This window comes from Triturus cristatus, chromosome 10, assembly GCF_964204655.1.
Source record: "Triturus cristatus chromosome 10, aTriCri1.1, whole genome shotgun sequence".
NCBI lineage: Eukaryota > Metazoa > Chordata > Amphibia > Caudata > Salamandridae > Triturus > Triturus cristatus.
Genome location: NC_140593.1, coordinates 58,692,725 through 58,836,903, shown reverse-complemented (window position 1 = coordinate 58,836,903; position 144,179 = coordinate 58,692,725). Strand labels below are relative to the sequence as shown.

The window sequence follows — 144,179 nt, the reverse complement described above, 5'->3', positions numbered from 1 at the left end:
GATTCCTGCGTAGAGTGCGTTGCCGTAGTCCAGCCTGCTGCTGACGAGGGCCTGTGTAACAGTTCTCCTTGTTTCGGACGGGATCCACTTGTAGATCCTGCGGAGCATGCGGAGGGTGTTGTAGCAGGTGGAGGAGATGGCATTGATCTGCTTCGACATGGAGAGGGAGGAGTCGAGGATGAATCCGAGGTTGCGTGCGTGGTCGGTAGGTGTGGGTGCCGTTCCCAGCATTGTAGGCCACCAAGAGTCGTCCCAGGCCGAGGGGGTGGATCCGAGGATGAGGACCTCCGTCTTGTCCGAGTTCAGTTTCAGACGGCTGCTCTGCATCCATTCGGCGACGGCCTTCATTCCCTCGTGGAGGTTCGTTTTGGTGGTGTGCGGGTCCTTGGTGAGGGAGAGGATGAGCTGGGTGTCGTCGGCGTAGGAGATGATGTTGAAGTTGTGCTGACGGGTTACTTGTGTGAGGGGGGCCATGTAGATGTTGAACAGCGTCGGGCTGAGTGATGATCCCTGGGGTACGCCGCAGATGATGTTGGTGGCTTCGGATAGGAAGGGTGGGAGTCGGACTCTCTGGGTTCTGCCGGAGAGGAAGGATGTGGTCCAGCTGAGGGCTTTCTCATCGATCCCAGCGTCTTGAAGGCGTGTTTTTAGGGTGCAATGGCAGACCGTGTCGAAGGCAGCCGAAAGATCCAGGAGGATGAGGGCTGAAGTTTCGCCATTGTCGAGTTGTCGCCTGATGTAATCTGTGGCGGCGATGAGGGCTGTTTCAGTGCTGTGGTTTCGTCTGAACCCGGACTGGGACGGGTCCAGGATGTTGTTGTCTTCGAGGTGGCGGGTTAGTTGCGCGTTGACGATTTTCTCGATGACCTTCATCGGGAACGGGAGGAGGGAGATGGGTTGGAAGTTCTTGAGGTCCTTGGGGTTCGCCTTGGGCTTCTTGAGGAGGGCGTTGATTTCGGCGTGCTTCCAGTTGTCCGGGAATGTGGCTGTCTCGAAGGAGGCGTTGATGACCTTCCATAGTTGGGGTGCGATGGTTGGATCGGCTTTGTTGAACACGGTTGGAGGGCAAGGGTCTGACGGTGATCCAGAGTGGATGGAGTTCATGACCTTGCGTGTTTCTTCGTCGTTGATGTTGGTCCAGGAGGTCAGGTGTTGGTCCAGGTGGTGTTCGCGGGCGAGGAGTCTGGCGCGGTCGGGTTGATCGGATGTTGAAGTTGTTGTGGATGTCTGCTATCTTCTGGTGGAAGAAGGTTGCCAGAGCGTTGCACAGTTCTTGTGAAGGCGGGACGTCGTTGGCATTGGGGTTGGAGAGTTCCTTCACGATGCTGAAGAGCTCTTTGCTGTCGTGTGCGTTGTTGTCCAGTCTGTTTTTGAAGGAGGATCGTTTGGCCATTCTGATGAGGTGGTGGTGTCTACGAGTGGCATCCTTGTGGGCTGCGTGGCTGTCAGGTGTGCGATCGTGGAGCCATTTCTTCTCCAGTTTCCGGCAGGCGCGTTTGGAAGTCTGTAGCTCGTCTGTGAACCAGGTGGCTTTCTTGCTGGCGTAGTTGATGGGGGGTTTCCTGAGTGGTGCGAGGGTGTTGGCGCAGTCTTCAATCCATTGTCTGAGGTTGCGGGCTGCTGTGTCTGGGTTGGTGGAGGTCGCAGGTGGGTTCTGAGCGAGGGTGGAGGTCAGTTGGTCTTTGACGTGGGAGTTGTTGGGTGCTGTGGTGCGTGGTTGGCTTCTTGAAGGTGAAGTGGATGCAGCGGTGATTGTTCCAGTGGAGTTCGGTGGTGTGGTCTGCAAAGACTTCAGCCACATCCTTGCCCATTGCCACTGCCTTGGGTGTCGCCTGCATGCCTACAATATGTGTACGTACGGCCGGGGGTAAAAGGTAGAAGGAAATTAGCAATCTATTTTCACTTCTGAAAGTTTGGGAAGCTTTATTCTTTCTATACCGACCAAACTTACAATACACAAACATTACAAAACCTTACATTATAGTTATACCTTAAATTTATCATTTGCACACCACCTTTAAATTAATATCATTGTATTTATTCTTTAGCTACAAACGTAAGTTAAAGTACAGAAAATTGTAATTTCTACACCTATGCTTAAACCAGTTATGACATCGCAAATCATTTTTTTTCTGAGAACACAGTGCACGGTAGAGTTTGGTTAAGTTCGTATAAAAAGAATAAATAAAGTTTCCTACCTATAACAACGGTTAGAACGTAGAGTGGAATAGCGTAAAAGTGGAGTGCAGAAGCATGCAGAGGCGTAGTGTGGAGTGGCATACAATAGAATAGCATACAGTGGAATGGCGAAGAGTGGAGAGGCGTAGAGTGTAGTGTGGTAGCATGTAATAGCATACAGTGGAATGGCGAAGAGTGGAGAGGTGTAGAGTGTAGTGTGGTAGCATGTAATAGCGTACAGTGGAATGGCGAAGAGTGGAGAGGTGTAGAGTGTAGTGTGGTAGCATGTAATAGCGTACAGTGGAATGGCGAAGAGTGGAGAGGCGTAGAGTGTAGTGTGGTAGCATATAATAGCGTACAGTGGAATGGCGAAGAGTGGAGAGGTGTAGAGTGTAGTGTGGTAGCATGTAATAGCGTTCAGTGGAATGGCGAAGAGCAGAGAGGCGTAGAGTGTAGTGTGGTAGCATGTAATAGCGTACAGTGGAATGGCGAAGAGTGGAGAGGCGTAGAGTGTAGTGTGGTAGCATGTAATAGCGTACAGTGGAATGGCGAAGAGAGGAGAGGCGTAGAGTTTAGTGTGTTAGCATGTAATAGAGTACAGTGGAATGGCGAAGAGTGGAGAGGTGTAGAGTGTAGTGTGGTAGCATGTAATAGCGTACAGTGGCATGGCGAAGAGTGTAGAGGTGTAGAGTGTAGTGTGGTAGCATATAATAGCGTACAGTGGAATGGCGAAGAGTGGAGAGGTGTAGAGTGTAGTGTGGTAGCATGTAATAGCGTACAGTGGAATGGCGAAGAGCAGAGAGGCATAGAGTGTAGTGTGGTAGCATGTAATAGCGTACAGTGGGATGGCGAAGAACAGAGAGGCGTAGAGTGTAGTGTGGTAGCATGTAATAGCGTGCAGTGGAATGGCAAAGAGTGGAGAGGCGTAGAGTGTAGTGTGGTAGCATGTAATAGCGTACAGTGGAATGGTGAAGAGTGGAGAAGCATAGAGTGTAGTGTGGTAGCATGTAATAGCGTACAGTGGAATGGCGAAGAGTGGAGAGGTGTAGAGTGTAGTGTGGTAGCATGTAATAGCGTACAGTGGAATGGCGAAGAGTGGAGAGGTGTAGAGTGTAGTGTGGTAGCATGTAATAGCGTACAGTGGCATGGCGAAGAGTGGAGAGGTGTAGAGTGTAGTGTGGTAGCATGTAATAGCGTACAGTGGAATGGCGAAGAGCAGAGAGGCATAGAGTGTAGTGTGGTAGCATGTAATAGCGTACAGTGGGATGGCGAAGAACAGAGAGGCGTAGAGTGTAGTGTGGTAGCATATAATAGCGTACAGTGGAATGGCGAAGAGTGGAGAGGCGTAGAGTGTAGTGTGGTAGCATGTAATAGCGTACAGTGGAATGGCGAAGAGAGGAGAGGCGTAGAGTTTAGTGTGTTAGCATGTAATAGCGTACAGTGGAGCAGTGTAGAGTGCAGTGGCATAGAGTGGAGTGGCGTACAGTGGAGGGAGGTACAGTGTAATGGCATACAGTATAGTAGCATAGAGTGGAGTGGCGGAGCATGAAATAGCATATAGTAGAGGGAACAACCTATCATGATAGTGCTGGTGCAACATGTCCACCAGCGCTATATGCTGGAGCGGCTCCTCCGCTATGGCGAAGGAGCGTCGCCCCACTACTTTCTTGCAGTGCAAGAAGCAGAAAAATAAAATGGTAATAACTTTTAGTTATTACCATTTTATGTTTGTGTTGCGGGCGGGCGGGCGGGCGGGCCTGCTCTGCTCTGAGAGCAGGGCAGGGGAGGAGTGGTGTGCCCCCTCCTGAGTGCACAAAGACTGTTTGGTCTGCCATCTCGGGCTGCCTAAACCAGTCATGCGCACTCTGCCCTTTGCCATGCAGGCTGCAATGTAGCCTGCATGGAGAACATACCCAGTCCACAAGCCCCAGGCTGGGCACCGTCCCAACCAATCACAACGCTTCTTGCAGTGTTGTGATTGGCTTAGGGGAGGGAGCCTGGCTGCCCGCTTCGTATTCCTGTCGGAGGCAGGAGAGCAGGAGCCGAGAAGACGCAAGACCCGGGCTCAAGGTAAATTTAAATTATTATTATTTTTTTTTTTTATTAAACTTCCCCCTGTGCAACCGCCCACGTGACCCTCCCTCCCTGAGCGACCCCCCGCGCCTGCCTCCACCGGCGAGGCATGCCGGTGGCGAATGGCTATATATATTATGGAATGGGCACTCAAGCACTGTATTACTTTGGTATTATTATTGTGCCCCAGGGGTACTCAAAGCGGGTGTACATGCTTTCTGCACCCCCAGGGCACAATGTATAATACAGACCTATGTGCTATTTTGCATGACTTTTTTAGTGCAAACATGCGTCTTCGCATCCAAAATGGCTCAAGGATGCATTTTGTGCTAAAAATACTGCAACATGCCTGAACGGAATTTCACATAGTGCTTTGAGCATTTTGTGGGATTTCCGCAAAGTAAATAACATGAATTTCGCGCAGGCCTCCAGAATAGAGTTTTTAGACAGCTGCAGCTACAATTGCTGTGCAGCCTTTATATTACACATACTATATATTCTGTTTGGCTTGGCCTGTCTGCCTGCACTAGGACTGCAGGAATACAATACTTCAACATCAGTTTTAGTTCCTAAGGCACTGCTTCCACTGATAAGGTGCCCTTTCCTCAGTACATACGCCTCCTTGGGCTGCTTTGTATCACTTTGCACCAGGGGTGGGTTACTGGGCTGAGTGAGGGCAAACAGCCACAGGTGTTGACTGAAGCCCAATGTACCAAGATAGCCAGATGGGGTTTTTCATCAAAAACTGCAGCCTACTTGCACCAGGCACAAGCAAGGAGAACAGTCCCGTGGCTTGTGTACTGAAGGGCGCAGCACATCCAATGCATGGGATACTTCTAACCCTGGGCATAGTTTGCGAAGTAGCGCTACGTGTAGCTACGCAAAGTGCACTTCGCACTACGCTAGCTACGCGTAGCTTCGCAAACTGCGTAGTGCACTGTGCAAGATGCTGTTCGCACTGATTGCACAGTGCCGGATGCTTGTCCGCACTGTGCAATCAGTGCAAACTGCATCTTGCACAGTGCAAGCGGTCGTTTTCTGCCGCTCGAGTAGATTTCTACTCGAGCGGCAGCTTTCTCAACGCGGACTGGCAGTTTCTCATCGCGAGTGGTCGCGAGCATACGCGACCACTCGCAATGAGAAACCTGACCTCCCCGCGTTGAGAAGCTCGCCGGGAGGTTTATTTTCCATGCTCGCGATCGGCAACTTGAAGTTGCTGATTGTGAACGAGGAAAAAGTCTCGCCGGGATGTCATTTTGCTTGCTCGCGGTCGCCAACTTGACGTTGAGGACCGCGAGCAAGCAAAAAATGATCGCTGCACTACGCTATGCTTGTTTGCACTGTGCTACGTGCAATTCACATAGTGCGAAGTAGCGCAAACTTCGCAAACTACGCGAGCGTAGCGTAGTGCTTTGCCCAGGCTTACTTCTGAGTTTGACTACGCGCAGGAATTTGCACCGGAAGAGTTTGTTTCCATGCCAGACACAGCGCCTTCACCTCTGCCTCAAGGTACAAGGCTGTGCATTGCACAAGTCAGCCTTTTTGAGTACCAGTGCATGGGAGGACAGCAGCAGCAGGCCAGTATTGCTGTGCAAGGCGCTACGCTGTGCTTTCTCTCTTGCGTAACACAGTGCAACAAAGTTTGATGCTGTGCTATGTTGTGTGAAAAATGAGTGAATCTGGGCCCTTGTCTCCTGGAGCCTCACAACATGGTGGGTAAGAAGGTTAAAGTCTAGGATCCCATTGGGTGTACGGTGGACCTGTACACAAGTTTAAAATATTACCAAGCCAGGTAGCGCTTGAACCCGTGTCTTTAGCAGACAGATGTTGGTGATCACAAACACACTCCCCTTCACTGCTGGTGTTCTCGCTGCTAAGCTTGTGTCTTCATCATTTCAGCAGGCGAAATCTGATCATTTTTTACTTATTTCCCGTATTTTGTCTTTTGCCCCTTACCTCTTGTCCTCTTTCTTTGTTTACCCCTCTCTGGCTAGGCAGTGACCTGTGGAGTACAGTGGCGGCCGCCACAAACAAAGAGTGGTGAGGCAGGGGGAGGGAACGCGGGAGGGGGGTGTGGAGGGGCGCAGGAGGGGTGTTAGTAATAATATATATATTTTTAAAAGAACTTATCTGCAGCGGCTGACTGCCTCCAGCATCCCGTTGTGCCTCCTGTCCTCTTCCTGGTCCCAGCAGCCCCTGGGACAGACTCTCAACCATTGGTCTGAGCGGGCTGGAAAGACGCTCCGCTCAGACTAGGGAGTCTGTGGGGTTTCTCCAGCCCGCTGCTCAATGCAGCTGGGCTGGAGAAACCTAAGTGCGCATGTGTGTTTGGCCGGACAGAGACGGCCGACCAAACACACATGCGCACTTAGAGAGTGCACATAACACTCCTCCTCCCCCCTCCCATGCCTCAGCCCTGCCCCTCCCTACAGTGCAGGCTCAACTTTTCATATGCTGGCTCTAAACCAGCCAGTGGGGGGACGCTCCTCCACAAATGCGGAGAAGCCACCGCTGGTGGAGTAAGCGAAATAGGAGGAGGTGATACAGAGAAGAAGGACAGAGAGCTAAAGAGAACAGTATAGCCAGAGAGGTGATGTAGAGGGTAAGGAAGGTAAAGGTAGGAATGAGGAAGAGAGAGAAAGAGAGAGAGGGAGAGAGAGAGAGAGAGAGAGAGGGGTTATTTTTGGAAAGGCCATAAGATAGAGAAAGGTGAGGTTTTCAGACGGGAAGATATAGTGAGGCAGTTAGAGGACTGGATATAGATAAACAGAGTAAGAGAGGTAAGTAAACCTTTAGAAACAGGTAGAGAGCCAGAGATAGGAAGTAGGGCATAAAGAGAGGGAGAGAAGTGGGGAATACTGAGCTGCGAGGTAGAGAAAAGTAAGGGAAAAAGAAAAGTGAGGTAAAGAAAGGCAAATGCCGAGAGGGAGCAAAGTGGACAGATAGTGAGACATGAGCTAGTAAGAGAAAGAGACAGACATAAAGAGGAGATATAGCGGTGAGGTGGACAGAAGGGCACAAAGAGATGAGGTACAAAAAGACGTGGTAGGTAAAGAGAGCAGTGAGGTAGAGAGAAACATAGAGGGAGATGTGACGAGAGATGCACAGAAAATGGTGAACAAGAGACAGGTGGAGCATAGAAAGAGAGGGGCAGGTGATATAGCGCAGAATAAGACAGAGCTGTGCTGTTGAGTGTAAATGAAGTTTGATCTATCTCCTGAACATTAGCAAGACTCTTCTTGGACTGGGGTTGGTCCATTTAATGGGGCTCTTCTGCCACAGAAGAAGAAGGATTCTTAGACTGGACTTTGCTGATGTCATGTATGACAGTCTGGTACTGGCTCTGCAAGAGTTAAGTGGACAGTATAACTAATCTTCCACAGACAGTGCACAGTGATGAAACGTCAGTCCAATATCAAAGTACAGAGAACTGATTACAACATAGATAATGCTGAGATACCTGGGTGCCAGCAGCCTTCAGAACAATGTTGAAACACTCTTTGGACCCAGGTTAGAGGAACACGTCTGCAGACCCTCACGGTACCCCTCCGGAGGCTGGAGCCCGGGCATAGGCTCAGCTCGCACATGCCAAAGGCTAGGCTGCTGGCATATGTCCCTTCCCTATTACAGCTAAGCATAGAACCTTCTACGGCAAGTTACTTCAGATGTCTCGGTTCCTTGTATTTATCCTGCAGACCTCCTTGACCAACAGAAGGGACAAGTCAGAGTGGGGGAGTCCGCTGTCTCTAATTTTCCCTCTTCCACTGGTGTTCACACTCTTGTAAATATTGCTGCTGGTGAACGCAGTGAGTGACGGAGGAGGGCACTGCTCCAGTTGGAGCAGGGTCAAGACTGAGGTGGCATGGTTTGCAGAATAACAATGGATTGGGATGCGGCCCTGAGTGATTACCAGTGGCTGAGATGAATTCAAGCATTCCATCCATCACGGTGTTGTAGACCAGTTGGATTCTGAGCACAGGGTTGGTGCTTCCTGTCACCTGCTTCTGGTTGGATGTGGAAATGCTCTAGATATGTTCTTAACAATAACCCCCAGCCCTGTGTGTGCCCTGAGATCAAGGGGTCCATGATTATTGCATGGTGAGATGGTCTCGCGATCATTCGCAGATCACCATACGTTTGCACCTTGCAGGGTGACCCTTCGCGACTGACATCCACTGAGGAGCTATCTGACCATGATGAAGGCTCCAAAGAAGACTATGCAGGCGACATGAACCCTTCCCGCGAGGCAGACGTTGACTCCTGGAATCAAAGGCTGCACTGTGTGCCTTCACCTCCTCCTGTCCTTCCTGAGCCTCAGTCTCTTTGTCTCTCTGTTCCCTCAGCTGCTTCTCTCTCTGCCACTGGCTCCTCTTTCTCTGCTGTCCCTCTTTTATCATCAACCCTGTTTAAAGGGCCCTCTACTCACCCTAGGACCATCAGGCCTCCTGAGCCCCTATCACCTCTATGGACTGAGGGAGTCTGTATGTAGGATGCAGGAGGCTGTGATGTCGTGGTTTGGGCCTCGCCATTGCATCACTCCCTATACGCGTTAATGTATGTCCTCTGCGTATTAGAGGCTGTGAGCGGGCGAGTCGAACTGTAACTCTTCGATCTTTTTTAACTTTTTTATCTTTTAACTTTACCATTCCAAAGTGGCAGAGGCCATACATGTACAAGAGCATTAAGGCAAAAAAGGCACCACAATACACATTAGAACTGCTGCCCCACCCAAAAAAAGAAAAAACATATCATTTTTAACAATGAAGGGTTGGGGAGCAACAGTGGAGTGGGAATTAGTGGGTTAGGAGTAGGGGGTGGAGCTAGCAAAGTACAAGAACGACAACCAGTAGTAAGCAATGACCTAACACCCACTGTTAGCATTGGTATTGTCCACAACAGATCTTCAAAGCCAGCTAAAAGACCTAAAAACTGTCATTAGTCCATTGTAAACATTTGTTACCAGTGAGGTAGTAACGCTGACAAGAATCCAACTTCACCTTCTGCCTCCTGCCACAAGCTGCTGAGAACGTCAACATTGTTATGGAATCAGGTTTCCAAAGAAAAGCATAATTGGCAAAGCCTATAGGTGTTGCATATGAAAGAGCTATTGGTTTTGTCAATGTGTTTTAGCCATGTTGTACATCAATGTGGCAGCTCAAGGAGAGCTGATTGGAGTAGAGTGACATAGAGTGGAGTGATGTGGAGTGGAGTGGTGAAGAGTGGAGTAGAGTGGCGCAGAGTTGAGTATTGTGTCATAGAGTGGAGTGTCGTTGAGTGAAGTGTGGTGGTGTAGAATGCTGTGGAGTAGAGTGGAGGGATGTAGAATGAAATATAGTATCATACAGTAGAGTGTCATAGAGTGGAACGGCACAGAGTGGTGTAGAGTACAGTGTTGTATAGCGGCATAGAGTGGAGTAGAGTCATAGAGTGCAGTGGTATAGAGTGGAGTAAAGTCATAGAGTATAGTGGAGAGGCGTAGAGTGGAGTGGCGTGACCTAAAGTGATGTGGAGTGGAGTGGAGTGTCGTAGAGTGGAGTAGAGTGTCAGAGTGGATTGGCATAGAGTGTCATAAAGTATGGTGCCATAGAGTGGAGTTGCAGAGGGTGGAGTACAGTGGAGGAAAGTAGTGTCATAGAGTAAAGGGGGAAAAGAGTGGAGGGGCATAGATTTGAGGAGCGTCGAGTGAAGTGTTGTAGACTGGAGCAGAGTGGAGAGGCATAGAGTGGAGTGGAGTGGAGAGGCATGGAGTGTCGTAGAGTGGTGTGTTGTGGAGTGAAGTAGAGTAGCCTAGTGTGAAGTGGCATAGTGGCGTAGAGTGGAATTGAGTGGAGTGTGGTGGGGTATTTGGACAAAATATTGAGTTATAAATAATAAATAACAGGAGACAGAAATATCGGGAAAAAAATATTGTGATACAAAAATATTATGATGCAGAAATATGACTGTCAAAAATATTTTTTTAGGAAAGTAATGTTGTTGTTATGACTATTGTTGTTAATATAATTTTCAACAAAATAGTTGTAAGCAATATCGTTTTTTAAAGTTATTTTAATGTATTTTAGTACATATATTCATTTTATGTATTACCATTGTTTGTATAAGTTAATTAAAAATTTTGAATTTAATTGCAAATAGTAATTTACAGAATTGTAACAGGTTGTTGGGTTTGTAGGGGGATAGGGTGGGAAGTCAATTAAGATATAATAAATTAGTAATAAATGAATCATTTTCGGTAGGTATGTGTTTGATATTAATTGTGTGTTTGATATTAATTATGTATATTATAAAATGCTGATTTATTTTACTTATATTTTAGGTGCGATTTACTATGTTTGTAGGGGTATAGGGTGGGAAGTCAATTTTGTAATAATTAATTAACATGTAATTATTATATTGTTATGAATTATTTATTTGATTTTCAATTATGTAACTTGTGTAATACTCATATATTTATTTATATTTCAGAAGTGGGCTACTGGGTTTGTAGAGGTGTAGGGCAAGAAGTTAATTAAGAGATAATTAATTAACTATTAATTTATTATGAGTTATTGAACTGATTAATAATTATGTACCTTATGTAATACTGATTCATTTTAGCTATACTTTAGTTGCAGGTTGTTCGGTTTGTTGGGGTATAGGGTGGAAACTTAATTAAGTTATATTTAAAAGATAATACATTTTAAAGTATAATTAAATATTTAATTGATTAATAATTATGTATATTGTGTAACAATTACATATTTTAGTTACATTTTAGATTTGAGCTGCAAGGTTTGTAGGGTGTGGGAAGTAAGCAGTAATTAATTAACAATTAATTATTCATTGTTAAATAGGTAGTTGATTCTCATTTCTGTAAATTGTGCTACACTTATTCATTTTAGTTATATTTTTAGGTGTGGGTGCTAGGGTTGTAGGGGTTTAGGGTGGAAAGTTCATTAAGTAATCATTATATTTTAATTGAAAATTAATTATTACACTATTTATGAAATATGTACATTGGTGAATTGTTATATATATATATATATATATATATATATATCTATATATAACAATTATAAGGGCATACATCGGGAAACCTATATACGGAATCTAAATCTGCACACAACAGATTTAGGTCCAAGCTTGTGATTTATTACACACACGTAATGCGTTTCAACAGCCAAAGCTGTCTTGTTATATATATATAATTTGTGGATTGTTTTATATATATATTATATATATGCAATTGGTAAATTGTTATATATATATATATATATATATATATGTGTGTGTAATAAATCACAAGCTTGGACCTAAATCTGTTGTGTGCAGATTTAGATTCCGTATATAGGTTTCCTGATTTATGCCCATATATAGGTACAATTCACATTGCCCTTATTTGGACATAGAAATTTGGCCCTTATTTAGACATTTTCCGTACAAACCAAATACAGGCATGGCCACCTACATCCGTCCATCCACGTCACAACTAATTCTTGGAAAACCAGACCCATAAGGCCATGCGAATTTCCCTCAGCTTGAATATTGATTTCTCCAAGAACTCATTAAGTATGCATGAACATCTATTCCTTAGGGGTTCATTCCCGACGTTCCTCTGCCTGACCTTTACGTCAATACTGGCATCCCTAGACACCTTCAAGGTATAAATATACCGGCATTTGCCCTGGCAAATTGTGGTTCCCGGAGGATTCGATCCAACCCAGATTACGCGGTTCGCCACGGCAAGTTCGGAAGGAGATCGAGTTCCAGCCTGATGCACTGACCAGACGCTGCCATCCTCCTCGCAGAGAATCCAGCTCCAGTGCTCTCTGACTTCCCTTGCGGGGGGTTAGACTATCGAGTCCAGAAAAGAGATTCCAACCTCTCTCATTCTAAGGTATGGAGCTGACTAGAACTTAGAGAAACTTTTGGCCACTCTTGGCTAAACTAAAATATAGCTAGCTATACTTTAGAAATGGCACCTACTTCAAACCTCGTACTGCACTTAGGTTAGGTACAGTGGGGTAGAACAATTTAGAAGCATCAGATGAGAATCACATTTTAGCTTATGTTATTTATGCATGTATTTTGATTAATATATGTCATGGCTACAACCCATGCTATTGCAGTATTATTTTTTCTTACTGCTAACCTCGTACATATTGTACTTTGCAGTCTGTCTTACGATTGTAGCAATTCATATCTCTTGCATGAGAAATAAGACTGTCAATAAACCCTTTTATTGAAACGCCCGTCTCTCTATTTCTGTGCAACTCTGTAGAAACGAAGCATGCACGATTGACTGAGTGAAACTGTTATCTATTGTTTCCACGATTCTGAGACTGTTCGGATTCTAAAAGGAAACAAAATTGTCATGTTTATGTGGTTATCAGAGACTAATCCCTTCTTGTATATTCGAGAAGTTTCTAGTGACCTCTAAGTTAGCTGGCACACACAAGTAATTAAGTTTAATATACTCCATAGAGACATACTGACCGTAATCCTATGTCAAATCTATAGTGTATGTTATTCCAATGCGCAGAGCCTATCATGGATATAGGAACTACACTACACTGAGTGGACGGACAATTTTTCCTTTTTGTGCGCATCTGAACTCGTCGGCTTGCTCCACCGACATACCATGCCAACTGCCTCGGGCCATGCATGGAGCGTCTTCGTGTGGATATATATATATATATATATATATATATATATATATATATATATATATATATGGATATATTTATTTATTTATCTAATATAATATATAATATCTAATTGTGGATTCCTCACTGCCCTCCCTCCTCCCGTTCTGGACCGTGGACTCCTGAACATCACAACAAGGTTCCAATTTACGTTTTGGCACACTGTTGCCTGAAATTTGTTTGTAGTGGTCTGTGAATAAGGGTGTTGTGGGCCAAAGAAAGACTGACGTCTCTGTGCAGGGGTGGAGCTTGTATGTAGCTCCACTTGGTCATTTCCAGCGCAGTAGGGAGTCATTGAGGTGACACCTATCAGTGAGTAGGAGCATTGCTAAGAAAATGCTTAGGATCCAGTCAGGCTATTGTGATATTTTTAGGTCTCGCTTAGGCAGTGCTTTCACTTTGAGACATGCTGTATTCAGAGTATGGGCTTAGAGCTCTGCCCACTTTCTGCACCATCTTTTTTTAATTGGCCCCTGTCCCTGTCATTTGTAAATGGTGTTTTTTTATTGGTCAATAGGCTTAGTAGTACCTCCTCAGTACCGCCTTTTCTCTTCTTGTATTCTCCCATGAGGACACCCCCTATTACATGTGTCACTCCCTAGGTTTTAATTATAACCTCAGAGCACTAGTTTCTTAAAGGGCTTCAGGAAGCTCGCACATTTGGTCCTAAGCAAGGCTGGCAGTGGTTAATTTACTCACTAGCACATCTCACATTTTTTTCTCTCTAACATGCAATTTTACTTCTAAAACTATATAGCGTATAAACAATCTGTGGAAATTGGTTTTCAGCAAACATATTCATCATTTGCTCATCACCAAGTAAAGTGTTCTGGTTTGTTTTCATCCTATTAGAATATTTTTTTTTATCTCACAGAATCACAAAACCTGGGCTTTCATAACTACTGAAATTTATTTTGGAATGTTTGCTAATGTTTCCCTCATTTGGGATTTCCACACAAAGTCCAAGCTACCATCTCCCTTGTTCTGTCCAAACTCGATTACGCCTATAGCCTCTACCATGGATCACCTTTAAAAAACATGAAAAGACTACAATGGATTCAGAACTCGGCTGCCAGACTACTCTGCATATCAAACCGCGAGACCACATCTCACCTGCCTTGAAAGCCCTGTATTGCTTACCGGTTGCCAGAAGATCCACGTTCAAGCTGCTTTGTATCACCCACAAAGCAATACATGGAATGGGACCGCTCTTCAACAGGAATAAAATCACCAAACACATTCAACAAGGGAACCTCCGCTCTAAAGGGGCATCTCTCCTCAAAATCTCAAGTTACAAGAAAAAAACCATGGGTGGCACATCCTTCTCTGTTCAAGCAGCCGAACTAAGGAACTCTACCCCCAAACATAAGATCCACAGACAACCACCCTATCTTCAGAAATCTACTCAAGAATTGGCTCTTCCCCACATAAGCACCATATGCAAACAGAAATTTACAGCATATCCCTCTGTATATAAGCATTTTTTTCAGTATAGATATGTACCTAGGGTTACAAGCACTATATAAATGCAAACCTTTTTCTCTTTTCTACCCCTCCCCAACCCTTTTCTAGCCAAATAACTGACTAACAAATCCACCACTCAAATTAATTTCATGTTTCACCATACTAATTCAACACTAATCCTTATGGATTCCAGAAAAGCGTGCTACTCGCCAAAAAAGCGCTTCAAAACCCCATCAGGGGTAGCAAGCGCTATATAAATACAAACCTCTTTCCCGCTTCGATCCCGCCACCTACCCTTTTCTATCCAAATAAGTGAATGACATATCCACCACTCAAATTACTTCATATTTCACTATACTAATTTTCAACACTAATTCTTTATGGGTTCCGGAGTAGTGTGCACTTCAACACCTATCAGGGGTAACAAGCGCTATATAAATACAAAAAAAATTTCCACTTCTATCCTACTGCTATCCTTCCGAATCCAAATAACTGACTAACCTATCCACCACTTAAAATGTATTTGCGTGTTTCACAATACTAATTCAACACAAATCCTCTATGGGTCCCGGAGTAACATGCTACTCGCCGAAAAAACGGTTTGATGCCTCGTCAAGGGTAGTAAGCGCAATACAAATGCAATTACAATACAATACAATAACAATTCACCAATGAAATTTCCACCCTAAGTGTAGCACAATTTACATAACTGATAATCAATTACTGCTTACTTCCCACACCCTCCAAACGTTGCAGCCCAGATCTAAAATATAACTAAAATATGTAATTATTACACAATATACATAATTATTAATCAATTATCCCCCACAACTTAATGGGGAGCGGGCTGGGACCATGCGGGCATTGAGTCTCCCCCTATGTGCACCCAGGAGACATGGCTGGGCACCAGAGATGGGTCCCTAGGGCCGAACTCTGCTCGAGGAGAGTGGCCGCACATCCCCTCCCATTAAGTTGTGGGGGATTTGGTCCCACGGCCATTCTGGCCATGTTGCTCATTTCACAGAAATTAATCCTCAACATGAAGCACTCACATATATATACATCGCAGGTGCCCCCATTGAAGCTCCACATCTGTAAAGGACAAATGATCCTAACTCCTTGGCTTGCTGAAGGCAAAGCAAGTGTGTTTTCTCGGCAATTCCATATTGTAAAACAATCTGAAATCCTTTGTGGAGATGAGCGCATCATTAATCTATTGGAGCGCAGTCTTTATGTGACTGTGACTAGTAGGTTGTTTGTTGCCCTGTCCTGTTGAGAGCAGAGTCCATGGTTCTCCCAGTAAATTGCTAGGAGGATACAAATATAGAAATCACTTGGATGGGTCTCTGTTTGGCTCCGCCCACCTAAGTGGTATCCAAAGGTCTACCTGCCTTTTGCCAGGATGATGGTGATCTTCACAAGCGACCTCCCCATCACGTTACCCGCCTTTGGGAAGAGTTCTTGATGCCGAGGACTATGAGGACATCTCCACCAAACAAAGAAGCACTTCATAAAGTGAAGAGGAAGGGTCCTTGTTTGGTGGAGATCTGTGTCTTTCTAGTCTTGTTGTCTTCTCTATAGGAGGATTCATATTATCACATATTTATGGATAAAGACCCACCAGGAACAATCATATTGCCAAAACACACACAAGGTCACTGGTGACATTTCCTTGTGCTGCATTACGAGGCTGTAGTGCAGAATACGTACTGGACATCTACCCAAGGAGGCAGCAAGAACTCAACTAGGTTAGATATTTTGTGCAAAATTATGTTCTGCTGTTAGATAAAAGGGCAGGTGCAGTTCCTTTGTGGCCAACTCACTCACACAGCTACTGACACACCCACACAGCTACTGACACACCCACACAAATACTCACACACCTACCCACAGAGGCACTCAGACACTCACTCAGACACTCATGCACCCACTCATTGACCCACTCAGAGACTCATGTACTCACTGATGGACCCCCTCAGACACTCACGCACCCACTCACAGACCTACTTAGACAATCATGCACCCACTTACTGACCCACTCAGATATTCATGCATCCACTCACAGACCCACTCGGTGATTCAGACACCCACTCACAGACTCACTCAGGCTCACACACCCATTCACAGACCCATTCAGACACTCACACATCCACTCACAGAGCCACTCAGAGGTTCACGCACCCACTCACAAACCTACTGAGACAATCGCAGACCCACTGACAGACCCACTCAGATACTCACACACCCACTCACAGACCTACTGACACACTCATGCACTCACTCACACACTCACGGTCAAAGATTAGTGGTTACAGTTAGGAAATAAAAAAAGAAAAACTTAGACATCCACTTAAAAAAACAAAGGTTACAGGGACATTGTAGTTAGGAAATATAATAAAACAAGCATTGGCATAGCCAATAGGTCTCGCTTTTGAGACCTTATAAGTATTTAGCTATGCAGCACAATATCCTTGGTGCTACAACATCAACTGTTGCATGGCTAAACACTTAAGGTCCCAAAGCGAGACCTATTGGCTATGCCAAAACTTGTTACCCTAGGGGTGGGGGGGAAGAAACTTAACTCGTCAATATAGCACCCAGCACTGTTTTGATGCAAATTTGCAGTGACTCGTTTGTCAGTTTTTTATATGGCAGACATGAGCACCAGTAACATTACACAAGGACGTGGTCATGTGTTGAAGGTCTCACTTTTGGGACCTTATAAGTGTTTAGCCATGCAACACTTGATGTTGTTTAATCAAGGAGAATGTGCTGGATAACTAAACACTTATAATGACCTAAAGGCGAGACCTATCGGCTATGCATTGGTGGGGCCCAAAGTAAATGCTAGGTGCTCAAGGAGCAGTGATAAGAGTCTCAGGAGATGGTATGTAGGGGAAAAGAAATCTTGGTTTTTAGGGACTAATGCTCCCAACCACCCAGGGGTGGTATGCTTCATCATGGGCCCTTACCCACATTGGTAGAAATGCTCTGTTAATGTGGGCTATAACCCGGAGAGACAGGCGGGCTTCTGATGTGGAAATATCAGCCACCATGTAACTGTGAGGCCTGAATCTTCTGGTGTGGGAATAAATCTAATGTGAGATGCAGAGGGGAAAACTGTTAAAACTACCTACTGGTAGACTAACATTTTATTGGGATCTTCAGTAGGTAGAGTTAAAACAAATGGGAATTATTCTACCCTCATGGTGAGATTATCATATTTCTGCTCATTCGAATGCTCTAAATAGGTGCCCGCGGTTCCTTCAAGATCAATCATCTCTGAATACACTACTCAATTTAGAGGAATAAATAGTTAATTAAAAAAGGCGCCGAAACAAAGTGTAAATATCCATCAGTGGAACATTGTTTTCCATCTTGCATGGACCTTTTGAAGACAATGCACATAGGGTTTAGAGACAGTAGACAGCTTCAAATAAATGCCACTGCAAAAGATAGCCCACTGAAAAACAGAAATACTAAGAGTGCCTAGATGGTAATAACTCTGAAACATAAGTTATAGCACTGCCTCCACTCGCATTAGAGGAGAGGGGACCAATGCTGAAAATATATTTAACTGTACACATCAGTGTTCATGTGTTGAAACATAACCCAAAAGGACCCAGAAGGCTTAGTAGTAACTATAAGGCAATGGTATTGCCCTAATAAAATAAATGTGGATATCATGGGCGGTCTTGTTGAGTGTTTTAACAAACATCCAACCGCCTAGGCCATTGCAACAGAATTACAAACTTATGGCAAGACGATAATAGTTGTAATGTCAGGGTGAAATATGGCAGGTGTAGTCATTTGCGTGTAATTCATCCATGCTGGAATGCACAAAGGGAGGAAGAGTCAACCAGAATATGACAGACACGGAGCAGTGAGGCACCTAAAGCAATACAATTTGGTTCTGGCTGGCGGCGCCTCGGCCATAAATGAAAGATAAAGGGAGAGACTGCGGCATGGAGCGTGAGGCAGAGGCGGGCTTGTAGAGGGGAGAGAGCGCGCGAGGGGGGAGGCAGACAGACAAAGAGAGAGAGAGAGAGAGAGACCGGCAGCAGACTCAGAGGAGAGAGAGCGCACAGGAGGGGTAGAGGAGTGAGAGAGAGACAGTCAAAGAGAGAGAGAAGCTGAGACAGGCAGTCAAAGAGAGGGAGAGAGGCAGTCACAGAGAGGCAAGCCAGGCAGTGGTTAGTGAGAGAGGCAGAGACAGGCAGTGGAGTGAGATAGAAGCATAAAGAGAGAGAGAGAGAGAGGAGCGAGGCCAAGTAGAAAAGACAGGCAGACAGAAAGTCAGCAGAAGAGAAAGAGAGACAGGCAGTCAAAGAAAGAAAGCGAGAGACATTCAGCAGAAGAAACAAGCATTAACAAGCATCGGCCGTAAAATCGAAAGTCAACGCGATCACTCTGAAAGCGAAAGTGATCGCGATGAAACGCTAAAGCACGCTAGGGATGCGCGCGCAGCAGCGGGGGGAGGAGCGGAGATGGTGCTGAAGGCTGGCGCAGGAAAGGAAGATGGCTGGGCGAGAAGGGAGGGGGGAATGCGGGGAGCAGCTGTGCGCGTGCACGCCATTGTGCACTCAAGCTTGTAGCCAGCACAAAAATGTGGGTAGCACTTTCAAAACCCACCTACTAAATGTCTCGCCAGACCAGCGCATGCACTGGGTCAGGCGAGACCTAAACAGCCATGTGCAACTGTTGTGCTCAGTGTAAATAATGTTTCCCTCGGTAGCCTACAGGGTCTGAGTAGGTTGCTTTCCTCCACAGAGGGCACTTGCAGCTACGCTATCTCCAGGGAGCAGGTAAAGTCCAAATTGTCTTCTAGTGTTATTGTCCTAACCCTTTGACTACTCGAGCATGGCTCCTGGGAGACTACCTCTCAGAGGCTGCATGTAGCTACTGCAGCTCTGGGGAGAGAGCGTGCTGCTGGCCGGAGGCGCAACTCGATGACTGCCAGGCTGCCCCGGGCCCACGAAGGGGGCCCTCCTAAGAGGGTGGCCATCCTTAGTGCCACAGGATGGCACATTCGCCAGTAGTGCAGTGTTGAGGGGACCCGGGTGGGTCCCCCTGAGCGGCGTCACTTCCGGAAGGAGGGGAGGGGGGCGGGGGGAAAGGTACTTATACCTTTCCCGCCCTCAGCGCAACCTCTTTTCCTGCTGCCCAGACGACGGTGCCCCTCCTGCCTGACTGCCCTGACGCTGTTTTTTGGAGGTGAGTGCTTTCCCCGCCCCGGGCTCTCCTCCGGGGGCCGGGTGGTTCCTTTCCCTGCATTCTCCCTCCCTTTCCCTGTGGGAGTTTATCCTAGCAGGGGTGTGGGCAGCTAGGGGAGGGTGGTGGGGCTACCATTCTCCCTGCTGGCCCGGGCCATCGGCCGAGCCCTTAGGAGGGGGTGCAGGAGGGGTCCTCGCAGCACGCGATGCCTACCTGGGGGGTATTTTCCAGCGGGCACGGGGCGCCTGGGCTCTTACGTGCGAGGCATGGCGCCTTATCTACCGCAGCCAGTCTACTTCCTTCTCCCTGTCCCGGGGGAGGGCGGGCGGCATCTCTCGGTGGGGCCCAGCCCACCGTGGCCGGGCCCTGCGGAGGGGGGCGTAGTAGGGGTTCTTGTTTCCTGCTGGTGCCCCGGCCGGTGGTGGGGCTCTGGTCCGGACTGGGGCCGCTGGCCCTGGGGGGGGGCAGGGGCCTCGCGTGCCGTGCGGGGGTGGGGGTATCCGTTGCGTTAGGCGACCGCGCTCTCCTTCTTTCCTGCGGCCGGCGGCTGGCTCTTGGGTTCGGCCCGGCCTGGCCGGGGCCTGCAGAGAGGGCGGTGGGAGGGGGTTTCCTGTTCCCGGCTGCGCCGGTCTCGGCGTGCGGGCACCCGCGAGTGGGGTGGGGGTGTTCTCCCTCCCCTGCTCCCACCCGCTCTTCCAGCACGGCGGCTCTTGGGTTTTCCCCACCCGGTCGGAGGCCCAGGCTGCCCCGAGAGGGCGCCTGCACTCTGCATGCATTCTGCGCCAGTTAGTTCCTCACCGTCTGCCAGTGCGCTTGTTAGCATCCCTACAAGCAGCAGTCAAGCCGTGCTAGGTACGCCATCTCATCTGGCCATCACCCCGCCGATTGGGGTTCCCTCTGCCCAGCAGATAGCGCCCCCACGCCTTTTCAGCCAGTTGCAGCAGCACCTTTGCTGTCAGGTCACTGCTCCTTGGCCTGGCAAGTCCCCTTAGCGGCCAAGGAGGTTATCTGGAGGCGTGGGCTGATAGATGTCTTCTCTCTGCTCTTGTTCGGTCAGGATGGGATAGATGCCAGAAAAGCGGGGGTGAAGGAGGATGACAAGAAGGTTAAGTACCAGCCGTGGCCAGAGAAGGCCATAGAGAACTGGCTAGATGCGTTCGCCATTCTGTCCGCAGTCATCCTGGAAAAACATCCTGAGCAGGGTCAGGGGCTCTTGCAATACAGCGCGTTAATTTGCAATGAGGCGATGAAGTGGCGGGGACAGGGCTGGGTGAACTAGGAAAAGGATGTCCATGTGTCCTGACATGCGTTGGGACCAGAAGGAAGTACAGCTATGGCTAGATCACATGGGATCACGCACGCTGCCAGGCGCAGGGGCACAGCCAAAAGTCAGGGGAACAAGGAAGCAAGCAGTAGTACTTCTCACACAGAGACACGGGGTGACAAGCAGTCCTTTCGGGGAGGGAGTAGGGGGAGAGGGAGCAATAGAGGGGGCTTCAGAAGGTCGCCCCCAGGGACCTGCCGTTTATTCAACGTGGGGTCTTGCTCTTGGGGTAAAACATGTAAATTTTTGCACTCATGCAACAAATGTGGGGGCCCCCACCCAGCGGTTTCTTGCCACTCTCAGCAAGGGGGCACCACCTAATGTAAGCAGGACACTGGAAGTTAGAGGGGGCATTCTGGGTCCTTCCACCACCCCCTCCCCCCCTGAGCTAGCAAGTTCTTGGTCCCCACAGATTATTCTACCCAAACCCCTCTCACTTCCCTCCGGAGGCCAGCCCCGGGTAGATGGGGGCACTATTAAGGGTCCTTCGCCAGTCAGTTTGCCAAACCTTTTGCCCCTCCTCAGACAGTACCCGCTCACACAGGACAGTCAGATGCTACTTACAAGATTTTGCGAATGTTTCAAAATTCCTTTTGTGGGACCCGAAGGGGCCAGGGAGGCCAATAACCTCAGGTCAGCCAAAGAACAGCCAGAGGTTGTTAGGGCCAAAGTAGAGAAAGAAAGGGCACTTGGGAGAGTGGCGGGCCCTTTCCTGCGACCATCCCCTAGATCATTTTGTGGTTTCCCCTCTGGGGGTGGTGCCCAAGAAGGAGCCTGGGGCTTTCTGCTTAATACACCACCTCTCTTACCCAGAAGGGGGCTCGGTCAACCATGGGCTGGAGGAAGGCGCTTGTTCTGTCACGTATTGTACACTGGACGTGGCTTTGGACCTAGTCAGGAGGGCAGGCAAGGGTGCCTGGTTAGGCAAAGCGGACATCGAATCTGCGTTTCGCTTATTACCAGTGCATCCAAGCAGCCAACACCCGCTAGGCTTCAAGCTAGAAGGCAGGTACTTTTACGACTGGTGCATGCCCATGGGTTGTGCAGTGTCCTGTGCTTACTTCGAGGCATTCAGTAGCTCCCGTCAGTGGGCTCTTCAGACAGGCTATGGGGTCGTAGGGGTGACACACTACCTGGACGATTTCCTATTCATTGGGAGAGATGGTTCTCAGGACTGCAGCAATGCCCTTAGGGATTTCGAGCGGCTGGCCAGTCATCTGGGGGTCCCTCTTGCGCCAGGGAAGACGGAAGGTCCGGCGCAAGTGTTAACTTTTTTAGGGATCGAACTTGACACCTTAGCAGGGGAATCCAGGCTCCCAGCAGACAAGGTCCAGGACCTGGCACGGCATATCCAGGTAGCCATAGGTCACTCTGGGCTTCTTGCAGAGCCTTCTGGGGAAGCTCAACTTCGCCGCCAGGATAATACCAGCGGGGAGGATCTTTGCTCGTAGGATCGTAAGAGCAACGGCGAAGGTCAAGAAGAAGCACCACCTAGTCAGGCTAAGCAAGGGGATGAAGGAAGACCTGAGCATGTGGGCGAGCTTCTTGGAAAGTTTTAATGGCTCAGTCTTATGGAGGGCGCCTTGGGCGGAGACTCCAGAACTCACCTTGTTCACAGCTGCGTCTGGCAGAGAGGGCTTTGGGGTCATCCTGGACACAGAGTGGTGCGCGCAAAGATGGCCCAATGTGTGGCACAGGAAGAAGATCACGGCCAACATTAAGGTCCTGGGACTGTTCCCAATAGTGGTGGCTTTCCACCTATGGCCCACTGTTCTGGCGGCACGAAGGGTCCTTTTCTGGTCCAACAACCTGGCGGTGGTGCAGGCCATCAATTCTCAGTCTGCGTCCTGCCCACTTGTCTTGTGTCTACTGAGGGAGCTGGTGAGGGTGTGCCTAGTTAACAACATTGAATGTAGGGCGCGACATATCCAAGGGGTGCAGAACACAGCGGCTGATGCTCTCTCTCGTTTTCAGTGGCACAGGTTCCAGGAGACGTGGCCGAGAAAGAGGGAGGAGATGACCCCTTTTCTAGCACACCTATGGTTCCTACTGAATCTGTAAGGCGCTTGAGGAGACTGGGCGAGCTGTCCTTAGCCCCTAGGACCGTCAAGCGGTACAGGGCGTGTGTGCATAAATTCTGTACTGTAACTGGCGCATGGGAAGAAGGGAGGTTATCCCTGGAGAGCAAGACTCAGTACTTCATTTTGTGGGCCAAGTACCAGGGAAAGAGCCAACTGTAGATTGGGGGACACTTGTCGGCAATCAGTCACCATGCTAGATTAAGGGGGCAGAAAGATCCCACTAAGTTTTTCTTGATCCGGGCGGTGCTCAAAGGCTGGGCCAGGAGTGAGCCAGGAGCACCTGACAACAGGTCAGCCATAGATTTCGAAATGCTACAAGGGATGCTGGATTGGGTGGGCAGGGCGACCCACTCTGCTTTTGAGGCGGCCCTCTTCTAGGCAACCTTTAGCCTGGCCTTCTTAGGGGCATTTAGAATGGGCGAACTGGTAGCTAGTTCAAAGCAGGACACGCCTGGGGTGGCGTTGAACAAGCAGGATGCTGTGTTGGCAGGCGGTGCCCTCACCGTACGGCTACGTACATCTAAAACGGACCAGGCGGGGTAAGGGAGGGTGATCATGCTGAACAAACTAGAGATCGCCAAGTATTGTCTAGTGCGCCTAGTCTCGTCTTACCTGGCGCTGCGCCCCGCGACAGAAGGCTACCTGCTATTGCACGCTGACAGTACACCCTTGACCAAATATCAGGTACAGCGTATAATGGATGTATGTTTAGAGCTGTCAGGCAACAATATCCAGGGCAAACGGTTCTGCAGCCACTCTTTCCGAATAGGGGCAGTGACCACGGCTTTCCGGGTAGGCTTGCCGGAGGAACGCATCAAACAGGTGGGGCGTTGGGAGTCCAACTGTTATAAAAAACACATACGATCATAAGGGACCCCAAGCAAGCACGGATCAAGGAAGAGAGGTAGTTGCGTAAAATAGGGTTGCGACATAGATGTCGGTGTATTACTTTTGGTGTAATTGTGTGCAAGTGTAAATTGTGGTTGCTGTGTTATGTTTTAATAAATCGATTTTCAAACCTCCACATCTCTATTTGCCAGGAAAGACGGTCTGGGTGATGGGCCATTCTGGAGTCCAGAGGGTATCTCAGTGGGCGGATAGCAGAAAATGGAGGCACGGGTTTACAGCCACGAGGATAATGTGGCTTGGGGCACCAGACATGCGATGGAATAGCCTGATGAAGAGAGTCCTACAGAGACTGGGGGGGGGTGACTCTCCGCCCGATGTATTAGTAATACACCTAGGAGGGAATGACCTGGTTCCCCTGGGGAGAAGGGACCTGCTTCACGAGATGAGGGCCACCATGGGCGAGTTGAGCAACAAGCTGGGGACCTGTGAAATATGGTAGTCAGAAATTACACCTAGGCAGGTATGGCAGGGTGCGCGTTCCGGGGAAGCCATGGAGACCTCGCGCAGAATGGTGAACAGCGCAATGCGGAAGTTCACGGAGCAAAGGGGTTTTGGGTTTATCTGGCATGGGTTGCTACACGCTAAGTGCACAGGGTGCTTCGAGGCTGATGGGATTCACCTGTCCAAAGTGGGTATGGACTTATTCTTGCTGGATCTGGGGTAAGCCTTGGAAACAGCAGGGTGTAATTGATTAGGGCTATATGGTGGGGGGCCTGGGGTAGCGGGGGCCACACCAAGGCTGTGGCGGAGTTACAGGGCGATCCAAAGGCTGTAAGGTACAGAAGTGTACCCTCTACAGGAGCACAGTAAGGGTGCTAAAGCCAATTATCCCCAGGGAGGTAATCGCGTGGGATCCTGGAGGAGCGACGGCACCCCGTTAGTCCTACGGGCGGTTGTGGACCTGAGCAACCGGGGGTTGCCTGCAACACTCCGCCCCCCTTAGCTGGGAGGGGTGTAAGGGGTGGACTGGTGGTCCGCCGGAGGGAGGGGCTATCCCCTCCCCCAACAGGACAAACACCGGTTGGTTACGGCCACTGGGTTTTATGGCTCATCAGGTGGGCAGGCGGCGAGGGGCCGCCTGCCCTGGGATCGCCCATAAGTTAACCCACCATGTTGACATATTGTTATGTTAATAAACCTGCAGCAATTTTCTCCACCTAAAATGTGTAGTGTCTAATTTATTACAATTATTGCTGCGGGGGGGCTGGGGAGTGTGCCGATATTGGCACTAAGCCTGGGCATGCCTCGGCGCGTCGGAAAGAGCAGTTCTCTTGAGCCAAGCCCACACGCCTCAGGCCTAGTCCTTTCTTTTGACATTTTCTTGGGACTGAATACTATTTCTGTAGATCATTAACTCCTACATTTGTTTTCTTCTCTTACCGTTTTTGTCTTTTTCTTTCATTTTATCTGTTCCTCTCTGTACATGTCCGTCTTTTCTGTCAGTCAGTCGTGTGTTATTTATTATTTATTAACAGTTTCATGTATTGTGTACAGGGCACAACATCTCTTTACAGACAGCATTGAAAGAGTGAGCAATAAGAAACAATCATTGGCAAAGTCAATAGGCTTTGCCTATGCAAAATCTATTGGTTTTGCCATTTTTGTGTTTAAGTAAAAAATGTGTAAAAAGTCCATGCTGCTGTGCAATATGTGTAAAACTGTGCAGGGGCTAGAGGCAAGAAATACGAGGGAGGAGGGTGGGAAAACAAACAAGGGGCTGCAGGAAGATGGCGGGTGGGGAGGAACAAACACGGTACAGCAGGAAGAGGTCTGGTGGGGAGGAACAAGCAAGGGACAGTGGTGGAATGCAGGGGGTGGGGGAATGGACAAGGGGAGGCATAGAGGGATAACAGAGACTGGGAGGAGCACAGGGTGTGGGAGAGACAGAAAGTGGTGGGAGGGCGGTGTGGTGGGGGAATAATGGCACTGTATAGCACAATCATGTCTTTCTTTACACATACACGTGAGGTTTGATACTTTTATTTTCCCATCTTAAAATGCAGCAAAAAAAGGGCCTGCATGTACTTTGATGTGAAAAATGGGAGTAGCTTCTATTGGTGCAGCAGGTGCAGTGATACCAGGCTGGGCCCATTCTGAGCACACGCAATGCCTTCTTCTACATTCAAGGGAGGTGTGCCGTGCCTAGTGAGAAGCGTCTGTACAAAGTGTGCAAATTACCACCAGTGACCTGGAAAATTACTCAAGCGGGGTCTTCAACAGCTTCTGTGGCAGTCCTTTTTTAATTCCTCATCCCAAACACACATGGTAGACTCCTTCATCACTGTGCAGTGCGTGTGCCACGCCAAGTGAGAATCACGTGTGCGGGGAGTGCACGTGAACAGCCTTGGCGACAGCCTCCTCCTATTCCTCATGCTCCATTCCAGACCCACACTATTCCCAGCTCTTGATCACTGCATTCCCAGACCTGTCAACCACAACAAAACTCTCAAGTGTGAGCAGAGGGCGGGGCTTGGAGGGGGAGGGGCCTCTTGCAGAGAAGTAGGTTTGAGGCACTTTTGCTCCACCTGCCCACAAAGCACCTCCTAAAAAAACCAAAAGAAGCTTCCTGAGGCTGGTGCCAATGTCCGGGGGTGTTTTCACTCCCCTTAATGGATGTCGACAGTTCAAAGCCTCCGAAAGCGAGCTGGAAATCCATGGTTTACCGTGGTTGTCAGCGTGTTTTGCCTGCTGTCATGTGATATCAGCTCCTCACTGTGTGACAGTGCGAAGAGATGCTGATATTGTGTGTCCCACGGTCAGGGCCGGACTGGGAACCACAACCGGCCCTGGCAAAGTGCTTGGCCGGCCCCCACCCCCCAGCGGGGGTGCCGCCGAGCTCTTTTCCAGGGCCGGTTTTCGGCCGATTTTGTTACAGGGCCGATTTTACAGCTAAGCTGCAAAAACGGCCCTGTAACAAAACCGGCCCCCACCCATGCGGCGCACCGGGGGATTGCCCGGTGCCCGCTATGTCCAGTCCGGCCCTGCCCACGGTGGGGCTGTTGGATTTGACAGGTCTGACTCACCTTGCATGTGCCTCTTCTAGTGTGGGACATGTACAGAGGGCAAGTGACCACCAACCTGCTGACAAGTCACTCGAGAGGTGTCTTCAGCAGCCTCAGTGACAGCTCCCTTCAATCCCTCGTGCTCCACTCTGGACCCCGAGGGGTATATTTACGAGCCCCTTGCACTGCCGGGGGCACACACCACCAAATCGTATTTATGAAGCCACACAGAGCCACTTTGCGTGGCTTTGAATGGCCTCATAGATATGGGGTAAGGCATGGCAGCACAAATCACTGCGTTGTCTCGCTCTGCACTAGTGAAGCGCTCCAAGGGCGTTGCGGGGGTGTTTCCATAGATTTTGACGCATCCCCAGATTTACAAGACCATATAACCATGGGGATGTGTCAAAATCTTGCACCTCCCCAGGGGCGGTGCAACGAGGAGAAATACGTTTTTTTCTCCTCTTTTTTCCTCTTTCTACGTGTGCCACATTCTGCAGCACAAAGGAAAGAGAAAAAAGCCTCCCAGGATTGCTTTCGTGCAGGAATGTGTCCGGCGCAGGGGGAAATAACAGGACTGCGCCTTATCCCACAGATAAGGTGCATTCCTTCCCTTTCACTGTGACGCAGGGCAACACAGCAAGGTGACTTGCTGTGCTGCCCTGCGCCAAATCCCCATGAATATGCCCCACACCATTTCCTGATCATTCGTCACCTCACAGCGGGTGTGGAACGCTTAGAGTGAGAGACAGAGACAAACGAGCACCGTGAGCGCATTGTGACCACCAACGAGTAGACAAGTCACTCAAGCGCTGCCTTCACCTGCCTGGGCGACAGCCCCTTCTAACAATCCTTTCTGGACACTCACTGTTCCATGGTTCTCCATCACGCACTCACTGCGCGTGTGCCTCTCCTAACGTGGGACGTGTACAGAGAATTTAAGTGACCACTAAGGAGCTGACACAGGCACATGCTTCCCACCACGCTCTTACACATGTCTTGGGTGGTCTCGCCTGGGTATTTTAAGTTTAACCCGCTGTTTCTTTAGCAGCCCCACACACTGAGAACACATTCCCCAATGAAAGAACTGTGGAAGAATATACACAAGCATTATTTTTGAAAACCCATATATGCATTGTGAATATGGCAGAACTAACAATAAAATGTTGTTCTTGGTAAGCCTCAGCTCACTGAGCAATCCTTGGGTGAGGAAAGTGGACATTATAAAGAGAGACCTAACGTCTAAGCTGCAGGGGTCGGGCCCTAGAGCCTTCAGTGTGCCTGGCTAGTGACTGGGGTGACATCTGGCCCCTAGCAGCTCTCTCTACAGAGGATACACATAGCTGCACTGGCTGAGGTGATAACCTGCAGGCAGAGTCCCAACACCTCTGGAGACACCCCCTGGGTCCGCATCTCAAAGGAAGGTCGGTGAACACTCTTACAGCGCATAGACTCACCCTCCTTTAATTAATAAGTGACGTGAAAAAGGGCACTGCTGAAATAATAGTTTTTTTCATAAGAGACTTGGGGCCAGCTGGACAAAGCATTTTTTCATCCGCAAACAGTCAAATTCAGAGAATATGTCTGTTTCAAACACACAAAGGCATTTATTCATGGACAAAGGCCCAATAGGGAATTTGTTAACCTGTTACCGAATCTCAATTTGGGTTTGTGATTCGGTATTAGAAAGGGGCGTGTTTAGGGCATCTCTTCCTAATCCCGCATTGCAGTGGTATGTGTGAATGTTTTGTGACCAAAATGCAGTCGCAAAGCATTTGCATTTTACAGCCTAGTTCAAGTAGGTGGTAACACATTTGCAAATGAGACAGGGTCTCAAGCGGACCCCTTCCCCATTGTGCATGCACACACAAATGTTTTTAAGAGTATGGAGTGGTCCCACTGACAACTGCCTACTCTTAAAAAAATTTAGGAAATCTTTTCCTTATTCTTTTCAAAACGCATCCTGTTTTCTGTTAAGGAAAACGGGTTTCAATTAAAAAAGAAAAGCCCTGCTTCATTTAAAAGCAATCACAGACATGGTGGTCTTCTGACCCCAGTGGGCCACCATCCCTGTGATGGCTGAGATTCCCAATGGGATGCAAACCGAGACTTACATCGTTTATATCCAATGAGGTCGGACTCTTTGCAAACACACCGAGAATCACAAAATGTGTTAAACACACATTTGTACTTTGCTATTTGCAACTACCAAATAGCGAATCGCAAAAATGAGCAGTTTGGTCATCGCAAACATTTACCTTCGTACATCTGGCACTAAATGTGCTGAGAATCGCGTTTGACGTCATACTCCAGGTCGCCTGGTGCACCTAGTTAGAAATGAACAGGCCAGCACAAGCTGGAGGGTGCAGTTTAGCAAGGTAGAGTGAGGGAGGCCCCGCGTGCAGCAAGCAGAGGACAAGGGGAGGGGCAGCGCGACTGGGACCAGGCCACAGTGATGTTGGTCTGCCAGAAGTGGGCGCTGTTCCACACCAGCACCATATAAACAAGCACATGGCAAAGGATTTTAAACTGGCTAACTTAGCTCCCTGCCTCCATCCAAACACATGTACACTATTCACTGAAGTGGTAGCATTCTTACAGGGCTGCTATTAATAAATATAAAACAACCTTTGTTATACCATACCTGCAATGCTACAATAACATACATTGTTTTTTTACGTTTGTTACATTTTTAATGGTGTGTTAGCATGATGCAAGGTAATGATACTTAGTTTCAATCAGAAATTCATTTCTTAGCCTTTTTCCATACACAGTAACATACATACAAACCATATAAAGCATGTTGTGTTATAATATTTCCAAAGTTATGGCGAGTAATTAGGACGAAAATAATGATATAACTATGGACATGGGGCGGGGCTAGGGGGGACAGACAGCAGGAAGAGAGCAGGAGTGGGGACACCTTACAGTGCCATGAACTCTTCCTGAGTGCATGGGCAAAAGTTTTTTTTAAAGTCCCGGGAACAGCAAGAGGTCAGTAGAAGGATACTGTCGGCAAAAAAGAATCTATATTAGATCCATGTTCCACGGAAGTGACAGACGCCCTGGAGGAATGAAGGAGGAGGTGAGCAGCCAACAGGAAGCAGCACATGTAACCAATAAGAAGCAAAGAAACAAGAGTGACGTGAAAGCAGCCAATGGCAAGTATTGGTACGTAGTGGGCGGGCTCTTAGCCCGTTTTTAAGCTTTCCAAAACAATAGCTTTCCCTGACAGTGCATGCGCACTGCAGTCTAAACCTGAAAACAATGATTACTAGAATATAAGTATAATTAACCCTGAATTAATATACACCGAGAGTCAAATCGCAATATAGAAACAGTCTTATATAGAGCAGAGTATGTTCAATGTTCCGGGACACCATGCAGCTGCTTATGCGATGGAGTTGAACCATGCTGGTGCAGTTACTCTCTAAGGATATGCATGCAAAGACCAGTCCACCTGTAAAAAGCACAAAGACGTGGGTATGTACATGGTATGCCCATTGTGAGAACCTAGTCAAATGGCAGTGGAGTGCTGCCCAACATCAAAGACAAGTAGTAGGGGAGAGGAGTTGGCCTAACGGCTAGGGCAGCCGACCTCGAGTCTGGGGAACAGGGTTCGAGTCTCTGCAATGACTCTGAACATCCTGTGATCCTGGGCAAATCACTTATATCTCCCCATGCCTAACAAAAAATGAATGTGTTTCCTCATGTAACATAACTGGTGCTATGTAAAGCGCTCCGATACCCGATTCTGGTCAAGTTTGCGCTATATAAAACTCTGCAAAGAAAGAAAAGTCAATGAGTGATAGAAGAGGAAGCTGACTTGTGGGTGGTTACTGCATTGTGATGTAGTGTCCTTTAATGAGGTGCGTCATCAACTCTTCCCTAAATTGGAGCAGGTTGGGGCGGTCCTGATGGATACAGGGCTATTGTTAAAGATCTTGGGTTAATAGATGTGTAAGGCCTGCTAGCTTGTCTTTTCCTTTTTTTACACTTCTTAGTCTGCAATCTGATGGTGTCCTGGCTGCGGATGTGCCGAGGACCCCCAGAGATAGTGAGCTTGTCTGCAAAAAAAGCAGGTTCTGATCGTGATGGCTCTTTAAATGATGCAGTTGCTTTTAGCGATGTTACAAACCAGCAAGGGGAGCCAATGCAGTTTGAGTAGGATGGGGGCGATGTGTTCATATTTCTTCAGGCCTTGGATCAAAGCTGCTGTGATGTGTAGGATACCCATAGGGGTGCCAGTGTGGAGTTTTGTCCTTGGTTGGCTTGTGTGCCAAACTCCTGTTCATCAGTGGTGGGCACTTCATCTCACTCTCTGTTCCTTTCTGAGAATATGTTATTGTGCACATACTTATTTTTTTATATTTTTTTTTACATTTGTGCTCCAAGATGTGTTTTCACTATCTTCGATCAGAAAATTTAAAAACAGCCAGCTGCAGTGTGAATTATGTGCACACATTCTTGGTGATGTCTGCACATGTATATATCATCACAGTGGGGCCAATGACCGTCATGACGCAAATGTGTGTTGTGTGATGATGAACAGGTTTACATCATATCACTTTTTTGTGTCAGTGCTGTTCAGCCTCAGCAATAGCAGTTTGATTATTTTTGCCTCTTGCTGCACAGAATCAGCTGGAAGCATTGGCGCAGCCAATGCGTCTGCATTTGCAAACCCAAAAGACCAGAACTATGTAAGCTGACAAGCCAATAAAACATATTAAATAAAAAGAAAAAATATATACAAACTGTAATCACCTTAAAAACAAGTGTATGATAAAGTGCAACAGGGGTGAGCAATCAATTGCAAGTACAATCAGTCATGTATAATTGGTTTTGCAGTTCAAGGAAAAATACATAGGCAACCAAGTTAATTTGATAAAGTGCAGAAACAAATGGTCTCAAATTACAATGATTAATGGAAATGTCTACCACATGCGAACCATTCTGAATACATAGATATATCCAAAGAGAAGAGACCACTGCGTGTGAATGCATTCTGCCTGTTGCTTAGCATTGTCTTTGTGGATTATTATTAGGCCTGGGCAAAAATTTCGTTCCGTTCGCGGAAATTGCGATCATTTGACATTTTCACATTCCGCGGAGTGCGCGAAAATGTCAAAATTTCCGCATTCCGTAGCTTGGCGATAATTTGTTTCTTGCTCGCGCTGTAAAATAATACATTCTCGCGCGCGCGATCGCCTTAACTGAATCCCTGCGTTCGCCGACAAGTTTTCTTGATCCGGTCGCGTTCTCCATGAGATGTTGTATTGTTTTTAGCCATTTGCGCTGTCTCGCGACAGTTCGCGCCCGCAGTGACGTCATGCGTCGCGCGATCACATCTTTCTTCTCGCGATCATGCACCGCGAGACAACTGAAAACAAGATGGCCGCGCCCGCGAGCAACCACATGGGTAAGTTGGCGAGCCGCAACCATGCAGAAAATCTCGCGAACATGCGGGAAAAAAACTTCCGCATCTTCACGATATTTCCGCCTGTTTGCGATAATTTTTAACATTTTCGCGATAATTTCCGAAAGTGGATTTCGCAAATTCCGCCCACCCCTAATTATTATAACTCACATTTGCTTGCTTTCTATTTGTTGGCTTCATTTGTTTTAGACTGTCCAGCATGTCTTTGTCCCTCCCATAGAGCACAACCTGTTTACCATCTCCCTGACTCAATCCCTGTATTCTTCCACAAGCACTCTCTCTCTGTAAACAGGCCTTTAAAATGTGTTCTTATCTTGTCACGTTTACTGTGCATTCAAAGACAGAGGTCAAATGTCAGACTTTCTCTTCTGAGGGAGCTTGGTGTTTACTTTTCTTTCTCTGACTTCAAAGTTAGAGGACTTATGTGACAATCTTGCTGGGCACTGGGAATGTGTTGGATGAAAGGCTGTAATATGTTATTTCTTACCAACACAAAACAACATTTAAATGTCTGTAAATGAGCTGTGCAAATATTTCAAAATATATCAGAATTAGGAAAGCATAAATAAAGCACGTTTCTTTGTAATTCTGAAATGTGCTGGAAATAAATATTTGATTACAATCAAAACAAATCAGTGCACTAGGTGATGTCGTTTCCACAGATTATCGTTTGTGTGCTGTATAGTTTTATCAGTAAGACTGTATGTTTGTGCAAATGCAATGGTTATTTGAATTGAAAATGTGTTGTCTGTAATGGCAGTGTGCTACCACACCATGCATACTCCACTCTACACCACTCCATTCTATAGCACTCTACTCCACATCACTCTATGACACTTTATTCCTCTGTATGCTACTCCACTCCACTCTATGCCACTTCACTTTAACCCACTGTACTCCACTCTACGCCACTTCACTCTACACCACTCCACTCTGCTCTATTCCACTCCGCTCTACTGTTCTCCACTCCACTCTACTGTACTCCACTCCACAATTCTCCACTGTATGACAGTCTTCTCCATTCAACTCTGCGCTGCTCTATGCCACCCCACTCTACGACACTGCACTCCATTCCACTCTATTCTACTACTCTCCATGCTACTCCACAACACTCCATTGCACTCTGTGACACTCCACTCTATGACACTCTATGTCCCTCTATGACATTCCACGACACTCTACTCCACTTTACACCACTCCACTCTATTCCACTTCACACCAGTCCATGCCACTCTACTCCACTCCACCGCACTCTATGCCACTCCACTCCACTCTACTCCACTCTATGTCACTTTACTCCATTCTATGCCACTCCATTCCACGACATTCTACAAGCCTCTGCTCTATGACAATCTACTCTATGACCCTCCACCACACTGTACAACACTTCACTACACTCTACCTTATGACACTCCACTCTATGCCACGCCACTATTGGCCACTCTACTCCATGACACTCTATAAACCTCTTCTCCACTCTATGCCACTTCACTCTATGCCATTCTACTCCACTCTACAAGCCTCCACTCTATGACACTCTACTCCACACTATGCCATAACACTCTGACACTCTACTCCACTCTATGTCCCTCCAATTTACGCTACTTTAGATCAATCCACACCACTCCACTCTACACCACTCCACTCCTCTCCATGACACTCTACAACACTTCACTCTACTCCATGACACTCCATTCTACTCTACGACGCTCCACTGTATGACACTCCACTCTAGGCCTCTCAACAATATTCCACTCCACTTTACGCCACTCTTCTCCATCCTACGCCGCTCCACTCTACTCTCCTATATGCTACTAACTTTTAGCCATGCTGAGCAGCAGCCACACTGGTGTACAACATGACTAAAACACATTGGCAAAACCAATTACACTTGCATAGGCGAGACATCTTGGCTTTGCCAATGCTTGTTATTATCTTTTGTGGTACGTGGCTTTTCATGGCCTTGTACATATGGCTCTCTTTCCCACATTATTCTGCGTGAATGGGGCATTCCATGGGTGTTCCCATTCAACACCCATGGAACCAGACACATTTCCAGATTTATAAGGTTTCGTAAAACTGGGAATGCATTTTATTCCTGTGCCTCCCCATGGGAGGCTTTAAAGTGGCGCAACAAGTAGAAATACCTTAATTTCTCATTGTTTTTTGCTATTTCTATGTGTGCTGCATTGTGCAGCACACATAGGAGGAAAATGCAATAAATTATTTTTTGTACAGAAGGTGCCCCTTACTGCACAAAAACCATCATCCCTGCAACGCAGCGCCCTTGTACCATGGTGCAAAGGTGCCTGCGTTAGCGCTAGGCAGCCCATTGGGCACCAGTTCAGAGGAAAGCACAGGGATGTGTCATATTGCTGTAAATACAACGCATCCCTGCACTTTCCTAATGGTGCGGCTCGGTGTAGCAAGATGGCTTGCAGCCCTGCGCTGCGTAATATTCTAGTAAATATGCCCTATTGTTTCTTGCTACTTGTACACACCCTTCTGCTGCTTGTGCAATGTAAGTATACAGCACAGCCATTTCACCATAACGGTTTATGAATGTTTCAAAATGGGTCCTAAACGGCCGCGTCAGCGGGGACATCAACCAAGGCTCTATGCTTCATTCAACAAATGGAAACTCACTAATAGATTATACATTGGTATCCCTCCCCCTGCTATACTCAGTCCTCTCCTTTAAAATGGGACCACGATCTGGAAGAGGTCACCTTCCCCAGGAACTGGAGCTCTCCTTCAACCCGACCGAGAACAAATGCACAGCAGAACCAGCGGGTCCATTCACTCGACTGATCTAAAAAGAGTCAAATGGACCTCCAAAGCAATAGAGACTTCGTCCCGAGAAGCTGAACATCACCTGCTAAGAACCCAGCGGCGTAAATGCTCAGTTAGTGAACAATGGGAGGTATTCAATGAGCCCTTAACCCCTTCCATGCTGCGCAAATTCCGCCGCTGTGCTGACGGTTTCTTGCGCGGGCGTGGTCATGACGGAACGGTTCCGTCATGAGCACAGCTCAACCGTGGCTCATGACGGAACCGTTCCGTCATGAGCACCGAAGGGGTTAACGAAGCAGTTTGTTACAAAAGTTATCCCAGCTAGGGTCCAATACCAACCCATTCCATTGAACAGCCTGAAACTCCACAAGGCAGGAGTCAACAAGGCCCTTCGAACAGTCCACCGGTCCCCACTCAATGAAACACACACTGCTGATCTGAGGGCCACCAAACAGGAATATAAACAAGCAATTTGGGCCATAGCAAGGCAAAACACAGAGAACTTCTGGGCCATACTTATCTAGGACCTTAAGCACCACAACTCTAATATGTTTTGGAAAATGGTTAATGCCCCAAAAACCCCTCCCACTGCAGGTTGGAATCTAGCATCTGAGGAGTAGCCTGGGCAGTCTACCTACATGCCCAGTTTAACTTCCAAACCTTGCAAAACCCAGAGGTTTTCCATTTGGAGGGATCTGATCCGACAGAGGAGCCTATGTCGGGTACAGACCGCATGTCCATCACCACCGCCAGTGAGGTACTCCAGCAGATAGCCAAGGGGCGCATCAGGGAAGCACTGGGCCCAAATGGTATCCCCCAGGCCGTCTACAAGACAGACCTGACCAAATGGGCTGAGGTAATCACATTCCAACAGGAGCAACAATCCCAGCCTCATGGAGATGCTCCATAATCTCCCCTATTTTCAAAGGAGGCAACAAATTGGAGCCAGGGAGCTGTAGGTTAATAGCCCTTATTGATAATGAGGCCAAATACTTTGCCGGGATCTTAGCTGAACATCTCTGCGACTAGGCCAGGTTGAACTCCATGTGCCCTCCCATTCAAGCAGGCTTCACAAGGAAAACTGGAACCACGACAAACATGATGGCTCTGTCGCTCATCCTCAACTCTTCCAAAGCTACAAAACTTCCTCTCTACCTTTGCTATATCGACTACAAAGCCGCTTTTGATTGTGTTAATCACATAAGGCTCCGGGAAAAACTAAAGAGCTGGCGTATCCCCCCGCTTCTTCTGAAAGCAATAGAAAACCTATCTTCCAACACCTGGATCAGAATTATGTTGGGGAGCACAGCCAATCTATCGGGGGCCACTCCAACAGCAAGCGGTCTCAGACAGAGGTGTGTCTTGGCACTGACTTTATTCAGTCTATTTCTGTCTGGCCTCCCCCCAGCCGTGTCGGATAGAACCTCACATGCTCCAAAACTAAGGTCAAGACAATTGTCAAACCTTCTCTAAGTCGATGACCTGGTGCTACTTAACCGAACCAGGGTTGGCTCGCAGCGCCTCGTGGGAGCGACCCAGGCACAGTCCTTTTTGAATGAGCTGAAAATAAACAGCAGAAAAACCAAAATCATGACCCCTGCCAGGAGCAGCCTAAAGCCAGCTGGAACCTCAAAGGGAAGAAGATGGAGAAACAAAAGACTACAAATACCTTGGCCTTTTATTCGATAACAAAAGCTCATTCAAAACGCAGAAGGAGGACATCACAAGGAAAGGGATTGCCTTGGCGGCAGGGCTTTCGGTCATGGGCGCCCATTCAGCCCCACATTGGACATTGCCAGGGCAAAAGTGGTCCCAACCCTCGCCTATGCCTTCGAGGCTCTTCAGGAAAGAAACAAAACAACTCTGGAGACCACGATCATACGTATACACAGACAAATCTTCCAGCTTCCCTGTCACTCATCTCCAGCCCAGATTAGCTTGGAGTTTGGGCTAAAAAAACATTCCTACACCAGACGTGCAGCATTTGCTGTCTTCTGCCGCAAGCTTGGAACCGCAGAGGAAAGCACAATCAACCATCACATGTGAGAGGAAACCTCTAAAGCATCATCCTCACCAGCAGAAGACTACCTGGACAATTGCTCGGTTTGTTTTTTGGAGTTTTATGGAGCGCAAACTAGACCTGAGACATCGGGTACCAGAGCGGTTTACATTAGCACCAGTCTCGTTACAGAAGGACACATTCATTTTTGGTAGGCACGGAGAGATTAAGCGAATTGCCCAGAATCACAGAATGTTGAGCGTCGTTGCCGAGACTGGAACCCGGTTCCCCAGCTTCGAGGTCGACCGCCCTAGCTGTTTGGCTACATCCTCTCCCCATCCTCTCTGGCGGAACTGTGGTTGGCAGGAGCAAGCCACGATATCTTCAAAAATAAGTGTTAATAAAACCATCAAAATAACTTCCTCACTAGATGACAGGGCAACTCTAGGAAAGCGCTCCCACGCCTGGTCAGTATTAAACAGCTGCAGGGTCCTGAGACCACAGCAATATCTGGGTGAAGTTTTAAATTGAAGAACAAAGAGTAAAGACTTGAACTCCCTGGGGGTCTTGCCAACTTATGTGCAGACCAGGCCTTGGCTGGGGAAGAAAGGGAAATCAATGTGGGCTCGCGACTGAAGCCCCGGTGCCCACCATCTGCCTCTGCAACTCCACCTTGGGCATTCGGCGACAAAGGCGAGGCGTGTGTTCCTGCAGACAAGTCATTTCGGCCTGCCTCCTCTCAGCAGACCAGAGAATAATCTTGCAGACTCTAAAATACATTGAAGGAGTAGAAAGGGCTCTCAAGAAGGCAAAAGCCAGCTAATCGCCCCTTGGACTTAATCAAATCACTTCTCCTGCAATACAATTCTGCAGACAATGAACATTGTAGCTGTAGCCCGTTGTTTTTAAAAAAAATTGTATCCTACTTATAGCAATCTGCCTCTAACTCATGTAAAACATATTTCTAATTGTCCCTTACTGCATTTGCACCTTGTCTACTCTCTTAATTTCTTTTAAATAATAGCTATTTTGCACTAGGACCTTTGCACATTGTAACTGTAGCTTGGATTCTGCCGTTTACATCCAGGGTATTTCTGTATATTACATTGGTGAACGTTGTGCCTCATCTTTTGGAGAAGAAGAACCCCTGGCAAGAGATGCAGATGAGCGTCTATGCATGCACCATGATGGACTGGCAAAAGATGCAGGTGAGCGTCTATGCATGCACCATGATGGACTGGCAAGAGATGCAGGTGAGCGTCTATACATTCACCATGATGGACTGGCAAAAGATGCAGGTGAGCGTCTATGCATGCACCATGATGGACTGGCAAGAGATGCAGGTGAGCGTCTATGCAATCACCATGAAGGACTGGCAAGAGATGCAGGTGAGCGTCTATGCAATCACCAGGAAGGACTGGCAAGAGATGCAGTTGAGCTACTATACATGCACCATGAAGGACTGGCAAGAGATGCAGGTGAGCGTCTATGCAATCACCAGGAAGGACTGGCAAGAGATGCAGGTGAGCGTCTATGCAATCACCATGATGGACTGGCAAGAGATGCAGGTGAGCGTCTATGCAATCACCATGATGGACTGGCAAGAGATGCAGGTGAGCGTCTATGCATGCACCATGAAGGACTGGCAAAAGATGCAGGTGAGCGTCTATGCATGCACCATGATGGACTGGCAAGAGATGCAGGTGAGCGTCTATGCAATCACCATGAAGGACTGGCAAGAGATGCAGGTGAGCGTCTATGCAATCACCAGGAAGGACTGGCAAGAGATGCAGTTGAGCTACTATGCATGCACCATGAAGGACTGGCAAGAGATGCAGGTGAGCGTCTATGCAATCACCAGGAAGGACTGGCAAGAGATGCAGTTGAGCTACTATGCATGCACCATGATGGACTGGCAAGAGATGCAGGTGAGCGTCTATGCATGCACCATTAAGAAATGGCAAGAGATGCATGTGAGCATCTATGCATGCACCAGGGAGGACTGGCAAGAGATGCAGGTGAGCGTCTATGCATGCACCATGAAGGAATGGCAAGAGATGCATGTGAGAGTCTATGCATGCACCAGGGAAGACTGGCAAAAGATGCAGGTGAGCGTCTATTCATGCACCATGAAGGAGTGGCAAGAGATGCAGGGGAGCTTCTATGCATGCACCATGAAGGACTGGCAAGAGATGCAGGTGAGCTTCTATGCATGCACCATGAAGGAATGGCAAGAGATGCATGTGAGCGTCTATGCATGCACCATGAAGAAATGGCAAGAGATGCATGTGAGTGTCTATGCATGTACCATGAAGGACTGGCAAGAGATGCAGGTGAGCTTCTATGCATGCACCATGAAGTACTGGCTAGAGATGCAGGTGAGCTTCTATGCATGTACCATGAAGACTTGGCAAGAGATGCATGTGAGCGTCTATGCATGTACCATGAAGGACTGGCAAGAGATGCAGGTGAGCTTCTATGCATGTACCATGAAGGACTGGCAAGAGATGCATGTGAGCGTCTATGCATGTACCATGAAGGACTGGCAAGAGATGCAGTTGAGCTTCTATGCATGTACCATGAAGGACTGGCAAGAGATGCAGGTGAGCTTCTATGCATGTACCTTGAAGGACTGGCAAGAGATGCAGGTGAGCGTCTATGCATGTACCATGAAGGACTGGCAAGAGATGCATGTGAGCTTCTATGCACGCACCAGGAAGGACTGGCAAGAGATGCAGTTGAGCTTCTATGCATGTACCATGAAGGACTGGCAAGAGATGCAGGTGAGTGTCTATGCAATCACCATGAAGGACTGGCAAGAGATGCAGGGGAGCTTCTATGCATGCACCATAAAGGACTGGCAAGAGATGCAGGTGAGCTTCTATGCATGCACCATAAAGGACTGACAAGTGATGCATGTGAGCTTCTATGCATGCACCAGGAAGGCCTGGCAAGAGATGCAGTTGAGCTTCTATGCATGTACCATGAAGGACTGGCAAGAGATGCAGGCGAGTGTCTATGCGTGCACTTTGAAGGACTGGCAAGAGATGCAGGGGAGCTTCTATGCATGCACCATAAAGGACTGGCAAGAGATGCAGGTGAGCTTCTATGCATGCACCAGGAAGGACTGGCAAGAGATGCAGGTGAGCTACTATGCATGCACCATAAAGGACTGGCAAGAGGTGCAGGTGAGCTTCTATGCATGCACCATAAATGACTGGCAAGAGATGCAGGTGAGCTTCTATGCATGTACCATGAAGGATGGGAAGGAGCCCACAATGTGCAAGATGGTGTGATAGGAGTTTCTCTGGCTGTATCCACTTCATCATTTTTACTGGTCCCTGTATCTGTCCAAATGCGTTTCTAAAATCTAAGTGTCCCCTTAATGAGAGATGTCAAGAAGGGCTTCCCAAATAGCTGGGGGTTGGGATTAATGTGTATAGGATGGCCAAGCAACAAAACCATTCATTTGTTTGATTTGAGTTGTAGAATGCGTGCAAATACCTAAGGGTGGCCTGGCTGTAGAGATGGAAAAAGGGGAGAACTGGACACTTACCACTGGAATAAGTGAGTTTTTAAAGACTTATCAAAGTGCATAAGGTTGGATTCTGCGCAGATAGTTAGAGGAGGGCTGTTCCAAACCTGTGCCATAATAACAGAGAAAGCTCACCCATCAGTGCGCGTTCTTTGAAATGTAAGTATGGTAATGAGAAAAGCAGAGCTAGAAAGCAACAGTCTGGTGGGATAGTAACGGATAACCAGGGAAGCCATGATGTTGGTAGGCCTCGTGCCATGAGCCGCTTAATGGTGAATGCACAAAGCTTTAAAAACACAGCCTTTATGGAGCAGAAGCCAGGAAGAAATACAGCAATATTTAGGAAGGCCTATAACCAATATGGCTGCCACGTTCTGAATAAGTTCCAGTCTGTGCATAAGATGTGATAAGAGACCGACAAGCAGCGAGTTACAGTAGTCGAGTCTGCTAGAAATGAGCACTTGAACCGGAGTTTTCTTTGAGGACCTAGTCACAAAGAGTCCAATTATCCAGCTGAAATGGGGCCATTATTTGTTGATATTAGTCTCAAATGAAAGTTTGGTATTTAAATTACCCCCAAATTTTGAGCGCTCGAGCTCCTCAATGGACATGTGGCAAGACATTGAGGCCACCAATTAGAAGACCAGATGGAAGGATTAGCGAAAATTGGGACTAGGGGGGGGGGCGGAATTTGCGAAATCCACTTTCGCAAATTATCGCGAAAATGTTAAAAATTATCGCAAACACGCGGAAATATCGCGAAGATGCGGAAGTTTTTTTCCCGCATGCTCGCGAGATTTTCTGCATGGTTGCAGCTCGCCAACTTACCCATGTGGTTGCATGATCGCGAGAAGAAAGACGTGATCGCGTGACGCATGACGTCACTGCGGGCGCGAACTGTCGCGAGACAGCGCAAATAGCTAAAAACAATACAACATCTCATGGAGAATGCAACCGGATGAAGAAAACTTGTCGGCGAACGCAGGGATTCAGGAAAGGCGATCGCGCGCGCGAGAATGTATTATTTTACAATGCGAGCAAGAAACAAATTATCGCCAAGCTGCGGAATGCGGAAATTTTGACATTTTCGCGCGGAACGCGAAAATGTCAAATTATCACAATTTCCGCGAACGGAACGAAATTTTCGCCCAGGCCTAATTGGGACCTCAGTCTTGTCTAGATTCAGTCTCAAAGGACTGGCATCCTTCCAACAAGGTACAGATTTCAGACACTGTGCAAAGAGACTTTGGATGGTAGTTTGTCCTATTTCCAAGCACAGAATAATCTGAGTGTTGTCAGTGTAGGAGTAAAATTGAAACCCAAAAGACGCAGTAAGATTAGCCAAAGATGGTACATACAGATTAAAGAGAGTGGGGCTCAGGGAAGAGCCCTGTGAACCCCATAGCTGAGCTGTTGATAGGAGGACAGGTATGGAAGCAGATGGACAGCCTGTAACAAACTCAAAAAAGGTTTGAACCAACCAAGAACATTGTCTTACAATCCAACAGCCCTCGGCCTGTCTAAGAGGGTCTTATGCAGGACTGTGCCAGAGGCTGCTGATAGATCGAGTAGAATGAGGCCCGTCGAGCCCCCAGAATCCAAAATCACGCAAAAGCCATTACTGGTGTCTGTTAACAAGGTCCCGATGCTGAGGGTGGGACGGGAACCAGATTGGTAGATATTAAGATGAGCACTCTTTTCAGTATAATATGTGAGCTGGATGTTAACATAGCTCTCCGTGATTTTGGCCATCACCAGCAGAATGGACATCGGATGATAATTGTCCAGAATCACAGGGTTTGAGGAGGTTTCTTATGAATTTAAATAACCAAAGCTGTTTTGCAGAAGGTGGGAACCTGGCCAGTTGATAATGAGATGGACAGGTTGAAGTAAGGACCAGTGCCAATGCAGGGCCATGGTTTCCCACAGAGCTGGGATGCTGAAGAGAGCCTGAGCAACTAGAATTAAACCCAGTTACTGCAGATAAAGAGAGTGATCTGGCTTTAAGGTGCAAGGAAGATTCTAATGTGTCAAGAATAAATAGAGCATCAGGAACGGAGGAAAAGGAGGACAAAGACAAAAGATGCGCAATCTTCTCTCGGAAGAAGTTAGTTAGGTCAGAACAAATGGTTTGAGAAGAGACAATCAGGTAAGTCATCACTTAAGAGTGGGCCAAAGAAGTGTTGCCTGCAGGGATATTGTGAGTGGGATTTTGTAACTCTTAAATTCTTGCTTATAGATGTATTTATCTGTAAGTGAGCTGCCAGGAGCGCTCCAGTCTTTTTACATTTCCTCGTGGCCAGACTCAGGTCTTCTGTATAACAAGGGGCAGATTGAGTAAAACTCTGGGAAACAAATGACTTCTTAGGAAGGGTAATAAAGGACGGGGTATAAGGTTAGCATATAGCGCATTGGTGATCCATTTATTAAACTAATCTACATAGTTGTTGATTCTACCAGGAGGCTCTCAGAAGGGGATCAATTTAAGAGGGTCCAATATAGACCATGAGTGATCAGAAATGTTGGACGACTCATTGGTTTTCGTTTTGGCCTCTCTCCTTGACAGGTAAAACAATCCCTTTGTGGTCCATCTATGTCAATTCTAAAGTAGAACGAGCATTGACTAAAGCTTGGAAGGACTACATACGGGCAAGAATATGGCCGCCGAGTGAGTTGGTCCTTGTACAAGCTACAGCAACTCGAAGGTTGCATAAATAGCAACTCTGTGGCTTCCTTGTCAGATCCCTGTCCACATGGAGATTAAAATCCTAAAGCAAGATAAAATTGTTATTTCTAGACAGAGCGATAGACTCTAGTATTAAAATAATAACATTCTACCCAGAACCAGAGAGTCTGTAAACTAATTTTTTTTTATTGGAATCATTTTTATTAATTGAAATTTTGAATAAGAAATATTCTGTAAAGGAAAGTGACTTGATAGTCCATGAGGAGATTAGAAATGTATTTTTGTAAATAATCTCATGGGTTAATTGGCTGATTCGAAAAAATAACAAGGGGGGGAAGTAAGATCAGGAGCCGACTTGGCTTTACGCAGGTTTCTGATATAAATGCAGAATCAAAATGAGACTCTTCCGACTCCTCCCTCAGTCACAGGTTTAACCATCAAACAGACATCGATTAGAATGTATGTTATATTGGGATTCCCACAAGTATGATATACAGCTTGATTAGAAATTCTAGAAGATAAGGAGGTAAGGGGTAAAGATGAAATGTGTGCGCTGCGCTTTAGATTTTCGGTTTTACTGGTGAAGAACTTGTAACTAACAGGTTCAATGCTATACAGATGGAAATCATTTAACAGTAGTATTGAGTCATTCCTTACCGGCTGCGGAAAAAAGACCTGGCCCTGGACACAGTCTGGACATAAAGAGACGCAGACAGACATGCTTTCAGCACGGTAGCGGCGCTTCTCTCTGCTGTCAATCTAAAATAGGGCGTGGCTGAATGACATATCCCACTGGCAAACACTAGAGAGCGCACTTCCAATACGGCTAAAATGGCCCAATTGAGAGTGAAGTAAAACATTTCTGATGCCATTGCCATAATAGAACCAACTAACAGCAGAAGGTTTTGGCCCTTAATCAGTAAGGCTGAGCCCGATACTCATAAACACCACCAGAAAATCAATACTGATATCTCTCTTATCCATTATTTATGGAGGTGACACATGGAACTACTCAATGTGACACAAAGATTCATTTAATTTTCTCATTTCTTTTTTCTTTTTAGGCAATTGTTTTTTCAATTTGATATTTTAAAAGAAGATTTCAACAATTTACAAATGGCCCCTGGGTATGTTCGAGCATAGAATTTTTTGAGAATTTAGGAAAGCACATTGTTATGCTTGGAGCACAGTGGGTTCATTAAGAATAGTGCACTGTTTGTTTTGCATGTAAGGCTTAGAAAGCCACTTTTCTAAAAGTGCTAAAGTTTTTGTGTCTTATTGTCCCATCTAAATGGGTTTATGTTTTTTATTTCCGTCTAAAAAGTGGGTCATTGATTGTTTTACGTTATATGTTGTGTTTAGGTCATGTATATTTTGATGCTTTGAAATTGAATTTTGTGTTTGTAATGTGAAAAATGGTGGGTGTGGATTGTAAATAGTTTGTCATTTGTAAATTGTTGAAACCTTCTTTTAAAATATCAAATTGAAAAAACAAATGCCTAAAAAGAAAAAATAAAGGAGAAAATTAAATGAATCTTTGTGTCACATTAAGTTGTTCCATGTGTCACCTCCATAAATAACGGATTAGAGAGATATCAGTATTGGCTTGCCATAATAGAAGCAGACCATAAAGTTAAATTAAAACAAGCATTGGCAAAGCTGATAGGTCTCGCCTATGCAAGAGATATTGTCTTTGCAAATGTGTTTTAGCCATGTTGTTTTTAATGCACTACCCTATATTTCACCATCTGACTCTCAATATATACCCTCTACCTCCACTCTCTGATTCATCTCAAACCTCATTCTACTACTATGATCTCCAAAATGAATAACCCTTTCTAGATTCTTCCCTCCTCTATCCCGTCTTGGATCACCCCAAACCTCATTTTAATACTATGATCTCCGGAAAAACCCTTTTAAATCCTTCCATCACCTGTCCCTCCTGTGACTCATCCCAATACTCATTTTACTACTATGATCTCCCTAATCCATTTAGAGAGATTCTTCCCTCCTCCACCTCTCCTTATACTCATCCCAAACCTCATCTTGCTACTAAAGAGGGAGAGGAGTTTAAAGGTCACAGTTGCAGTTAAGCAGCTCTGGAGAAACTACATTGATACTGAATTAAGTTGTGATGGGGAGGGATATTTAGGGGTGGGGTAGCTTAGCATAGGTGATCAACATTGTATAGTGAGGTTATAGTTTTGTAAGACAAAGGCTCAGGTTGTTTGTAATATGCACCTGTTTCAATAAAGTGGCCTTTTTCACACAAACCTGGTGTCAGTGGTCTGTGCTGCTCTCCCTCTTCCCCAACACTCGGTGGTTCAGTCAGCCACCACTGGTGTCAGATTCATTGGTGTCGATGGATTATAATTCTTTGCAGCCATGGCGAATTGCGCTAGCCTACGTGATTGCTACTAGCTGAGCAGCCAAACTTTCTGACACAACTGCTGCCCGCTCACGCCGCGAGCGTCTGTGACAGGACCTGCCTGCCTATTACTGTGAGTCTCACAAACTCACGCCTGACCTCATTGGCTGACTGTACAGTATATGTCTATCCGTAGTAGCCATTGGGCACTCCTTGGCTCCTCCTGATGTCAGTGAAACATATCAGTAATGCCACAGCCACGCGGTGAATTCAATCCTAATCATTTCTGTTACAGTGTAGCAGCTGAGCTAGGGCTCAGGCAGCCCTCAAGCCTGCCAGGTGCAGCGCACTGAGCGTTCTGCCACTCTGAGCTTTCAGGCAAAAATGATGTGTTAGCAGCCAGCACTCCGGGCCGCTTAAAGGCTGAGGAGGCGCTAAATATGTGTGACTTTGTATTTCAGTGCTCTGATGCGGACCACAACTCTGAAATGCATTAGTCCAAAGCCTGATGCGTGGTACTTGGCAATGCTGAGACTCACATGTCAACCGCTCAAATTAACTCAAATTTGACTATACTAATCTGCTACTTGCCAAAAAAGAGCTTTGACGCCTCGTCAGGGGTAGTAAGCACTATATAAATGCAATTACAATCCAATTACAATAAAGGTTGGCTTGACTAGAAAGATGTGGTGCAAATGTGTGCCTCTAAGCAATCTGTCTCAAACAATGTTTATTAAAATGATCGATAAATGACAATCTTAGGCTGGAAACACAGCCAGCCTTTAGTTTTCAGTACTTACATGAGCTGGATACAGACATTTCTAAAATATAGCTTCTTTCTCAGATATCATTTGAGTGAACCAGTGTTTTGGGTACATTAATGTTTAAGTAAGTCCATATTGCACAAAGCCTGTTTTGTTTGCAACATTGGACCATTAGACACACACGATACCCCTCTCAGAGTGGGCTGGACCCAAGTTGTGGAGTGACATGTAAACGTACTTGAACCACGCCCCTCATAGTCATATTCAAAGTCATAGAGTTTTATTGAGCGCACATATCAGCAGGAGGGTCTCAAAGCGCTGCAGCGAATGCTGGTGAAGGCGAAGATAGAACAGCTGAAAATGGGGAAAGGGTGGGACGTCAGAACAGCCAAGTTTTAAACATTATTCAGAACTGTTTATGATCCAAAATAGTGCGAAGCTGCAATGGGAGTTCGTTCCACAGACGGGGGGCTAGAAGGAAAATGTTCGGCCACCGTGCCTAGCAGTTCGCACCCTGAGTGGAGTGAGAAGATGTTTAGTTCCAGACCTAAGGTTTTTGTGAGGGAGATACCAGTTTAGTTTTTTGGCCAGGTAGCTTGGCCCATTTTCAAACCAGGTCTTGTGTACCAGACAGCTGATCTTAAAACTGATCCGTTTTCTAATTGGGAGCCCATGAAGAGTTTTCAGACTGAGCGCTGACGGGGACCGGGGGTGGAAGGTTTAGTATAAGCCTAGCAGCTGTGTTCTGTAAGACTTGGAGCCTGGTAACAAGCTCTTTGTTAATTGAGGCCATCAAAGCATTTCCATAGCCAAGACAACTGATAATTAAGCCTTGGACACGCGGTTTTCTTGACTCTAATGGGATCCAGTGGAAGATCTTACGTAGGCCCCTCATTAGGCCATAACAGGTGCTCACTATTTGGTTTACCTAGTCTTTCATGGATAGTTTTTCATCGAGTTTAACTCCAAGGTTGCGTACCATGGGTTTAGGGGAAGGACAGGGGCCAAGACTATGGGGCCACCAGTCGTTGCACCAGTGTTCATGAGCCTTGCCAAATAAAATAATCTCGGTCTAACTGGCATTGAGCTGCAGATAGTTAGCTTGCATCCAGAGGTTAATATGAGTCAAACAGTTTTTAAATCTAATTCTGATATCTGTTGGGTTGGAAACAAGGGTGATTAGTAGCTGGGTGTCACAGCCACTACTCTGCACATCTCACCCAAGAGGTTGTAATGCTTTGGTCGATCACCCTTAGAGTTTCATGATTGTAAACTCACATTTAGAGGAGGAACATTTGGGAATGTAAGCTGTACGTATGCATTTAAATGTATTCACACAATGTATATGTATATAAAATGGTGAAATTTGAATGGATATTTTTTTTAACATCAAGTCTGTTGATTTTGTAATATTTTCCCACAGATTTTGAAAAAAATTCCCACTCACCTGACTCATATTAGCCTTAGCGTAAGAGACCCAATAAATAGGGTTGCCAAGCTGTTTATCTCTCCTTGCTCAAGGCAGCATGTTTTAGTCGCAAATATGTTGTGTTGCGAACTTTGGACTGAAATAATTTACAGTGTGTTGTGTAATCTGGGGCACGTTTATGGGCGACCTGCTTTCTGAACTCTACATTTAGTATAAAGACATTACAGTACAGTGTAAAAGGCGTTGTGTAACTTGCTTATTGTTAGTGGTACAGAGTAAGCATTCCAGAGTCACAACAGGAGTATTAGTTCATTGGTACATAGTAGACTAGCATGGAGTCAGGCACAACAGGAGTATTAGTGCATTGGCACATATTAAACTGCCATGGGGTCGGACTCAGAGAGAGTATTAGTGCATTGGTACATAGTAAAGTGCCATGGGACCAGACGCAGAGTATTAGTGCATTTCTACATAGGAGACCACCATGGGGTCAGACACAGGGGAGTATTTGTGCATTAGTGCATAGCAGACTACCGTGAGGGCTGACACAATGGGAGTATTAATGCATTGGTACGTAGTAGACTGCCATGGTGTCAGACAAAGGGAAGAATTTGTGCACTGGTACATAGTATCCTGCCATGCTGTCAGACACAGAGAGTGTATTAATGCATTAGTACATAGCAGTCTGCCATGGGTTCAGTCACAGAGAGTATTTGTTCATTGGTACACAGTAGACTGCCATGGGGTCAGACACAGAGAGTATTCATGCATTGGTACACAGTAGACTGCCATGGGGTCAAACACAGAGAGTATTCGTGCATTGGTACACAGTAGACTGCCATGGAGTCAGACATGAAAGGCCTAATTCACAAAGGGCCTCTGCACTTGAGGCTGAGGCCCTGCAGTGGTATGGGAGCCTAAGCACTCGGGTGGAATGTCCGGAATGAGAATCCTCATTGCGGAGATTCTGCCCCGAGTGCTTACACTCCCACACGACTGCGAGACCTCCGCCAGGAGCGTGAGGTCCCTTTTTTAATCAAGTCCAGGGAGAGTGCTAGTACATTGGTACATAGTAGACGTAGACTGCAATGGAATTAAACACAGTGTATTAGAGCATTAGTAGATTACCATGGAGGCAGACACAATGGGGTATTAGTGAATTGGTACATAGTAGACTCAATCAATCAATCAATCAATTAGGGGTTTATAAAGCGTGACTTCTCACCTGTGAGGGTCTCAGGGCATTGGGTGGGGGGGCTGCTGGTCATTCTGGGTGTGGAGGATCATTCGAAGATCCAGGTCGTGAGGTCCCTCTTGAATTGGGTCAGTGACTCGGATTGCCTGGGGTGGAGGAGCGGGTGATCCATGTCTTGGCGAATAGGTAATAGAAGGAACTACCTCCGGTTCTGGTCTTGTGGATCCTGGGGACAGAGGCTAGGGCCCAATGGGCAGAACAGAGTTGTCTGGCGGGTACATGGAATGTGAGGCGGTGGTTCAGGTATGCTGGTCCTATGTTGTGGAGAGCTTTGTAGCCATGTGTGAGGAGCTTGAAGGTGATTCCCCTGTTGATCAGGAGCCATTGGAGTTGTCCGAGATGTTGCGTGATGTGGCTGTGGCGGGGATGTCGAGGAGCAGTCTATCAGTGGTGTTTTGAACGTTCTGTAATTTTTTTTGCTGTTTCTGGGTGACACCAGAGTAGAGTGCATTGCCGTAGTTGAGTCCGCTGGTGATGAGTATGTGGGTGACAGTCTTTCTGGATTCTGTAGGGATCCATCTGAATGCCTTTCGAAGCAGGTGGAGTGTGTAGAAGCAGGCTGAGGAAACTGAGTTGATTTTGAGGTTCATTGAGAGCGATGAGTCCAGTATGATGCCAAGGTTGCATGTGCGGTCTATAGGGGTGGTAGGGGGTTCCAGAGTGGCTGGCCACCCGAAGTCGTCCCAGGCTGAAGGGGTGGGACCCAGGATGAGTTCTTCAGTCTTGTCTGAGTTGAGCTTGAGGCAGCTGTCTTTCATCCAGGTGGCGGTGGCCTTCATTCTGCAGTGGAAGTTGGTTCTGGCGGTTGTGGGTTCGTTGGTGAGGGAGAGGATCAGCTGAGTGTTGTTGGCGTAGGAGGCGATGTTAAGTCCATGGCTTCTGACGATGTCTGTGAGGGGAGCCATGTAGACATTGAAGAGGGTGGGGCTCAGACAGGAACACTGGGGCACTTCGCCGCTTATTTCTGTAGATTCTGAGTGGAACATGGGTAGTCTAATTTGCTGTGTCCAACCAGTGAGGAAGGAGTGGATGCAGTCCAGTGCCTTGTCATGGATGCCGGTGTCGTGGAGTCTCATGATTAGAGTGCAGTGGGACAATATAGCAAAAAACAGAAAACCTCTCCTTAACATATAATTCTAGAACGGGTGCTACCTCAAACTTCAACAATATATTGTTCCACAAGACATTAATTCATATTAAATTTTTATTTATCAAAAATATATTTTTGTATGTTCATTTGTTTAAGTGAATAACATCAACATAAATTCATATATGAGCCCAAAACCTGGGTTCTCAATGGAACTCAAACCATGCACTCAGTCAACATCAGACATACCACTACATTCATACCACACACTATCATACTGTCAAACATAACTAAACAGAGTAGGGCCTATCAAAAAAACATTACATCAATGCATAGGTAAAAACATAAAGAGGAAGAGCGCTGACGCGCGTTTCGGAGAGGGGTCCACAAACCCCAATATCTTATGTCAGGGCGCGGCTGATCAATTAAGCATTGGAAGATTGGTAGTAATTCAAGAATCTTCAATAGGTTTCTTACCAAAATCAATATATATGAGAGGGAGGCAACTATGATAAAGGACTGGTCCTTACATATGAGAAGGGGGCAACCATGACAAAGGGCTGGTCTTGACATATGAGAAGGGCAACCATGACAAAGGGCTGGTCCTGGCATATGAGAAGGGCAACCATGACAAAGGACTGGTTTGGACATATGAGAGGGGGGCAACCATGACAAAGGGCTGGTCTTGACATATGAGAAGGGCAACCATGACAAAGGGCTGGTCCTGGCATATGAGAAGGGCAACCATGACAAAGGACTGGTTCGGACATATGAGAGGGGGGCAACCATCACAAAGTGCTGGTCCTTACATATGAGAGGGGGCAACTATGACAAAGGGCTGGTCCACTCCTGACATATGAGAGGGGCAACCATGACAATGGGCTGGTTCTGACATATGAGAGGGAGGCAATCATGGCAAGGGGCTGGTTGTTACATATGAGAGGGGGCATTCATGACAAAGGGGTGGACCTGGCATATGAGAGGGGGGGCAACCATGACAACGGGCTGGTTCTGACATATGAGAGGGGGGGCAACCATGACAGAGGACTGGTCCTGACATATGAAAGGGGGGGCGACCATCACAAAGGGCTGGTCCTGAGATATGAGAGGGGGGCAACCATGATAAAGGGCTGGTCCTTACATATGAGGGGGCAACCATCACAAAGGGCTGGTCCTTACATATGAGAGGGGGGCAACCATCACAAAGGGATGGTCTTTACATATGAGAGGGGGCAAACATGATAAAGGGCTGGTCCTGGAATTATGAGGGGGGTGCAACAATGACAAAGGGCTGCTCCTGACATATGAGAGGGGGGCAACCATGGCAAAGGGCTGGTCATTACATATGAGTGGGGGCATTCATGACAAAGGGCTGGTCCTGGCATATGAGAGGGGGGGTAACCATGACAAAGGGCTGCTCCTGACATATGAGAGGGGGCAACCATGACAAAGGGATGGTCCTGACATATGAGAGAGGGGCATCTATGGCAAAGGGCTGGTCCTGACATATGAGGGGGCAACCATGGCAAAGGGCTGGTCCTGGCATATGAGAGGGGGGGCAACCAGGATAAAGGGCTGGTCCTGACATATGAGAGGGGGGGCAACCATGACAAAGGGCTGGTCTTGACATATGAGGGGGGCAACCATGGCACTCGGATGGCCCTCACATAGGAGAGGGGGGAAACCATGACAAAAGGCTGGACCTGGCATAGGAGAGGGGGAAACCATGGCAAAGGGCTGGACCTGGCATAGGAGAGGGGGAAACCATGGCAAAGGGCTGGTCCTTACAGATGAGAGGAGCAACCATGACAAAGGGCTAGTTATGACATATGAGGGGGAGCAACCATGACAAATGGCTGGTCATGACATTTGAGGGGGGCAACCATGACAAAGGGCTGGTCCTGACATACTGGGGAAATGTTTGACCTAAGGGTCACTTGTGGTATATCAGCTGCATCGATAGTAAAAGTCTGGCACTGGCATATTGTGAGGGCACCCATAGCATATGAGGCACCAGTGACAATACGCTAGCCCTGGCAGAATGGAGCTAATGTTTGAAATATGGTGGCATCCATAGCACATTTTGAAATTTATGGTCAGCTGCTGGGGAGCCTTAGGTTTCATTGGCCTGTCACACCATGAAAGGATTAAAAAAATGTAATGAGTGTGCGTTCAGAGCCTTTGACTTTTTAGAAAATGTATGTGAAAATTGTGCTTTAAAATGCACTATTCCAGCACATTCTTTTAAACATTTTCTCGACAAGAGAAACGCTCTTGTAGAGCCTGCTTTTTTGCTTTCGCTCACACACTATAAATGAGAGCAAGTATTACGTTCTGGAACTTTCAAACAGCAAGTCAACACCATAATATAGGGGGCATCCAAAGTAAACACTTGTCTGTGTTGTGTTATATTAATCATGCAGTTATAATGGAACTTCATCAATGTCAATTATTGTGATGTCATCATGATTAAGGACATATCACAGGACTTCCTGGAAAAATCAGGATCAAGGATCACATCCTGTGACATCATTAAGGTCAAAGGATATGTTATGTCTCTTTCACTAGCCTGGCACTTTGGTGAATCGATACCCATGGGTGGGCACAAGACCACTTACACAGCATTGATTTAACAATCCACCAGTGTCCTCGGATTCCTCACATGGAATTGAGTAACTAAACTTAGGGAGGAACACTAGTTTTACAAGGATCACACTATCTGCAGAGGGCTGAGGTGGGACTCTGGTGCTGTGGGACCTACACGGAGATAGGAACGTTTCTGAACAGGTAGGTGTCTCTAACTGCAATGGCGTGGCTTCGCCAATGCACTAGTCTGCCAGGCAATAGGCATCCCTAGCAGAACTTAAAGTCAGATGGACTATTGTGTACTCTAACCATTAAACCACCCCTCAACTCAAACTCCAAGTTTAAGCGAGTGAATTCTTACCATCAGAGCCATTTTAGCATCCTCCCACATCAGCACGATGCCAACATCCGCTTATAGGGGCAGTGTGTTGCCCATCACCCAAACTCTGGGCTGCCCTATAATTGACCCTTGGCAGTGACGGCAGGACAGCAAATGGTATTTACTCTGTACAAACACCACACTGTCATCTCAGGTTCCCAAGGCAGGTGCAAACAGACAACATAAATGCTTTGAAAAAGGCAAAGCAAACACTGCGCTTCCAAATTTAGGCAAACAATGGGCTGAATGAAGACGGGAGACAAAGGGCTGCCGCACCCAGGATGCTGCCACTCCCACTGGAGCCATCAATACAGGATGGAGATCTATATTGATACGCACAGTGTTGTTGTCAATGATGTAAATTCAGATGTTGCTTTGATGTTATCATTGGTGTCAAAGAACATCATGAGCGATGTAATATGTGAGATCGTAAGCAGTGCCTGCGGATGGTGTGAGTTAAATTTATTTTAGAACACGAGTTATAGTTATTTGAGATAACTATACCTTGTGAATTTCAGTGGTTTTGTTTTAACTGACATTTTCACCTAACTATAACATCCTTTTAGCCATTGCTTTTTCAGTGAATATCTAAGGTTGTTTTTTTAATGTAAAGTAAAATATACTTACAATTCCTAACTACAAAGTCAATTTACCCTTCATTCTTTTAATTGAATTTCTAGATTTTTTTAAAACACAAAGTAATATTTTATTACCATATGTAAAGCCAACGCTTAGCTAAGCACGGCCTCTGGCAGTCAAATTCTGCATCCAAACCCCCTACGGGCAGTCAACCACCCGCTGCACATGATCTTTCGCCGTGCGCGGGATCGGATTCGCCTACGGGCCTGCCTGCAGCAAAGAACTTTGTCCAACACCTGCGGTCAGCCAACACCCCAACCCTGCCAGGCATGATCTTTGGCAGGGGAGTAGGGCTAGTTGCAGGAAGCTACCGCAGACATTCAGGCCCAGCGCTCTTTACTTTTTTTGAAAAAAGTGTGTAATCCTGCAAGTGTCCCATGGGAGCCAGCGAGGACACCGGTGTGCCTCTGGGACACCTATGGGGTGTCAAGGGGGCCTCGCTGGCCCCTGCAAGACACCCACAGGATAGCAGACACCCCCCAAATGTTTTCATCTTACATTTAGGCTTGGGGTGCCCCTTTGGGACCCCCCATATGGTCCAGGGGGTCAGAGTACCCCATACCTGCCCCCTTATACTTCCTTTTTTTCATTCTCAGGACATGAGCCCCCATGTCCTAAAATGGCAGCTGGAACATTTCTCTTTATGCTGAAGCCAGCCAATCACAGCATGAGCTCCTGCAGGCCTCACCCTCCTGCCGGAGCGAGGTGGCTGATGGGCAAAAGAAAGCCCCCTTGGTCAATCAGATCACTCTATTTTTTTGATTTCACGTGACTGTGGGAATCTCGCCAGCCTCTTGCAGACCCAACCATGCAGATATACCAAGTTTGTAAACCTTATTTTCTCAAAAACTACTGCACAGATTTACACCAAGTCACAAAAGTATGCTTTCTGGACCAAGATCGAGCTTGCTGCAAAATTTGGTGTCATTCAGTTCAGCCGTTTTGGCTGTAGCACTTTTCAAAAATCCCTCTGGAAATTGTGTTTTGGGATCCCCCTTTTTGTGTTACCCCACTTGAGGGATGGCCCTGAAACTTTCCAGGAAGGAGTTGAGGTGAATAGAGCACTTTCTTGGAAAGGTTTTTGTGAATATTCATCAAACGGCACCAAAGTTATATATATATATATATATTCCTTCTTCCCACATTGCCCTTGCATTAAGAGGCGCACTCCTCCAGCTGGTAGGTCACGAACCTTTATTCTTAACAGGACAGCATTACAAATCCAGCCATTTCTGTCCTTGCTCTTTCATCAGAGGCAGTTTCAAAGCACATCCTGTCTCGGGTTTCTTCACAGAGTTCCTTTGCATTGCGACATTATATAAGCTTCAGGTGTGCCTTTTCCGGTTAGTCCGGTCAATACATTAAAGTGCATGCTGGGACTCATAGTTTGATACCCTACTAATTACCTTCGGTGGCTGCGTGCTAAATGAAACAATTTCATGGACCAATTCTTGCCCTCCAGTGGGCCCCAGGTTTGTAATGCTGTCCTGTTAAGAATAAAGGTTCGTGACCTACCAGCTGGAGGAGTGCGCCTCTTAATGCAAGGGCAATGTGGGAAGATGTAATGGCGGCGCGCCCAAGCCGCAAGAGATCGCACCGCCCCGTGAAAACTGGAAGGGGGCTCGGTTCCCTGAATCATTTGGAGAATAAACGGCGCAGCTGGTTTTTTTATTGCAAGGACAAAATTCCAAACCTGCAAAGAATCACTGAGAGGCTCGCATCCATAAGTAATTATGCTCAAAGATGAAGAAAGTTGGGCACCTCGCTTGTTTTGAGTAGTGGGTTTTGTTTTTGGCCCGAGAAGTATGCAAGACGCATGGTTGGTCCTGCCGTGAGCAACGTGACCCAACATGAGCCTCCTCAACTATTGCTGGCGCTGCCTCTGCTAACCTCACGCTGCTGCCTACCTTGACCCTTGCACAACAACAGACAGGTCCAGAGCAGGCTCTCCTCTGCACATGTCCTCCACGTTGACCAGTGTGCCCCACCAGATGAATGCAGGCGTGGCATTTATCATCAAAGGACTCCAAGACCAGAAGAGGGACTGTATACCCAGCAGTGCTTAGTGCTTAATTTGAGCTGGTGGTTTCCAGTGCTCAGCACTTGCACCTAATTGTCAACAATGGTACATATAGCAGTCTGCCACATGGTGGTGCTGTTTGTCTAATTTAGAGATGAGGAAAACAACGGTTCTTTATTAATGCAATCTACATTAAAAAGAGCCAACACCTGCCGCCCAAGCCATTCTTATAGCTTTGGGGGCTGGAGTAGTCTGATTTGTCACGTGTAAGAGTGTGATGGTTAGTAGCTGTGTTGGTACTGTCATTGGCAGCACTGAAAGGGGCAATGGGTGGTGTAGGCTGCAGAGGCCTCATGACGAGGGCCTTGGCACTTTTTTTTATTTTTTGTTAAACATTGATACCCAAGAAATCCAGGAGGAGTGAATCAGGATCTCCACCAATGGAGGGAACAACATCGACAACAATTCAGTCCATGATGTTATTAAAGCACCTACACCTGGCAGGTGTGCAGCGACGCGCGCAGGAGATCCCAGGGCAACAGGCTTTGCATGCAGCGTTCTCCCCTTACGCACAATTTACATTTCTTAAAGGATGTTGGTTTTACGATCCGGGGGGCGGGGGTGCACTTACATGCATGGGATTGTACATCATCTGATATACTGAAAGCAGCTTGCTGAGCACTCCCAAACCACAGGACTACACCCTGCAAATGAGCATCAATCAGTGCAAAGTATGTGTCCAAGGATATCCAGCACCTGATGTGCCAACACCAGCTGACAATCACTTGATTGTGTGTGGGGAAGCTAATGAGGACTGCATCTACCACAATGCATTGGGGGAACTGATGAAGGTGGCAGTGTTCTCTCTTCTCTGAATATTTAGACTTTGCATCACCTTAGAAACCAAAGATCCTCTTTACTAGCAGAAAACAGCACATGAATAGATGGACTAGCTTAATGCGCCCCTATTGTTAAAAGGGTCAACACCCCGATTACACCCTCTACCACCACCCGCTCTGTACTGAAAAATACCCCTACCCCACACCAGGGCAAGAGACACTCCGTCCCTGCCCTAATTCGAACTCCCAAATAGGCCTACACTGAAACATACTTTAAATGTTTTCAAAGTTGTAAAAATCGCGTACGTTTCTTTGTTTTAGTATCAGTAGCTCCTCTATGGTAAGTGCATTGATCTGTCTTTTTTTTGTTTTGTCTTCTTTGCTCTTCATTTCGCACTGAACCTGATGTGTTCCCACTTTTTCAGTTTTGTGTCCTGGGTGGTTTTAAAGGGAATTGGAAATAGGGCTTGGGGTGACCTGGTATTATAGTAAATAAGGGTTACCATTGCGAATAATTAGCCAAAATCTTACATATTCACTTTTATGATATTAAGGCTAATCCCAGGTTTACTTATGGAGGCTGCTGCGCTGATGTGCCGCCGGCATGCCTAACGTACGCCTGTCTACACCTGGACTACACCAGGCACCAGGACCCCTGGCTCTTCCAGCCCAAGAAGCTACACCGCCGCAGACCTCTATACCCTGGACCCCAGATGCACCAGCAACCAGAGCTGCCGCTCTTCCCCATGTACCACTAGAGGACAGTTCTCCAGCCGACACTGTTGCCTCACCTTCAGGACCAAAGCAACCAACGACACTAGAGACACCACATGCATGGCCCCATCCACCACGTCAAATGAGACCACCACAACATAACTCCAGTGCACCCTACTCAATGCACGATCACTTGGTAAACATGCCACGGAGATCTGGGACATGATCTCATCCCTCACCCTGATGTTATCTTCCTACGAGAAACCTGGCTAAGCCCTGCCTCTGCACCAGACATCGCCATCACCATCCCCGAAGGCTACAAGATAACTAAGCCCGGGCAGAGTTGGCAGAGTACCACTACGCAGAGTTCCATGGAGTTGGAAAAAAACTCCGCTCCACTCCCCTCCACCCTCCCTAATTTAATTATAAAAAAAAGGCACTTACCTGCTGTGGCGTTTCCAGGCTGCCCTCCTCATCACCGTGGTCTCTCTCCTCCTCATCCTCACCGTCCTTGTCCATGCAAAACCCTAGGTTGTACGTCTAGCGGGTGCAACGTAAGGGTTTGCGTGGACGAGGACAGCAAGGAGGAGAGAGAAACCACAGCAAGAATCCTGATCAACAGACTTCACCACATCGGGATCCAGGGAGACACCCTTAAATGGATCACCTCATACTTCACAGGCAGAACCCAAAGGATCCGTCTCCCACCGTTCACCTTGGAGCCCAAGAAGATTATCTGCTGGAATCCCCCAAGGATCGTCCCTCAGACCCACCCTCTTCAACACCTACATGACCCCCGTACTCGACACCATCACATCACACAGACTCAACATTGTAGGAGAGAAGGATCTGCTTCACATGGGTACCCCCACTTTTTGCTGGTGTTTCACTGTTTTTCGACCTTAGTCTGGCTGTGGCCCTGCTAATCAGGACCCTAGCCTAGCTGCTTCCTCTGTAAAATGGTTTCCATGTACATGAGGTACATTTCTAATTGGATTCTGGAGTGCCTTATAAGCCCCTAGTATTTGGTATACTATGTACCTAGGGCATAGAACCTCAGAGGCCTACCAGGGGCTGAAGCATGTATTATGCCGCCCCTGGGAAGCACTCCAAAATGGCACCACAGGTCTGCTACTGCAGCCTGGTTAAGGTGGCGCTTGCACCCCTTACAGTGGTATAGGCTACCTATATCACTACCACTGCACACACATATAAAACCTATAAGTCACTCCTATGGCAGGCCTTGACAATCCTGAAGGCAGAGTGCTTGTATTTTATGTGAGAGCGTGCCCCTGCATGAGCAGAGCCCCCCTGCAGCGTTCGGAGTACCTCCTCTGATGCTGTTTGTGGTGCAGCCTGACCATATACTCTTAAGTGCATTATAACCTCGCGGTAAATGCTAACTTTGGGATGGCTGCACGGAAACATGTCGTGTTTGGTGTCAAACGCTTTGGAATACTACCCCCCCCCCACCAGTTCTGGCAGCGGGGGTAGCATTCCACCCTTCTAGAGGGAGAGACATGTTCACACTGGGCTAACCCGGTAGGACTTTCTACAGCCCTGGCATCAACAAAATGGATGCCTCTGCCACAGACATGGGTCTGGCCTCCTGCTGCTGACCGAAACTCCGGCAGGGGAGGCCTGGACAATAGGTTTCCTGTCCCAGGGAGGTGTAACCACATCCCCAGACAGGCAGATGTGTATTGGGGCTGGGCAGGAGCACTCTCTGGTGCTTTGAAGTCCGGCACTGGGGGCACACTTGGTGTCCCTGTGCATAGTCCAGTTCAAACCGGTTGCCGGGGTTACCTGCCCCTGCTCTGGTGTGAAACTGGACAAAGGAAATGGGTGTAACCACCCTCCCATAGGTGGGTCCCTAGAGTATGTCCACCCCTCAAACTTTGTATAAGTATGAGAACCCAGTCCTTGCTACTTTAGATTACCCTGGACGAAACTCTGCAATATATATCCTGTACCTTTGACGTTCTACTTTGCCTAGAAGACTGAAGAAATCACCCTTGGGGTCAAGGAGTGACTCCCCTGCTTGGCAGTCACCAAAGAAGCAACTGACCGGTCTGCATCACTGAAGCTCCCGCCGGATGCCGAAGTCTTTGCATCACCAGAGGTAGATTTCCAGACTTCCCCGTGGCTACCCTGAATCCACAGCAAAGCTGAGGCCCGTGGCTATCGTGGGTGACGTGGAACTGTGATCCCTGGACACGGTGAACTTTTGCAACACCACCATCTTCCTGGTCTTCCTTGAAGTTGTGCTTTGGGCTCCGAGTAGCCCCAGCCTTGAGCATCTCCTGCACCGAAGATTTCTGGCCTCCACTCTATGAGTGACCCGTGGGCCAGTTTCCAGCGCGACCGCTTGATGCTCCTTCGCAATCACTAGCCCGTTGGCTAGTAGGTCCCCACAAAGGCAACTCCTCTTCTGATTGGGCCTTCCTGGTTGCTCCAGATGTGCCCTGACTTACCTTCACTGGGTGAGTCCCCCAGACCTTGCTGGTCTGAACCGACGTCCTTTCTCTGATTCCAAGTTACTTGCCGTTGCCAAGACTTGTTGGGTCCAATCTGGTCGCCGACACTGCAGCACTCGACAGACTTTGTGGGACAGATCGAATCCAGCTTCTGGGTGTCATCGGCACCTCCTGGACCTCGTGGCTGAAGAGTCAAGACACCCATCAACTCACCTGAAGCACCCGACATCTGTGGGCATTGGTCTATCGCGCCCTTGGTCACTGGTAAGTGACCAAGACTATGTCCCCTCTGCTTTCAGGTTCCTTCCATCCTAGATCCAGGCTTGGATCGCTTTGGAAACTTCTCCTCTTCACAGCAGCAGCACTTCTTCTCCAGCTTCCATTGATATCGACGACGCGACCCGACACCAAAAGACACCTATGCACCCGGCTTCCCTGGGTGAGGTGCTAGCCCTAGAACTTCCTAAGTCCAAAAGGGTTTGGTCCTGACTCATTTCTAAGTGTCCCGAATCTTTAAATTCCCAACCGTGACATTGCCCATAGAAGCTAACGGGAACCCGCGGTTGTGTTCACATACTGCACACGGCCCCCATGGATCTCCTGTGTCACTACCTTGGGTGGTTCCTTGGGGTCCCAACGATTCTACAGGCTCTAGGCCTTGTGTCTAGTTCAGTCGTGGTTCTTATACCACTTTATTGGTATATGGTTTGGTACGCCCATAGGGCCCAAACGTGTATTTGTGCTATTACTGTTGATTGCTAACTTGTAACTTAAGTACTTCGAACTCCAGTCTCATGAAGAGACTAGAGGGGTGTGTTTGATCTTAAATACATATATTTTAAATGTATATCTGGTGTGGTTGTCCTTTCATTTGGTCATTCGAGAGATTATAGACTGGTAAAACAAGCTGCTTTACATTCCTTCAAGACTTAGTCTGAAGGCTGCTCTCCATAGCTACCACTAGGATAGCTTTCAATAAAGGTTGTCTTTAACCTATCACCATAAGGGGTTGTTTGGACTGATACAAGGTGCCCACTATAACTAGTGGACAGCATATATCAGGCGAACTTCTCACAAACATCATCTACGCCGATGATGTCCGAAGACTCTACCACTACCAAAGCCAACTTCTACAGACTGCATAAAGACAACGGTCTCAAACTCAACAGGGACAAGACAGAAGTCCTCATCTTTGCGAACAACAACCTCGCCATGGTACAATGCATGGTGGCCCATGAAACTCAGCCCCCCCACTCCAACAAACCACGCCCGCAACATCAACATCATCCTAGTTAGCAAGTTATCTATAAAGAACCAAGTTAATGCAGTCTCATCTGCTGCTTCTAAACCCTTTGCATGCTCCGAAAGATTTTCAGATAGCTCCCAGTCAACACCAGAAGGACCATCACACAGGCCCTCATCACCAGCAGACTGTACTACGGAAACACTCTCTACGTGGAAATGATTGCGCACCTTCTGAAGAGACTCAAGACATTACAAAAGTCAGCGACTAGACTCATCATTAATCTCGCCAGAAGGACCCACATCCCACCGCATCTCATGCAATTACTCTTGAGATGCCAGTACAAGATGCTGACCCACGTGTGCGAGGTCCAGCACAACGAAAGACCAGCATATATCAACAAATGCCTGACTTTCCACTGACTGAACATACACCTTCAATCCGCTTCCCTCTCCCTTGCAGACACCCCACAAATCCGCAGAACCAATGGCAGAGGATGCTCCTTCTTGCACCTGGCAGCCAAGGCATGGAACGACCTGCCCCCGAACCTAAGAACTACACCGTCATTCCAGCAATTCAGGAAAGATCTCAAGACCTGGATGTTCGAATAATCATAACGCCATGCATGGGTGAGTTGACGCACTTTATAAATAATTGATACAATCTGATTTACTGGCGTACGTCTTCCTTTCTTGCCGCTGTTCTTTTGCCCTTTGTGGTTTTTTGTGCCCCTTGTTGTTTTGAGCCAGCTCCTCGTATTCTCCTCCTGCAGAGCATGCCTGGGTGAGCTTCCATGGGACTGGACACACCATGGAAGCCAGTGGACCAGGCACAGGGAGTCTTGATGCTCTGGTGGGTAGAACAATAAACAACAAGATGCCAATGCTGATCTCTCTTGTACACCTTATTTCAAATAAATCACTAGGAAACAAAACAAAGTGACCAACAAAGTTTTTTTCTTTTTCAATTGATGAATAAATCAATATTTATTTAAACAACAAAATCAATTAATAACCTAATCATAAATCCTTATACTCTTTTTACACATCACATTGCTCCCATTTTTCATTGATACACAATTCTTTCATACTCACCCTCATGCGTTGGAACACATTCCCTAATTAGATTCACACCCAGCACTCACACTTGTACACATTTGATCTGACAGCCACACACCAATCATTCATACACTCTCTCATCACATACAAACATACTAATTTTACAATGATTTAAAAAGACAAAACTAGAAAACAACAAGACCTAAGGTGAATTAATTTCAAAGAGATTATCCACAATTTGACCAATTTCAAACATATACAAAACCCTCTAAAGGTGTGAAATCCAACAGATAGACGCGTTTCGAACACCCCAATGTAATTATTGGTGTTCTCTTCAGGACCGACTGAGTTGTGACCAATCTGCGCGCTTCCTCTTATAGAGGCAGAGACCACCGAATATACATAGCACCAGCTTGCTCTTTCAATTCAACAGCCGGCAACAGGCTACTTGAAGTGCTCCTTTTAGACCCTTCTACAAAACTCTCTTAGTACATCCTTCAATTATGCATCGCTTCTTCTTTGGACATCTGACTTCGATCAAAGAGTGAGCTCTTCGGGGTTCCGTGCTTCTAACATCCAACGGGACGCCACGGGTATTTACTTCCTTGTTTACTTCAGGGGAGGAGAGCTATGGGAATGAGCCACAGTGGAAGTTGGTTTAGCGAGGTCCTGCTCCTCTGCTGAGATTTCAGCCATCATGAATTTTGGAGGAATGGTACTTTCTGGGACAAGAATATGCCACATTTTGGAGGAAGTTGTCATGCTCTGGGGTGTTACATTGCACCACATTGGACAGGAGTGCTCTCCTGCTTGACCCCAGAAAACACTGAATAAATATGTGAGAGGTGCACAGCCTCTCAGATCTGTTGCTTGAAACTAAGAGAAGAAGGATTGTCATGCCGGAAACTTGATTTGCACCACCAGGCCCTGCATTCTGACTTACTGCGCCTGCTGCACTATCTGGAAATAAAGCCCTTTGGATGTACCTTGCTTCAAAAGGATTAAAGAGTGGACTCCCTGCAAACTACAGGTTAACAGAGCTCACCTGCGTCATCTCCACCAAGAGTCCTCAGCCTGGAGTGCATCCAGTGGACATTTAGGGATTTGGCCAGGTGCATTGCAGGAATTGTGGTCCCAACCTTCCAAGAACCATCCACGAGAATCCACACCCTTGGCTTTTTGTTTTGGACACTTTGAAGCCACAAGGAGACCTTCAGGAAACACCTCCTGAAATCTGGACACGTTTTGGGAAAAAGCTCCAGAAGGGGACTGACTCGACCTCCTTCAACCGTGACCCGGCCTGGACTGCTGGCTCCTCCCTCTTAAAAGTTCCGGAGCTCCGACTTCCAGGATTTGACCCGGGCCCTGTGAACATTCAAACCGGCGAACCGTCTCCGCATCCAGTCTGGTAAAGAGCAGCGAGGGGGTCAAACGAAATAGCTACAGAAAAGTTTCTAGGTGCAAAGGTAACATTTTGACTGGGGCCTCCCGCTTAGTGTATCTGGCAAGGGCTTCATCGTGGTCAGCCTGAAACTTTGACTTTGTCCCGGTCAAGCGCAACCAGATGTCCCAGAGTGGCGCTATAGGCTTTTAAGCACTATAAAGAAGTAACTCTTTAAACATTCATATCTCTGGTTTCCCTACATTGGATTTTTGTCATTCTGGTGTCATTTTAAAGATAAAAATATTTCCTATTTTTATCAATTGGTGTTGGATATTTATTGTGTGTTGTGTATTCATTATTTACTGAGTTGTTGTTTTTAAATGCTTTACATACTTGTCTTCTACGTTAAGCCTGCCTGCTCGCAGCTAGGGGTGGGCGGAGCTCATGGAGTAGCACTATGTGGAATTCCGTGGAGTTGCATTAAAAAACTCTGTGGAATTATGTGGAGTTGCTCCACTCACCCACACCAGCGCTGGCCAGCTGCTGCCGGAAGTGACGAGAATGCAAATAGCGGCAGGTTTGCCACAGTCTGTGGTCTACCGATAGCTGATGAGAACGGCACGGCCCGTGAGAGCAGCAGTGGGAAAACCAACCATCCACTAGATACTGGGAGCCCCCGTGGAGGTGGGCGCAAAGCAGGCACTGAAAGACACTCTGCTAAAGACAGGCAGTCAAAACAGCCAGAAGTAGAGCGGATACCGTACAGGACAGGGGTTAAGGGAGCTGTGTAACTGATCATAGCCAGCTGTTGTGAGAGACAGCACAGAGCTCCGGCGGCCCCACAGTAAGACACTGGTGGTGAGGTGAGGTGAGAAAACCATGCATATTTAGGAAACGTTAAGGTTTCCAAATCCCAGAATTGCTAGACTCTGAACTCCTGTATACCGATGTAACTGTTCTACACACACACACAAATATTCAGAAAATTCCCGGTTTGTGCACAGGACAACACTCGCCTTTTTCGTATCCTGCGGATACATGCTTTTCCCTGAATCGTAATCTGATGATCACACTTGGCCCTACAACTGATCAGCATGCGAAGTCTAACCCCAGACCCACAGCTCCCTTCCTGTGCCCAGAGCCACCAACAAGGATATTATGGAATCCTGCCTAATGCTGCACACGCCCCAATAGAACACACTAATACCTCCGGCCTGGGCACACTCAGTGCAGCAGGAGACACTGATCAACCAGCAATGTACAGGAGCGTTGCGCACCACTTGACGGGCCTTCTTCAGACAGGACTGAGAACAATCACCCTTTCTTTTCCAGATCAACCCTCGGCTCCAGGGGAGAGGGGCGGAGCATCGCTCCAGTCACCAGGAGGTTCTCTAGCAGGGAACCTGCCGCAGGAGGAGCGCATCAAAGCCTGTCCATGGTGAGCTGCTAATGCTCCATCAAGCCCAGAAAGTTATTCTTTCGTGATTCTGTGCCCTTCCCGGCCCAATAAATAACCCCAGTGATGGCCAGAGTCTACCCCAATTCACTGCCAGCCGGCGTAACAGCATAGCACCACAATCCCTAGGTGCACGACTTGTTAAACATATTGATGAAATTTGATAAAATTGAAGATATGGAAGGTCCATTTTGCATTCACAGAGGGCATAACACTGACCAAACAATAAATAAATTCAGATTACACCCGTTCATGGCTATACAGCTACTGCGAAAGAGTAATGGTTTGTTTACTCCAAAATAACATTGCGGCCACCCAACAAGTAAACTATTTTTAACAATGAATTCAAGTGCATAATTGTCTGTAGTTCTATGTCTGCATGAGAAAAGCGTGCACAGTCTAAAATATTGGCAATAACATTTTAAGTACGTATTGCTGATAAACCTAACTACATGGGCCGCCATTTTGTTTGTAATCACCCTACAGACTGCTGGGGCAGATCAATAATACTCCTCTCCTTTTGTGCGGCGCCTGCACTCTTCCAATGTCCACATATCGAGATGCCGGAGCCTTGCACACTGCGCAGGAAGCACGGGCGAGGCACATGACACGCTGTCCTGCAAGGCAGTTCAGATTAGCTCCATCACCGCCGACTTCAACATAACAGACGACATATCCCAGCCTCCGAACAGGCACCAAAATGGCGCAAAGCATTTCACGGTTCTTTGTGCCAATCACTGCCCTCATTCCGCTAGTACATCTGGGAGGAAAAGTGTGTTAAAAAGGAACCACTAACCTCGCAGAGGTAGCTCTTTTCAGATGCCAAGTAGTGGTGGGTGCCGGTAAACTCTGCTACGTGGTGTAGGCGGAGTTTTTACCTAACTCCGCCCTTCAAGCTGAGTGCGGAGTGACAAAAACTCTGAACTCTGCTGGCGGAGTGGAGTTTACCACCCACCCTTACTCACAGCCAAGCTACTAAGTGTTGAACAAGGAAATCATTTATTGAGACATGTACCGTGTTAGTGGCCTTATTGCCAGTGGTAGATGCCGAACCACGTAACGTGACACTTAGATTACAGATTTTTATTTTATGTTTATGGGTAAGTTGGTTACTGCCCTTAACGTCAAGATCCCTTTGTTATTTGCAGTTCATAAACTGTAATCCTTTTAATATAGCACAGTGAGCTATGAAAAATATGTGACTCCCACACCTTGGAACCTTACTGTCATATGTAACACATCCTGTACATTGATTTACACACACATATGATTTATTGCCAATGGAAGCCAGTGAAGCAGGAGAACGGAGTCCTGGAACTCTGCTGGGTAGGAAGCATGCCCTCCGGTCCCATGACTCACAAGTAAGCGGGGCTACGCTCTGGCAGCAAACAGGACCCAGTCTGGACCTGGACACACCATGGAAACCAGTGAGAGAACCAGGTAGAGGGAGTCCTGGGACTATGCTGGGTAGAAAGCATGCCCTCCGGTCCCATGACTCGCAGAAGTGCAGCGCCATGGCCTGCTTAGGTGAGCGCTGGTGGCAAACAGGATCCGGTCTGGACCTGGACACACAATGGAAACCAGTGAGAGAACCAGGTAGAGGGAGTCCTGGGACTCTGCTGGGTAGAAAGCATGCCCTCCGGTCCCATGACTCGCAGAAGGGCGGAGCCACGGCCTGCTTAGGTGAGCGCTGGCGGCAAACAGGATCCGGTCTGGACCTGGACACACAATGGAAGTCAGGTGACCAGGTATAAGGAGTCCTGGCACTCTGGCGGGTACAAAGCATGCCTTCTGGTCCAATGACACACACACGGGCAGGGCCACAGCCTGTTGAGTTGGGCCCCTTGGCCCCATGACTCACATGTAAGTGGGGCCACACTGTCAGCAAACAGGACCTGGCCTGGACCTGCACACACAATGGAAGCCAGGTGACCAGGTACACAGAGTCCTGGGACTCTGGCAGGTAGAACGCATGCACTCTAGTCCCATGACTCATACGGGGCAGGGCCACGGCCTGCTCAGGTGGGCCCTCTGGCCCCATGACTCACATGTGGGCGGGGCCACGTCTTGCTCAGGTGCGCGCTGGCGGCAAACAGGACGGCTCTGTAGACTCACCAGCCGTCCCTGGAACGCACCGGCCCCTGAGCAAATAAAGCAGCGCCTGCCCCTGGCTCAAAGACAAGCGACCTTGATTTATTAGCGCACACAATCACCTACTGTTTGAAGTCACCGGGCGCGGCCGAGCCGAGCCAGGTACTGCTGGGAAAAAGGAGGTGTGCAAATTAAAAAGGAAAAGAAAAAGCAGCAAATAAATACGCTGAGGGGCGGAGGAGCCACCGCTGCACATCAAGAAAGAATGAAGAGCTAAAAGACCCAAACTCACCAGGTCTGCAAAAGGCCATGGAGTGATTGTAAGGTTTCTTCGATTTCAGATCGTGACAAATGTAATAACGCAGAGAATCATGGCTGGTTCCTAAAAGACAACGGGGAACCAGTACAGAAGGGTTTAACAAACCGGTAAAGATCATTAGAGAAGCAATCAGGGCGTGCTTATCACTGTTTATACAAGATATTTGAACAGGTTGATTATATGGTGAAAAGGCCCCTTCTTTGGGCAGCGAGTCACAGGGATGAGAGCAATTCACCCTCTCTCGCTCTTCAAAGAATCCTTCGCGACACTGAGCCGGAATATGAGAAAAAAGGGTGAAATTTAGGACTTTCTTATGTTACAGCAGCTATGGGGCGTATCCCTCAGAGCCCTGCGTGGCTTTGAGTGGCCTCATAAATCATGAGTACCGTGAAACGTGTGTCCCCTTACTCTGCACCTGGGGGGCGGCCCATGGGCACTGGAGTGGGTTTTCCCACGCAACACTCATGAAATACGACGCTGCCCCAGATTTACAAAGTGATGTAAACCTGGGGAAGTGCCAAATCCGTACGCCCTTCGGAGGTGAGGGGTAGAAAGAAATGTTTATTTCTCCTCGTGTTTTCCTCTGTGCAGCACACATGGAAAGAGGAATGCCTCTTTGGATGGATTTTGTTCAGGAGGATGCCCCTTCCTGCGCAAACGCAATCCTGCCTGCTACGCCGACGCCCTTGCACGGCTGCCACCGTTGGCGCTAGGCTGTCAGAACGGCGCCAGTGCAGGGGGAAAGGACAGGACTGCACTGTGTACGGTTGCCTTTCCGCCCTTTCACTTTGGGCGTAGGGCAGCAAAGTGCCTTGCTGCACTACCCTACCCCATAATTTCATAAATAGGACCTCAAGTCTGTTTTAAAATAACGTATTTTGGAGATATTCACTAAAATTCCCTTCCCAAATAGACCTCACTTGTGTCTGTCTTGAAGAAGTCATAAATGTGTGGATTTCACTTAAAAGACACTTCGACTGTTTTCATATTCCTAAACATGCTATTTTATGAAACACCATTAAAACACTGGTTTAGGATCATGGTTTGTACACGTTTTTAAATTAATTCCAGAAATCCCTTTTTAATTTTTTCTCTTAAAATGTGTTTTCTATCACCCGTGGAAACTGTGCTAATTAGAGCTCCTTCCACACTTTCAGCAGCAGGTACACCTGGATCAATCGGGTGTAACATCAGCAGTGCTTAATTTGAGCCGGTGGGGTCCACCCAAGAACTCTTTTTTGGGGACCTGCGCTTATTTTAATTTTTGGACTTTGATCCAGAGCATGAGAGAGAGAAAAACACGAAAGGAGATAGAAAGAGAAAGATAGTGATAAAGCAAAGATGAAAACGAGGCTGCAGGAGCGAGACAAAGAGGCAGGGGGTGAGGGATGAAAGAAGCAAGAGATAGAAGAAAGACTAGCCGCCTTGGTGTTCAGTGCCTTGACCTTCAATACCACCTGCTTGGGCTTTTTAGCAAAACTTTGTCCCCGGCACTTCTTGTTTTACAAATTAAGCACTGAACATAAGTGTGCAGATAAGTGCAGCAAAAGCACTTAAAATGTTGTGAACCGAGTTTGGAGGGAATTTCCACAAACCACTCCTGTCACACCCCTGAGAACGCTCAAAGGTACAATTTAAGAGACAGCTTAAGAAGGATGAGTTTATCTACACTTAAGTTAAGCACTCTTAAGTCACCAAATTGGGCTAGTTCTTGAATACGATGTTATTTCTGCAAGGGTAACTTACACCTACCTACAGGTGTAATACAGTCCTAAGTCAGGATTTGTTTCTGTGAGTTGTAATAAAGCGGAGAATCGTGGCTGGTTAGTAATCTGACATCAACACACATCCATGGCTGCAGCTTGGCACAGACTGAGTTTAGAGCACCCAAGAACGTTTTCACTAAAGCAGTAGAGAGTTTCTGTGAGGCATTGGCGAGTTGGCTTAAAAAAACCTTAGTTCCCTTGTGCTCTGCTCGTGACCCCATGGGTGGGGAATAAAAGTTTACTCTCTCCACATTCCTCTTTGATAACTTTACCTCCAACGGCTAGTCTGTTAGGTTTGCATAAATTGACAAAAAGATTCTTCTTTGTCCCGACAATTTTTGGTGTTTCTAATTGGGTGGAGGATAGTGTTAAAGGGAGCTGACCGACCTAATAAAATCAGCGCCCCCAACACCGCCGCTAGCCGTGGACTTCTGGAGCTCAACTCCAGCAGAAGTTGCCAGTAGCTCCGCGTCCAAGCCGCGGCAACCGCCGCCTGACGCGAGTCCAGAAGAGCGCGAGGCTCCACCCAATCCCGGAGCTGCTTTCCTACAATTTGTTAAACAAATAGCAAAAATCAATAAAATGAAGAAATGGAGTGAAATTTACCTGCATCAGTAGGGATAATGTACGTCAGTTCATCAAAACGCCCGGGGTGGCGGAAATGACATAGTTTCTCCCATAGCCAGAGAAGCTCGTCTTTAAAACCCCTCATGCGTTGCATCAGCTTGTACGGTCCTGCTTCGGCCGCTGCATCCCTCTGAGACTGCGCTCTCCCGCTGCGGCCCACCACAGCAGTCTATTCTAGACTCCTCGTCCTCGCCTCAGCCTACAGCCTTCGGCGGTCTGTTTGACAGCCCATGTTCAATGTTGCCTGCTGTAGGGATCACCGGCAAAGCATGGATCCCCCTCAGCTTCTGGGTTTACTCCTGGTCACCTCCACATCATACCCTGCAAGCGTTCCTAATGGATCCAACCTGGATGTCCCTCATTTCCATCCTCATTTGATATCCAACACCAACTGAAAACTGACGACAACCAACCTCCCACCATTCCCTCAAGCCGATGTGGCTAACGGCCCGCCAAAGATCACCGGCTTCCCCCACTGCCTTCTAAACAACTCTCGTAAAAATGACCTTATCCACCCCTGGTACCACCCTGCATTTCACTTCTTTCTTCCCGTACCCTTGGGTTTCCAGAGATATCATGAGCAGAGACTGCCATTTAAGCCACCAGTAAAACACTGGATAAAATGTGTGAATATGACCTGCCTTGCGGTGTCCTTCATTCCTTCTAGGTGCCCAGTCGAGGCCTTCTGCTCCAACATTCCAATGCTCATCTTTCTGTTTCTCGCTGGTTCATTTAAAACATTCTCCCGCCGCGGGTGGAAGGTTCTCGTTGCATCGCAGCCCTTCTGCCTCAGGCTATATTGGCTGGAAGTTCATTGCCGCGAGCCTTCAATGGACCCTCCTTGCACCACAGCTGGGAGTTGGGCATGATGCTTTGCAGGTGGGTGACATGGGGGTGAGGGGGATTTATTACTCCTGAAACAAACCTTGCTCCACAGTGGGAGAGGGCTGACATGAGCAGTGGTGGAAGACAGACCCTACAAGTCTCTGAAACCCTCAGCACTGAACTCCCAGCAACTAGAATGAAGGAAAACATCTGTTTCATGAACATCACAGCTGCACTTCAAGGTCCACTAAACCCTTGGATGCGAAATGTCCATGTGATCCAGAAAGCAGATCACAGAGACCAAACTGCGTGGAAGGTGGACCACCTCTGGATACCGCGAAGTTAAGATGCATTAAGAGAAAGGAGACACGCGGTGATGGACATCCCTTGATGTCCGTTCGTCCTTTGATGGAAAGGACAGGATTGTAGCACTGATCCCGCCAGCAGCCCTTCCACCGCAAGAGGAGGAAGGGGGCACATACTTGTAAAAGTGTCCGCTAAAACTAGGTCCCATTTCAAAACACCGCCCGATACCACATAGTCTAGTTCAATCGAAATAAAGAGTGTATTTTCCATAGGTAAGATTCTGCATAATAAAAACTCTGCAATTTCATGAAGTTGAAAACAATTCTAACATTTACAACTGCTGGTATTTTTTTCTAACAAATTTCTGATTGTCACGAGTTTAACTACAAGAGTTTAATTAATTATATTTCAGTGAAAGGAAAACATTTTAAACCATACTTTGCAAAACAATCCCAATTCTCCAAATATGTTTAAAAGGTTCTTTTAAGAGGGATTCATAACCCGCTCAATATTTTTAAGATTAGTCAGTTATTTCCATGTTTGAAAGAAAGGAGACGTGTAAAGTGAGGTCTTTTAAAAGCAATTTTGAATTCAGTGTCCCCTCTTGGTGGAACATAAGAAAATAAGTTAATTAACTGTGACTGTAGTTTTCCAGTGGTGGTATCTTTCATATTCATGTGCTTGAATCATTCCCCGTCGTCGAAGGGGGAGTCCCACGGTAAAACTAGAAAAGCAGTGTAAAGTTAAACATAGCTTGGAAAGGGTATAAAACCTTCACTTTAGTAACCTATCTCTATAATTGAGACCAAACTTCAACCAATCAGGTTGCAGCACCCTTTAGAAGCAATCCCTCCAGAGGCTTCTGTCTCAGATTTTCAGAGCACAAGTGTAAAGATGTATTAGTACCAAAGAGAAGGTGAGCCTCTCAGGGAAGGAGGGTAGGAGGGTAGGTCGCATGTGAATCTATAAAAAAAAAAAAGCAATACTGGAGAACTACAGTTATGGGTAAGTAACTTATTTTCTTCTCCAGTATTGACTCTTTCATAGATGCACATGCTTGAATCAGATTAAACAGCAGTTTAAAAGCACGTCATGTATGAACACTAGAATGTACTTGTAAGCAGTTATAAATATACATCTATATGCAATGTGAAATATGCACAATAGATTAGCAGATGGCAGGATATCATTAACAACGATGAGTCACCTTCACTGGAAACGATGCTGTGACACCGCCTGGCCCACTGGCGCATTGCTGTGGACTGTGGAATCCAAGCAGCAGTGCTGCGCAAAGGTGTGTCCATTCTTCCAGGTCGCTGCTCTGTAGATATCCTGTATAGACGCACCAGCAAACAGCGCTGTCAAAGTCGATATACTTCTGGGAGAATGAGCTTGCACCTCGGTCTGTAACGGTGTGCCCGCTTTTTGATGACAAAATCGTATGCCGCTATTTATCCATCTTGCTATGCTTTGTTTAGAGAGCGTATAACCTTTCCTTGGAGCAATGTATCCCACTGATAATTGAAGGATTTGCGAATTTGCTTTGTCTTGTCAAGTTAAAACTTCAAATATCTCTTAACATCACCGGGAGGTCATGTTCTTTCTGCTATATTTTGGGGATCTTTAGGACTATCCGTTCATTTAAATGGAAGTCTGATGGAACCTTTGGAATATATTTTGGATTCGTATCACAGAATCACTCTATCACTCCTGAACTGCGAAAAGGGCTCTTGAATGGTAAATGCTTGTATTTCACTTACGCATCTTGCTGATGTCAGTGCCAGCAGGAGTGCCAGTTTCCAAGAAAGAAACTTAACGTCTGCTTCGTGTATAGGCTCAAATGGGCTCTTCGTCAGTTGTGAGAGTACTGTATTTAATTGCCAGAGTGAAGCAGAATGTTTCACTGGCGGCTAAACCCTAAACAGACCTTTGAGGAATTGTTGAGGAGTCTGCTGGACCATAATGATGGTGATGTTGATGATCTTTTGAAGTAAGATACGGACGCTAGGTGAACCCTAATGGAGGCATGAGTGAGACCCGACTGTGCCAGATGGTGCAAGTATGGAAGAATCTCTTCCGGTGTAGATGACACTGGGTGTACACTTGGCCGCAAGCACCAGATGCACAACCACGCCCATTTAAGACTAAGTCTTGTTTGTGCTATCCGCTCTACCTCTGGCCAATATGTCTTTGCATTTCCTTGGGATGTTCAAGTGTGCAAACTCATTGAACTCTGGGCCAGGCTGACAAGTTTAAGGATTTTGGATCCAGATGAAGTATTTGGCATTGGTTCATCATCAGTAGATATGGAAGTGGTTGTAGTTGGATGTGTTGTCTCGTTTTCAGGAGAGGTACGTCTGTGAACCAAAGTTGCCTTGGCCCTCTCGGAGCTATAAGTGCTATCCTACAGGGTTCCTCCTTCATCTTTCTGAGAATCCTTGCGAGGAGGAGAGTCAGAGGAAGAGCGTAGTCAAAGATTCCTCACCATGCAAAAAAAAAAAGCATTAATTCACAAACTTGATTGTGGATGCCAGCTTGCGTAGATTCGGCATTTCCAATTTTGGGAGGTTGCAAACAGGTCAAGATTTGGTGTGTCCCATTGATGGAAAATTTCCTCTAGGACTTCCTAATTGATCTCCAATTCATGTCCGGCGTTTTTCATTCTGCTTAATGTGTCTACTATGACATTTTGTTTCCTAGGCACATGTTCCCCTTTCAGGTTTATCTGGAGATTGACTGACCACTCCCATATCGTCTGTGCCTCTTGGGACAGTGTTTGCGATCTTGTGGCCCCATGCTTGTTGAAATAGTGCATGGTTGTGGTGTTGTCTGCGCAGATGCGCACTGCAGACCAGTTTATTTTCGGATGACAGCTTGTTAGGCTAGTTGTACTGCTTTGAGCTCCAGAAGGTTGATATGTAGAAGTAACTGAGACGGTTCCCATTTGCCGCTGACTTGCAAATCTTGGAGATGAGCTCCCCAACCCTCTCAGGAAGTGTCTGTTGTGATTACCAACCAGGAAACTTGAGGTATGGATGTTAGGCCGTAAAGAGGTTCACCTCTTGAATCCACCATGAAAGTGCCATACGCATTCTCTGGGTAACATGAACTTTATCGTTGAAAGACCCTTGCATTTGGATCCATTGTCTGTCCAGCTCCTCTTGCAATTTCCGCATCCAGAGGTAGCAGAATGGTTCCAAAGGAACGCATGAGGACATCATCCCTAGCAGGGATTTGAACAGGCAACCTGAGAGTGACTTTTCACGTGTGAAAATGTGGCGGGCTGACTTCAGGCCGAATGGGAGAACTGTGAACTGATAACGGCTGGTGGCTATGGTGCACCTTAAAAACTGTTGATGTCGTGAATAAATTAGGACATACAAATAGGCATCTTGGAGATCTAATGTGGACATATAATCTCCCTGGTTCAGAAGCTGTAGGTATCGTGAATTGTGCCCATGCAAAATGTCTGTTTCCTGAGATATTTGTAAAATGTTCTTACATGCAGGCTAGGTCTCCATTCCCCTGATATCTTCTTGATCTAAAAAAAAAATGGAGTGTTGAATATGGACCATCATAGGGGAATTTACCCCAAACTTTTTGCTTTCTCCTCCCAGTTTTTGACACTCTCTGCATGGCTTTAGGAATTTGGGCACCTTTTCACTGTACTGCAGAGAGAAGGTTCATGCGTCCGCCTTGCCTGCAGTGGGCAGCGTGCGTCCTGTAAAAAAGGTACATCAAATACCTGGGGCGGGTACAGCATTGGCTAGTAGTGGGATGTAGCACTGAGTGTGCCACCCACCAGATAGTTTGTCAACACTGGATTGGGCTTCCAGTGAAGGCCTGTGCGACACCATTAAGCCTCTGCCTAGGTTGGCATCACTTACCCCTCAGCCAACCCTGAGTGGGTTGTCCCATACCATGAGGGCACCCCACCCCCCAAGGAGGCCCTGACGGGTGCAGGGAAAAGGTGGTAGGCTGAAGGCCAGATAGTGAGGAACTCCCCGCATGGGGCTTCCCTAGCCGTGGAGTTTGACTCTTCACTTTGGATACTCCTGGGGTGTTGCCGATTCTCTTGAGTGATCTCAGGACCCTGACCACGTCCTCACTGTCATGGCAACGTGGAAGTGCGTGTGCCTTCCTACAAAGGCTAGGAAGAGGCATTGACACAGCGTTCAGAAACATGGGCCGGTCTGTCGAAGCAGACCAGGTAGTGCACACTTGTACCTTGGTGGTGTTAACTATGCGTCCAGCCTGTCATCACAGTGCCGGGGTGTTTTCACATCAGCACTTATGCTGCTTTGAATACATGTCCAGTCTGCTGTGGCAGGCTTGAGGATGTGCTCTGGCACCTATGGCATTGTGGATAGGAGCCCCATCTGCCATAGCAGGCCGGTGAGTGCATACATGCATCCCCGGTGTTCTGATATCTGCTGTAGTAGGTCTGTGTCTGCATGCTTGCACCCATGGTGCTAGTGGCAAAGTGCCTGGCCCACCGTCACAGGCCGGGTGTGCACAATTGCACCTGTAAGGCGGTCGACTCAAGTCCTGCTGGCCCGGGCAGGGTGCTAAGCGTGCACTCGGACCTAAAGTGCTAGGGCCTGGGTAAGCCCATAGCGCAGTCTGCCATCACAGGCCAGTGGGTGTGCACTGACATCTATCGTGATTAAACTCATGAGCCGCCTGCCAGGGCAGGCCACTGTATGTGCGCACCCGCACCTATGGGTCCCATGATTGAGTGTGCCCCTGCCATCACAGCTTAATACGTGAGCATGGACACACATTGATTAAACCTGTGTCCAGCCTGCTGTTGCAGACACAGGTGGGCACACTTGCACCCCTGATGCTGGGGACTATCTGTCCAACCTGCCAATGCAGGTCAGTGTGTGTGCGCAATAACTCACGTGCGCCCAGGTAGAGCGGAATACCCGTGTGTGTTTTCACTACCTGGGAGGCTTGCTCTTCCCATAGGTTAATATGGGGAAGTGGTGAACTCTTCTTCGGGATGCAATCGTGGATTGCAGTGGTGCTTCCGCATTATGTTTCCTTTCAATGGATTTGCTCTGCCAAATCCTTTACAATGGTAAAGGGGGTTTTGGCATAACTCCCTTAGAAACGGCACTTATAGATAATGGACATTTCTATGTTCTAAGAGTCTCGTGTACCATGGTGCCTAGCCCCAGTGGACCATAGGGGTCGGGGGAGCACATCTGTTCATTCTCCAAGCAGCAGTCATAAACCATAGGCACCCAACGAGAACGTTGGGCCTCTTCTATTTGAGAGCCAAATGGGATAGATTGGAGAGGTTTTGACAATTAGCCTCTAGGGGCCGTATTATGGCCCCACTAATGATTAAGATCTGCATTCAACTTCCCCATGGAAGACAGCCTACAATTTATTTAGGGGCGACATCTGTGGGTCAAAGGGAAACCCTTTGAACCACTCCGAACTTCAAAGACACACAACAGTATAACTACTGGTGCCATTCTTCAGCAAAGGGTGAGATACGCTTGTGGGGACCCTGGTCTGGAGAACCCGGACTGTGTGGTGCACACTGCCAGGGGACTCTGCCTGCCTTTGAAGGAACCACGTGCCCTTTCTGAATAGTGGGTTACCTGGGCAGAAAGCCTGTCAAAGTGTGGTGCCCTGAAGTGTGCTCTCTAAGGGTCCCTCTGTGGGCCTCCTGTTCACCCAGCGATCTAAGAGACATCAAAGACGGGCACCCGCGAGGGACCTCTACCATCCACATGTGACATTTAGAGAGCAGTGCCCTCTCAAGTGCCTACATCAGCTACTGAATCCCAACTGGAAGAGCGGTGTGAGCATGGAACTAAAACTTGTGTCTGGAGACCGGATGGTCTAGTGCCCCAGAAATCTTGTCCACATCTAAGCCGTGTGGTTCCTGTACTGCAAGTACACCGACACTCATAAGCATATAGTTGGTGGTGAGCGGATCTACCGGTTGTCAGACCCCACAGGGCCCATTTCATTGATAGTGCCGCATCTCTGTCATGCAACACGTCGACTGCATACTCATGGCGTGTGGTGCCAGATTCACAGGGTGTGACCCTAGTAGGTAGGGCTGTATCCTTAATAGTTGTCCATTTTACCCCATCTACCTCATATGGCTCTGCTGAACTTGCACCTTTGAGTGTGTGTGTGTGTGTGACCGGACTGGTCTGGTGCAACCTGTATCATTGTGCATCGTTCATTGTGCCTCATCGCCAAGGAGGTGTGGAATTTCTAACTCTTCGTGTGTGAAATCTAAAGTGTCTGGTGCAACACCTACCAATGTGCACCAGACGCTGTGCGCGGATTGCCTGGACAGGACCCTGATCATAGTGTACCACTCGGCATGCCCCACCTCTTGAGGCTCCCCTGTGTTACTCACCATTCATTGGTTGTTCCCTTTTGACTTTCAATGCAGCAGACCAATTGCCCTCTCCACACCGGACCCCTCCAGAAGAGAAGACATCTTGGTGCCAGGTAATAGTAAGAGAGTGTGGACTGGGTTGAAGGCACCCTTCCTAGACCATTGCAAGCAAGTCCAGAGACTGCAGGACTCCACTGGGTTTTGAGACCTGTTGGCGAACTTCCAGAGTGGCTGCTAAACTCTCTTTGTTTAAGTCTACCTCCTAATTAAAGCTTGCTACATATCCCCACCAGCTTCCAGAGGACCCAGACTAAGTGTGACTTTGGCCACACATGGCGGGGTTGGTTATATTCCATCTGGGGGTGTAAGACAATCGAGGTGAACTAGAGGGTGGAGGGAGGCAGGGACCAAGGAGTCTGCTGGGTGTTTATTCGTTGACCTACTGGGTACCAGTGGCGACGCATTAGGGTGCCGGCAAGAGTATTGAATACGGACTGGTTTATACCTGTCGCACCAGGTAGCGGTGCAGAGTGAGTGTAAGTGAGTGTGTGTGAGTGAAAGTCTGCGGACCGCCTGTAGTTCACGACAGTGGACGGTGGAGCTGCTGTATACGTTGATTTAATGCCAAAAGCACAATACATTTGACATTGGGTTTACCCGCGTGGCTCTGGCTCGCGATGCTGCTAAAAAGTGTTCTTTTTTCATGAATGTTTTTATCTCTTATATCGTTGTGACCTGGGGTGTAGCCTATAACCATATGGAACTGTATTATCAGGACTGCTAGGGTGGGCAGCGTGTAGCACCGCATAAGGGTGCTCTCTTTCTGTGGGGGGTGGTGTGGTGTGGTTAGATTTGTAGTTGTCCACAGTGTGCAAACTATTGATATCATAACATTATGAGGGGGGCTTAGTACTACTAGTAATATTTCCAAATGTGTTTTATGCCCAAACGTTTATGAGGTTCATGTACTTATGATTGAATATGTGTGTTGAATGTAATCGTTATCTCTTTTGTGATGCTCAGTGTATTATTGATGAGTGACTGCTGTGCCTTCGCTTTACATAGTGCCTCTGAGGAAACCCTGACTGCTCCTTGCCAAGCAACCCAAGGGTGAGCCCAAGTTGTACAGCGAGTGTAATCACCCACCCTTGAGGGGAGAAGTAGGTTCCGCCAGGCTGGGGCATCCGTTCGGCCAACCAGAAAGTGCTGGTTCCAACATGGAATATAAACCTTTTCCCTTGTGACTTCCAGGGACTCATTCTATGGCTGCTTTGCGTAGCATGGTCTGGACTTCTATCCTGAGAAGATGCAATGTTTTTGTGGGGACTTCTGGGGAGGATTCAGAGGTAGATTTTGAATGAATTCCAGTGTGTGACCGAATGTAATCAAATCCAATACTCATTGGTCCGTTATTTTTTTCCATTCAGGAGGGTGATTGGATATTATGTCCCGAGACCTGACGGAGCAGACGGAGCTGTAGCCAGTGCCTTTAGTCTGTCACTGTTGTCTTCCTGTGTCCTTTCCCGGTGTACCCAGCTTTCGTCTTCTCTGAGTTTGTCTTGTGTAGGCTGCTTTAGGAGGTTGTCGCTGTAGATATTGCGGGTGAACCTGTTGTGAATCAGATTGATACATTGGATACCTGTATGTTTGGTAACCTTTTCTGTCTGAAATTGCCCTCTTCCCGTGGCGATGAAAAGTAATTTTTCGGTATTGCAGAGTACCCAATGACTTAGCGGTATCCATATCCATTTATATGGATTGGAGGACCTCACCGAAGAGAGCTTCACCATCATATGGCAGGTCTAAAATTATGTTCTGCACCTCCGGTCTAAAAGAAGAGGCCTTCAATCACCATTGCCTCTATTAGACTGCTGCTTCTGTTAGCAGTCTAAATCCAGTGGATGCCATGTCCAGGCCAAGTCAGTGATTTCGACGGAGGATCGCTCTCCTTCTTGCAGGATCTTTTTGGCTTTGGCTATGACATCATCTGGTACATGATCTATATATGGTGCCATGTCTGACAACAAATTTGCTGCTCTGACCATTAATACCAGCATTGAGGAAAAGTGCTTGCCAATGTTGTCTAGATGTCTTCCCTCCCTATCAGGTGGTGCTGACAGATTTTTTGAACGGTGCTGGGCCGCTTGGGTTACCACGGAATCAGGTTTGGGGTGTTTGATTAGGCAAGGTGGAGAATTTTTCGGGACTTATACTTCTTGTCTAAGCATGGCAACACTGCAGCCACTGTGGCCGGGGTTTTCAACGCATTGATATCTTCCTCCCATATGCAGTCCACAATAGGTATAGCTCTGACGCATTTACGGAAGTTTACAATCATATAAGAAACGGTCAGATTGCTTCGTTGTCATTGGAAGGTCAAGCCTCTTCGCCGCTCTCTCCAGGAGATTATGGAAACCTCCTATACCCTCTGGAGGGGAAGCTGTGGGTGGTGGTGTTGGGGATGACAGAGTCAGAATGAGAAAATCATCCCGCTGAGTGTTGATATTTCTAAATTCCCCTTCTTCTGTGCCTTCTTTTGCGGACACCCTATCATCCACTGGCATGGTTTTGGATTGTGGTGTATGCCTTGTGGAGGCGGCAGTTGGGATATTTTGGTGCGTTCGCGATGAGGGAGGCTGAACTGGTGGACTTTTAGATGCATCTCTGATGGACTATGTGCCTCACCAAAAAGACCATCATCATCTGCGTCATCGTCATCATCAAGCAGATGACTGGGTGGCTACGGTGATACCTTGGTTGGGGATGTATGCTCCGGCATCAAAGATATGGCTCTTCCCATTTCTCTTTTCTTTTTCTTTTTTTTTTTACAAAGTACTCATCCATGGCGGTCGGACCGGCACTGCGGATGAAATCGATTTGACCGTCGGAGGTTACAATCCTTTACCTTGTGAGATGGGTAGATGCAGTATATGCAGTCCTTGTGTTGGCTCTCAGAATGCAGCCTCTTCTTCCCATAGGTTCTACAGTCTAAAAAGTTTTTGTTTAGCCTGTTCTAACATTGTATAGTTAGATTTGAAGCAGATGGGAACTGGTAATGATAGATAGATAGATAGATAGATAGATAGATAGATAGATAGATAGATAGATAGATAGATAGATAAAATCCCACTGAAGATTCAATAGTAGGTTGATCTGAGCAGAGCTCAGGGGAGACTCTCTTACAACGTACAGTAGAAAATCTGAGACCGAAGCTTCTGGGGGGAGTGTTCTAGAGGGTGCTACCTGATTGGTTGAAGTTTGGTCTCTTTTAAATGATAGATGTTACTAAAGTGAAGGCCTTATGGCCTTCCTAAGCTATAGTTAACATTACACTGCTTTTCTAGTGTACCGTGGGACTCCAACTTCGACACTGGGGAATGATTCAGCATGTGAATCTATGAAAGATCCAATACTGGAGAATTTCTCCTTTCAAATAGGGTTAATATCTGGTTACAAAACATAATAAATGTTTTGCACAATATCTTTGAGAAAACTTGCAGAAGTACAACATCCTCCATTATACCATTATCACGTTTATCAACTCTGGGAATCAGTTCAATCATTTCTAATCTAATCAACTCCCACAACAGAAGATTCTAAAATGTATATGCATTTGTCCCCAGAAAAACATAATTTAACATTTTAAAGTAACTTATGTCTCCAAAAACCCTGTCAACTTGTTTGTCTTTCAATATTTTAATGTCCCACATTACAGTTTAAAAAGTTCCTTATATCACTCCCAACTTCGTAATTTAAATGCATTTGATCGGGAAGGATTTTTTTTGCTTCAATAAAAGCAGCTCTTTCAGGTTTGCAATCAAAATATATTTTACTAAGAGACTCCTGGGTAAAGTGCATTTCCAATACATTTAGGAAACAGAAGTTATACTGGAATTAGAAAAAAATTCAGAATCTGTACATTCTTGGTGCGCCGAGGAATCTTCCTGTGGGCAGTATAGCCGGTCTGTGAGGAATCCCTTGACTCAAGAGAAACTATACAAGGCACAATTCAAGAGGCAAGAGGAAAAAAAGAAAACTATTACAAAAAATAAAATCAATGTGTCACTTCTTATGACAACAAATAAATATTAAATGCATTTTTCAATCTAGACAAAAACATTGACAACTTGACACTTCAATTTTCCATATTAAAAAAGCCTTAAATTAGTGAAATCTTGCAATTTTTTTGTAAAGCGGCCAACCTTAAACAACAAATCTCTGGCAGCATGGTCTGCGTGAATAGTGTCTGGAATCTGTACTGCGTGGCGTTGTCCAGGATTACTGAACCTTGCATTGGTTGCTCTGCAGTTTTTGTGCAGAGTGATTGCTTGGTGTGCAGGCATTCTTTTGCTGGGTTGCTACAGCAGGGTCCCTGCAGACTTTTTTTTGGTTTGCTGTATAGTTTTTTGTTTGCTGTCCTCAGGTTATTGCCGGTCTTCATTTTGGTTCCCTTCAAAAAACTTGGGGCTCTCTGGTAGCCCCGCCCGCACCTTCCTCTTTTCCTTAAAGCGTCCAGAGCGGGAGATCTTAAGGTTCCTGCGGCCCGTCTTTTCACTGAACAGCTTGTCTGCCTGGGCATCGCCACCCTGGCCTGGCTGGGGGTTTGGTGGCTGGTTCTCGCGAGACCTGGGGGTTGAGCCCGGGCCTGTCCCGGATCCCACAGCCACGCCTCCCCCAGTGCCAGGAAAAGTCCTCTCTGCGCTTGGGGGTGCCTGCTCCAGTGACCCTCCACTGGGGTACACCGCCATCTCCTTGGGTTTCTTCCGGACAGTCAAGGCCTTCCACCAGCCTGGGTTCCCGCCCTTTGCGGTCGCACTGTCGGCCATGTTTAAAGGGGATTGATGTCAGCCTCACACAGTAGGGATAGGGCAGCCAGCTCTCCTCACACCTGCAGCACCAAACAAGACAAAAAACAATAAATTAATACCATGTCACAGGAGACAGTTGAAAGAGTCCCTTACTTTTTAAGGTCTTGGCTAGCGAAGGCTGCGTTTGCGCAGTCTTGCTAGCGATATTTAACGTTATTTAGTACGGGGCTTGAACCCGCCCCTCTTCTCCATTTGCTGGCTTCCTAAACGGAAGCCAGCCATTGGAGGACAGGGGCGTCTGTCCGTTTAAGCCCCATCTTTTTCGGATTCGGGTGCGTGTTTTTTACTTTCTTTCTCTCCTCTGGAATGTAAACATTCCAGCCAATGGGAAGAGGAGAGAAAGAAAAACACGCACCCCCAATCCGAAAATGCCACTGCGTTTCTCTGAGGCATTTCTGCTTTACCCCGGAGAAAGGCGGTGGTGTTCATGGCGTCATCCCCGTCCACCACTCCCCCTGCTCTCGGCTCCCTCGGTCTAAACACAGTCCCTCCAACTTGAAGGTCCCGCCTTTCCGCGGATGGCTCGCCGTCTGGTGAAGCCCATCCATGAGAGAGCCTTTCCGTCCCTCCGCCCCCTCGCTCATCATTTCACTGATGACTGCCCAGGCTTCACAACATCACTCACACAGACAACAGTCACTAGGAAAACTACACAAAGCACTAAAAACACCATTAAAGTTGCCGCTCCTGCTAGTCAAACAACTCATGCTTTAATTATGGGTCTATCTGCTGGCTAAATAACACTGGCACACACTGCTTGCCATCAGGCCCCCGATGTGCTACGTACTTCCTGGCAATCACCAACGTTGAAACGCTTGCAGGATACAGTAAACTGGTTTATAGAGATTAGAAATGGCAGAAGCACGGTGCGCAGGAAAGTCTGCTATGTGCAGCCCCCCGTACTGTACAGATAGGAAAAAGGGGGCGTGGGTTACAAAGCGACAGTGATTTGAACAGAGGCGACCCGGTCACATATCTGCAATGAAGCTCTCCAAAAGTCTTCCAAGTGAAAAACTGCCAAAAGTTGTGCCGCTCAAGCACCCGAGCTGGCGTCACAGGGAGGTTTCTAGCCACACTGCTTGGCTGGCCTCGTGGTTTTAGATATTACACCCCATCCTTCAGTAAAACAACATGGCGGGCGTTTCACTGCGTCATTTCAAAAAGCACGTGAAGGAGACTCCTTGCATTACAAGGAATTGACATGGGAGTTCGGCGATCACTTTATCGCTGGACAGACGCAGAAAAAGAACCCACAACACAGCTAATAGAAAATATGTACACCTCTTTATATACGAGCTCTGAACCCACTGCAGCCTTTCATTCAGTTGCATAAGCAAATTCAACATCTCCCTTTGCAGACTTCATAAAGACGATGATGCGAATGCGCACGGAAGCAGCTTGCTATATAGTTACACGATAAGATGTCCATAGTATAGGGGCCAACGCGAGCATCCAGGCCCCGTTCCTTAGACTGACAGCTCAGATTGGCCTGATGTCTTACATACAATGAATAATTACCACAAAGCTGTCATTAACACGCGCAGCAAACCAAACAATGGGTACTAGCTTATCCTAGTGACGCCAGCACAAGCACATGGGACGTTACACTCACAAGCCGGCTGAGGGAGCGCAGATGGCTGTGTGTGCGTGTGGGTGGCTGTGTGTGTGTGTGGGTGGCTCTGTGTGCGTGTGGGAGGCTCTGTGTGCGTGTGGGAGGCTCTGTGTGGGTGGCTTTTTTTGTAGGTGGCTCTATGCGTGGTGGCTTTGTCTGTGTGTGGGTAATTCTGTGTGTGTGTGTGTGTGTGTAGGTGGCTATGTGAGTGGCTCTGTGTGTGTGGGTGGCTTTGTGTGTGTGGCTCTGTGTGTGGGTGAGAATGCAATATGTCTCGCATTTGAGAGTGATTAACCCCTTCGCTGCTGCGGACATTCCGCTGCAGCGCTGGGGGGGGCAGGGGGGCAGCGCGGCGGGCCTGTGCTCATGACGGAGCCGCTCCGTCATGAGCCACAGTTGAGCTGTGCTCATGACGGAACGGTTCCGTCATGACTCCGCCCATTTGCGTTGTCGCCCCGCACAGGCGGGGAAACAGCGCCGCGCAGGCGGAGCGGCCGCCGGCAGGATTGTCATGACGGAACCGTTCCGTCATGAGCACACGACAACCGTGGCTCATGACGGAACGGTTCCGTCATGAGCAGGGAAGGGGTTAAGCTATTGACATTGTAAATAACAATGCCGTTTCTTTAAATGTTTTAAAAACAAAAATAATGTCATGAGCAATGCCAATAGCTCTAACTTTAACAATGCCGAGACCATTGCATTGTAAATGCTTGTTATACACAGAAATGTGTTTTAGCAAAGTTTCACATGGCTTTTTACTTCAAGAAAGTACCCAAAGCAGAAATGGCGCCAGATTGCAGAAACAAGTAGACTCGTATGGCCTTCAAACCCGCACAGTTTTGGCCCTCGTTTTACTTATTGAATGTATCAATGCGTCCTGCCTGGCAGAGAACCGGGTACCAACGCAGGGTATCAATAGTTTCAAATGTATCCTACGTAAACATAGCACGCCAGCCCCACCTGGGGTACTTTACTCCTGAGTCAACAGTTTCTTCAGCTATTGCCTTGGTGGGGCAGGTAAAGCATAATTGTGTGCACCTTCTCTATTTGCATGACAAAACACTAATTACGTAACTATTCTAAATATTATCCTTTATTAACTGCGTGGAGTGTTACTATTAATCAATATATGCACCTTAGTAAACACAAATTACACGTGGGACTAAAATGCTAATTGCATGGCTAATAATGCTAATGACTAATTGTGGTACGCATATTAACCGTAGGATGTGTCGATATAGAAAATTGCATGATTTATGTTGCTTTTGTAATGGTTTGTGCTCCTGGTATTGCGGATTGGTGAGTATTATTGCTTTAAATGTTGCTATAAGCTAGGAAAATACTAATACATATTGGGATTAGTGTGGGTTTAAACATTAAAATCTTCATTTCCACATATCAATTATTTTTATGTTTGTTTTGCGTAAGTTGGCATTCGGGCCTACTAGGTCGCGATATTCAAAATGGAGTTCGGAAGTGGCCACCGTCGTGTGAGCGCGATGCCTACTGCGCAGACTCGGATGGCTCTGAAGATCTCCAGGCGACCTCCAAAGCGGGCACCGTGTTCCTTGTCAAGGATAGGAGCGTGGAGGATTGCCAGGACTCAGCTAGTGTGAATGACAGAAAAGACAATAGTGACCTGTATCCAGAGGTCTACATGTTGTTACTTCTGAACTTTTCGCATGAGAACTGTACAAACTAAAAGGATGACATGTTGAAATCCCTGAGAACCAAGAAAACCTGGGAACCGTGTTCAATATTTCAAATTTTAAGGGTTTAGCCAATCAGGAGTCTTCGACTCCTAGAAAATGTTGCAGATTATCTTAGAATTTATTATACAATGGAACTTTAGAAGAGGGTGGATAGAAGTGCGTTCCGAATTTCCGTTGGTGATTGCTGGTGAGGAGAGTCGATTTGCTTGCACAATTGCCTGGTCCTTTGGATACCTTTGGGACTGTGTCATGCCGAGCGAAAGAACTTATTTTCCCGGACTTATTCGGGTCTTAGCCTGCAATTGATTGGACGATTTCACCAAAAGGGATTTGGTTTATGCAGGGCTGACAGGTTTCGGGAAGTGGTCACCGGTATCAAACTTTAGGTAAATATAATTGTTGTGCAAATTTGTGCCAAAAATATTCATTGAAAACTCGGATTTGATTAAATGCTGATTATGCCAATGAAAGTGAATTAATTAGATAAATTAAACATTTTTTAACAGAAAATGAGATTGTGATTCTTATAATAAGGTATTGATTGAAGGTTCCGAAACTTTAATTGTGTTTTAGCGGGTTCTAAATCACCATCAACCAGTCCAACTAATTGGTCCATCGGCCAAGTGGTGGAGTGCCTTGATGTTAAAGTCAGGATTCTATAGGTGCAGATGTATATAATGTAAAGGAATTTCCTCCTATAGGTAATAAGGTACTCCCACATGTCCAGCGCTTCTTTCCTCCTGTGTGCAGATTCGAAGTGAGACGTATGAGTGATGGTGTTATGGGCCCCACTAATGAATGCGTGCTTGAATGAGCTAATGTGATGACGGGTCTGTGACGCAGGGAGGATATGTAAATTTGCCCTTTCCCGCTGGAGCAGCCTCCTGTGTAAAAGTACCAAAGGCCCCTGGAGATGCTCCCGCCCCTGTGATGATCGATTGCAATAGCCAAGGACTGTTAGATCAGGCCTCCCTTGATATATTCTGGAGTCCATGCCAATGTATACTATTTGTGAGGTGACCTCATTTTTGGGGGCACATGTAGAAGAAGCTCGGTACCCCACCCACACGGTGGACCCTGTAACACAGAAAGAGAAAGAGGCAGGCTTCATGCATGGTGCATCTCCTCTGCTGAGGATAGCAATGAAAAAAATACATTTAAATCTGAGAGGAACCAATTCGCCCCCAACGGATGCTGGCATGAGCGGTCCAGTCATAAAGTCAGTTTGTCACATGCTCTGTACAAGTAACCAGTATTATTACTAGGTACTCGTCACACAGCCGTACAGTACATTCTGTGAACAAGCGCTTTCACTTACATTTTTTGTCAGCTAAGGAAAATTCACAGAACAATATCTACCATCGCACGTGGACGATTCATTCAACTGTACACATGACAGCACAAGTAAGGTCGAAATGCATTTCTTATTGACTTGCCCACTTCTGGCCCGGTGGGGCCACACCGGAGGACATTCCCGAGGGGCACCAGAGCCAGGACGTGCAGGGAAGGCCAAGAATCACTAGATAGGGAGGCACAAGAGGAACACTGAAGCACATGCAGCAGCTCTGGAGCAGGGGAGGATGCTGGGGTCTGTTCATCCTAGATCCAGAGCAGGGGGGAGGATGCTGGGGTCTGTTCATCCCAGATCCAGAGCAGGGGGGGATGCTGGGGTCTGTTCATCCTAGATCCAGAGCAGGGGGGAGGATGCTGGGGTCTGTTCATCCTAGATCCAGAGCCGGGGGAGGACGCAGGGGTCTGTTCATCCTAGATACAGAGCAGGGGGGAGGATGCTGGGGTCTGTTCATCCCAGATCCAGAGCAGGGGGGGATGCTGGGGTCTGTTCATCCTAGATCCAGAGCAGGGGGGGGGATGCTGGGGTCTGTTCATCCTAGATCCAGAGCCGGGGGAGGACGCAGGGGTCTGTTCATCTAAGATCCAGAGTAGGGGAGGATGCTGGAGTCTGTCCATCCCAGATCCAGAGCAGGGGGGGATGCTGGAGTCTGTCCATCCCAGATCCAGAGCAGGGGGGGATGCTGGAGTCTGTCCATCCCAGATCCAGAGCAGGGGGGGATGCTGGGGTCTGTTCATCCTAGATCCAGAGCAGGGGGGAGGATGCTGGGGTCTGTTCATCCTAGATACAGAGCAGGGGGAGGATGCTGGGGTCTGTTCATCCTAGATCCAGAGCTGGGGGAGGGTGATAGGGTCTGCTCATCTAAGATCTAGTGCAGGGGGAGGTTGCTGGGGTCTGAGCCAGGGAGGATGCAGGAATCGTTTCATCATAGATCTAGAGCCAGGGAGGACGCAGGGGTCTGTTCATCTAAGATCCAGAGCAGGGGAGGATGCTGGAGTCTGTCCATCCCAGATCCAGAGCAGGGGGGGATGCTGGAGTCTGTCCATCCCAGATCCAGAGCAGGGGGGGGATGCTGGAGTCTGTCCATCCCAGATCCAGAGCAGGGGGGGATGCTGGAGTCTGTCCATCCCAGATCCAGAGCAGGGGGGGATGCTGGGGTCTGTTCATCCTAGATCCAGAGCAGGGGGGAGGATGCTGGGGTCTGTTCATCCTAGATACAGAGCAGGGGGAGGATGCTGGGGTCTGTTCATCCTAGATCCAGAGCTGGGGGAGGGTGATAGGGTCTGCTCATCTAAGATCTAGCGCAGGGGGAGGTTGCTGGGGTCTGAGCCAGGGAGGATGCAGGAATCGTTTCATCATAGATCTAGAGCCAGGGAGGATGCTGGGGTCTGTTCATCCTAGATCCAGAGCAGGGGGAGGATGCTGGGGTCTGTTCATCCCAGATCTAGAATCGAGGGAGGATGCTGGGGTCTGTTCATCCTAGATCCAGAGCAGGGGGAGGATGCTGGGGTCTGTTCATCCCAGATCCAGAGCAGGGGGAGGATGCTGGGGTCTGTTCATCCCAGATCCAGAGCAGGGGGAGGATGCTGGGGTCTGTTCATCCCAGATCCAGAGCAGGGGGAGGATGCTGGGGTCTGTTCATCCCAGATCCAGAGCAGGGGGAGTATGCTGGGGTCTGTTCATCCCAGATCTAGAGTCGATGGAGGATGCTGGGGGTCTGTTCATCCTTCATCTAGAGCAGGGGAGGATGCTGGGGGTCTGTTCATCCCAGATCTAGAGCCAAGGGCTTCCTGACGACTCTATAACTTGTCTTATTCACTACCAGAAGCCTACACTTGTTCTCTACCAAACAGATGTCACATTCCAAGCTCTGCCGCCGCCAGCCACCGCGCTGGCCCTGTTGAGGGTGACCCCATACCACTACGCGGACATGTCCCAACACGCTTCCGAGTCTGGGGCTCACATCACTGCGATATTCTGCACACTCCACTTGCACTGGGGCGCCGTCTGCCCCATCACAGCGTATGAATCCCTTACTAATGAGCGCGCAGCGCAGGTCGCTTGCATCCCCATTCAGAGAGGACGCGACTGACCAGTTCAGGCTGAGCGGATCTGCTTTTGGTGGGCCACAGCGATTTGCATATGGTTGGTCCCCGACTACAGTGGCACAAAGCAAAAAAAAACAACAACAAAAAAACAATCACAAAACAAGAGAACGCCAAGACTAATCAGTAGGGTCTAGATTAATTCAGGAATTTTATGCATCACTTTTTGTATTTCTCAGGAGACCGAATCTGAGGCCCCCACAAAACAATGGTCACTAAACTTTACCAATCCAGCCTCTAACTGCTTATCACTCATTGTTGCACAACTTCCTCAACCATTTGCAGCCAGAGAGCTCAAACATGCAAAGATACTCTGCTTAGGATGACCAACACTTGGCCGTAGTCTGTAGATGACCGTGGGCAATTCTCTGGCCTTTCGTACCGAGCCGCAGTTCTTGAGATGGTGGTAAACCCTGAAGTGTCCACCCACACTGAATACCATAGACAAGGCCCTGTCTGCGGTGAGGGAGGGTCAGCACGCTGATGAACATCAGCAGAGGAAAACTGCACATTGCAATGGACCAGGGGCTGAGAAAGTGCATTGACCTATCACAACCCGTCAGCGGCATGTGAAGGTAGACCACACACCACTCCTACACCAGCTGAACAGATCAATGCAGCATCAAAGGAAGGGCCTCTCAATAGTTGGCCTCTTTAATAACCGACTGGTCTCATCAGATTAAACAGGTGCCCTGCTAAACCACCTCTACCAGCATCACCAGCGGGGTCCACACCGGTCAGCGTAATCTCCAACCTTCTTCAATGTTCAACTGATAGCCCTGGCTCAAAACATCAACAGTCTCAGCAGGGCGTCCGTACACCAACGATACCCAGCTTCACAGACTAGATAAACTGAACGGTTTGTGCAGAAATTTCACACAAGACCAAGGAACTGCTGATGGATTCTGGGGATGCCACCAATCTTACGGTTGGCTGAACACATTACCTCCCCGCTCCCCTCCATCCCCTCGCCCTTCCAACAGTCTCCTTTGAAAGTATTCTGGCTCCTAGGAGTTGCCAAGGAAACACACCCATCTCTGATCCCCCAAGCCAAGGATACCTTCTACTTGCTTTCCATCCTCTGAGGAACCCTGCCCATGCTCTGCTACTCTCAAAGGGCGGCCCTTATTCTTGTTGTGGTCATTTCCAGGATGGGCCATCGCAGTGGAATGAATGGAGGGCTCCCAGGCAAGACCACGATCAAGGACCATAAGACAGCAGCCTCATGACACCCTCCTCATTCTTTGCCTAAAGTGCATAGAACATGCTGCATCGTCATCACTCTACTGGCCTCATTCTTTGCATACAGCGCATAGGACATACCTCGCCTGCACCGTCATCGCTCCATTGGTTCCTTGCCTAGCACAGGATTGCATTCACAACATAACCTCACGCTCAAGGCACTCCGTGGTCAGGCACCCTCCTATCAGTTCAAACAGATGAAGCCAGACTCATCACCCACATGACGACACATATTGGCGTCAGAACGCAACGCATAGAAGGCTCCTCATTCTAGAACATCCTGCATACACCCCTGCATCTTGAAACATATCTCTTGAGATTCAGGAAATCTCTGAAAATGCACACGTAACAGCAGACCTTTGGGGTACATCTCACCTTACATTCTCAAAACAGCAATTTTTCATAAAACTTTTTAAACTTCTGATTGGAGGACTGCACCCCAAGGCCTCGGTTTCCTCTCCACGTCCCCTCTTCAGCAATGCGTCCTGAAGTGGCCTCTGGCCACCATTCAGCAGACGACAAAATAAGGAGTGACCCGGAGGCACGGAAGACAAATGCCCACAGATGTCAGGTGTTGCAGGAGAGTTGATGGTGCACTTGACTCTACAGCTGTTAGCACCAGTCGATACTGAGGAATACCAGGAGCCATGCATGGCTGTCCCACGTCGGATGTAGAGAGTTGAGGGGGGTCGGTGTCCGTCGAAAGCACCAACAAGCCTTGGCAACTGCAAACATAGAATTCGAAGAAGGTGCAATGTCGGGACCAGCAAGGTCCAGGGGACTCACCACAAGCAGGGGAGTCAGTGCAGGCCCCGAGCAATTGGGGGAGCCCAAAAGAAACAAAGGTGACCCTCAACAGGACCCACAGGCCGGAGGCACTGGAGTCGCAAAAGGACCTCGAGCAACTTACCAAAAGATGCATGACACGGTGCAAACGATGCGATGTGGATGAAGACTTTGGTCACTGGAGATGCTTGAGGTTGGGGCTACTTGGAGCCCGAAGATCTTGGTGGAAGGAAGCCAACAAGGCTTTGCAGCGGCAAGTAGACGCGGTGCACAGGGGTTCGGTTCCTGTGGCTCCCACAAGGGATACTGGCCTCAAACTTCGTAAGAGGTCAGGGCAGCCCTTGAGAGCTGTGGGGAACCTGTGTTGCTGTGTCTTTCGGAGTCCTTAGGAGCACAGGATCAGCAGACCGGTCAGCCTAGTTGCGGTGCCTGCAGGTGCAGGGGAAGGGACTCCTTCAGGTGTCTTGGATGCCCACAGGAACTGGAAGGTTGCTGTATGATGCACAAGCACAGACGATGCAGCAGACTGAAAGGGGGAGGAAGTCAAGCCCAAACGAAGACCAGAGTGCCCAGACGGTAGAAGTTGAAAGTGGTGTCTGAATTGAATTGTGTCCCACGACAAATCTCCGGACCTACAGCCAGGTAAGCCCTTAAGTACCCTAAGGAAAGGGTTGGGACGATTCAGGGGACCCTCCCAGGGGAGGGTTTGGACAGTGGGGAGGAGACTCCAATATCCTTTGTCCAATTTCGCACCAGAGCTGGAGCTAATGGCTCCTAGAGCTGGTTTGAATTGGACTATACAAGGAGGAACCAAATGTGCCCCTCATGTGACACTGGCAAGCGCACCCACCCGGCCTCAATACACTAAATCCTGTCTGGGAGGTGGTCACACCTCCCAGACAGGATACCTATTGTTCTGCCTGTGAATGACTAATGCTGGAACGCAAACAAGCAGCAGCTGTTTTAAAGCACACTCGTGCTTGCCTCTGCCTTGCGGGAGCGAGCAGCGGCGGCGCCAAAGCCATATGTTTTCAATTAGAACGCGTGCCGCTGCTCGCTCCAGAAGGTGGATGCCAGCACCAGCACGAGTGTGCTTGAAAAGGAGCAGACCGATTGCTAAAGGCCCTCCTAGTGCAGCGCATGCGCGCTGCCTAGACGAGACCGAAACAGCTGAGCACCAGGCAAAAAGTGGGGGTAACCATGCAAAAGGATCCTACCTTCATACAATAGGTTTGTTGGTCCGGCCGAACCTTCTCTAAAACATACATGGGGTGCTCTCATGAGTAGAAAGGGGTCACCTCCAGACTTTGGAAGGCTGTCCACTTTCGGAAGGGTAGCACTCACAAAAGACATGCTAAATTAACAGCAATTGTTATAATACATATATCGCTGCAATAAGATTATAAAACAGGTCTCTAATTCTACTTACAGTCTAGATGTGACCTCAGTAATCACTTTTTTTTAGACGGCTACTCTATTGTAATAAGTTAGTACAATTGAGATGTGATCTCATAATGCTTCTGCCACAGGCAGAAAGACATGTAATAAAGTGAATTACAAGCGCTCAGTGGTGAAACGGCTGATTTTTTTTTTTTACTATCGTTTCATTTTTTTCTTGTAACAATTCACACCCAAAAGCCAATATTGGGGCACTGATGGCAGTATGCATGAGCTCATTAAACCGATTCAGAATAGATTTGTTACCACTTACGCCAAACATCTGATGCGGTTTCAAAACATACATTACTCTGTTAAAATATATCCTGCACCCATGTATGAATTGTACTTCGGCGCGGTGGTCCTAACAGTACAGGTTTCACAGGTGTATGCACTATAGGATCGATTTCACAAGAAAGTGCAAAAGAGAAGGTTTTAAAATCGGACTGAGGAAGATGGAATGAGGGAGTGCATGTTCTAAGGAGTAAAAGATACTGTACTCTCTGAGGTCAGGATACTACAAGTACCCATCGGGTACTATGAATGATGGAGGAACTCGGCCTTCAGCCTCATTCCCTTGTATGGTCTTCATCGGTGGATGGTGATCTTCGGAAGTGGCGGGGTGTAACACCTTACCACCAGTGCTTAATTTGTGGAATAATAAGTACCAGGCCCTCAGTGACCGCATCAATACAACTACTAACCATTCACTCTTACATGTGTGACAATTCAGACTACACACAAAGCTATATTAATGGCCCGAGTGGCAGGCATGGTTCTTTTTTATGCATATTGACTTTTTTAACATTGTTGTTGTGCTCATCTCAAAATTTGACAGACAGCGCCACCATGTGGTGGACTGTCACTAGAGCCTGTGCTGAGAATCAAGTGCTAGTGCTGAGCACCGGAAGCCACCGGCTCAAATAAAGCATTGCTTCCCGTGAGACTAACTGAGCGAGCAAGCAAAGCATATAGTCTACAATGACTGAATGGAAGTTAGGGAGAGAGAGGGAATGTTTAAAGAAAAAACAAAAATTGGTCCATTTGTGCATTTCACAGCAAACTATTTGCACAACATTTCTAAAACTCAGAGGCTCATGGTCAGTGTTTCTCACAGCATGTGCATCATACTGCCATGTATTGCCCCCAAATCTTGCTATGGGTAGCCAGAACATGCTATCAATTACCACCAATAAGTTAGGGCTAATGTTTCACCAGTGCGGACATAATCATGCATAGGTGGCCCCAAAATCCACCAATTATGCCAGCGCTAGGAACCCGACTGGACACTTGCTTGCACCCACAATTTTTTATTTTTTATTTTGTAGGCGAGCATTGCTGCAAAGAAGGCCCTAGTGGGCACCAGAAAAAGTCCCAGTGGTTTATATAGCATGTAATACATTCTTTAAATATGACTTGAGTCACAGAGTTAATATGCCTGGGCTCTGTTTATAAGTATCACCAGGTTCTATACAGCTCAATTATGAGTGACCAGGTGTTCCTGCATCCAGATTTCCCAGATGTTGGAATATCAGATCTGATTTTACCAGCTGAAAAATCTAGTTTATAGAATTGGTTTGGATTGGGTTAAAAGGGCAGCCCGGACGAGGTCCTCAGCCACCGCCCAACCCCTCCCTAAGGCATCACATTAGCCACCTGTTTTGAGGACCCCTTTCTTTGTGGGCCTTCTCAGAGTTCTAACCACTGTTCTTGGGCCTCTTCAGAGTTTGCCTGCTCAGTCTCCATCACTGAACCGCTTTCCCAAACTCTTCCACCTCCGCCAGCGCATTCATGTGCCCTTCACACGCGCTAACCCTCCTCAGCAGCACCGCCCCTGCCCGCTCTTGTACTCGCCATTCCATTGAGGGGCATTTGTATGTCCTTGTGCCCCTCAACCCCGTCCCCCTGTGCTCTCCAGTCCCACCTCAGGCAGCGCTCCGGAGCCCTATATTTCCTAGCCAGAGGTTCTTAACCCGTTGTTGAGGGGGCCCTGAGGGTCTGCAACGCCTACTCGGGGGGTCTGAGACTGCTTAGAAAATTAAATAGTATTGCCAGATTAAATAAGTGTATATAAATAAAGAAGCAAAATGTAAAGCTTTAAAACATTCCGTAGTTGTGAAGGAATTTGAAATTGGAGGATAAAAATGAAGTTGGTGTCCTTAGATTGATTCCTGTGAGTGGAGCCGGGGCATCCTACAGAAGACAGTTCGGACAAGGGGCGGCCTCAGGTGAGTTTAGAAAAGCCCCAACTTTCCCATTAAAATGAAAATATTGATTTTTATATTTGCGAATTAAATGAAATATATCAACCTTTGTGTATGTTTGATGAATGCTCGTTTCCGTATTTTTGTATATTGTTTTGAGGTTCAAATCATCGAATCTGCCCAGCCCAGCAGTAATGACTCAAAGGGGGATCCCCAGATCCCCATAGGGGTTCAACAGGGGTCCCCCGGATTCCAGCAATGATTTAAGGGGCGGTCCACAGAAGTCAAAAGCTTAAGTACCTCAGTCATAGCCTCCTCGTGCCTTTAAACCCTTTGCATTGATCCATTCTCTTTAGGCAAGTCCCCCCCCCGCAGCTCTTGCTCCAACTTCATCAATCTCTTGACGCCTTCTGCTCTCCAGCCTCCCCAGCCCTTGAGTTCCTCTGGTGCACTCAGCCCTTTGTGCTCCTGGGCTGCCGACACACCTTGGAGCAACTTATCCTCTGTGCTGCTCACTATATTTGTATGTTCTTCAGGAGGTCCCTTGAAGAGCCGATGGCCCCCCCGGGACCCCTGTTCCACTGCTCAGCCCCTCTTGGACCAGCCCCGGCACTAGCCTGGCCATCAGTCTCTTGGTGACTTTCTCAAGCTCACACACTCTCTCCCCGTCTCATTCTCTTTCACTCGCTGTCTTATTCTTACTCTGACCTTTTCACACTCTTTCCATCACCACCTCTCTCTCTCCAACTGTCTCACACTCCCACCCTCCGACACTTTCACACACTCACCCCACACACACTACCCCTCCCTCTCACCCTTACTCAAACTCACCATGTCTCTTACACACACTCAATCTCATGTACCCTTCCCGACAATCTCACAAACACACTGCCACACTTTCTCTATAGCATGCAAGCACACAGTGTTTTTCTTTTTTTACATTTAATTACCCTTTGTCCTCTGATAGGGTCTGCTACAGCCACTCATCTGCTGCCGAACTGGAGGCAATGGAGCAGGCACACAGCGGACACTGACTTGACGTTCCCACAATATGAAGCCTGAAGTCACAAACACAGTGTGATTGACAGGGCCGGACTGGCCGTAGCGGGCCCCGGGTTAATTCCCCAGTGTGCCGCACGGGTGGGGGGCCGGTTTTGGGCACCTGGGGGCCGTTTTTGTTACAATGCAGTTTTTGCAAAAAGCTTGGCCGCACATCCCACCCCCCGGGGGGTCGGGGGTATAGGGGTGGGGGGCTACAGAGCACTTTGTCAGGGCAAGTTTTGGTTCCCAGTCCGGCCCTGGTGATTGACTGTGCACTGCCGGATTTGGCCCTGCACTGTCAATCACACAGCAAATGTGACGTGAGGCCTTCGCTAAAGGACTACTGAGACTGCTTAATGGCCCCCCGCTGCTCAACTAGAGCGCTACCCGTCAGCACCCTTAAACATCCAAACTGCGCATGACGTCCTGCACAAACTCTCCTCTGAGGCCAAGGCACGACTGTGTGTATATGTTTTTTCTACAGTCAATCTGAGAGTCCGACGTTGTCTAGGGCTGTCTCAGGATTGTACTCTCAGGCTCAACAGAGAAATAGTGGAAGAAGTGGGCTAATGTTCAAACGCCCCAGTGGGTGAGCCTCCACTCAACTGGCATGGAACTCAGTGACTTGCAATAGCCTTATAACGTATGCTTAGGAGATGCTTTATTCTACATATAATAAACAGTGACCACTGACGTAGCACACCCCAAACCTCTCTCTTGGCCCAATAGTAATCAATCTTGTTCCCAAATTTAATTTAAATCGGCTCTGGCTGGATGAAAGCTCCTGCTGAGCTTTGAACCCAGCACTCCAGGGTACAGCCAGGCCTCTGGAGCGGGAACTCAATCCACAAACCAATCTTTTTGGCTTTATAAAAGGACACATTAAATGCACAGTACAATGGTTTCCTTTCTTGTTTACATTTGAAAAGCCTGCCTCGTCTCCTTGGCACGGTGCAGCACTTGGGGCCATGCCACACTCACCTGTCCCGCAGAGGAAGCCTGGGAACGGGTGGTGCTCCCACACGGAAGTGTAAGAATTTCTTATTGTGAAGCCGCAGGGGATTAAGAGGGCGGTACCTTGCACCATTTCATCCCCACAGGCTTGGACTCACTCCACCTGTAAGAACAGGGTGCAGCCAACCTGGGAAGGAGTGCATGCTGCACTAGAGCTGCGAGGCACGGCTCAGTCCCAGGGGCGCCTGGTACTGCCCCGTCCCCTGCCTCTGTGTACCCATAAACAGCCCACAGGCCTAGCCATTGTACAGATCACTGTGGACGTTTAGCTGTGTTTGCTATCATGAAAAGCTGGTGTTTGCCCTCGTCATACACCCTTGCACCTGCTAGATACCAGGCAGAGGCCGCCCAGCAAGCAATGCGCCATATTGTACTATTGTGTGAAACACAAGCCAAAGGAAGCTCCTCCGGAGCACGTTTGCAAGCTGATTTACCATATTAAAGAAACGAATATGGACAGCCTGCATGGTGCGTTCCAAAGTAGGAGACCCCAAAGGTATCTGGGATCCCATTGCCGAAGCATGTTTCCCACTTTATTTACCCCACACTTGAGCGGAAGGAGCTAGGTGGAATATTTGTAATGAGCATTGAATACGTCTATCCTGTTTGGGTAATATAGAGTCACTGGGTGGTCTAATTTTTATATAACATTTTTCTTTAAAGGCATGCATGTCGATTGCACCAAGAGTCACTAGTGATCGGGCAGTTTTACTAACTGCACCTATTAATATTTGCTATGCTTCCTGTAATTTTTAAGATGGTTTCATTAGCGCTCCAAAATATGTACTAAAGATACCATTCCCTTACTGTTATAATATATATTACCAACTGGCAGTCGCCAGTAGGTAGTTATAGTTAGGACCTAGTTTCCATAGGAAAAGCGTTTTTGACTCACCTATATCTTTGATGCCGTTTGACGAATCTTCAATATATTTTCCTCAAACATTTGACGCTCACTTCAGCTGCGGTCTAGAAAGTTTTGGGGTGATCTGTCAAGTGGGGGCCGAGAAAAAGGTGTGTCCCAAAACGTATTTTCCCCATGTTAATTCCAATAGGGATTTTGAGCACGACTACAGCGCAAACTGCTGGATGGAATGCCTTTGGTCCAGATAACAGCCTTTTTGTGATATGGTGTAAATCTGTGTGGTAGTTTTAGAGATATTAAATGAACAACAAACTTGTATATCTAGGGGTGCAGATCCTCCGCGGATCCAACAGTCCTTATGCTGAAATCGGATTGGCTGCCAACACTTCAAGCAGGAAGTGTTGGCAGCCATCTTGGGACTCTGCATTAGCCGAATCCCACCAAAAATGTTCGAAATGAAGAGAAGGGGGCAGGGTAGGGATACACTGACGTCCTCCAAGATGTGGTGGCGGGGTGCCTGTAGGGACCGTGGTCCCCAACTGTGCTGACTGGGTGCGCACCAGGGCACCCAGGATGTCATGATTGGGCCCCAGGGATAGGGTCCCTGGGGTCAAAATTGGCCTAGGGAGGGAGCTGCGTGGCTTCTCCCTCCCCCATTAAGTCTTGGTCGGCCATTTTGGCCCTAATTCTCATTTCACAGAAATTAAAGCTCAACGGGAGGCACGTACAAATATAAACATAGCAGGTGCCCCCGCTGAAGCTCCGCTTCTGTAAAGGACAAATGATCCTAACTCCTGTGCTTGGTGAAGGCAAAGTGAGTGTTTTTTCTATGAAATTTCAGTTTGAAAAGTGATCTGAAATGCTTTGCGGAGGTGATTGCATTGTTGATCTGTTAGAGCACAATCTGTATGCGACTGTGATGAGTAGATTCTTTCTTGCCCTCTCCTGGTGAGAGCAGAGTCCATGGCTCTCCCTTTAAATGACTGTGGGAATGTGCAAATCACTTGGAAGCTTTGCCGGTTAGGCCCCGCCCACCTTAGTAGTATGCAAAGGTCTTCCTGCCTTTTGCCAGGACAATAAACAGTTTAACAAGCAACCACACACCCTCCCCCCCCAGTGCATTCCGTGCCAATTTTGGCTAGAAGCTTGGGATGCTGAGGAATATGTGGGCATCTCCACCAAACAAAGAAGCACTTACTTCTTATGGTGAAGAGGACAGACCCTTGATAGTTAAGATTTACCTCTTTGTAGGCTCATTGTCCTCTCTATAGGAGGATTCATGTTATCACATTTCTGAATAAAGACGCATCAGGAACAATCACATTGCCAAAATGCCCACAAGGTCACTGGTGACATTTCCTTGTACTCCATTATGCAGCTGTAGTGCAGAATATATACTGGGCATTTACCCAAGCAGGTAGCACTTCGTATTAACCAGTAGAAAATACTCCACTTGGGTAGATATTTTTTGCAAAACTGTGGACTCTTGTTGGATAAAAGTGCAGGTTGTCGTTCCTTTGTGGCTGAATCGTTCACACAGCTACTTATACACCCACACAGACACTCAGGCACTCATACACCTGCAGACAGACCAACACAGACATTGATACACCAGCTCACAGACCACTCAGACATTCACACATCCACTCACAGACACACTCAGACACTCATGCACCCACTCACAGATCCCTACAGACACTCACGGACCCAGACACTCATGCACGCACTCACAGATCCACTCAGACATGTACACCCGCTCACAGACCCACTGAGACACTCATGCACTCACTCACAGATCCATACAGACCCTCCGAGTCACTCACAGACCCACTCAGAGACTCACAGGCCCACTCAGACATTCATGCACCCACTCAGACACTCATGCACCCACTCAGACACCCATTGAGACACTCACGCATGCACTCACTCATGTTACAGGTAACGGTTAGGAAATAATATTTTTTTAACTTAGAAATTCACTTAAGAAACCAAAGGTTACAGGTACATTATAGTTAGGAAACATTTTTAAAAAACGTAGAAATTCACTGAAAAAAAACCAATGGTTACAGGGATGTTATAGTAAGGAATGAAATAAAAAAAACCTTAGAAATATTTTGAAAAACCAAAGGTAACAGGGATGTTATAGCTAGGCTCAAATTTCACCCATGCAAAACCAGATAAATTGGGCAGTTATAGTTAGCTTAGCTAACTATAACTTATGCCACAGCAACGCATTGCTTGTGACCTCACATATTCCATTACTCATGACATGGTCGTAACATCACTGATGGCATCTCAAATGACTTTTTGCTACTTTACATACTGCATGTTACAACGCCTTCTACAGGAAAGGACTGCAGGCCTGAATTTAAGGTGTTGGATCCTAGTTTTGATAAATTTATCTTTAAAAAATATATATTTATGAAAAAATGTGATGGCATTACCCACATAAGCAGTTGTGCAGAGTTCAAAATGCTATTTAATACTACATGCCGGATCCTATGGGTCAGCGGAGTAATGCATCTACTCCACAGAACAGTGTTTGACCTTATGGCCATCCATGTGGTGAGTCCACCAAGCTCTTCATCCTTAGGAAGTCAATGAAATGAGTGGCTCTGAGCCGGGCAAAAATAATCATCCATTATGAAGTACCACGTTTCTCCAAGGGATGAACGTGTGCTCTAAAAATACATTTTTTTTTTTAAGCAGGGCAGGGGTATCATAACTCGCTCAAGTTTTCACCTCTCATGAGTTCTGGCCCCTCTCCACACTCAACAATGGTAACAGACAGAATATTACACACAGTGTTTACCTAATATATATTATACACACATACATATATCCACACATATGTATTCACACATATATTTATTAGGCTCCACAGGGATTGAGGCAACAAGGACCGCACTTATCCAACTGCGGGGCTGGTCAAAAACTAATTTTGGAGCAGGGAAGCAGAAGTTCAAACTCCCTAAGCCTTTCAAGGTTAAGGAACCCTTACCTCATCAATCAAATGCACAGTATACGTTATATTGTGGAACCGGTGCATGGAGAAACTGGGACTCTGTCCCTGAATTATAGGACGCCACCAATTGGAGTGCATATTGTGGATGACGACATCCTTCACATCATCCTAAATTGTGGCTTTTTAACAAACATCTATATGGACGCACCTCTAACTAAGAGGATACAAAAATTGATGAATTACACAACTTTAATCAGAGGACCTAACAGAGCTATACCTTGTAGCCAAACTAAGAAACATTTGATTGAGAGCCCTGAAGAAGTCCGAGAGGACGAAACGCGTTGTCTACGGTTCTTAAATTGATTATGAAGAAGAGGATAAAATAAAAAAAGGATTAAAGCTCTAATATGTCTGATTATTGTTTTGTACTATGAAACATGTATTTTGTGTCACAACATTTAATGGGTCTTTGCTGAACTCTTGCTTGATGTAAAATTTTAATTATTAGACTCATACAAAATTGGGCTCTGAATCTGAACCACTGTGCATTACATTAAATATATATATATATAGACACATTATGTATATATAAATATTTATATATACACATACATACACATATACACACACGCATATACACACACACACGTATACACATATATATATACACACACACACACAAAAGGTATATGTAACTATATATATATATATATTATATACACACACACGTATTGACATACACATTCACACACACACATATATAGACAGACACACACACACATATATATTACATTTATATCTACACTTACACATAAACACATATATATACACATACACACACTAATATATACACACACACACGAAGTATTATGTATATACACACACATATATACACAGACATATAGACACACACATATATATACACACATATATACACACACACACACGTACAGATATATATTTTCCACACAAAATATGTATTATGCTTGAACACTGCCGTTGAGGGGTTGTGGAGACACCATAAACCACAAGACCAAAGGTTAAGTGGTCAGTAAGTGTCACCAGAACCCCAATAGGAAAATATTAGACCATAAAAGACATGTTACCCATTTGTATTTTTATATTACATATTTATTTTGCGGTAGTTACCTTGAAATACTGGTTTTCTTTAGAGAGTAATTAACACTGTACGCTTAGTGGATGTATGTTTAGGTTTTGTTGATCTTTTTTAAATAAATTGTTCTCAGATCATTATACAGGGGTGCGTGTCCGCGGATTTATGGAGTTCTGTGATGGCAGCATTCCCATTTAATTAGGGATTTAGTGTACTTGCCTCTTAATGTTAAAAATTTTGCAGATTTCAACCAAAATCTTATTTGTAGCTCAAATCGATGAAAATATTATTGCCAGAGAATGTGGCACATCATTTTAATTTTTTGCTACAAATATATCCTTGTTGCCTAATTTAGTCCTCCATGCCGCATAACCCTAGTAAGTCCTGACAATGTTAAGACTCTTCCGATAATTTTAGAGGCTGCCATTATGATGATGAAGCCAATATTTCACAGGCAATCACTAAATATTTTCCATATGTTATGGTTCCTTGTGACATATGGGTTTTTTTACCACTGGCTTTTTGTGCAATAAAATCACCCAAAAATTTATAGAAACGCAATGTAATTTTTTTAAGTTCTTTTTAGGTTTTACTAAAAACCATGTATCCAAAACTTTTAGAAAAAAGAGAAACACTCCCGCTGCCCTTGAATGGTTTATTCCAGTATAGAAAGGGGGTGCACTGCTGCGACAGACATTTTTATGGGAGTGCCTAAAGTTGTGGTTTCTGGACTTGGGAGGTTGATAGTTCTGCGCTTTATGGGATAAAAAAAAAAATATAAGAAAACTAGTTCTCTTAATATTCACGCTTCAGCGGAGGAAGTCGCCTGTGAGAAGGAGACAGTGGTGGGGCATAGACACCCAGTCATCCCGTCTCAGCCTGGAAAAGGCACTTCTACCGTGGTGGCAGTCTTGAATGTCCATGCCCATCCAATCCTTGCCCCCTTTGCAATGATGATCTACATCGAAGTAGAGAATAAACTCTGCATGCTGGGCCCACCCTCCTGGCTGCCCTTATGCAGCACACGCACCTCACCTGACCCTCTGCGGGGCAGTCACATGGCACATTAGAGGCTACCAGGTTAATCCATCTAGATCTGTCGAGCATGTATCCAGCCCAGGGCTTTCTGTTTGCAAATCATGTTTGTTTAGTAGGTTGGTCTAGTTAAAGAGAAGACAATACAGATGCCAATCAATAGAATTCACCATTTGTTGAATGAAACTCAAATTCCAGACCAGGGTATTTACAGCACATGTAGAGAACTGCACCGTGTGTTTTTCCTGCAGTCGTTGTACCAGATTTTAAATGCATTTTAGTACACAAAGGAAACCTTTCATCTGTTTTGTTTTCTTCTTTGAACCATGTTCCCTTTTTGCTTAGCATTTGGCAGCTTGCTTGGTACAGTGTGAATGTTTTCTCTTTTAGTTTGACTGCCTTTGAAACTTTAGGTTTACACTTCGGCCGGTCTTGAAGGCTCCGGTGCAATGACCGGTCTAATGGCTCCTGAGAGCTGCTGAGCATCCCGAGGGTGGGCTTGTAAGGTCCCTCGAGGCGCTCGTACTGACATCCAGACACGCCTGGCTGCGTGAGCCCGCTTGCTTCAGGGCTTTATTGGCCAACCGGGACTTCTTACTGCCGGCACCACCGAGAGAAACTGCGGAGGCAAACTTACAATGTGTACCAGCGGACGCCCATCCCAGCACAGAGGCGCAGGTATCCTCATCTCCAGGCACTCACACACACCATGCGCCCAGACACTCTTACATGTACTCACGCATACTCTTGCTGTATGTCCAGAACGGTGTGGACGATGGATGCCACAAGCCAGGCCTAAAAAAGTAACTCTTGGAGGAGGGCAGCGGCAGAGATGTTGAGAGCTGCCATAAAAAGCAGTGGACTGCCAGGGACGAGTCACAAAACAGTGGTAGGAACGAAAAGCTAAAACACTGTCGAGTAAACATGGGAATGTGGGGAGCGCCATCGAAGACAGCGGAGCGGCTCCGGCTCATTGGCTGGTCTGAGCCCGGCGCCAACATTCCAATGTTTGTCCACATGTTTCTCCTTTTTAGTTTAGAACATTGTACCCTAAATGGGTGGAATGTTCTTAAAACCTTTTAGCCCTTCTACCTTCGGCTACATCATTTGTCAAAGGCCCTCTCCCCCCAATAACTAAGGATCAGGGCCTTTAGCAACTGGTGTAGCCCTCAGAATCGGGCTAGAAGGCTACAACGTGTCCACTGAAGGAGAATTGATCTTTGTATCTTACACTAGAATGAGTCTATTTACTCTTTGACTTTGGACGACCCAAGAATGCTGGATTGTAGGCACTAAACTAGACTTCTACCATCGTGTTTGCCTGACAGCATTTTTAGCTGGCGTACGCTGTATACTTTTAACTGCGCTTTATCATATCGCGCTGCTGTTGCTCTTGCGATATTGTTATCTCATCCAGCATTTGGGGATAGCAAGCGGGGGTTTTAGATTAGGCTCACCTGCATTGTAAATTGTGTCTTCACCCGCATTTGGCGGGACTCAGCTAGTGGGGTCGGGGTGCTCCGTGCTTCGTCCGCCATCTTGGGTAGGGCTGAGGCTTGGATACTCGCAGCGCCATTTTGGGTGGGGCTAGAGGCTCTAGCAGCCGGAAGCCCGCGCATTGGAGAGCTTATTTAAATCGCTCTCTCCAATTTTCTTTAGACTTCTACCATCGTGTTTGCCTGACAGCATTTTTAGCTGGCGTACGCTGTATACTTTTAACTGCGCTTTATCATATCGCGCTGCTGCTGCTCTTGCGATATTGTTATCTCATCCAGCATTTGGGGATAGCAAGCGGGGGTTTTAGATTAGGCTCACCTGCATTGTAAATTGTGTCTTCACCCGCATTTGGCGGGACTCAGCTAGTGGGGTCGGGGTGCTCCGTGCTTCGTCCGCCATCTTGGGTAGGGCTGAGGCTTGGATACTCGCAGCGCCATTTTGGGTGGGGCTAGAGGCTCTAGCAGCCGGAAGCCCGCGCGGCGTAATACTATCAATAGGCATGGGGAAGCAGGCGCGCAGCGGATGCGCGCAGCGGTCGCGCCGTAGTTGCGCCGGAGGTGCGCCAGAGGTAAGCCCGTTTGCGCCCGTTCGCGTCCCGGGCGCGTCAGGGGCGCCTCTGGCCACCCAGCCGGTCGACAACCATGAGGAGGACATCAATTCATCGTACCGCATGGGGGACGGGGTCCAACATCGATCGCACCCTTCAGCGGTCAAAAATCTGTCTTGCGGTCTACTGAATGTCCGCTCTCTTGTGAAGCACCATGCTGCGATAGCCCTGCTATTGAAGTCCTTACAATTGGACATACTATTCGTTACGGAAACATGGACTACGGCGGATAGTGGATTGGAACTAGGTTGGGCTTGCCCACCGGGCTATCTGATCAGGCATGTACCTCGTACCTCTGGTAGGGGAGGTGGAGTAGGTTACATCTTCAAAGACTCGATTTCCCTGGTGGAGCTAGCGGTTAGGGAAGTAATGGGGTTTGAGCTTATGGGCTTTTCCATTATGTCCCAGGGTGGTTCGTTGATTACAGGGTTGCTATGTTATAGGCCTCCCTCCTCGACCACAACCTCTCTTCAGCCACTGGTTGACTTAATTTACGATCTTTCAAACTCCCATGCTAAAGTTTTAATATTGGGAGACTTTAACCTCTGGCCGTCCGGCCCCCAAGACCTGGCCTATAGAGAGCTCTGCCAATCGTGCGGTAATATTCAACTTATGCAGCTGATTTTGTCACCCACGCACGTTAAGGGACACGTGTTAGATCTGATCTTTGCTGAGCCAGAGATGGTGGTGGTGAATGCGATCTTGGAGCAGGATTGGACAGATCATTTTCTGATCACTATGTCCATTGGTGTATCCGGGCTGTTAAAATCAGCTACCACAAGTGGCTTTAAATTTAAGCGCCAATGGGCTCGACTGCTTAGAGAGCCAACCCGCCCTATTCTACTGCCCAGGGGTTTTCAGGTGGAGGACAGTGTAGATAAGAGCTACGCTGCACTCTGTCAGCAAATCTCGATATCCCTAGATGAACTGGCCCCTATGCGGAGGGTGAGGGAGAGACCTAGAGCGACTAATGCTTGGTTTAACGACGATCTGAGACAGCATAAGATCCGCTGCAAACAGGCTGAGCGTACTTGGAGGAAAGGATATAAGGAGTTGGACAGGGTAGCGTATAGAGTGGCCTTACAGGTATATAAGAACCAGCTGAGAAATGCTAAGGCAAAGTTCTTAGAAGATACCCTGGATAAGGCCACAAATAAATCGCAAACCCTGTTCAAGCTGGTTAACAACTTATCTAATCCGTCCTGTACAGCTCCCGCTATCCCGGCCTCTCAGGACCTGTGCGATTCATTGGCCGCTGCATTTGAGGAGAAAATAAGAACCATCTTGAACGGACTCTCAGTGCCTGGACAACTGGGGTCGCCGCTACCTCCTTCACTGGAACCTCTCCGCTGTTCGGTATTGGTTCGGGATAACAACAAGGTGGATACATCTTGTTTACCTATTCCAACATCGGAGGAGTTTGTCTTATTGGCCAATGGAGTGTCATCGGGCTCACCACTAGATCCAATGCCTCATAAGATCTGGAAGGCGTTTCAGGTTGAGCTGTTTCCTCCACTTCATTCCATCTGCTGCCAGTCACTGATGACGGCGACAGTTCCAGAAAGCTGGAAAGTGGCAATAGTAACTCCACTATTAAAAAAGGCTTCTCTAGATCCATCCTGTCCAGCTAATTATAGGCCCATCTCGCTTCTACCTTTTGTAATAAAGGTTCTTGAGAGATGGGTCACAAAAGCCTTGTCCAACTATCTGGAATTAAACTCCTGCCTGGATACAGATCAGTATGGCTTTAGGCCGGCACATGGCACGGAAACCGCATTGGTCACCGTGTTAGATGATCTGCGAACGCGTGTCGACAGGGGCAGGTCAGTTTTTCTGGTACTGCTGGACATGTCGGCCGCGTTTGACACGGTTGACCATGCGGTTCTCCTGGAGCGTCTCCATAGTGTGGGTGTAACCAGTCTAGCATTAGATTGGTTAACGTCCTATCTCAGTGACAGACAGCAAGCAGTGGCTTTACCACCTTTTCAATCTGCCACTCGACAGGTGAAGCAGGGAGTTCCTCAAGGGTCGGCGATTAGTCCGATCCTGTTTAATTTATATCTTCGACCCCTTATAGCACTGATTAAGTCATTCGGCATATCAGTCATCAATTATGCCGATGACACTCAACTGATTTTTTCATTTAAGGGTAGTGAGGCGGTTTCGAAAGACACCTTTCATCGCTGTATGTCGGCAACAGCTGAATGGCTGCGAACCAACTCACTCCAGTTCAATGGGGCTAAAACAGAGGTTCTCCACTGCTCTCCTGATCGCCTCCCCCGGGCGCTGCCTGACGACTTCTGGCCACCTTCCATTCCTGGCTCTGTGGCAGGAGCTAAATCGGCCCGTAATTTAGGAGTGGTATTCGAACCGGACCTACAGTTGGAGGGTTCAGTTAATAAGACCGCAGCGACTTGTATGGGCCTGCTCCGTGCCCTACGCAAAATTTTGCCCATTCTCCCCAAAGGTTTTAGAGCTGAGGTGGTGCGGAGTATTATACTCAGTAGATTAGACTACTGCAACGCACTACTCTTAGGAGCCCCAAAAAAACTGATCCTGAAGCTGCAGAGGATCCAGAATATGGCGGCAAAACTGGCTCTATCGCGCCCGCGATCTGCTTCCTCCTCGGCAGCTTTAGCTGACCTGCATTGGCTGCCGATACAGCAGAGGATCGCGTTTAAGGCGGCATGTCTTGTATTTAAGGCGCTGCATGGACTTGGACCAATCCCACTCCAGGGCCTGTTTTCTTGGTACCAAGCTGCCTGGCCTTTGAGATCCTCATCGGCGTTTCTGGTGCGGATCCCAAGGATCACTAGAGTTAGGATAGGTGGCCGAGCTTTCAGCCACACAGCCGCCTCATTATGGAATTCCCTTCCGCTAGTGCTGAGGGGTAAGCAAGATCTGACCTCCTTCAAAAGGGACCTTAAGACCTATCTGTTCCCTAGGGCAATATAAACATTCTATCGGTGGTTTAAATAGGGTCTCAGCGCCAGGATACCCTTGGGGTGACAGATGCGCTTAATAAGAGTCAAATACAATACAATACAATACAATACTAAAGGAGGCAGGAGCTTGGAACCTTTAACTACAGCTGGTCAACTGCAGCTTGGAAACGCTGAAGGAGGCTCGACTTGGGTACCTTTTTTTAACGCATGTCAACTAGTCAAGTCAAAGTATGCTTTATTCGAATAATATTCATAAAAGCAAGGTACAATTTACAATAGACATTTCATTAAATAAGTTAAAAAACTATTAAATTCAGTATAATTCGATGCAACATACTTTAAACAAATTCTGACTGAATTACGTCCGTAACGGAGACATTATTAACAATTAGCGGCAAGTATTATTTGTTATCATCAGGCAGGTAAGCATGGTTGAAACCCTGGGTTAAACATTCCGCATTAATAACAGTGGATATTAATTATTAAAAGCAGAAAAAATTGATTGAATTTTTTTTTAAAACAGATTACAAATGGTAAAATGCTGAAATTAGCAAGGGGGAGAATAGTCAAAAGACTAGCAGTCTCACCCTATTCAAGAGAATAGTCAAATGACTAGCAGTCTCAATCTAAACATCCACGCCCATCCTAGATATTTTGCAGTGGCAACCGAAATCCAAGGCAATGTGCTGGTGCCTATAATACGTAAAGCAACAGTGCTACTAGTAGTTCCTAAATTTTTGCACATCGGGGACAGCCATATACGCCTTGGTGAAGCATAAACTTTACAAGAAAACAGAAAATGACCAATGGTTTCATTATTTGTACCACAGACAGGGCAGACAGCACTGGTTCCCGCTTCCCACTTTGCTGTCAAAAATCTAAGGGGAAGTGCACCAGCTCTCAGTTGAAAGAGAAGCTTCCTGTCTCTGGGCTTAGTTATAATGTCCCAGTAAGGTTCAAGATGGGGATACATCTTGGCCTCTAGGAACTCTCTAGTCATAATACCAGTGCTGGAACTACACCAATTCCGCTGGGCAACCCTCTCCCAATAAATGGTCTTAAGCATACTTTTAGAAGGGAAGGTTGAACCTGCAGGATCTTCCCAAAGTGTGCTCAAACCAAGCTCAAGCAAGGATGCCCTAAGCGCATTTAACCAACCTATTTTGTGGTGGACATCGGTTCTTATAATATCTAAGAAGCCCCCTGCATAGTGAGAAAGCGCAGGTGTTGTCCATAACCTGCGCCAGTACAATATTGGGCGGAGCCGCGCCATATCTAAAATGGCTCTTCTGCCCAAATCATACTTAAGGGGCAACAGTGGAGTACTTTTCGGAACACCTGTGATGGCCCTTAAGAATGTATTCTCTGAAAGTTGAAGAGCAGGCATTTTTTCAAACCCCCACAGCTCTGCGCCATAGAGTACAGAACCCAGAGCTTTTGCTTCATAGACCTGTAAAACAGGTTTCACAGGTTTAGTGAAGGATTTTCTGTGCTCTGAGCTGATTGCGCCTGCCAATTGCCTATGTTTGATTGTTGTAATTTCGATATGGTGCCGCCAGGTCTTCGCATTGGATATGTGCATACCCAAGTAAGTGAAATTGTTCACTACCTCCAGCGGGCGATTATTTAAGGTAATTTTTGTCTTAGAACTTCGATAGGGGTTGAAAGTCATCAACTTGGTTTTAGCAATATTTACCTCTAGGCCGTAATCACTACAAAATTGATCAAAAATGGACAAAGCACACTGCAATCCACTTGGAGTTTTAGCTAGGATGAGTGTGTCATCAGCAAACATTAAAATAGGGATTTTAATACCGTCTAAAAAAGGAGCATCCACTTGTGCAGAAGTCATACGTGTTACAACATCATTGATATAAAGTGTAAAAAGAACTGGGGCCATCGAACATCCCTGCCGGACGCCCCTCTCAACTGGGAAGTCTGAGGTTACCGAACCTAAGCCACCCCATTGGATTCTTGCATAGTTAGACTCGTGTAGTCTCATTATCATAGATAACAAATCATTTGGAATGCCCTGCTTCTGGAGAACCGACCATAGCTTTAGTCGGGGACCAGATCGAAAGCAGCCCGTAGATCGACAAAGGCCGCATACAGGCTTCCTTTGCCGAGCACTACCGTCCTCCATTGTATCATGGTGAAACGAAAGACCTGATCCACCGTGCTTGTGGATCGTCGAAAGCCAGCCTGGAAAGTTGAAAGGGCATTAGTCTCTTCTGCCCAGTCCAGGAGCCTATTGACGATCACACGCCCCACTACCTTTTGGATGGTATCTATAAGGCTTATAGGCCGGTAGTTACCTGGCAATGATCGATCTCCTTTCTTGAAAACGGGGATAATTACAGGACCCTGCCAGGATTTTGGTATTGATGCACCCAGGGCAATAGCATTGATAAGATGATGGATATATGGGCACCAGCGCTCTTTATCATTAGCAAATAGATCCGCTGGCACTCCATCAAGACCGGGGGCACGACCGCAAGCAACTGCATCAAGGGCCATCATGATTTCACTAGGGCAAAAAAGGTTTTCTTTTGGAAGGTCTACACTAATTGTCTCATGCAGGTCTGTGATGTTAAAAGCAGCATATTGGTTTTTGAAGAATTTTACCCATTCAGCTTCAGGGACATTGTTATGAGGGGACTCAGGGCCACCAGATTTTCCCCACCTAACAATGTGCCAGAACAGTCGAGAATCCCTGCTATCGCTAGCTGCCTTTAGCTCAATCCAGTGTTGCTCATCCCAAGCTTGTTTAGCCTTAAGGATACTAGTTTTATAATTTTTCCTGGCGGCTTGAATTAAAGCTGTTTGCCCTCCCTTGATAGCATTGCCCAGAGCAAGTCTACTCTCCCTACATTCGTCATTGTACCATTTAGCTGGCTTTGGGACTCTATCACCTCGGTCTTTCACAGGTTTAAGGAAATACCCCTTAATTGTGTCAAAAAGTGAATTGTGAATTCCTTCAACCCTATCTAGGCCATTGCTAAGTGTGTTACAATACTCTAGGTCCAGTGTGGCTTGGTCAACATAGCTATTAATACTAACAATAGCCTGTTGATTAGTTGCTACCTTTTCCCATCGTAATCTCCTCATGTTGTTGGTAGGAACAGTCCGGGGTGGGACGAACACAGGAAGCCCCACAGGCAAGCTAATGTGAGACCACCATTTATGCGACAGGCACAAGGGGTTGTGGTCGCTCTCGAGCCTCCCGTCCACCGACATGTCACAAATTGATGGCCATAACTTTAGACTGCATAGCACATAATCAATTCTGCTATTATGCCTACCATTGTCAAATGTGCTTGCACCATTCCTATCTCCACTAGTCCTGCCATTCAGCGCTCTTAATCCTTTTTCGTAGCATAGGGCATTTAGACCAATGGCATCAGCAGACCATCGCACTATGGGAGGCAACTCTAGTTTAGGCACGCCCCATAGTCGATCCTCCTCGTCTCCAAACAACTCATCATTGCTTATCAGGGGTTCAAATGTGCTATTAAAATCACCCGCAATGATAATGTTGTTGGTCGATGAGTGTATGTCAATAAGACTATCCAAATCTTCTAGTACCTCAGACCTCCCTTTCTTCTTCCTCCGAACGTATACATTATAGATGTCTACACTACCCAACTTGTCTAAGTCTAATCTAATTAGTTGGATATCCTTGTTTTTTGTGTCAACAGCTTTAATGCCCAGTTTTAAAGATTGGCGAACCCATATTACTAGGCCCCCCATTGGTCTGCCCCTAGGGCCTTTTACCGCAGGGACAAAATAATTCAAATATCCCTGAATAAAACAGGCTTCACAGGACCAAGTCTCCTGGACTATGCATAGGTCAAATTTATTAACATAACTCATCCACTCCATAGATTCCATTTTGGAGGTCAACCCAGCAATATTCCATGAGAATAAATTACCCAATGATTCCTGAGTGATAACCATATCATTTTCTGATGTGGGCAGGACGGGATCAACCAAATGCTCGGAGGTATGTTCTGCCCCTGCTGCAAGTAATGCAGTGCTGGACTCATTATAGTGTATATTTGTATTGGTCTCGGGCTCCTCAGGTAGTACTGTCATAGACTCATGGTTATTGAGTCAATCAACATCCTCTAAGCTTTCTAGCACCTCAAATCTATTTCTCAAGGGAATCACAGGAATATGTTGGGTGTTAGATAAGTCCCCCAAACCAGAGAGGGCAGCTGGCTTTGGTCTTGGGAAAAAATAGGTAAGTTCCCATGTTGTAATAGAGGATCTCCTATACTGCGTTTGCCAATTTAAAATATGAGCAACAGCTCTTGGGTCCCTAAAATTAATTAGGATAACATCCCCGTTTATAGTTTTAGGCGTGTTACCCAGCCAGGGCAAGCGTCTTACATGCAAAATTTCCCCATTGATGTGAGGAGGAAGAGGGCGATTTTGGCCTAGCCAGTGGATTACTTTGTTTTTTAATTGTTGGTATCCTTCTCCATCATCTGTTTTTATCGTAGGGACCCCTGCAAGCACAACTACCAGAGGAACTGCCTCTGGTGGTAAATTGATAGAAAGCGGACCTCGTGATTTAGTCGAGGAATCTGCGTTATACCCTGGTTTAACAAGCAATTGACCCCCTTGCTTTGGGGTATTTACTACTACACTTTTCCTAGCCATGATTGTACAAGATGGTTTGGAAATAGTAGTATTATCTGTATGGCTAACCCCTCCCTTACTCGTAGTTGGAATCATTTGAGAGGCTGGCTCTCCTGGGGGCGGATTAGGAGAAACTATAACAGAAGCCGAGGCAGTGGATAGTGTAAGTGAGGGGCCAACAGAAGTCATATTTTGGTCCCTCTTGTTACCCACTAAAGTTTCAACTTTCTCTAGCCTTCTTTCAATATTCTTTAAGCTCTCGACAATTGGCAGCATAAGTGTTTTCAACAATTCATCAATTTTATCCAATAATTCCCCAGTAGTTCCAACTTGATTTAAGCAAGAGGCAATACTACCAGTGGAAGATGGTTTCACTATGCAGGGGATAGCACTTTTTCCAGAACAGGCTACAATGGAATTACTATTAGAAACGTTAGTGCTTTTGTTTTTGCGTAGCTCGGAAACTATCTTCCTCCTTTTCCTGGGCAATGGACCTGACAATGTGGTCTGACTAAGTGTAATATCGATAGAGGGTAGCGACTCAGTAGCTTGAGTCGATAACTCATTTGGCACAGCCAAGATATTACTTGAGTCAACAGGGGAAGGAATGGGGGAAGGAAGAACAGTTAAGGCCAGATCAGTACTTTTGTCTCGTACAAAAGAGGTAGCAGAGCAAGTAGTAGAATCATTAATACCCAAGGGTGGCAAAGAATCTTGAGGAGAAGAAACCTCATTGACCGGGCATGCAGCTTCAGAAAAAGTGGCCGTGGCTGATGACATAGTTTTAATATGCTCTATTGAACATCGACGCCTAGCCCTAAGTTCAGCAAGAGCAGCCTCCCGGTCAGAGTCAGTGTTAGGTTTCATAAAGTAACTATCAAGGGTACCCTTTTTAATCGGCTCGTTCATGGTGCAAAGATATCACTGCTCACCAGTTGAAAGCAGAAGGCACAATAGTCTCTGGCTCTGTGTTGCCACCGAGTTGATTGTTACAAATCTAGTAATAATAACCGCACATACCAGTTCTGGCCATACAGTGTCTCAACAGCAACGAGTCAATGGGGTGGGCCCGACCCGGCCTCCTTCGGCTACTGAGGGCCACAGAGGGCCCGCCCTTTGCCCGGGCTTAGCCCGGCGCTACCCGCGCGCGGACCCGCGTCGCGGGAGCACCTGTGGTGATTTATGCGCCTCCTGGTGCGGAAGTTCTCGTCACCGCGCCTCCAGCCGCTGGGGCAGCTGGGATATGTAGTCTCCACTCCGCGGCCGCTCCACTGTTGACGCGGCGGCGTGAGCGGGAGACAGGAAGAACCCTGGCGCTGCGGGGCGAGCAAAGGCTTGGAAGGGGTCCAGGGGTCCACAACTCCACACGACCGGAAACAGGTGGGAAATGGCAAGCTCTTTGACTTTGGACGACCTAAGAATGCTGGATTGTAGGCACTAAAGAAGGCAGGAGCTTGGAACCTTTAACTACAGCTGGTCAACTGCAGCTTGGAAACGCTGAAGAAGGCTTGAGTTAGGTACCTTTTTTTAACGCATGTCAACTAGTCAATAGAACCGAGAGTTACTGCTAGATAGTACCTGCTGAAGGAGTCTAAACTAGGTACGTTTTACTAAGGCATGTCAACTAGACGATAGAACCCAGGATTTACTGAAGGAGGCTGGAGCTTGGTACCGTTTACTAATGCAGGTTGAACGCATTAAAAAAGTAAATTGAAGCCAAGAGTCCCTCTTGCAGACGCAGCAGATCTTTAAACTCTCGAGACATTTACATTCTTCAAATATGGAGTGTGTAACATCTGACTGAATGCAGGGACTCCTTTTAAACATCAATAAACCACCACATGCCATCACTAGGGTGAGTCACCCTGCCTACGAGCGCCGCGGCGAAACACAATCGAAAGAGCCCTTATCACTCGTGGGAGCGGAGCCTCTTTCTAGTGCCAGGGCTGTCCCTGGAGCGGGGAATTTATCTAAAACCAGTGTCTGTAGGGGGGGGGGGGGGGGGGAGTACTTACATTTACACCCGATGTGCTTACAAATCCGGGTGTGGGAGGGTGTCCCCAACAAGTCCTTCCTGAAGTTATTCCAACGTCACAGGCATGATGGACACTCAGCTGCAGTCAAGCACTGACGTCAGAGCTGGTTTCACGTGGAATCAAACACTGCGCTAGCACGAGGGGGAGGCACAAAGGTCGCCTTTTTGTGCAGTTTGACCCGGCGTCCCGGATTTGCCGGGTTTTCACCAGCTGCCCCGGCAGATTTCGGGAAATTTAAGTAATTTTCTGGGTTTTAGACAGGGTCGATTTAAAACGCTGGCAGGTGCCTTTTTATGTTTTTCAAAGCAGCGATATGTAAGCAGCTGTTAGAAGAAAGCGGTTTAATTAGCCAGCATGATACTGGCTTTAAAAATTGTATTTTAATTATGTTATTATTGCCTCATCTGTAATTCTGTGCTGAGGAGCGCTGTCATTCTGTGCGCTCAGTTAAAGTCAACTTGTAGTCCTCCTAATTTAGTGAAATGTCCCGGTTTTTGGCTTGAAAGTTCTGTTCACCCTAGTTTTGGGGTACGCCAGAAGCGTCTGGTGCCAGAGGAATGACACGTCTTGAATACCCAGTCTACAGCGAGCCTCGAGCTCCTTGCCGCATAGTGAGGCCTGCAGTCGGCGTTCACACAGCTTCAGGGAGCCGGACTTTTAATCACTTGCTCCTTGTGCAAAGTTTGAGGGAGACTTCGCACGCTTTGGTGAACAGGAACCCTTTCATCCGCATTGTTTCCAGCGTATTTGCCTTTTTGCTGTTAGTGTTACATAGGATAGAACGGAAGCAATAAAGCCGTATAGAAACGACACGGCCTGGCTCCACGTTTGCCACTGTGTGTCTCCTCGCGCAGCGCCTGGACTCTCTTCGGAGCCTTTACTGCGCTATAAACATCCGCAAAATAATATGGGAGGTCTTGAAAGTTACCGACCAACACAGGCCCGAGGGTGATACACACATGCCTTATTAATACTGCTCCCTTCGCCTGGCCTACGAATATCCCGCCCACTCGAAAAACATAAAAGAGAAGCGAGGGAACAGTTCGCCTGCAGGCACAGCTGCCACAGAAAGCACCTTGTTGTGTCTTATACAACACCCACGTCACACGGGGACGGGGGTCACTTGATTTGCAACCACGAGGGGCGGGGGCAGTTACACGAGCGCCCTGGAGATAGCGTTTAACGTCAGCAGAGTCGACTATAAATATAAGTGCACACATTGTCGCCGCCCAGAGGCCGAGCGCCGGGATCACGCAGGCACATTCAAGCCCTCTGTGTCACAGGACTTGTCTGTTGTCGCACCAAGGAGCCGTGACGAGGAGAGACTTCAAGGACACACGTCTGTCGGGTTCACAGAGTACTCCCAGGAAATGAAGCGCCCGCGGACATTTACAGTAAAGACAATTAATTGTCAGAAGCGAGTCCAAAACCCTGTCAGTGCCTTGAAAGACGGCTACTGTCCTGGGCGAGCAGCGCAGCCAGGCCCCGCCCTTCACTGGCCCCTCAGGCGATGCAGAGCCGGTGCGACACACGCAAGCTGCACGAAAACATTCACAAGATTACTTTAAAGTTCGATTTCTTAATTAAATATTGTCGGAGTAGGACCAGACCCAATGTTCTCGCTTCCTAAAACATAATTACGGTCTCATTTCCAATTAAAAGTACTAAGCACAGTGGTAGAAGTGCATTAACACAATTATGGGAACTGTGATGCTGCACGCAATGGGGGCGGGGTCAGTCAGCATGTGGGCGGGGTCAAATGCGTAGCTAAAAAAACCGAAATATTCTGTAAGTTTTTTTGGTCTTTCACCTTCAAGTAGCTACATTTAAAATAGCATAACGGAAATGTAATTAAAAAGTTACGTTAAACAGTAGGAAACGCACTATAGTACATTATGAAACCTCCTGTTGTGCATCAACCAATGATGTCTGTGTGTAACCAGACAGCCACAGACTTACACCATGGTTGGTGAAATGGGAAAAAAATGATTTGGGTATAATTAGCGCAAAAGAGGTCCCCAACTACCACAGAGAGCATTGCGAATATGTAAGTCATTATTTTAAACTTGCATTACACATAAGATAGACTGTGACAAGATGTGCAGAAATGTTGAAGATACAATGGTGCTTCCAAGCCAAATATTTTAGTAATGTCCAGACTGTATGTAATGCAATTTCTCTGATATAACTGTCCCTTAAAAGCACACACGTCACGGCTCAGCTTGGAACTCCCTTGCAGTACCGGTCAAAAAGAATAAATCTTTGTCATCACAAAACTTCAAGTGATTCCGTCAATCAAAGTCAGAACGGGCTCCCGGGCGCCCTTTACATTTGCAGATTAACCAGTTGTGCACACATGCGTTTCTTTCAGGCAGGCGGGCGCCCTGGCAAGGACGCTGGTTTGCTGGTTTAGATGTCTGCCCGCCTTCAGGTTCACGGCACAGGAGACTCCTTGAACGACACAGCCGCTGAAGGACGTGAACGATCGCAATTAACCGTGGATGTCTTTTCACAAAAATTTAAAACGTGCCCCTCCGATCCCGCCCACTTAGACCTCTGCGCTATTTTTAGTGTAAAACTTTGAGAGTGTGTCTTTTCCATCAATGGCAAGATCAACTTGAACTGTGAAATTGAAGGATCCAAGCAGATCCCAGAGGATCTGCCCAATGGAAAGACCTCTCTTCGAGAGGAATATTCTGTGGGGTTGGCGTCAGGTGGCCACGTGTTTCATGGTGACGTCAGCCCAGTCCTGAGTACTTGCCCAGCACAGTGCTGTACCCTGGTACCGTGGCAAGCGGAAGTGTTTATACATTCTGGCCAGCACCATCTTGGATGTACCCATGCCACGGTTGTGCGATGCCATCTTTTGTGAGACCTCAGTTGCCGCAAGATGTCCGGCTCGAGCCAGGCTCGAGATTCTTTACAACTCACGAGACAAAAGCAAGCAGAATATCTCTGGCAACTTTTTATTACTGACTAACTGGCGGTGAGACGCGGTAGGTGTTATGTTGCAGGCACCTGTTATAGTATAGCCCTACAAGGTGCGGGCGTCTTACGCTCACAGTCATTGGAGCGAGATTCACTCAATTGGGAGGGTCTGGTCAGGAACAGCACAATGGCCCGCCCTGACCTGTACTTTGGGTATATATTTTTATTTCACCTTTCACGTGCACTTCACTACTGTTCTTATATCCTGGTCCTGAAGAAACGCCAACGACCCTAGCGGCAACAAAGGCGTGGAACATGTTGACGGTTTTTATGATACCTAGGCATAGTATGCCACCTGGGATGATAATCTAATTTAGAGTTTTTTATTCTGTCAAGAGGAATGTGACACCATTATAAACTTTAGTAGGTTACCCCTTGTCAGGTTTTTACTCACTATGCACGCAATTTTGTTACCCTCAACATAGGACCCACCCTCACCCCACACACACATGCACCATCCGGCATGCCTCAAAAGATCTCCAAAATAATGACCCTTCGGGGGTGCCCATTGGGAATTGCAGCGTCGGCCCAACGAGGAGCAAATGCCCAATGATGAAGCATGACACCCCTTGGGGTGTGTGAGGCAACAAGAGGCAAGACTTGTCCTTCCCTTGTTTGTTGGGTCCGCCTCACTTAGGACTCTCTCTCTCCATCTTTTACCATCACAAGGCTTTTGGGTCACTTTGTGGTCCCGGCCTTTGGAACAGTGTCCTGTTTTTGATGCAACTTTTTATCCCTGCCATGGGCACTCACACCATCATCTTACAAACAACCCTCCCCTTGGTGCAGCGGTAGAGGATGGCCACCCACAGAATTTAAATTCTGATTAATTCAGTACCAGTTTATTGTGGGGTGGGAGCAGCGGGGTAGTAAAGACCGGGTTAAAAGACACCCATTACCCCCTCATGGAGTCCTTCTCATCCCAGTCCGAAGGACATGAAGTGGCTCGTCTCCCAGACAGCTGCCCCAGGCTAAGATGGTCCCATTTCTTTTAAAATAGGCCATACAAGTACTTTCCCTATGTCTGGCCAATACACAGCATATGCAGTCCCACCCCCCACTCCTCCTCCTGTTTTTCCTGTCTGAAAGCGAGCCACGATGCAGTAAGTCCACTATTCACTTATTGACTGGTTTTAACATTTATTTGAAGAATTTAATAAGTAAAATCATGCTTTATATAGCCATACAGGATTGAGGCTTACTGCTTTGTTTAGCAGGCGTTTTGTTAAACACACGGACCATTAACATGTTTCTCGCCCATGTGATGAGCTGGGCGGGGACAGTTGCATCATGTTTGGTGTCAGGCCATTCTTGAGCGACTTGATCACTGGGTTTCGGGGCCCTTGCTACAGGTACACGTCAAGTAGGGTAGGCAGCAGCAGTGCTTAATTTGAGCCAGTGGTTTCTGGTGCTGGCCACCGGAACTTAATTGTCAACATCGGAACTTATGACAGCTGCCACATGGTGGCAAGGTTTGTGCAATTAAAACGTGAGCAGAACAACAGGTGTTTATTAATTCAATATACATTAAAAACAACTAATACCAGCCGCCCCAGCTTTGGGGCCTCAACCAGTCTGAAATGTCAAACTTGTGGCAGTGTGACGGTAGTAGTTGTGCCTGTACTGTCAATGGCAGTGGAAATGGGTGATGCAAGCTATGGTGACTTTCTGACGAGGGCCCTAGCACTTATTTTTTATTTACAAATTAAGCACTGGTGTATTTTTTTTGGTAATCAAATCTCACGTGATAAGACCTGGTGACCAGGTAACTCCATAAAACAGGAACTGGAACACTGCTACAGCGCGGTCCAGTCTCCTGGTAACCATGGAAGTAAGGAAAGTGTCCTACAAGCAGGAAAAAAATGTGCAGTCCCCTGAACAAGAGAATCAACACGGCTGGAGCAGACCTCGAAGCCTTGATGAAGGAGGCAGTAGATATGCTACGGCGGAGCCCCACGCCCAGAGAAGAGCGCAGAGGACGAGGAGATCAAGAGGTTGCTCCTCAAGGCATCCAAGCACCTCAATTTCAGGATGTGTTGAAAATATATCAGAGAGGTGCTTGAGTTTGAGGAAACACCTTGTGATGAAGAGGGAGTTTATACAACAGATACTGATAATGGACCCCTTTGTGATGTCATAAAGTCTTTGATACTAGAGAGTCGGTCCCGGAAGGCAGGATCCATACCAGATTTTTAGCAGACCTCCTTTAAGATAAATGCAGTTATCTTAAAAATATGACATGGATCTGGCCCTCCAGAACCAACTTTGGAGAACCCTGTACAGGAGGAATGGAAGGAGGTAGATAAGGCTGCATTGCAAGTTTTTGAACTAGAGGTATATCATTGGAAACTATGAGGAAAGCTTCTCCAGACTTTAAAAGTGAACACAATTTGGGCTTCTAAGGGTTTATCATCTTCATAAGCATCCGAGGACTCAATGTTACCAGATTCTGTGGACAGCAAGACTGAATCCAGTAGGGCCAACACCTATAGGGCCTATGCAAGGCAGGTCCTTCTTAAAGACGGTCAGCCTCTTTAGGACTGCTTATAGGCAAATGATAAAAATGTTGTATCTATTGAATTTGGAGTTGCTAGCTCAATTTCTATCCAACACCACATGTGTCAGTCTTTGGCCGTCCACAACGGCATCAGTGGATGGCCGTAGGACATTGTGATTGAAATCTAGAAAATTGGAACAGATTCACAGATCAAATTTCTAAATTACCTTTTCTGAGGCGAAAATGATTTGCTGCAGAACTTTGATTAAATAGTTCAGAAGGCAGTCGAAGATAAAAATATCCTGAAGCCATTTCAGCTGTTCATGAATAAAAAGTCATTCATATCTAGGCATCCTGTTTTCAATACTAAAGACAAACGCCACTTTCAAGGACAGTCCAGAGGTCGCGGGGAAGGGGGGGGGGACTCCATAACAAGACACAACCAACCACCTCACATAATCCAGACCAGCAACAACCAAAATGGCCATTGGAGGAAGATCGAAACACTTGTTTTCTTCAGTGGAACGAATTGATTATAGTCTCTTGGGTCTTTTCCATAATTGACCATGGTAATAAGAAGGTTCAGGAGTCCTCCTCCACTCATGTACTTCAAGCGTATGCCATCACCAAAAGGCAAGTATAGAAGTCAGTCACTGAGTTCAGGAATTCAAGCCCCGCTCAAGAAGAAAGCAATGGTACCGGTTCCAGAGAGACATAAGAGATCAATAAGTTTCCTAGTTCCAAAGTCAGACGGAAGATATCGTCCAGTTCTGGACTGAAGTCATCAAACATGTTTGCGTAGGTTGAACCGTTCAGAAAGATCACACTACAAACCATCATCCCAGTAATCGAAAACGATTTTTTGGGTCACAACGGATCTCCAGGAAAGCTTATTTTCATGTCTCACTACATGTCGAGAGTCGGCTGTTTCTGAGATTTGCGGAAGGAGAAACATTTTCAATTTTAAGCTCTTCCATTTGGCCTTGTAACTTCTCCTTGAGCATTTTCAAGGGCACGGGCTCTGCTTGTTGCCGTGTTACTGTGAAAAGACATTGCAGTTTTTTTTCATATCTTGAAGGCTGGGTACTACCTGCTCCTTCTTTTTAAGGGGTCAGGAGGATGTGGCCACAGTGATGTAGGTTCTTCAGAAACTGGGCTTGCTGTTAAATCTTCAGAAGTCACAGCTGGTTCCCTCTCAGATCAAGAACTTCATCGCACCCTAATCAATACTCCAGTGGGTGCAGCCTTCCGTCCACTCGAAAGAATGAGGTTGATCCAATCCAACATCTGGATGATATTAACTCACTCCTTGCTACAACCACAGGACAGTTGAGGATCTGGGGTCGGTTAGCAGCCTCCACAGCGGTGAATCCTTGGGCTCAATTTCACCCGATACCAGCGGTGAACCAACTCACTGGGATCCAAGCTCGGCAGATGATTCCAGTTAGTGCCCCAAAAGTCAAAGATATACAAATTACTGAAGGGGATTACTTTTCAATATCCAACCCCAATCCTTTTAACCACAGACACCAGTCCTCGGGCTGGGGTGCAGTTCCAGAACATCAAGAAAGAAAAGCTCCTTGGTCACCACTGTAGTAATGTGATCAGTCTTCAAACTGGAGACAGTTGTTGGCAATGAAGAAAGCTCTCATTCTATTCCAGCCTTTGTTGGAAGAGAATAAGTGGATTGTGAGAGCAGACAATCAGGTAGTACGGTACTACTAAAAATCGCCGGATGGAGCGAGAACCGAACCCCTAAATCTGGTGGCATCCCAGATATTCACTCAGTTGGACGCGCATCTATCACCTCAATAGATTTGTACACACGGCAGATTGAATTATTGGGTGGGCAGACAGTCGCAATCTACCCGTCGTCTGTGATGTATCACACATCCACGCAGCAATTCAATCAGATATGTTCCCAATTTGGGTTTCCGTGGTTGGATCTGTTTTCATCCAGCCAAAATGCAATGTGTCCTGTCTTCTGCATGGAGACGTGGTGACCACTGGATTCGGCAAAGGATGCCATCCTCTTCCGTGGCCTCAAGGATTACTGTACACATTCCATCAGAGTCCCCTCCTCCTGTGGGTGCTTTGGATGGTTCAGAGGAGGGGGTGAGAGTGGTTCTGGTGGCACCATAACTGGCAGAGACGCAGCAGCTGCCCCTTCATTAGGATGGAGGAACGCCACCCCCCCCCCCGCCACCACCCGCAAATATAACAGGTTTCTAACCCGTTTTATTATTGTTTTATTTTAATCCCCCTGGACCTGCTCCCAGGATTCTGAGGAGTCTTGGGGGCGGGTCCAGGGGGGATGGCACTGTGGTGTAGGAGTGGTGGGCACTCCCTTCACTGTGCATGAGGTGTTTGGACAGACGTTCAGGCTGGCCAAACCCCTCATGCGCAGTGAAGCTCTCTCCCGCCCCAGCTGCGTTGCTGCGGCTGCAGGGAGCAGGCACAGGCGCCCAGTCTGCCTGGGAGCACAGAGTCCGAGCGCTCAGGCCAATCCTGACGCTGCTTCCCTGCAGCGTCCTGATTGGCCGCAGTGCAGTCTGGGAGCCTGTCCCGGAAGCAGGAAGAGCGCGGTGGAGCGGACGGCGGAGGCGATCAGGTAAGTTTATTTTTAATTTTATTTTTCTTCTTTTGTCCCCCGATAGCCTTTCCTCCCCCCAGCTCCCTCTTCCGGCCCGCTACGACACTTTGGCAGGGGATGGGCCTCGACTGCCGAGACGCCCTCGATTTTCCTTGCTCTTGTCCCTCTTCAGTGGAAAATACGTTCTCCTGCCCTTCAACTTCTAGAAGATGGCGATTTGACGCGCTATCAGCTAAAACAAGCGAAAACAGTTTTTACTCGTTGCATTCCTTTAGCGCGAAGATTAGAGGAATTAGCTGCATTGAGGTCTGCTCATCTAGAATTAATGTTTTCCCTGATTGGGTTATTTTGAAATGAGATCCAAAATGTATTTCAAAGATTCCATCCTCATTTTATTTCACCCAGGAGATGATATCCCCGGTATGTCAAGGTAATTCACTTATGGGCGTTCCCCGTCCTCTGGATGTGAGAAGAGCCGGCTCCTTTATTTGTAAGGCGCCGAGCCATTTGGAGTCTCAAGTTCCTCTTTATTGAACAAGGCCCAGGAGTGAAAGATGAAAAGGGATCCGCAGCAACATGGACTAGGTGGGTCTGCCAAGCAGTCTCAAAATCTTACAGGACTGCTGGAGAATCTCCCCCTGCGAATATCCAGGGACGTTCAACAAGGGCGGGGCCAACTTCCTGGGCACAAGCAGGGGAGGTATCTTGGCTAGAAATATGCAGGGAAGCCACCTGGTCTTCACATCAAACCTTTCTCAAACACTATAAACCCAATTTCTCATTCTATGATCAAAAATGTTGGTTTGCTTTTATTTCTTCAGCAATTATATAAATGTTAAACAAGAAATCAATATTTACTGCATATATGGTTGTCGGTGCAATGTTATTACTTCCTCATACCCTAAGGGCTGGGCTGAGGAGGACTCCAGAGGGGGTAATGGCTCAACACCAGTCGTAAAGCGTGTTTAGTTACTGCACAACAGGGTAAGCATTCCTTGATTCAGTGCTGCTGCGCAAGACATGCTGTAGTAGGGTATGGAATGGAGGCCCCGCCCACTCTCCGCCCATATTTGTCATTGGCTTGGGTCATTGTCCTTTGAAAAGGCTGGTTTCTGATTCGTTAATGGGCTTGTTAGTTCCTCCTTAGTACCGCCTTGTCTTCATTTGTAACCTCCCATGAGGACTGGCCCTTTTACATCTGTTGTTACACAGTAGGTCTTATTTAGTCTGTAAGCACTATTTTATTTAATGAGTTTCTCCTACTGCAGGCACGACATGCTTTCATGCAACATTCAGCGCACCATGCGTGCTTTCACTTTCCAAGTAGCCCGGGACAATGGCAGCCATTTCTTTGAAATAAAATAGGTCTCGCATTTACAAGAGTTTGAGCTATTGGCATTGTAAATGACAGTACCTTTTATTTATATGTTAATTATCAAAACACATAAAAGGCATGGTCACTTACAGTGCCAATAGCTTAAACTCGCAAATGCAAGATCTACTGCATTGCAAATGCTCGTTATAATCAAGTCCACGTGTTTCTCATATATTTCTGCTGTGCTGCTAAGGGTCAGGCAGGAATGGGACCTCCTGAGAAGTCAAGGGCCCTTGTCTCGGCCGAGGACTGCTCCATGCCCCAGACAGGACGCAAGCTTCTCTCACACAAGGTGACAGTGAGAGGTGAGTGGGCAGCCTCGCTGGGCGGGTGGCATGTGAGTCTGCTGGAAGCAGCCATACCTTCCGGCACGGGCTTACACAGGTGTTCAGTGGCACTCTCAGCAGAGGGACCGTGGTGGCTCCTGATGCAGGTCCCCCACTTTCACATCGCAAGCAGTACTCAGTGCAGCATGGTTGGCTTACGCCGGGCCTACCTCATATTGTTTGGACTCTCAGCTTCCATCAGCAGACCATGGACAAAAGCCAGCTAAGAAACCAACCGTACCAGGCAGCCAGCCAACCTATGAGCCATGTTGGATGCAGGCCAACACTGGAACCATGCGCCGGCTGGCACCACTGGTGCAGATCATGAGACATGCCGGTGATGTCAGCCAGCACAAGAACCAAGCGCCAGTGATGTCAACAAACACAGGATCCGCGCGCCGACTGGCATCACTGGTGCAGATCATGAGACGTGCCGATGATATCAGCCAACACTGGAACCATGCGCCTGCTGGCTTCACTGGTGCAAATCATGAGACGTGCCGGTAATGTCAGCCAACAAAGGAACCATGCACCGACTGGCTTCCCTCGTACCGATCAAGAGACATGCCAGTGATGTCAGCCAGCATAGGAACCACACACCAGTAATGTCAGCCACCACAGCAACCACATGCCAGTGATGTCAGCCAACACAGGAATCATGCACTGGCTGGCATCACTGGTGGAGATCATGAGATGTGCCGGAGATATCAGCCAACACAGGAACCGTATGCCGGCTGGCATCACTCGTACAGATCATGAGATGTGCCGGAGATATCAGCCGACACAGGAGCCACATGCCAGTGATGTCAGCCAACACAGTAACCATGCGCCGGCTGGCATCACTCGTACAGATCATGAAACATGCCGGTAATGTTAGCCAGCACAGGAACCACATGCCAGTGATGCCAGCCAACACAGGAGCCACATGTCAGTGATGTCAGCCAACACAGGAACCGCCTGGCATCACTGGTGCAAATCATGAGACAGGATGGTGATGTCAGCCAACACAGGAACCATGCGCCGACTGGCCTCCCTCATACCGATCATGAGATGTGCCAGTGATGTCAGCCAACACAGGAACCATGCGCTGGCTGGCATCACTCATACAGATCATGATACGTGCCAGAGATATCAGCCGACACAGGAGCCACATGCTAGTGATGTCAGCAAACACAGGAACCAACCGCCAGTGATGTCAGCCAACACAGGAACCATGCACCAGCTGGCATCACCCGTACAGATCGTCAGACGTGCAGATGATGCCAGCCAACACAGGAACCACATACCAGTGATATCAACAAACGCAAGAACCACATGACAGTGATTATCAACCAGTGCAGGAACCACACACCAGTGATGTCCCACATGCCAGTGATGTTAGCCAGAGCAGGAACCACACACCAGTGATTTCAACCAGCACAGGAACCCCACGCTAGTGATGTCAACCAGCACAGCAATCATGTACCATCTGACATCACTGGTACAGTTGATGGGGCATGCCAGTGATGTCAGCTGAATCAAAAGTTAAAGCTAATTGGTCGCACACTGCTACACCTACCAAGCGTGTTCCCCCAATGAAAAGTGGTCCCTGAGGTCAGCGTCGATGAAACCAATACATGGGCAATGCGCAAGTGTCAATCATACCCGGGGTTCCACGAACCACACAGAGACGCCAGCCATCATACGAACCATGCTCATGATGCCAGCTCCTGCTTGTATCATGCATAATATGCACAGTAGTAGAAACCGCAACATCACTGGTCACATAGATGTCAACGTATAAGACATGTCACGGGTACATACCAGCGTATGACAAGTCAGAGATAAATGCTCTGAATGGAGGTGCATGCTAACACTTCACTTGTTTTACACATGAAACAGTGAAATATGACAACACAAGATGGAGGATGCGAGCCGACCACAGAAGAGAGATGTCCGGACACATTACAGCCAAGATGATAAAAGACAGAAGTGTACAGGTTAAAATCAGAACATAGGAGTGAGTCTACAAGAACATCAAAAGTGGGATGAAAAGACCAAACACACCATCCATGGAGCCAGTCGTGTCTTACACAGCTGCAGTCTCCCATCCTCACTCACACCTGGGATAGAGAAACATCTGTAACACGAGGCACTGAAGTGAGTCACCACTCGGTGCCAGTGATAAAGATGTGGGACGTGCTCTGCTCGATGGGTCACTGGATGATAGCACGGTGAGATGGGTCCAAAGAGAGCTCGCACCTGTGAGGCCTCTCTTCGACCAGATACACCTCCTCCCGAGAGCGAAGTAACTTTAACCTACCATCATTGAATGCCACAGAACCCTCCATGGTTCAGTACCAAAAATGCTTTCCTGCGAGACGTTGTGGAAAGTGGGTGTAAAAATATTGGATTATTATTTGTAGTTGGGGGGCTATCCACCTGAAGGAGTAATTACAACCCTTGTAAGGTTGAACCTTTAAAGTCACTAAGTTAACCTGAGGTCAACCTCCTGATAACTAGGACACTGAGCAGACAGGCTTAACTTAGGGCAATGTGTAATTTATTAATGCAGTAGAAAAAGGGTAATAAGGTGGAGATGCAAAACAATAAAAATCCCAAACTGAATTAGAAAAGATAGGTTTTTATAAACAAAATGACAAAAATCCAATAAAGACAATAGAGCCATGAACTGGTAAAGTTGTAAGTAAAAATGGAGACAAAAAAAAAAAAAAAAAAACACAAACTGCCGAAGATCGCCATTGGTGCAATAGGCAGGAACTTAGGTGCAATTTGCGGCAGACCGTTGTGGAGCACGGGTTGAATACACCAACCAGATGTGCTTGCACATCTAAAACTGTAATCTAGTTTGAAGCAGACATGGTACCCACAGCAATCCCAGAAACAGAAGTCCGGTAGGGCAAAATCAGGCCCCATCAACCACCAGGCAGTGGTACACACGAATTTTCTTGGCTTCTTGTTCTCTCTCCTTCAAGTGTGCCCCAGATGCTACATGTGGCTCAACAGACCTGTCAAGAAGGATTTGAGGCTGTGCTGTCAAAAGGAAGTCCACAACACGCACCTAGCATATGCGGATGAGCTCACAGTGGTCATCTATACCCAAGTCACACTTACTCAAGACCTGGGCACAGGTGGAGAGAGGGTGGAGACTTTTGCTAATTAGTCATTGCAAGGGCAGAGTAACATTTTTCTACATGTCCCACTTTTAAATACCATGCACCCTGTCTTGTGGGCTACAAGACCTACATAGGGGTGACTTACTTATATTTACAGGGTAGGTTTTAACCCGTCAAAAAGGGTTATTTTCACAGGTCACAGTCTAGGATTAAACTGCAGCAGTCAGTCTATAACGGTGGGCCTGAAGGCATGCTTTCCTTGCCAGACAAGTGGATAAGACGATACGTGCCACAGTCCACAGGTCACAGTTAACTTCTCATGCCACGGGAGCATTTCCAAACCATACACTACAGCCTTATAGAAAAGTTAAATACACCATTCAGGGATTAGACAATTTCTCCATGTTTTAAGAGTCAGATCACATACACTCAGCACCGGACAGAAGTTCCCCAGCATGCAGGGTATAAAAACTAGCAATAAAATATGGTCCATCAAAAGGCAGAAAATCTGTGGTGACCATTCAGAAATGGCGGTTTTCCTACAGTGGGTTTCTAAGAAATTAAACATTTATGAGAGTCTAACACCTTAGATGTAGACCAGGTACCCCGGCATGACAGCTCGTTCCATGGAATGGAGAAATGGGGGACGCGTACAGCTCTTCGGGTCTTTAACAACATCTACTGAGGGAATCTACAAGGAAATGAGCGACAAAATGACCTCCACGCTAGGTTCATTTACACCTCTACCAGAATATTTAAGCTGCCTAGTCAGCTTTGATTTGTAGTAATACCTAGTGTCCTACAGAATAAAAAGGTATTAACCTAGGAACACTCAGGTATTTTTACGTTTACATCTGGATCCCCACTTCCGCCGGGGTTGTCCAGTAAGATTTCTGTGAGAGCTCCCTCCTACCGATACAGTCTTCGAGGGGGTCGAGTCCGCCTGGGTGGCATTGCCCCACCGGGGTGGAGAGAGGATTCCTACGATGAGGTTTCCTCTCCCACGAAGGATGACCGTTCACAGATCGTGTTTAGTCTCCCCTCAATCTGTGTACTCGACAAAAAATCATTTGCCTACATAACTCCACCGTACTAGTTTGTTGTGTTTAAGTCTAGTAGGTGAAGGGACCTATGCGTCATGCCCTTCTCCTCTCCGTCAGAGGTGTTTTTACGAGGAGACACCAACGCACGAGTGACCACCAATAAACAAAGGAGGGGGGCTGCACCAATGACACCTGGGTGGGGCGCCAATGCACGGGAGCTTCCTGCACACTGGGTGCAGCGTTGTGGACATGGAATGTAATAAACGGACATCAGATTGGTGGGACGCTGCTTGTTGCTTCTGGCTGGCGCTACATCGCTGTGAGGGCTGTTCACATCTACGCTGTGAGGGCTGTTCACATCTACGACTTGCGGAACCCGCTTCGCGGGTCCCGCTGCGGATTCCTCTCACCTCCTCTTGCCGCTGCTGGTCTCCTGCCTGCCTGGCTGCTTCGTGTGGGGCTTGTGAGGCTACAGGGCTGCGAGCGTGAACCGGGACTCATTTTCCCAGGAGTCCCGGAGGCTGAGTCACCTGGCCCCGCTCTCCCTGAACGCCCCGCCCACACCTTGCTAAATTTAAACTGCACCTGGACCCTCTCTTCGTGGGACGCTGCTTGTTGCTTCTGGCTGGCGCTACATCGCTGTGAGGGCTGTTCACATCTACGCTGTGAGGGCTGTTCACATCTACGACTTGCGGAACCCGCTTCGCGGGTCCCGCTGCGGATTCCCCTCACCTCCTCTTGCCGCTGCTGGTCTCCTGCCTGCCTGGCTGCTTCGTGTGGGGCTTGTGAGGCTACAGGGCTGCGAGCGTGAACCGGGACTCATTTTCCCAGGAGTCCCGGAGGCTGAGTCACCTGGCCCCGCTCTCCCTGAACGCCCCGCCCACACCTTGCTAAATTTAAACTGCACCTGGACCCTCTCTTCGTGGGACGCTGCTTGTTGCTTCTGGCTGGCGCTACATCGCTGTGAGGGCTGTTCACATCTACGCTGTGAGGGCTGTTCACATCTACGACTTGCGGAACCCGCTTCGCGGGTCCCGCTGCGGATTCCCCTCACCTCCTCTTGCCGCTGCTGGTCTCCTGCCTGCCTGGCTGCTTCGTGTGGGGCTTGTGAGGCTACAGGGCTGCGAGCGTGAACCGGGACTCATTTTCCCAGGAGTCCCGGAGGCTGAGTCACCTGGCCCCGCTCTCCCTGAACGCCCCGCCCACACCTTGTCACAACACACCTCATTGGTCCTTGGGATATAAATACTGGAGATTGACGCTGCGCGGGAGCGCGCGGGAGCGACCGGGGCGAAGACCGGGCAAAGAGCGGGCCGTTTGAGGCCGTTCGAGTACGTGAGAGACCGGTCCGGGCCCCCCCTCTTCGCCTGGATCTAAAGGTATTTGAACTGTGAGTAAAATGTGCACACGGGAAACCAGGAGTAAAACTTCCTCGCAAATTACATCGGGGGCCGTTAAAGGACCTATTGACACTTACTTCGCCAAAGCTGGCTCCCTTTTGTTTGAGGAAATAGAGGTTCTCGAGCGCAGAATCTCACAAGAAATAGACTGGGTAAGAAGGTCCTCATTGGGCCCCATGGCCCACATTAGAACCCCAGAAAATAGATCTGGTCTTCCAAATAACCAAAGTATAGACCCGGCAATATGTCCTATCCCAGCCATTAATTCCACCAATCCAGAGTCTACTACTGAGGCCCCGAGTTACCTCGACGACATGAGCCTTATGGTCCTACCCAACACGCAAAACCCCCAGCTTACACCCATAGAGAACACTGAGATAGCTAAAGTTGCAGGAACTAACCTAGACAACAACAGGGGTACTAGGGAAGGGGCTGTTCCAAAAAAGAAGCAGGGCCTACAAAATAAAATAGATCATAGGACTAAAACTTCGAAATCTAAGCAAGCTAGAGGCAAAAGGGAGATGGGTGCTTCCTCCGAGCACACTGGGAATACATTAGGACCGCCGTCTCCCCTTAGAATGAGTAAGTCAACTTCTTTACCACAACCTACTAGCAATGCTCCAGCAGATATTATTTCAGATGATATTACTCTAGAAGATATAGGCACCTTAGTTAGGTCTCTGTTTAGACCTCTTGAGGCAAGACTGATTAAGATGGAAGCCAGACTAGTTAGTATTGAAAAGGCTACCGTGCAACTCGTAGACTCAAGGAAAACGGCCAACAGTGGGACCAAATTAGTTAGAGAGGGACCAGGTTCAAAACTTACCAAAGACAACTTCCCCCCCACACCAACTACTAATAAACCCCCGCAAATTAATCCCAAACCCCTACAACCTGTACCAATCAACGCTCCGGCAACATTGGTTGTAAATTTGGCTCCCACTCCCATCCAACAATCGGCTACCACTATCTCAAAATCAACCCTCCCACTGAAAGACAATAATACCCAGCCTCCGGCCAAAGCTAAGAGTGACCCTCCTATTACTGGAGAGAAACCTGATATTACTTCTAAATCCAAATTCATAAACCTCCCCCCAGAAGTAGCACCTTACACTCTGGTTCTGGTGGGGGTCCCTGAATTAAATTCTATTACATCTGAATCCACCATCTCACTAATAAATAAAGTAATTAATTGGCTCTCCGTAAATAGACCGCTACCGAGAGGTACAACTAGCGATATAACCATGGCTAGGAGGGCAGCGTGGGTGGGCTATACTAAGAAATCCATCGGTGGCGACTGCATTCTGGTCACCTTTAGAGATCCGAATGTAGCCGCATATATCTGCACCCGTGCTGCTGATGGGGATTTTGCGAGCACCATCCAACCATTGCCCCTCTCATTCTTTTACCCCTCAAATTTTTACAATCTGGAGGATCATAGGTGGAGGTATCACCAGGAGCAGTCGGAGGGTTGGGAAAATAGCCGGAGGAAGAACAACAATTATCCGCCATACAGGGAAAGACCAACAGAGCAGTTCCCTACTTATGGGAGTGAGGCCGGTTGGGAAACTGTTGCAAGAAGGAGGGGGGGAGGCGGTGGACAGAGGAGGGGAATTCCAGGGCCACATAGAATTCACTACCCCGCCCACCTATCTACCCATAACCGCTTTAGTAGCCTTGAGATGGTAGACTGACATGCGGTTGATGAGGGGAGCGCAATTCAAATATCTCACATAAATGGGCTTAAATTTGACCCGGTTGCTGATATTCATCCTTCAGCATCTGGTACAGTTGATCCTGTACATGGACCAAGTGTCGCGCCCTCCTCTCCCATCCATGATAACCCCACGGGCACGTCCCTCGTTCCCACAAACCTTCGGCGGCCCCACGAGTGCACCACCACCACTTTGGCTCATATGGGCACGGTCTCCACCCAACCACCAGAAATAATAGTGATTTCATGGAATGTGGCTGGCCTTGCTAGCAAGATAGATTGCACAGAATGGGGTACATATATCAGTTCGAAGGACATAATTCTATTACAAGAAACTTGGGCGCGTGATGAAATAGTATTTCCGGGTTTTGCCTCCTTCTTCAAAGCAGCTAAATGGGGGGGTAGGGGCAGGCCATCTGGGGGACTAACTACATGGGTAGCCACGGATTTGGGTTGCCAAGCTACTTATCTAGAGACCGCTTCTGATGATTTACTGGCTGTCTCACTCGAGTGGCCAGACTCATCGAAGTTGATAGTAATTAATATCTATTCAAGGCCGGTTCCAATGCATAAAGAATCTGGCACAGTGGATGAGCTAGCCAAGCTCCTAGAAGGTATCCCAAGCGAACTGGCTTGCCTGGTAGGAGGCGATTTTAATGCTCAATATGAACCACTGCCGGGGCTACGTGATGGTCCCTCTCTGGAAGAAGACTCATATTGGCTCATACCTGAGACGGTGGCACCTTCCCCACGGGCTTGGACTCCACTAGCCCTACAGATAACCGCCCTCACCCTCAATCTTGGTCTAAGGGCATGCAACGGTCGCACTAAATCAGACACGCCAAGTAATTACACATTTAATAAACCCGGCAGCGAATCCAGATTGGATTACATAATGGTTAAACTGTCCATGTGGTCAGCAATAGTGGACTTCAAAGTTATCCCAAGACTAGACAGTGACCACAACTCCCTGGAACTGACCTATTGTCTACCTGGGAGAGACCCACGAATCAATGGGTCGGTTAAAGATAAAACGGGCCTCCTACTTGAAAATAATCGTAGGAAGGTCAAGTGGGAGAAATTGGCCAGCAACCCAGTTCGAATATCCCACCTATATGCAAGGATAACCCCATTACTGGAGGATGCCTTCCAGCTAGGATCTAGGGTTTTAGACGACGTTATGCGAGGAGAGCTTGCACAAATACATGCAGGCATCCTCACTACCCTAGAGCAGGATCTATTTTCATCTTCAAGGCAAAGGAATGGCCTTAAACCAAAGACATCTTGGTACAATGCTGCTTGCAGGGAAGCCAAGGCCAACTTGCTACTTGCCATGAAGGAACATCACAACAAAGATGAAATTCGCGCCAGGAGAAGATCCTACAAAATCCTCCTGGAGAATGCAAAGGCAGAATGGGACCATGACTACTGGGAAAATCTCACTAATGCTTTAACAACCAGAGATTCCCGTAAATTTTGGCGTGTAGTGGCGAATGGCACGGAGGATTTATCTTCCGCAATAGAGCCCAATATAGCCCCCACGGTATGGCAGACCCATTTTGAAGCCCTGTACGCAGAGGGTGGTAGCGAACAGAACAGAGATGGTCCCACAATTTCATTCTGCCCGATTGGGGTTGCTTTCACTGAAAAAGAAGTGAGGGAAGCCATTAAAGGGTTAGCTGCTGGAAAAGCCCCTGGTCTCGATGGGGTGCCCGGTGACCTGTTTAAGCAGGAACCTGGAATATGGGCACCCTATCTCACTCTAATATTTAATGCTATTGCCGGGGGACTGGAGGTGCCTGATACTTGGAGGGGAGCAGAGGTGGTCCCAATCTTCAAAAAGGGATCCCCCTTGCTCCCCTCCAACTATCGTCCTATCAGTTTAATCGATATATCCCAAAAATTGTTCGGTAGACTGATTCTGAATAGATTGCAGGCCTGGATCGAAGAAATGGAAATTTTGTCCCCTTACCAGGCAGGATTCAGGGAGGGCGTGTCAACCATAGACCAAATCTTCAGGTTAAATCTCCTCTACTGGAGAACAGCCATAATCGAGGGCGGCAGTCTATACACCATCTTTGTAGACTTACGTGCCGCCTTTGATTTGGTGCCCAGAGCGAGGCTATGGAGAGTTATGGAAGATTTGGATGTACCTACTGACATCCTGACAATCCTGATGAGACTTCACCACAATAACTACGCTCGCGTAAGGTGTGGCAAAGGTGGCAAACTAACCGAAAGGTTCCCCGTTCGCAGAGGCGTGAGACAGGGTTGTGTGCTTGCACCGACTCTGTTCTGCATCTTTGTGAACGGGGTAGTTGCCCACCTAAACAGGATTCACAACTCGGATGCTCCAAAATTAACCGGCAGCAGGGTGCCTGCAATTATGTTTGCAGATGACACCCTGCTGCTGTCTAAATCCCCTATGGGGATCCAGCGCATCTTGGATGGCTTTCTTGATTTTTGTAACGACCGGGGACTGGAAATCAACCCTCAAAAAACTAAGTTCATGATTCTGAACCCCAAGCCCCAGAATCGTGCCCCGCCCAGGCTCGGCACAACACAATTGGAACGTGTGCACAATATTGAATATTTGGGGATCACGTTAAATGAACATCTATCGTGGACGTCTCATCAGGCCAAAGCGACCATCAAACTGGCACAGTTGGCGGGTGGCACTTTGCGCTTGGCGAACAAATCTTTCTACCGTCCACTGACCCCAATTATTCATATATACAAAACCCAAGCAAGGGCGGGTGTTACATACGGGGGTGAAATCTGGGGTCACATTCATGTCCCAAAGTTACAGTCCACCGAAAACAAATTCCTGAGACAGGTAACTGCCCTCCCTCAAAGCACTCCATTACTCCCCCTTAGATTAGACCTGGGAGTAAGACCAATATCAGAGGAGCTAGGTCTTAAACCCCTAACCTTTTGGAGGCGTTTGTGGTGTAGCTCCGATCTCTCAATTTATAGAGAGGAACTTCAGGAATTCTTACAGCTGCGGAACGCCTCGAGGATTCCGTGGCTGACCTATGTCAAGGGCAGGTTTGAGGATCTGGGCTATCCAGAACTATGGACCGATCCTTCCAAATCCTGTGTAAAGATTTCAAAGAAGGCACTCGCAAGAGCATACTACAATTTGATGCTCACAAGAGCCATCAACGAGAGCCGTGAAGGATCCTTGACCCACTTATTCCTGAAAGCAAAAGACGCCTACTGCCTTGAAAGTACTCTGGATGCGATCTCCCCCCTGCTAACGAGGAAATTATTCTTTCAATGGAGATATGGATGCCTTCCTCTAGCTTTTTTCACAGCGTCTTGGTCTCCATGCTCCACCACAGCAACCTGCCCTGTTTGTGCTCATCCGAAAGAAGACGAAGTTCACGCCGTTTTTTTCTGCAAGGGCTACAAGAGGAGCAGGAAACGCTGGTTAGTCCCGTTACTTAGGAACTTGGGCTTCAGATCCTTCCAACCAGCCTATAGGGTCTTAAAGTCAGACCTTTCTCCCATTGTCGTTTTTGCAGTTGCGAAATTTTTAACTTCCATGTGGTTTACCCGCAGCAGCGTCCTGAAAAGACTTGTATAAATTGACTTATTGTCAGATTTTAGTACAGTACATCAGATTTCCTTTTTTCTCTTAATGTATTTTAATGTCTTAATTCATTGGATCACATCATGTTTAATACTTTTTTAATTGTCCATATTTTATCATGTATCTTTTATGATCTGTGATCGAAATAAAGATTTCTGAAACGAAACGGATAGGGGCTGAGAGGAAGCACCAGACGCATGCACTGGAAGGAGCGGCTCCCCGCTGAGGCACGAGGATGACGTAGGCGAACGAGAGAGAGAGATGAGGTATGTCCAGCACACGAGCCTTGCACGTGGACCACACGACTGAGTGCAGCTTAAAGACGAGGGGCACCACCCATGGCCCATGCCAGTCTGGCAGAATTCGAATCCGCACTGTATACACAGATCTTGGCAGCGGCGGCTCAACCCACCGAGGTATCTTCCTGAGAACTTGAACCGGTTATTCACGGACGAGATATATGGAAGCTTATCACCCATTGAAGACATGCGTGCCAGTCATAGAGGACACCTACTGATTAACGAGGAGAGGGCAAAGTCAAACCAATTCAGAGATGCGTGCCAACGGGTGAAGTGCGAATGACAGGCGGAGATGTCTGCCCCTTTGAACCGTGGCAAGCACCCAGAAGATATACCACCTCGGGGCTTTCTAGCGGGAGAATGCCGGGCCCAGAACACTGCTGACGACGCCGCATGCCAGCAGACCAGGGAGTGGAAATGTGCAAGCTCAACCCGTTCAGAGGACGCGGTACCAGCCGGGACTTACGCATGCCAACTGATAATGCTTCCAGGGCCGAAGGTCAACTATGCAACAGCTCAACGCCGACCTCTAAACCATGGACAGGAATGTACCTGCCCCAGTGCCCCCCGAATGGAGCTCTGCATATGATGACGCTCACAGTAGAATCACCCCAATCATAACCAATCAGTGCTGGGCACATAGTGCCTGCGAGTGAAGAGAAGTATGGAGGCGAGCATGCCAACGTGGATCACGGAAACGACCTCTGCACAAAGATTATCTTTGGACACCAAGCACTTCGTCAAGGAACGCACGTCATGGGGAACCGCTGAAGAAAAGCATGCAAAGCACGGATTCTGGGGTTCGCCCAGTTCCGCGCCGAGGATTGAGGTCTCTGATTGGACGAGAGGGATGTCAGCAGGTTCATGACAGAACTACAATGTCAAGCATGAAAGCGACATAGGCCTGGGGGAATGGGTCAAGCACAGAGGACACGCGTGCCACCCCATGACCACCCCAGGGCTGCGAGCCACCCAAGGGATATTTACGCCAATTTATGTAAGCGCTGAGCTCACAGATCACCCCCAGCCCAGGGCCTGCAAATACCAACCTGTTGGCAGCCAGAATCCATGTCACCCGAGAAAGATGTGTGTGGTAACTCAGATCCAAACTGGGGTGGTGTGGTGAGCAAGAGAAGGATGGATTAAACCCAGATCTTAGTGAGTGGGTGGATGTCTGCATTGCCCAGCATTCCATCTATCAATAGTTTCTTTTGTAACTCGGGACCAACCGGTGAGTACAGGTTAAGCACAGAGGGCACACGAGCAGAGTCATGACCGCCCCAGGCTGCCAGCCACCCAACGGGATATTTACCTCCAACTCTCCATCTCTTGAGCATCCTGACCCCGCTAGTCACCCATAGGGCGCTGCCCAGCAGCTCACGACCAATTAGGCTGCAGGACGACCAGTGAGGGGGGCGCCCTCTTGTGCAGGAGGTCACCTCTGCCTCTCATACCGTGAGGCGCCCAGATCACCTGAGGGGGGCAGGGCTGTCAGCCAATGCACACTTCAAGGACTGGCATACACACGTGGAACAAGAGGCGCGCGCCAGTCCGTTCCCTGAGCGCGAGATACACTGAGATGGAATCCATTCGTTTCTCTTGGTGGTCATAACGGCCCGGTCAAGGGACGCATGTGAGCACCAGGAGACCTGTCCGCTGACGGAGGAAAACACTGGGGGGCGAGGGGTATCAGAGATCCTGGAGCGCACAAAGGAGCGCTGGGTGCCACCCCCACTCTCACAGCGCCCCTGCTCCTGAGCCACCCTACTGGACCCCCGAAGACCCCTAAACTTTATCCTCAACTCTGACCGCCCCCTCCTTCGACAGCCTCACCTGCAGATCACTGGCATATGCCCCCTTCCGCCCTTGCCCTCCGAGCTAACATGTGACCGCTGCATCGCTCGCCTGTGCCCCAGTCTGCAGTTAACCCTACCTGCTTTCCCTAGGCGTGTCTCATATATGTGCCCCTATCACTCACCGATGCCCCCCCCCCCCCACTCTCCGCTACTTCCGTTTACGCGCCCTTCTCCTTTCTGTACCATCATAAGGGCTTTAAGTGGGCCGGGTCTTGCCGGTGCTGAGCACCGACAGTTCTAAGAAGCAGGTGCCGAGACGGGTCCCTATCGGGCTCTCCGTTTCTGGCCTCACCCTGCGAGTGAAAAAAAAATCGTAACTCTGCAGCAGTGCCAGCCTTCACTGCCTTTAATTTAACTGCAAAGAGACTCGTTATAGTATTTTAACAGTCTTGTCATTAGAGAACGGAAGCATTATCAATATTAAATTCAACAAAGCCATAGTTTATGCAAATAACAACCATTGAAAAAGCCAATAGACCCGGCTTGTTGTAGGTGTAATTCTACTTGCTGTGTTATATTTCTGGATTCAATGACAGAAGCAGCGCAATACCAGTGGGGCAGCACACTATGCTCCCCCCCCCCCTAGTTTTTTCATCCCACTTAAGGCCTGAACACCATCTTTCCCTCTCATCCACTTCTCCGCGTTGTTTATTACTTCCTTATGTCTTTGACCCCTACCTCAGGTCACCGAACCCCAGCTGCCTCCTCTGTGGGTCTCACCCCTCACTTATGTGTGTGTTGCCCCAATCCCTGGTCACACAACCCCAACTACCCCCTCTCTGGGCCTCACCCCTCCCTTTTGTGTGGTCCCCAGCCCACTTCACCCCAACCCCTGGTCGCACAATTCATGCTCCCCTCAGTGGACCGCATTTCTACCTTAAGTGTGTGCCCCCCAGCCCTTCTCACCGGAACCATGCCCCCCCTCGCTTACCTATGTCCCTTGTTGGTCCAACTTGTCCCACGCCTGTCCCTTTTCTCACCTACCCCCCCCCCTCCCGTTGCCCCATCATATTCTGGCTCGCCACTCGCCCCTTCACCTGTGCGCACTTTCTCGTCCCACTTTAAACCCAAGCACGTGCGCTGCATCATGTAACCTGTGCCACGGATACCCGCGCCGTGCCCATTGCACACTTCACCTCTACTCCCTCATTCCGGCCTCGACCTCCACCTGCTCCATCTGTCTACCAGTCTCCATCTCTTCACCCAGCGCCCCACCCGTGCCCCCCACCGATCACTCCTGGTTCACCTGCTCCATCTCTTTACCCTGCCCCGCACCTGTGTTCACCCCCCTAATCACTCCTCGTTCACCTGCTGCATCTCTTCACCATGCCCCCCTCCACCTGTGCCCACCACTCCTGATCCCTCCTGGTTCACCTGCTGCATCCGTTTACCCTTCTCCATCTCTTTGCCCCCTCACTTTTACCCCCTCTGATTGAACCCTCCTCATTCACCTGTGCTTCACTCTCCCATGGCACGCCCCTTCCCTCCTTCTTGCCCCGTGCCCCCTCACCTGTGCCAGCTTGCCCCTCCGGCTGCCTCCACTCCTCGCTCACCTGTGTTTCACTCTCCGATCACTCGCCCTGTCCTTCCTCCTTGCCCTCCTTACCGGTGCGTCATTCTCCCATGGCATGCTCCTTCCCCCTGTGCCCTCCTCACCTGTGCCAACCTGCCCCTTCCCCCTGTACCCACTCCTCTTTCACCTGTGCTTCATTCTCGCATACCTTGACCCTTCCCTCCTCCTTCCACTGTACCCTCCTCATCTGTGCCAGGCCAGCTTGCCCCTCGGCTGACTGTACTCCTCGCTAACCTGTGCTTCATTCTCCCATTGCATGCTCCTTCCCCCTGTGCCCTCCTCACCTGCGCCAACCTGCCCCTTCCCCCTGTACCCACTCCTCTTTCACCTGTGCTTCATTCTCCCATGACATGCCCCTTCCCCCTGTGCCCTCCTCACCTGTGCTTCATTCTCCCATGACATGCCCCTTCCCTCTGTACGCGCCTCACCTGTGCCAACCTGCCCCTCCGGCTGACTGCAATCCTCGTTCACCTGTGCTTAACTCTCCCATGGCATGCTCCTTCCCCCTGTGCCAACCTGCCCCTTCCCCCTGTACCCACTCCTCGTTCACCGGTGCTTCATTCTCCCATGACATGCCCCTTCCCCCTGTACCCTCCTCACCTGTGCTTCATTCTCCCATGGCATGCCTCTTCCCCCTGTACCCTCCTCACCTGTGCTTCATTCACCCATGGCATACCCCTTCCCCCTGTACCCTCCTCACCTGTGCTTCATTCACCCATGGCATGCCCCTACCCCTTGTACCCTCCACACCTGTGCTTCATTCACCCATGGCATGTCCCTTCCCCCTGTGCCCTCCTCACCTGTGCCAACCTGTCCCTTCTCCCTGTACCCACTCCTCGTTCACCTGTGCTTCATTCTCCCATGGCATATCCCTTTCCCTGTACCCTCCTCACCTGTGCTTCATTCTCCCATGGCATACCCCTTCCCCCTGTACCCTCCTCACATGAGCTTCATTCTCCCATGACATGCCCCTTCCCCCTGTACCCGCCTCACCTGTGCTTCATTCTCCCATGACATGCCCCTTCCCCCTGTACCCTCCTCACCTGTGACAGCTTGCCCCTCGGGCTGCCTCCACTCCTCGCTCACCTGTGTATCACTCTCCCATACCTTCCCCTGTACCCACCTCACCTGTGCCAACCTGCCCCTCCGGCTGCCTCCACTCCTCGCTCACCTGTGTATCACTCTCCCATACCTTCCCCTGTACCCACCTCACCTGTGCCAACCTGCCCCTCCGGCTGCCTCCACTCCTCACTCACCTGTGTATCACTCTCCCATACCTTGCCCCTTCCCCTGTACCCACCTCACCTGTGCCAACCTGCCTCTCCGCTGCCTTCACTCCTCGCTCACCTGTGTTCCTTCTCCTATGGCGGGCCCCTTCCCCCGTGCCCTCCTCACCTGTGCTTCGCTCTGCCATCCCTCTCCCTGTCCCTCCTCCTTCTCCCCGTGCCCATCTCACCGGTGCCAGTTGCCCCTCCGGCTGCCTCCACTCCGGGGCTGCCCCTGCCGTCCACCGCAGGAGCCCCCGTCGCCGCTGCTGCTGGGGTAGGTGCGCAGTTAGTATTAGACACCGAGGCACCTGCGACAGGTGCACCGACCGGGAGGCGCGCGCCCGAGGGGCGTGGCGTGCAGGCCACGCCCCGGGGCGGAGTCTTCTCGAATAAGTCGGCCGCTCACCTTACAGGAGCCTGGCATGTTCCATTTCGGATCTCTAGGGGGAGGTCAGGACTGGCACTCTTGACATTTCACCAATTTCCATTTCCCGGGGCCATGCAGTACTGAGTAAGACAAAGGTACCGAGTCATAACATACATGTTCTGCACACGCCCACACCCCAACTTCTCACTCCTAGGTTTCTCGTCAACCCCAGCTCCTCCACCCCCTCTCCAGGACAGTCCCATAACTGAGGACCATTTTGCTCACCTGTTGCTTTGACAGCAGGTGAACATGACACAAGCAAATACGGAGGCCCCGCCTCACGACGCTGGGATTGGCTGCTGATTAACAACGCTCGGGGTATACAGTAGTCGGATTGGCGGGTTGGTTCGAAGTCTGAAAGATGAGAGGCCAGTGGGGGCGAGGAAGGGGTTTGTTTGGCCGCTCAGCCATAAAGAACTCATTACCTTCCCACAGGACAGACCTCAGTCATTCAAAACAGCTCTGTGGTCCCCAAAATGGGGCAAACACGCGCCCGAGGCTCACTTGAAAATATGACCCGATAGCAGCACTAGCGAGGCTTTGTTTTGGCATTAAACAATCATGTTTAATGTCACACCTTGATTTAATCTCTTCTCAGGAAGTGACTCAAAAGTCAGACTTGCATGTAATACCATTGAACAATGACAAACACGTTTTTGGGACAAATTATAGGTTGGCCTCGAGCACAGCACTTTCAGAAAACAAAATGTCAAACATTTAATATGATTTGAAAAAGATAAAAAAAATATACAACATATTTTGACAGTGTCAGGATTATATATTTGTACTGCATCCGAGGTGGTCCTGCAATGTCTGTTCACAAACATAGTTTCATCAGTGCTTTAATTTAAATATACCCTACATTTTCATGCAATAAAAAAGAGATTACAACAAAGACATGGCAGGGTCAATTCTGCGCAGGTTGGTATCAAATATTAGACCTTTAAGATTCAAGTGTAACTCAAAGGATACCAAGCGGCCACTCTCCGCTTCCAAGCAGAGGAACAGCTGCCCTCTCATTACATTCGAAACTATTCCCAGCCCCAACGTCCAGACTGCAGGTGTCCACCAGGGCCGGACTGGGAACCAAAACCGGCCCTGGCAAAGTGCTCGGGCGCCCCCTCGGCCCTGTAACAAGAACGGCCCCCAGGGGCCCAAACAGGCCCCCCCATGTCACCGGGGAATTGCACTCCCTCCCTCAGTGCACATTAAGGCTGGGCTGGCCCTCTGGGGCCGGACAAACAGTCATGCACACTTAGCATGTTCTCCACTCCACAGCCCAGTGGAGAACATGTGCAGCCTCCAAGGTGCTGCCCGAGTGGCCAAACAGGCCGCTCAGACCAATCAGGACGCTGCTCCTGCACTGTTGTGATTGGCTGGGAGAGTCCGGGAGCCTGGGTGCTTCCGGTGGTAGAGAGCGAGGATGGAGGAGAGAAGTGCGGCGGTGGCAAAGAAGATAAGATTATTTAAAAAAATGTTCATGCCTTCCCTCCTCCCACCCACCCCTCCACCCCCGTACAGAGGCAGCCGACAATGGTACAGCGTCCAATATTAATTACTAGTGTGTCATTCTCAAAGCGCTATAACATATTACCGAAGGATAAACATATTTTTATTCTGAAGAATTGCCCGATATACGGGTGGCAGCCACAGGGAAAGATGCGGATAAAAGGAGGCGCTAGCAATTAATATTTGACACTGTACTTGGGGTTGTCTATGATAGTAAGGATAGCCCTGATGAAGTCAGTGCTGTACCTACCATGGGAGAAACACGTGTTGGCTACATTTTCCTGTTGAATTTTATTGGACACATATGAAGATGGAAAATAAAGTGGAGCAAACAATTACATCAACGTTTGTGGACATTTATAATTTGGACATTGGGGCTAAGGATAATAAAAAACAAAAAGAGAAATGTCCAATGTTTCTGTCATGTCAGCACACCATTTAAATGTAGTTAGTTAGTATATAAAATGGACATTTATCGTTGTTAAGAACTGGGGTGTAACAATAAAATTGTGCGTTAGAGATGCTTTTAACCTCAGTAATGTCAGATATTGTTGTGTCCTATGGACGGAGGTCACATGACATCACTTCCTGGGAGGTTTTAGTGTCAAAGATCATATAACGTTGCTTTCTATGATTCCATTGGATCGAAAGGTGGTTATGTGATGTCACTTCCGCTATCCCTAATATTAAAGCTACAGTGCTTTGAGAAAAATATATAACAAGAAAAATAAGTTTACAATGAACACTACAAGTTCATTAGTCAAATGAAGAACATCAAAGCAAAAATAAAAGGACAAACAAGGACTTGAAAAGGGGGTACCCAACACTAAAAATTATTACAAAAATATATTCTTTACTGCAATTTCAAGATATAAAAAGACCATTACAAAAGCATGGTGCTCACATAATAACACAAAAAACATAATTCACAGCATAATATACGGTGTAAGAGAAATACAATGGCAGAAAGGAAACACAATTTTTAAACAAACAGTCCAACAAATAACAGGAGCAGAAAACAGCAGCCAATGCTTCCTTATAGCTGTAAGCCAAGAGTGGGCGTCGACAGCGTTTCGACCTATGTTATTCTAAGGTCATAATCAGGACAGATATTATATCTGTCCTGAATTTGTATTTTTCTGTAGTAACTTTCCAAATAGGAATATATCATGGCAGCCTCACCCAGAACGCATCCGAAGGTCGAAAAAGAAGAAAGAATCAGGTACAGGTAATAATTTATGTGCCTATTCTAAGGACCAGTACGCTATTTCAACCCGGCTCAGTAGGGATTCAGAGCAGAAAGTATCTGAATTTGTTAAGCTAAATCAAATATAGATCGCGTCTCGCTCCCCGACAATACGCTATCCCTGGCATTTTGGTGAGTCAACCCCGCGACTTTTGGTGATGAAGCATATGTTTTGGAAAATCTCGTATATATAGAGAAAAGAGTACCGAGGTGAGTACACAGCTTTGCCAATGGCTGTTTTGGGTATTTATATTTCCAAAATAATCAATTGAGCACCTCATGCCAATACAGATACCCCTCTCCACATGGAGTCTGACCACTGGATGATAGTCCACATTCCTTCTATTTTGACAAGTGTAGAACTCAGCCCACTAGAATAAATGTAGTGCTAACATCTTTTTAAAACATATAGAGATGACCCTTTCTCAGATGTGCATTTAGAGCTTAATGCAAGCAGGATCACCACATTATGCAACAATAACGTAATATCAGATTGCACTAAAGGAATTCTTTCTTCTGCAGATATAACATCTGTAAAGTTTAAACAGATACATGGACACAATTTTAGCCAACTTCACCCAGTTGGGGCTATAGTTGTTTTCTGGTGCGAGGTGACAACCTCTTTTAAATGCAGTTAGTGGAGTGAAGTTTTAGGGCAGGATGTACAAAATATTTTTTTAGTCGGGTATCCAACCACAAAAATGATGCTTTCAGTAACCGAAACCCATTTTGGAGTCAGTGTTTTTTTTGTGACTACTAAAATGAGTTAATAAATGGATATGGGGTTGTTACTTAGAAGTGGCGTTGTGTAGAGCATGCAATCATGATTTATGATGGAAGTAGAGGTGGTACTCCATTGAAAAGTGACTGATCCTTAAGTTGGGGTG

At 47.6% G+C, this 144,179-nt stretch overlaps 1 protein-coding gene across 1 annotated transcript; it reads right to left on the bottom strand.

Annotated features, from left to right (window-relative positions):
- Window positions 1–81,194: 81,194 nt before the first annotated feature.
- Window positions 81,195–140,434, bottom strand: PRR15 (proline rich 15). Its single transcript, XM_085630410.1, has 2 exons — window positions 140,299–140,434; window positions 81,195–82,272 (listed from the first exon to the last, which is right to left on the bottom strand). The coding sequence occupies exon 2, from the start codon at window positions 82,208–82,210 to the stop codon at window positions 81,809–81,811; it is 402 nt and encodes a 133-aa protein (XP_085486536.1). The 5' UTR covers window positions 82,211–82,272; window positions 140,299–140,434; the 3' UTR covers window positions 81,195–81,808.
- Window positions 140,435–144,179: the final 3,745 nt, after the last annotated feature.

Coding starts and splice junctions, on each gene's coding strand:
- PRR15 (XM_085630410.1), bottom strand. CDS start 82,210: ATGGCCGACAGTGCGACCGCAAAGGGCGGGAACCCAGGCTGGTGGAAG.